The sequence below is a fragment of the Panthera tigris genome, chromosome B2 (genome assembly GCF_018350195.1).
Source record: "Panthera tigris isolate Pti1 chromosome B2, P.tigris_Pti1_mat1.1, whole genome shotgun sequence".
Classification (NCBI taxonomy): Eukaryota; Metazoa; Chordata; class Mammalia; order Carnivora; family Felidae; genus Panthera; species Panthera tigris.
The window spans coordinates 39,171,807-39,312,446 of NC_056664.1; the positions used below are offsets into that span (position 1 = coordinate 39,171,807).

General features: G+C 43.5%; 6 protein-coding genes and 1 long non-coding RNA gene across 32 annotated transcripts in view; 3 read left to right on the plus strand and 4 right to left on the minus strand.

Annotated features, from left to right (window-relative positions):
• Positions 1–1,334: 1,334 nt before the first annotated feature.
• LOC122238380 lies at positions 1,335–3,144 on the minus strand. The gene is made up of 3 exons (XR_006217288.1): positions 2,846–3,144; positions 2,107–2,271; positions 1,335–1,779 (listed from the first exon to the last, which is right to left on the minus strand). It is a non-coding gene; the product is annotated as an uncharacterized LOC122238380 (long non-coding RNA).
• Positions 3,145–7,328: 4,184 nt separating this feature from the next.
• Positions 7,329–19,129, plus strand: APOBEC2 (apolipoprotein B mRNA editing enzyme catalytic subunit 2). The gene is made up of 3 exons (XM_042986290.1): positions 7,329–7,495; positions 15,178–15,742; positions 18,420–19,129. The coding sequence occupies exons 1-2, from the start codon at positions 7,329–7,331 to the stop codon at positions 15,719–15,721; spliced, it is 711 nt and encodes a 236-aa protein (XP_042842224.1). The 3' UTR covers positions 15,722–15,742; positions 18,420–19,129.
• A 1,884-nt stretch (positions 19,130–21,013) lies between these two features.
• OARD1 (O-acyl-ADP-ribose deacylase 1) lies at positions 21,014–27,049 on the minus strand. Of its 6 annotated transcripts, none has more exons than XM_007085224.3 (6): positions 26,705–27,039; positions 25,847–25,926; positions 25,176–25,320; positions 24,186–24,244; positions 23,047–23,159; positions 21,014–21,677 (listed from the first exon to the last, which is right to left on the minus strand). In XM_007085224.3, exons 2-6 carry the CDS (start codon positions 25,883–25,885, stop codon positions 21,575–21,577), a joined length of 459 nt encoding a protein of 152 aa, XP_007085286.1. In that variant the 5' UTR covers positions 25,886–25,926; positions 26,705–27,039; the 3' UTR covers positions 21,014–21,574. The 6 variants fall into 6 exon arrangements, with proteins under 6 accessions (XP_007085286.1, XP_007085285.1, XP_042842240.1 ...); XM_007085223.3 differs by having other exon boundaries at positions 26,557–27,038; XM_042986306.1 differs by lacking the exon at positions 26,705–27,039 and adding an exon at positions 26,189–26,524.
• Positions 27,050–27,218: 169 nt separating this feature from the next.
• NFYA (nuclear transcription factor Y subunit alpha) lies at positions 27,219–60,081 on the plus strand. Of its 13 annotated transcripts, none has more exons than XM_042986293.1 (10): positions 27,219–27,329; positions 33,499–33,646; positions 35,203–35,289; positions 38,108–38,254; positions 50,940–51,071; positions 51,260–51,365; positions 52,721–52,887; positions 53,958–54,131; positions 55,117–55,218; positions 58,476–60,081. In XM_042986293.1, exons 2-10 carry the CDS (start codon positions 33,572–33,574, stop codon positions 58,527–58,529), a joined length of 1,044 nt encoding a protein of 347 aa, XP_042842227.1. In that variant the 5' UTR covers positions 27,219–27,329; positions 33,499–33,571; the 3' UTR covers positions 58,530–60,081. The 13 variants fall into 13 exon arrangements, with proteins under 13 accessions (XP_042842227.1, XP_042842226.1, XP_042842238.1 ...); XM_042986292.1 differs by having other exon boundaries at positions 33,514–33,646; XM_042986300.1 differs by lacking the exon at positions 27,219–27,329 and adding an exon at positions 27,442–27,898 and having other exon boundaries at positions 52,739–52,887.
• A 1,961-nt stretch (positions 60,082–62,042) lies between these two features.
• Positions 62,043–118,223, plus strand: LOC102963294 (adenylate cyclase type 10-like). Of its 8 annotated transcripts, none has more exons than XM_007085330.3 (32): positions 62,043–62,468; positions 63,259–63,363; positions 66,654–66,692; positions 67,464–67,607; positions 84,253–84,458; positions 84,713–84,803; positions 84,894–84,982; positions 85,586–85,777; positions 86,457–86,578; positions 90,919–90,995; positions 91,095–91,284; positions 91,783–91,838; positions 92,582–92,735; positions 92,894–93,083; positions 94,242–94,328; positions 95,526–95,797; positions 96,318–96,451; positions 97,068–97,193; positions 99,442–99,717; positions 100,537–100,866; positions 106,039–106,102; positions 107,309–107,528; positions 107,887–108,012; positions 111,300–111,472; positions 112,373–112,529; positions 114,492–114,696; positions 114,786–114,882; positions 115,640–115,758; positions 116,018–116,135; positions 116,552–116,750; positions 117,265–117,478; positions 117,991–118,223. In XM_007085330.3, exons 1-32 carry the CDS (start codon positions 62,090–62,092, stop codon positions 118,056–118,058), a joined length of 5,019 nt encoding a protein of 1,672 aa, XP_007085392.2. In that variant the 5' UTR covers positions 62,043–62,089; the 3' UTR covers positions 118,059–118,223. The 8 variants fall into 8 exon arrangements, with proteins under 8 accessions (XP_007085392.2, XP_042842243.1, XP_042842246.1 ...); XM_015538949.2 differs by lacking the exon at positions 62,043–62,468 and adding an exon at positions 62,484–62,639; XM_042986311.1 differs by lacking the exon at positions 62,043–62,468 and adding an exon at positions 62,484–62,621.
• An 8,882-nt stretch (positions 118,224–127,105) lies between these two features.
• On the minus strand, positions 127,106–132,092 carry TREML1 (triggering receptor expressed on myeloid cells like 1). Its single transcript, XM_015538945.2, has 6 exons — positions 131,982–132,092; positions 131,453–131,782; positions 129,055–129,169; positions 128,554–128,639; positions 128,020–128,072; positions 127,106–127,662 (listed from the first exon to the last, which is right to left on the minus strand). The coding sequence occupies exons 1-6, from the start codon at positions 132,022–132,024 to the stop codon at positions 127,348–127,350; spliced, it is 942 nt and encodes a 313-aa protein (XP_015394431.1). The 5' UTR covers positions 132,025–132,092; the 3' UTR covers positions 127,106–127,347.
• TREM2 (triggering receptor expressed on myeloid cells 2) overlaps positions 132,090–140,640 on the minus strand; it is an 8,614-nt gene continuing 63 nt past the window's right edge. Inside the window, exons 1-5 of one of the 2 annotated variants that reach the window (XM_042986315.1) lie at positions 140,567–140,640; positions 138,792–139,142; positions 137,308–137,398; positions 136,402–136,595; positions 132,090–132,225 (exon numbers count right to left, since the gene is read on the minus strand). The exon at positions 140,567–140,640 is cut by the window's right edge and continues 63 nt beyond it. In XM_042986315.1, the coding sequence (XP_042842249.1) occupies positions 132,125–132,225; positions 136,402–136,595; positions 137,308–137,398; positions 138,792–139,142; positions 140,567–140,606 (777 nt within the window). In that variant the 5' untranslated portion in view covers positions 140,607–140,640 and the 3' untranslated portion in view covers positions 132,090–132,124. Of the gene's footprint in view, positions 132,226–135,578; positions 136,306–136,401; positions 136,596–137,307; positions 137,399–138,791; positions 139,143–140,566 lie in introns of those variants that run through there. The other variant, XM_007085214.3, reaches the window with a different exon arrangement.

Sequence of the window (140,640 nt, forward strand, 5' to 3'; positions counted from 1 at the left end):
TGGCCGCGGAGACAGGCCAGCCTGGGTGTGGATACTGACCGTCATTTATGAACCGGTAACCTGCGCAACTTACCTCACTGTCTGTGCTTCGTTTTTCTCAGCTGTGCGATGGGGCCCTCATAGAACCCTCGGGAAGAAGAGAGGCGATAATGCGTACAAAGTCGTCTGACACAGAGGAAGTGCTTCAGAAATGTTAGCTTTTTAGGTGGGGACCCCAGGGGTCACATGTTTACCAAGCACACATGGTTCTGATTTCCACCACAGTTGGAGACCTATCTTGCTCCTAAACCCTGGCAATATTTCCCAAACTTCCCCAGAGCCAGGAGAGCGAGTGACCTCCTCCTCGGGCCTGTGGGCTAGCCTGACCAGTGTCACACGCACAAAATGACTGCCTTTTTAGGTCACACATTCAGGTGGATTTTATCTTCACCTCCGTCAAATTTCCTAAAGCTGCTTTTAGTTGAACGTATAACTTCATTTATACGTGGAACTGTTGGAGACATAGAAACATAACCTATAAATACCGATTGAGAACACCGCCTGGGTTCTCATCCCCGCTCTGTTATCGCCGTGTGACCTTAGACGAGTGAACGCCCCAGAATTATTTCTCATTGTCATCATCTCATATAGACAGTACAAATATCAGCTAGGAATTTTATTTGTGTTGCCAGCTACTTCTAGAAGTTTAACTGATCCTCCAAGAAGAGGAGAGTCCATCCAAGCCGACTGCATGACCTCCCCCTCCCCAGTGCAAGTCGACCCACAAACCCAGGCGTCCAGATACCTCCAGTTTTGGACACTCCGCTCTAGAAGAAAGCTGGATTTGGGTGGCGTCCCAAGCCCTGGAGTAACAAGACTGCCCGATAGAATGAGCCAGTCTCAGAGGCTTCCTGGCTTTGAGCAGAAACAGCCAGAAAGGGCAGGACTCCAACATCAAACTCTCATCCTCTGTCCTCGATGTCACCCTTAAAATTCCCTTCTGCACTGCTCCTTGGCTCCTGGGTGGGTGCATTTAATCCCTCACTCTCCTAATCTGTCTGGACCCCTCGACCTCACCCTACCCCACCTCCCGGTTCTGAGCACACACTGCCCTTGGCCCCTCCTAGACCACCAGAGTTACCTAGAGTTGTGCCTGAACAGGGTCAGAGTTTCCTCATGTCTCTGCTAGATGTGTCCTGGGATCCCACCATCCCAAACATGTGTGTGTGCATCTCTGTCCCTGAGTGGTGTTTTTCCATTTGCCTCTGAGTGGGCACATGGTATGTGAGTATGAGTGGTGGGGTGGGGGGGGGGGGGGGGGAGGGGAGATGAGCTCCTCTAGGGCTGTGCAGATCCCGCCCTTCCCCCCAGTATCTGGAGAGGTGGGGAGCTGCACCAGGTAAAACAGCAACCCCAGGAGGAGGTACGTCTCTTTCTACTCTATCTCCATCCCTCCTTCGCTCCCCGGAATGCCACGTTCTTCCTCCCTTTGCCAAGTCTGCAGAATGGAGACACCCAGAGGCGAGGTGAGGCAGGGAGACCAATAGGTGTATGTCTGTCCAGTGGACAAAAGTTTGGTCAGCCTGGTTTGGAAGGGGCGGAGTGCAGGAATTGTTTGCTCTGTGCGTCTCTGGCCCCTCTTACCTATGGGCAGGCAAAGGTGATGCCCTGGTGGCAGCGTAAGGCCCCCTGAGTGTTGTCAGGCTTGGGCAAGGGCTCCAAAGTCTTCCTTTGTGGTGGCCACATCCATCCTATCCCCTGCACCCCAAGCCGAGCTTCAGAGGCCTCTTTCTTGTAGTTCTGGAAAACAGGCACAAGACCCTGATTGTTTTAAGTACTTATTGTTGATCAATAAGTACAGGGCCAGGAGAAGCCCTCTTTGTCCCACCAGGCGCCTCGTTCATCCCTCCACTGTCTTTCTTTCCAAGATCCCCCAGCGCACCCAGAAATTATCTGCCCACAGGACAACCAAAAACTCCCCTGTCCCCTTAAGCTGCACCTGCTTCACCCGTTGAGCATTGGAAGCGCTGAAATTCTCCTCTCAAACACTGATTAAGTTTATTGCTTCCCCCTAGTAGGTTCTTTGGCCCTGCAAACACCCCTTCAAAGAGGAACACTATTAGTCACCTTAATATGCGTGGTTGTTATCAGATCACTTTCCTCAAAGACTCAAAGCGCCGGCCGCAGGAGCCGGGCGGTGCCAGGAGTGGCTGCTGGAATGGAGGACCACGGTGACCAGGACTAAAGTCCCCAGGAGCAGCGTGTTCTGCAAGGCGAGCCAAGCGTTGTGTCCTGCAACAGGAGGATACTGAAACCCCTGCCCTGCCCGGTGATTCTAGTGTCTTCTCTGCTCTCAGCCTTAGACCTCTGGGAGACCCTTGGGCCCCCTCCCCCCACCTGGCCGGAGCTCCAGACACCCCGTGTTTATGTCAACAGAGCGGTTGCTGGAGGGTGCAGGCTTCTGCCCGCCAGGGGGGTGTCTGGTGCCGGCAGCCCGTTGTTTGTGTACCTCGTCTCGGTAGTGACCGAGAGACGGGCACGCCCGGGCTGGGTCTCTGGGGCAACGCGCTGTTGGGGTCCCAGCTGTCCCTGCACATAAAGCACCCACTCCATCAATGCACTCCCAAGGTGTCTTCTTTCACAAAGTGAGAATTTAAACCTTCCCCTGGTGAGGCTTCTATTTTCCACTAGCCCCCTCCTGGCCTCTACTCCCTTCCCAGCGAGGGCAGCGAGGCAGCAGACTGAGACCCAAGGAAGAGCTGTGCCTGGTCCTGTCCCCTACTCCTCAGCCACCTCCAGAGACCCTGAATTTTTTTTCTGAAATGACCCTGGGAAAAGGGACAGGGAGAGACAGCCTGCGGCTCACCTTGGGCCAAATCCGGCTCCTTCCAGTCACTGCCACCCAGAGTGAAGGGGGCTGAGGCCTGCAGGGACAGATCACAAGAATTCCTTTTTTGGTTTCCATCCCCATTCACCAGCTGCTTTGTCTCTGCACCTATACCCCCTACACACACACACACACACACACACGCACACACAGACACACCCCCCACATAGACACACACGTGCACGTGTATCCCTCCTATACCAACTGCTTCCAGAGCCCAATCTCCGTGAAGAACACTTTCTTCCACTCTAGTCCGCTTCTTGCCCCGCCTTCCTCAGAGCCTGACCTCAGGGGTCCTGGTATCAGTAGGGACTGAATGTCTAAGGAGCAACAATGTGACTCTGGCAGCACGTAGCTCAGCTACCACTAGCTGCGTGACCTTGGCCAAGTCACTTAAGCTCTCTGTTCTCAATTTCCTCACCCGTAAAATGAAGATAACAGTAGCACCTACCCCAACATCCTGGTGAGGAATAAATGGGGTAATGACATGACCTACTTAGACCGGTGTCAGGCCCCCAGGAAAGGGCCATGCTAGTGTGAGCTCTCACTGTTACTGAATCCCAGGCAGCATAACACACTGGGAAAAGCCTAGAACTTGGAGGCTGGGTTCAAATTCCAGCACCCCACACACAGGCCTCTACTGTGATCTTGAACTAAATAACCTATTTCCCAGTCTCCTCCCCTGCAGGAGGGGCAAATGGATAGAAACCCACTGAATTGAAGAGTGTTAACAGGGGGGTTGGGGACCGCCTGCCCTAAAGAATATCCTGGCAGCTGCAGGACGTGGAGCCAAGCTCCTGGCACCTGATCTCCAGATTAGTGGCTGCCTTCTGGGGCCTTCAGGGGAAACTGGTCCGACTTGGAAAGGAGAGCCAGGGACCAGCCAGGAACCAGGCCCCCAGGAGGTGCCATATATAGCCAGACTAGCTCAGAAGGCTTCTAAGGATGGCGGGTGGGGCAGGGGCCAGAATGGAGCAGTGGAAAAGGAAGCTGTCAGTTATCAGTCCAGGGGAAGGCCCGGGGTGCTCTCCCAAGTGTCAAAGGAAAAACTGTATGTGGGTGTGGTGGGAGCAAGGGGTCCCCTCTTCAGAAAGGGACCAGCCTGGGTCCACCCCTGCATCAGCTCTACCATCACTCAGTCAGGGAATTTGCACCACACTGTTATTTTCACCCCACAGGTCTTTGGGAGCCAGCCCTGTCTCTTCTCATTTGCATCTGTTTGACCCTCCTGGAATAGAGAACAGTAACTTAGCTGGCATCACTGAGGCCCAGAGATGCTTAGTGGCTTGGCCAAGATCACACAGTGAATCAAAGCTGAGATGGGGGCATGGATATGAACTTTGTACCCTCTCCCAATCCTGATACACGACAGCCAAAGTAGGAGACCCTGTCCTCAAGGGGGAAGTCTTCCCCACAGGGGGAATAAGGCGCTGGAAAAAAAATCCCTCCTCCTCGCTTCCCTCCCCCCAGACCTTTGACCTCTCCTTGGTTACTCCAAGCCCCTTGCTGTAGCCGTGACCTGGAAGTGGAGAGGGACACACGAAGATGTTGATTAAGACATGTATTCATCAGAGGGGCGCCTGGGTGGCTCAGTCGGTTGAGCGTCTGACTTCGGCTCAGGTCATGATCTCACAGTTCGTGAGTTTGAGCCCCGCATTGGGCTCTGTGCTCAGGGCCTGAGGCCTGCTTCGGATTCTGTGTCTCCCTCTCTCTGCCCCTTTCGCACTCATGCTCTGTCTCTCAGAAAATGAATAAAATGTTAAAAAAAAAAAAAAAAAACATATATTCATCAGAGCTGGCTGGGTGCGGTCCTGGGGATAAGAAGTATGCTCAGAGGACCCAGACTTAAATCCCTGTGTGATCTTGTGCAAATCACTTCACCTCCCGGAGCGGCAGGTCCCTACTTGCAAAACGAGGCCAGTATTACCCGCCTGTGTGAGACTGGCGTGAGAACGGAATGAAATGATGCATGCTTGAGTGCCCCCCTTGCAACAAGTCCTGTGAGCTCCCGGTGAGGCTGTACCTCCTGCGTCTCTGTGTTCTTGGTATTTCCTACAGTGCGTGGCACGCAGGAGCCCTTGATAAGTATTGGTCAAATAAGCGAAGGAAGTGAACCCTTCGCATTTAAATGGTATGTGTGTGTGTGTGTGTGATGACCAGAATCATAATAACGTGTGTTTGCCTTGTACCTGCGATCACTGCCTTTTCTTTGTGGACTCAGGCACTACCACTACCACCCTGTTTTACACCCCCGGAAAAACGCCTGAGAAAAATAATCTCTGCACAAGTGCCTTCAGTAATCAGCCAATCAGGTCGGGTGACCATAGGGTTGATTGTGGATACCAGAGCGCTATGGGGAGTGGATGGGGCATGAGTAGTAACTATACCTGGACAGCAGGTAGAAATTATGACCATCCAAGCAAACCACAATGCTTGGGCATCATACAGGGCACTGTGCTGCTCAGGATTCTCTGGGAAGAGAACCCCCAATACTCCAAACTGACCTGACTCCTATTGTCTAGTCAGACTGTGGAAAGGTATGCTCCCTTTCCACCACCACCACCCAGTCCCACTTGGAGCATGGTTCTGACCAGTGCCCAGTGTTCTCAGTTTCCTCACTTTCAACCTCTAGTGACCGTGACCCCACCCTTCCACTGCCCTGAGAATGTCCTAGAGTATTTGCAGTACCCCAAACATGAATGCCTGTGGCCCCTGCTAAGCATCCATGATATGAATCTGCAAAAAGGTATCTGTCCATCTTCCAATGCTATTTCAGCTCAGGGATTTTTCTAGGGGCCCCAGGTCTCTCATTACTTTCAATAGGCTTAGAACTGGTCCCTCTGCTTCTGCTCTTTGGTCTATCTTCAACCAAGCAGCCTGGCTGATCCTGTAAAAATATAAGTCAGACCATGTTCTCATGTGTTCAAAGACAGGGGCTTCCCATATCACTCAGAGAAAAAGTCAAGGCCCTTAGAGTAGCCCATAAGGTCGCACCTATCTCGCCCACACTTATGTCTCTGGCCTCATCTCCCAGGACTCTCCAGTCGCCCAGGTGTCCTTGCTTGTTCCGCAAACACACAAGGAACGCTGCCTCCCCAAGGCCTTTACACCGGCTCTTCCTCCCCTTGGAACACTTTCCCCTTAGATATCCATAAGATTATTCCCCTCACAACATTCAGCTCTTAGTTGTTTCCTTTTCAAAGTGCTTGCCTGGCCACTCTATAAAAATATAACATCACCTCTTGTCACTTCCGTCCCCCTCACCTTACCTGCCTTTTCTCCCTGGCACTTCGCACCTGCAAATAGCCTATATGTATATCACTTATCTTACTGATTGTCCAGCCCCCTCAAGCTCTGTGGGGGCAAGGGTTTTCATCTGTTTTGTTCTGTGCCATAGTCCCAATACCAGAACTGGCACCTGGCATATAGTAGGTACTCAACAAATATTTGTTAAAGGAATAAAGGACTGACCGAGAGGGAACATACCATGGAGGTCAAATGTTTGGCCTCTGGGATACAAAGGCCTGGGTTGGAATTCTGACTTGCCACTTTCGGGGCTGCATGGCCTTAGGCAAGGCCCTTAACCAGCCCTTCTGGGAGTCCAAGTTTCCCTATGTGAAACACAGGATGATACAGATTGCCTCCCACGGCTGTTGACAGTCTGATTTCACACATAAACCACGAAACTCACTGCCTGTCTTCTTTCAAAACCCTTGGAGCTCGTAAACAGCAATATCGCTAACTACTGGAGGCTCCCAAACCGACACTGCATTATGGGTTCATAACAGGCAAATCGGCGTCTGTTCCCTTTAAGTAACAGCTCACAGTTTCTTTCCAAATTGGCAGCTCTTATCCCACCCCGTCTCAGGATGCTCCTTTCCTGAACCCGCCAGTGGGGGAGGGGGTGGGTCTCTACAAGCACCCCGTTCAACACAAGCCTCATCCTGCTTACACTTCTGAGAGCATCTCCCCCAAATCTCAGGATGCTCACCTGTAGGCCCCTTTTTCCACGCCACCCACCCCCGCCAGTGAAGCTGGAAAGGTTGCATGGGAAACAGAGGGAAGGATGTAAGGTGGAGGGGAAGAGGATAAATACATGTGTGAGCTAGTGGGGGAAGGGAGAGGAGGCCTCGCCATCCCCACCTGCCAGCTTCCTGTCTTTGCCTCCTGATAAATAGGGGATACTAATGGCCAGAGTTTCCATTCCCCCCATCCCGGCACCCGCTGTCACTCAATTAAAAAAAGATAGAGGGCGAGGGCCTGGGGGAGGGGCAGAGGGCTCTGGTTATAAAGCCTGTGGCCAGGAGGTGAGAACACTAAGCCTGGCCTGCCCAGTGCTCTTCCCGTCGTCCCCAGGCAGATTTAGCTGCTGACAGCTGCTTGGGCCTCTGCCGCCAGGCCCTGGCCCGGGAAACTCACCACCTCTCCCCTTTCTCAGTGACTGCGGAGCCACAGCCCCTCCATGGCCCAGAAAGAAGAGGCCGCTGCGGCTGCTGCGGCCGCTGCGGCTGCTGCGCCCGCCGCACCCGCTGCACCCGCCTCCCAGAACGGTGAGGATCTGGAAGATCTGGACAACCCTGAGAAGCTGAAGGAGCTGATTGAACTGCCTCCCTTTGAGATCGTCACAGGGTGAGACCTGGGTGTGGGCCGGGTCCCTCTCCCTAGAAGAGTGTGGGCTGGGGCAGGCTGGGGGAATTTAGGATGGGAATAGTAGGGGTCAGGGTCACAGACCTGCAGCCACGAGCCTACCATGCATGGTAGGGGCTGCGGGGGACACAGCTGCAAATTTCGCTTGGCCTCTCGGGGTGACACTTTGGACCCTCTAACCAGGGGGAGGGAGGGCAGCTCCTTAGAGGCAAGGGCCCAGAGAATGAAACCACCGCTTGGGCCTCCTGGTACCAGGATGCCTCCTGCCTCTCCAGATACAGGCTGTCGAGTCCTAGGGAGTGTGGTAAGGACAGGGGATGACACAGGCATATTTAAAGATGGCCCCAAAGTACCTCCTCCCTCGACTTCTCTCTGTTGCTGAGAGGGCCTCTCCTCTATCTGTATAGCTCTCACTCTTTCTTTAGAGCTTCTCTCTGGAGTGAAAGATCCTGAGACAGGGAAAACAGACCCACCCTTTCCCAAGCCTGAGTGAGAAGCATTTTTCTTTCCCCCTTATAGAATTGAATCTGCCCACGGGTTCTTCACATCCACCCCCAGGGAAACAATAGTTACAGCACAGGTAACAGTCCAGGGCCAGAAGCTTCTGGGCAGAAGAGGCATTCCACCCTCAGCCACAGCCCAGAGGAACAAGGACCCTGAGCAAACGGTCTCCAGGCCCCAAAGAGAGGCCTACATACAGGGTCCCTCTGTTTTGCCCAGATTATGACATCTCCAGGAATAGCACCAAGTGGTCCTTCCTCCTCTTTCCTCTCTGTTCCTTTTGCAGAAGACCCTGCAAAGATCATAGGCAAAGAAAAAGGGGATACATAGAGCCATATTCCCTCCCTCAGCTCCCGGGCTTCCTTCATGGGAGTCCCAACAATGACCACAAACAGAGGAGGGTCCACACTAGGAGAAATTTCAGGAAAAATGGAGGCATGATGTCCTCAGGGGGCAGAGGAGCCTGGGTGGCCATTTGGACTTGCTGTTTGAAGCTTGGCAAGTGATTTTCCAGTCCTGGCCTTAGTTTTTTCATTTGTGACATGAGGAAGTTACACTAAGTTGATCCCTAAGGTCCCTTCCAGCTCAGATATTTTCTGATCTCTACGAGAACCTGAGGGGAAAATGCATCCTAGTTCCTAAAGGAAGAATTCAGGCGAGAGCCTGGAACTTGCATTCACCCGTGCCCAACCGACCAATGTCACCCTCCCCCTAGGATTAAAGGAACAGAGGAGCACAGACTAATATAGACCTAGGGAGGGCCTAGGGCTACCAGGCCAGGAGGCCGCAATCCAGTGGCTCCCTATGGAAGAGATCCATTTTCTAACCTCTAAGGCTGCTGGTCTGTGCTGCCCTTGGTCACACACCAGCACATGCACACCCACTCTATGCAGTGTTATGATCTCCCCAGCGCAGGGGCAGGATAGGTCCAGAACAGAATTAGACCATGTGTGTTCAGTTGAACATGCTTTGCGGCCCCAGGGTGGTTGGTCCTAAGGGTTAAATCCTCTGGTGCAGTTTACGTTCATCCAGTTTACATTCATCCAGTTTACATATACTCGCACTGGCATGAGCCCATTCAACCCTCAGCACAGGGCTGGGAGAGGGGGTTATATTATTGCCACTCTACAGATAGGGAAACTGAGTCAGGGAGCCTCAGTAATTTGTTCAAGACCACAGAACCAGTACGTAGCAGTCTTCTTCTGACCCCAGCCAAGTGTTCTTTCCAAGGCCTCTTATTCATTCTGAGTCCCAGATTTCCCAAACAGGGCTCCACCTGCCTCCATCTGTGAGGTCTACTCAGAGCCTTCTCTGACCCAAGGCGCAGAAAAAGAGGTGCAGCAAGGTAGTCTTCTGGGTGCTCTGAAAGCAGTTCAGGACGGAGGTGGAGCCCTGAGAGTTTCCTGGCCATAAGTAACAACTGTGGAGATCTGTCTCCTGGGCCCCTCTGGGTAAACAGATGGCTTAAAATAGCCCAGAGGTGCGGGTGTGTCTGTGCACGGACAGGATGAGGGAACAACTTTCCCCTCTTTTCCTCTCCAGATACCCTGGCATCAAGGAGGTCAGCAAAGCAGCTCCTCTCCTAGCCTAGACTGCCAGAGGGGATGGGTCTGTCTACACAGCTCCTTAGATTTGGGCCACAAACTAGCAGAAGAGGGAGCAGACAGAGGTGAGGTGAGGTGAGGAAGGCGTACCAGGTAGGAATAAGGAGATATGCCCCATTTGTCACGATTCTGGCTTGAATACGGCACTCAAGATAGAAAGCAGACCTAAGAACATTAACAAAATAACATGGTAGGAAGTGCTAGAAAAAGGTCAAAAACTGTCGTGGTGTGCCAAAGCCAACTCACGATGAGAACGGCCTGTATGCATCTCTTTCCAATTTTGCATTCAGTGACTTCATGTTGGTTTCTTGAAATCTCTATAGTGGGAGTATTTGCAGAAATCAACAAATGTTAGAAATCACGACTGACTTCCTTCTTTTCTTTCTCTCTTCCTTCCTTTCTTTTTTTCTCTCTTCCTTTTCTTCTTCTTTCTCTTTCTTTCTTTCTTTCTTTCTTTCTTTCTTTGTCTTTCCTTTCCTTTCCTTTTCTTTTCCTTTCCCTCTTCCCCCCTTTCTCTCTTTCTTTCTCTCATAGAACTGGGTGTTGAACCAGCACACCAAGGAAAGAAAGAACCCTCTAAACACAAAAGGAAGAGTAGAAAGGGCTCAGATTTGGTTATGCTTAAGATTGAGCTCTGAGGGGTAAGATTTGAGGCCCAGGGAAGGCACCATCCATCAGTACCAGGTTTAATTTCTTGCGTGTTGACCATTGTCCAAACTCTAAGAGGGTGGATCACTCGACCTATCTTTCAGATGGGAAAACCAAGCCTCAAAGGGATGAGTAATTTGCCCAAAGTTAATGGATGGAGTAGGGTGTAACCCCAGGGGTGTCTGACTCCAAATCACCACACTGCATCTTAAAAAGCCATAAATGGGAGGCTTTTTATATTCAACAAATATTTACTGAATAGGAATCATTTATTTACTGCCCATTTCCCCCACTAGTATTTAACTTCCATGAGGCCAGGGACTTTGCCTTTTAACTGCTTTATCCCCAGCACAAAAAACAGTGCCTACCTCCTCATAGACACTCAATAGGTATTTGTTGAGTAAGTAAATAACTGAACTGATGAACAAGCACCTATTGTATGTTCGGCTCCCTGCGAGGCATCGGGATAAGGCACTAATTGTAGGGAGGGCTTCTGAGAGGAGAGAAGTTCAGGATACATGAAGACCCAGCAGCGCTCGGTGTAGAGGAGAATTCCACGGGTTCGTGCCTCTCTCTGAACTCGGCATGCTTGAGGGAAGCTCTGGGGCATCAGAGCTAGTTGTCCCCTCATCTCTCCATCCCCGTGATGAGCAACTGTGGCTCTACCTAGCAGGCCCCCTGGCTGTGTGTTTGTCTTTGTTGGTCTCTAGTTGTGTTGTATATGATTTTGCATAAAGCTGAACCTGCTATCAAAGGGATTTGCATGGAACAGACATAAATGGCACAGACAGTGACTCCTTTCAACCACTTCTTTAGCTACCAGAGGTTGGCTCTGGCCACATGGGGAACACAGAGAGGACATGCAGGGTTCAGAGGAGAAGGGAGGGCAAGGAGTGAGGGCCTTCGACTCCGCTGTGAATGCCACAAGCCTCTCACGCCTCGCCCTGGTTTCCAGAGCATGTTGGGAAGGCTTGTCCCAGAAAGAATAGAAGACAGCCACTGATTCTGGCCTCCCTGGCTTCCACCGAGGCTGGGGGAAGGTCAAAGCTCCAGCATGAAGACAGTGCCTCCCAGGAAAAAGGCAGTGAGCTGCTCAGGGCTCACCAAGGGCAGAATCCCATCCAGAATTGCAAATCAGGAGCCAGCAGCCCAGCAAACCCCATCTGGGCTCTAGGAAGTCAGGCTGTTAGAACTCTCTGCTTCTAGTCTCCTTCTGACCGTGCCCACTCCTCAGCATCCACTTTGAAAGTGGTCTGGAAAAGGGAGAAGGAAACTGAAACCAGCAACTCTTGCCTCTTTTGAGCAGGGCACAAAAGGTCTGGCGAGGAAAGCTGAGACAAGTCAACACTCAATGACCTGTGAGTAGATTTTCCACTCCATGGATTATTTTGGAGCAAATGTTTAATCTCAGACCAGTCTCTGCTGCCTTCCGGGTTGCTTTCTTTCACCGTATAGATTTCTGCTTAGGGAACGCAAATATTTTTAAACGTGAACGTGAGAAAAATACGGTATAAATATATTGCATGTGTTCACATCCTTGCTCCCTCCATCAAGTCGACCATGCTCCAAATGTTCTCTCCCAGATATTAGGATTCTTGGTTTCCTGCCTAGAGAACTGCAATGCCCAGTAGCCTGGGTCTCTGCAAATGAAGTGTGATTGACTTGTGTGCAGGAAGTATGAGGACGTGGTGCTTAAAGAAGGGGGAATGGGGGGAAGGAATAACACTGTTGGTTTCTGTGCCTGAAGCAGTGACTGAGCCCAGGTGAAGAAATCTGCTATCCACATGTTTCTCCTGACCACCATGCCAATAAACCCGTGCGCGCGCGCACGCACACACACACACACACACACACACACACACACACCACTTCAGCAGTTAAACACCCGCTGGGGGGCGACAGCAAGGGCTATAAGTAAATATGGTACTCAGGCATCATGCTACTAGGAAAAAAAAGATGTTTATGATTATCTAAGAAATTAGTGTCACTATTTCCTTCCTTCCACTAGCAGGCATAACAGTGTTGACTTATTTTGTGATTCTATAAAATCACCCAAGATGACCATATTGTCTAGCTCCCTGGAGAGATTTCAGCCCTCTCCCACCTCTGTTCCCCTTCAGGGCCTGCTGTTTCAGCCTGTGGGAGGCCCAAAGGACCTCATTTGCCCCTTATGCTCCTTCTGGAAAACCAAGAAGCCCATTGAGAAGCCAAGCAAGCCCAGTTTTTGAACAAGCTGAAAGGAAAGACTGGGAACCAAGACCTTCCCTGACTTTCCTTTTTTTTTTTTTTTTTAATGTTTATTTATTTTTGAGAGAGAGAGAGTGCAAGCAGGGGAGGAGCAGAGAGAGAGAGAGGGAGACACAGAATCCAAAGCAGGTACCAGGCTCTGAGCTGTCAGCACAGAGCCCAACACAAGGCTTCAACCCATGAACTGTGAGATCATGACCCGAGCTGAAGCTGGACGCTTAACCTATGAGCCACCCAGGAGCTCCCCCCGCACACTCCCACTTTTATTTCAATATTGACTTTCCTTTGCCCCTTGAAAGCATTTCCCTTCCTTAGGCACCTAGTCCAGAAGGCCCTGCTGAAGCACAGAGTAGGCTATTGGGCTGCTGGCCAGAGGGGTGGGAAACTGATATTTATAGAGAGGTGAACTTTCTTCCTCTCCCTTGGGTTTCAGGTTTCTCTGGGTCTTCTCCTCCTGTGAAGGGAAGAGGAGGAGGGGAAAGCATCAGAGCTTAAGAGAGGCTGGGAGAAATAGCAGCCTCACACTAGCCAGCCGACTCGTAACTATATGCTGGGCCAAGTTCACACTCTCACTGCGCTGCATTTGGCCAAGTTGGAGCAACACTTTTGGGGGCTCCAGAAGGAAACCCAAGGGGCCACACAGGCAGCTATTGGTGAAGCCCCCAACCAGCCACACAGTTGTGAATACTTCCAAGGGTTTTGAGAATCCACCATACGGTTGGCTCTGGATAGATTTGGGGGCAGGAGAGTGTCTGGCAAATGGCCTTGAAGAGCGTCTGGCAAATGGCCTTGAAGAGCAAGTGTTTGGACAAGGAAGGTAGGCTCTGTGCTTCTCAGGAGAAAAAAAAAAAAATCCACTCTGGAAAGTGAAGGTACCATTTAGCAGCCAGTAAAATCTAGGCGTGGTCTTGAAGGGTGACTTTCATTGGGGAGAGCTCATTATAAATGAATTCCCAACAGGGATTGAAATAGGAGAGGAGAACCATTAGGCCATCCATTCTCCCCAAATGTTAAGTAAATAATAAACACATTTGACTGGGGACAGAGGGGTTTAGAGAGCTAAGTATAGTACCCAAAAGAATCCTGGGGCCAGGTCCTCAAACACATCCATCTCCACAGTGGAAACTGAACTTGACAGTAAGAGATATGGGAACTTGGGTGGAGCAAATTTTGCGATGGGGGTGGGGAATACAGCAGGGAAACAGCTCATGTTTTTTCAGCTCTTTGGCACCTGGCTGCTTAGCCCTAAGAAGACAAGGCCCTGGGACATCCGGGATTTCCCTGTAGCCCTGGGAGTTAGAAAGGGAAGACATGTAGGGCAGTAACAGCAGAGTTCATGGTTGCCACAGGGTATCTTTTGGGGCAACTGCAGAGATTACTTAAGAAAAAAAAAAAGAAAACATTCAGCCTCTCCAAGCCAGTACTCAATCCCCTCCTCTCGTCACTTTTATTACGTCCTTCTTTACTCAAGAGGCTGTAACAATTTTCTGCTGCCGCCTAAATCAGGGCTAAACATTCAAGAACCTTGGTGCCTTGTCCTCCATGGCTCCCTGTGCATTTAAAATTAAAATGCTCTCAGCTGTCTTAGCCAGAGTGGAGCTGCTAGCTTATAAGCATCTGGAGGGTAGAGGCCAAGTCTTTATTTATTTATTTATTTATTTTTTGACATTTATTCCTTTTTTGAGAAACAGTGTGAGTGGGGGAAGGACAGAGAGAGGGAGACACAGAATCCGAAGCAGGCTCCAGGCTCTGAGCTGTCAGCACAGAGCCTGACACAGGGCCTGAACTCACCAACCATGGTATCATGACCTGAGCTGAAGTCGGACGCCTCACCGACTGAGCCACCCAGGCACCCCCCAAGTCTTTTTTGACTTTGACATGACTCAATACTACATGTAACCTAAACTCTATCAAGGTACTCTTGGATAGCTTGACCTCAAAGATAAAAGCTTCTTGGACACTTATTGTGTGACAACCCTCCTTCACCTGAGGGAAAAAACAGACTTGAGAAAGTCACCTGGAGAGGCGGGCACTGTGCATTGTGGGCCAGCCCAGGGCCAAGATGAAACAGCCATGAGTGACAAGGAGGAGAAACGGAAGCAGGAAATGTTCCGCAAAATCTTCCTCTTGCTCTATCATGAGAAATTTTACATGCTTGCTACTTTGTAAGATTGCTATTTGAACACTGCTTTTCCAACGTTGCCACCTATTAGAATCATCTGGAGGGTGTGTTTGTTTGTTTTTTTAATGCTGGTGCCTGGGTTCCCTGCAGACCTTCTGATTTCATTGCCTTGGCATGGGGCCCAGGCACTGACATTTGTAGAGTCCTCTGGGTGATTCGGCTATGTAGCCCCCCGCGAGAGAGTGACTGCTTTAGAAATGCAGGCACGTGCTGTGTGTTGGAGGGATGGTGGGGCGTTTGGAGACCCTCACTATTGGGGTGACCTGAATGCACACCTCCAAATTCTCTCCCCTGCTCCAGATAACACCTTTCTGAATTCTTTCACGCCGTGTGGTCGCTGATGCTAGCCAGGGCAAGGCCGGCTTTGCCCGGGAGAGCCGACGTGTCTCTGAGGCACCGAGGCTGGAGAGCCACCTGCTCTTAGACATAAGCGCTCATCCTTCTTTCTTCTCCCCTGTCCCCTCTGCCCTCTCGCCCCACAGGGAGCGGCTGCCCGTCAACTTCTTTAAGTTTCAGTTCCGAAACGTGGAGTACAGCTCCGGGCGGAACAAGACCTTCCTCTGCTACGTGGTGGAAGCGCAGGGCAAGGGGGGTCAGGTGCAGGCCTCCCGCGGGTACCTGGAGGACGAGCACGCCGCCGCCCACGCCGAGGAAGCCTTCTTCAACACCATCCTGCCGGCCTGCGACCCGGCCGTGCGCTACAACGTCACCTGGTACGTGTCGTCCAGCCCCTGCGCCGCCTGCGCCGACCGCATCGTGCGGACCCTCGGCAAGACCAAGAACCTGCGCCTGCTCATCCTGGTTGGGCGCCTCTTCATGTGGGAGGAGCCCGACGTCCAGGCCGCGCTGCGGAGGCTGAAGGAGGCCGGCTGCCGGCTGCGCATCATGAAGCCCCAGGACTTCGAGTACGTCTGGCAGAATTTTGTGGAGCAGGAAGAGGGCGAGTCCAAGGCCTTTGAGCCCTGGGAGGACATTCAGGAAAACTTCCTGTACTACGAAGAGAAGCTGGCGGACATCCTGAAGTAGGCCCACCGGGCCCAGCCTCGCGTGAGTCACGGCGCCCCTGTGGTCTTGTTAGCCTTGAACTTGGGTCGAAGGCTGGCGGGCAGGTGGCAGAGTGCGGGAGGTTTGGCCTGGCCAGGAACGAATTTCCCTTCTCTGCTCTGGGGTGGTTGTAAACACATTTTACATCTATTGATTTTTGAGAGACAGAGTTAGTGCCCGAGTGGTGGAGGGGCAGAGAGAGGAGGAGACCCAGAATCCGAAGCAGGCTCCAGGCTCTGAGCTGTCAGCACAGAGCCCGATGCGGGGCTCGAACCCACAAATCGTGAGATCATGGCCTGAGCTGAAGTCGGACACTCAACCGACCGAGCCACCCAGGCGCCCCGTAAACACATTTTAGAAGATCCCAAGTTTTCCTTTTCTCTTAACTGCAAATTCGTCTCCCTAAACCCTTTTCGTTCCTACCCTGTTGTATCAAACGAACTTTCCCCAGAACTTTGGAATACTCAAAGGTTGACAGGAATCTTCAAGCTTTGGTGAGACCGAGTGACCTGCCATGGTCAGACTGTCCCTCAAGAAGCATGCCCCCACTGGCGTTGAGTCCAGACTTACTGACTCTGGACATCTTCTGGAGGCCCTGTTCCCACCCCCAATTGCAATCTTACCATTCCATTGTCCTGTAATGTAGGCTTTTCATTCCTTCAAATGTAATTTTTTCATTTGGGGTACTTTTGAAAGTCCCCAAACGGATTTGTATTCAACTTATTATTAATTTTGCCAGAGAGGCTTTCATGTTTTCAAATAAATGGTTCGGCCTTGAAGGATACCAATAATTTCGGTGTGAATATACAACACAAGAACATTTTTCTTACTTTGAGAAGACCTCAGCGGAACTCATAGAAAAATGCTGTATTCAGGAATGGGGATACCACAGCAACAAGTTCCTCTATGCAGGAATATAGAAAGGGTTAAAAAGATGTTTGTAAATGAGACAGCAGCTCAGAAGTAGCCTCCTACAGACATCAAGATGTGATAGAACTGGAAGTAAAGATTAGCTATTTAGGCAAATAATTAGGACACAATTAAGGCCAACTTGGCCTCTTGCTGAGGGTAAATTAGACTCTCACAGAAACAGGCCGATTACCCTCAGGAAAGAGGGTAAAAGATCCTTTGCTAACTTTTTTTGAGTTCGGTCTGATCTAGTTTGCTCCCGCAGAAATGCTATAACCAAGTCCCTTCGCAAGGCCTGAGTTACTGATCAAGATCCTCCAGAAACGAAGAAAGGGTCTTTACCACCCTCTTCTCCAACTTAAATTCTGGAACAATTCACATATTAACAAAATGTGAATGCAGCATGCTTCTATGAAGCTTCTATGAAGCTATGAAGCTTCTATGAAGCTATTCAATTTACTCTTGGTGTCTCTCACCCTTAATATTCTTAAGAGAACATGTGGCTTCATAGACACGTTTTTGGAAATATCAATGTTCTGGAGCTCGATGTTGCCAGACGTCTGCTACTAGACATACACACAGGGTGCCTGATAATTCTCCAGCTGAGCATTTGCCAATCCGAGAGGACATGATTTTTGGCCATTTTTTACAAAAAGCAGGGCCCATTGAATTCAGTGAGAATATGGTCACATAATGCCACATGGTATTCTGTTCACATAAAATATGACACCGCTCTAGTGGTGGCGAGTGATAAAAATAGATTTCTAAGGGTGACTTCTGAAAATACCAAACTTTTAAATACCTTGAGGATTATATTAGTGTAGGTGCTATCACTGTAATTATAAACCCTACTCAGACTCCAGAATGATGAGTGGTAGCTTAACTTTAACTATAATATACTTTCTTCTTAAATGCCTTTCTGAGTCACAGGCCACTTCTTCCAGCTGCCTAACCAGCAAGTCTTCAGAGACGCGCGTGTGTGTGTGTGTGTGTGTGTGTGTGTGTGCACGCGCGCGCACCTGTGCGCGCACGTTGTATTTTCCATTAAGTTAAATAATTAGATAGCTAAATCTGCTATAAAAAGTAAGCATTTCAAGGAGGATTAAAAGGAGCTTTTAATTTTGGATAATTGAGGGTTGTATCTTACGCTAATCTAAACGGAAGTAAAATAGATAAATCAGTTTGAGGGGAAAGTCCATTTCCAAGTCAAATTATTTTAAAATAAAATATTATTGGACATGTTCCACATTATAAGCCTCTTTCCATTAGTGTACATGACCGTATTATCTGGACCCATTAACATGCTTCTCTGTACTGTATTTGAGTTATTCATGTTCATGAAGGGAAAGGTTAAAATGTACCCAGTTAAACAAAAAAAAAAAAAAAAAAAAAGGCATGAAATCCAGTTGTAATCTAAAAGCCCTAAAGAACAACTCCGCTTAATTAGAATACTAAGAAATGGGCATTTGTTAAAGAAAATTTGCCCTACGTTTCTTATTCCATCTTTTTAAAAAAAATGACAGAATAGAACTTAACCATGTATCTAACAAGAGAATAGAATTAAAGTAGAGATCTTCTGGGGTTTTCCCTGTGTGAACCACACCAAAACATGAATAGAGCAAACCTAACACTGGGAACAGTGGAAATCACAGGCAACTGGGGGAGAAATTCAGATTGCTGGGGAGGGCACACAGAGACCTCAGCTCAAAAGAAACTCTTCATTGGGGCCAGCAAAGCTCTCAGTAACATGCTTTCTTGTTTTCTCACTAAGGTCTGCCTGCTGCCACCAGGAGACAGCAGTGACATGTATGGCCATCTGGGACATGTCTGACTTCCTAATACCACTTGAGCTGGACAACATTGGACACCAACCAATCCTTCTGCACAGGCCCTCCAAGGACTCTAAATATACTGCTCATGTTGTAAATCATTTAAGCCATGGCTCTCTCTAAGGCTGCTCTAAGGCTGCTCTTGGGAAAAGTGAGTTGCAAGGAAAATGACAACTGTATATGGGCCGCAGGCATCTGTGGGGCTGAGGGGCCTAATTATTCCCCCAAATGGGTTGCTTTGAGGCAAAGAGGCTCAGACCCAAGGTTTGTGCAGATCTTTGAAATATGTCCGGATGTGTATTTGTTTTTTTTTTTTTTTTAAAGAAAGATAGCAACATTAATAAAAGAAGTGGTGTGGTTTTTCTGTGACCAGGTTTTTTAGGGAACTTGGACATTTAGAAGTTACTATGTACAGTGAACAAGTCCTAGGAATAGGGACGTTCCCAGGCTATGAGCCAAGCCAGGATATTAGAAAGTGGAAGGGAGGCTTAATCCAGGGCTTGTCCAGGCAACACAGGATACTAACTCTCCTAGGCGGACTTCCCACCCCAGTCTTGACCTTTATCCAGTATTTTCTTTTGTGATTACTTGTAATTGAGTGCCTTTTCCCTTCTCTGAAGACAAGGAATATGGCAGAGGGTGAAACAAAGGCAGGGGAAATCTGTTTACAAGATATCCATGTTCCGACTGCCAACTAATAAGCAATTAGCGTCTTAAGGAGAGGATAAGTAGGATTTCAATGTTCAGACACACATACTGTAGGACTAGTTGGTATGTGGTACTCGATGGTGATGGCAGGATGGTGTCAAGTCTCGTTTCTTAAAAGGCTTGAGTCTTATGGAGAAGCAAAATTTCACATGTGAATTTCTGGGTGTTTGCCAAACTCTAACTAGGTTTCCAGGAATAATGTGCTCATTCTATCAGACCATGCCTCTTCTTCCCAAGCTTCAAGTGTGATAAATCATCAGAATTTGACCCCAAGACTATATGCAAATGACAAAGCACTTTATCGTATCCCTGCTGAGTCCCAGAATTCCACTTACAGCCAGTCCTCCACAAGACTAGTCTTTGTTCAAAGAATCATCAAGGCTCATACTCCATGAAAAAAATTAACCCTAATTCCTTTAAATGTAGAAGCCTACAAAATCAATGTTTTGAGCCAAAAGCAAAGATTTATTTGCATAAACAAAATACTTTCATTCTAAGTTTGCTCTTAGCATCCCACTCTCATTCTCTGTGTTGTGTATTTAGACATTTCTTTTTCCCCCTTCGGTTTTACCATATGTGGACAGAAGTGAAGCTTCAAGAAAGCCTAACAATGAACTTGGCCCTGCACTACCCCTACCCAACAACATGAACTTGTCTGTTCCAGAGATACAAAAGTGAAGTACTTTTTGAAACTGCTGCCTCCTATCAGGCTGCAGTGTGATAAGAACACGAGTCTAAAGTACAAAGATTATATTTAACTGGTGTTTCCATAGTGTTTCAGCAACCCCCTTCTGAAAACCAGTTCTTTTATCTTGAGTAAGCAGCAAGTCCCAGGACAGACCCAGAATTCACTCTAGGGAGAAAATCAATAGTTGGTCTCGCTATTTTAACTTTTTAAAAAAAGCTGGTTTATTTTGAGAGAGCGAGAGAGCCAGCATGCAAGCGGGGGAGGGGAGAGAGAGAGGGAACGAGAGAATCCCAAGCGGACTCCGTGGTGATGTGGGGCTCAGACCCAAGAACCATGAGATCACGACCTGAGCCAAAACCAAGAGTCGGGACATTCTACTGACTGAGTCACCCTGGGACCCCTAACTTTAATTTTTTTTATTTCAAGTAGGCTGTACGCCCAATGTGGGGCTTGAATGCAAGGCCCTGCCATTAAGAGCTGCATGCTCTACTGACTGAACCAGCCAGGTGCCCTTTTTTTAATACCATAGTAACGGTAAAACAGAAAATTCCACGAGTTTTCCCAACATCTTTGATACTGAATCCAGGGACATACTCTTTCACCATGAGCACAGGAGTGGATAAAGTGGTGCTCTCTTAGCTTAGAAAGAAAAGGGGACTAATATTTACTATTCTCCATCCCAGCTGGCTGCACACCATAACCTTCTGCTGCTTAAAAGCACAAAGAAATATAGCCAGCCCTCCACCCCACCCCAAACTACCAAACTAGAATTTCTGAAGGAAGTGGGCCTTTTAGATTCATAAGGATTTTGTTGAGAGCCGCTGATTTGTTGAGTCATTACTCTGCCCTGAGCAATTCAGCAGGCATTTACTATATGTTACCTCATTTGTTTCATGGCTGAATTCATACACGTTCAGTCACAGAAGCTTTGTGGTGGAAGAAGAAAGAGTTCACCAGGAAGGGATTCTAAACCCTCCTTTCCAGAAATACTGACCCACAGTTCTTGTCCATTCTGATTTCTTCTCACCTTGCTGCTCTTCCCCCTGGACCCTTTGTCTGATTTCTCCCAATTAATTTTCAGGCGAATCTTCCATTACCCAGGTCCAGAACAACAGATGTGTGTACAGAACCTCACTAGACCCCAAAAGAAAAGATATTTATTCTTCCATTTCTGTCACCACAAATATCTTGTTAACAACATAACACTCATCTTTGTAATTTAAACAAAACAAAACCCATCACTCTCTCCTAGGATGAACATGACATTAGATTAACACTAAGCAAACTCACAAATGACAAAAGATGGAAAATTAACTGAAATGTTCATCCTTCCTGAAATTTCTCTTAAACAGCAGAGAAGTATAATCAATGCTGCCACCCAGTGGCAAGCCAAACAAGTCAGGAAGCATCCCGGAGAAAACAGGGGTCAGAGGCCCAACATCCGGTTTCCTTGCCTCCTATCAGGCCATCTACTCCTTACCTTCTTGCAAAAAACATCACAGCAACATTTCCCAAGCAATCCCTCCTCCACAGTTCCAGTCCAATCATGAGAATACAGCAACCCAAGTCTGGCCTGTGACACAGACTACTTCACATGAAACTTCCACTGACCGAGGACTTAAATAGGCCAGTTCACCCAGTGCTATGGTCCAGTAGGGGTTAAAACAGGAGAATGTGGACACATCCAAAGCGCCCGTCTGTTCAGAGTGTGTACACAGTAATTCTGATGTCTGTTGCTTCAAACACCTCCTCAATCATTGCAGATACGTTTTCCCATTGTAGACGATCAAGACCACATCCAATCCTGAAAAAGACAAAACATCTCCGCTGGTTGTGGTGAAGCTATCTGAGAAGTCACTTCTTTCCCCTTCCCTTAGGCTGTACCCACTGAAAGCAAAAAGACAAATGATCTGGCCTCACACCTAGGCAGCTATGGCGGGAGTCCGCAAGTTAATTCCTGTTGTGAGTCACCTAAGGCTGTTCCTAGACAGCCCCAACATCCAATAGCTGTCACTTCTCTTTTGCCTAATAAGGTACCACTTCTCAATTGTTTGAGGCTACATTTAGAAAATGTATAACTGCGGTGATATGGGAACCTCACTATCGTTCTAGATCTATTGATAAAAACTAGCTGGTATTTTTAAAATACGCTTATGATAAAGGAATGGAAGGTGAAGGAAGGTAAAAAGAAGGACAAAGGACAGGATCTCTGCAAAAAGGAAATCAAAACAAAATGTCGGGAAGTCCTGAGCTGATTGCATTTCAGTCTTTGCGACACCCTGGTGAAACATCAATCAGCCCATAAAACTCTACTACTACCTGGCACCTTTCTTCTAAGATGTTACCTTATTGATCCTCAATATCCCTACAGGAAAAAAAAAGAAGACTTAACATTGCTAATTTCACATAATTAAATCCCTGAAAAAACTGTGATAAAAACACCCAACAATTTCTGATACATAAGACATGAATACATTAAAGCCCAAGGTAAGATGAGGGACCTTGTAGCCACATTTATAGTTAACGTGGAGCTTGGAACAAACCTGCATGCATGGTCAGCACGGACTAAAAACTAGACTGACAGGAAGAGAAATGACCCCAAGCCTATTTCCTAAAATGAAAGTAAAGAGCATGTTGAACCCCCAATGTCATTCCCTTAAGTTCCCAATAGCTAGGGTCTAAGACATTACATAAGTGACGTATCCTCTGGCTACTACCCACATGGACTACAAAACAAGCATGCAGATTAGAAGGCAGTGATAATTTACAACTTTTTCTGTACCAGATTAACGGGCTTGGGATACCTGAAGTGGCCCAGAAGAAAATCACAATTGCTCAGATTTGGCTCTTAAGCTTTTACTCCTTCAAGAACAGAGTCTCAGCCTTAGATAGAAGATGTCCAGATTCAACAGAGAGGACTCAACAACATGTCCTCCCGACTAAGCAGGCTGTGTGTTTTAATTATTCTGATTCATTCAACACAGGCTAAGAAATGGGTAAAACGTGGCCTGAGGTCTGACAACTGGTTCACTGGTGATGTTAAAAAGCTTTTAAATTTGTCCACTTTTAAGCCTGTATTTTGAGTTAGGCTTTCAAGTCATTTGTCTCCCGGTAAGACAGCAAATGTCACCACTCGATTACAAGTATTCATTCGGGGCCCTGGATTTCCTTGCCTGGGCATAGAGAGGTCGGTGACTCCATTCTTCAGACAGTGGGACTTCATGGCCTCTAAACTCTTCTGTAAGTTTTCATAAGTTGGCTTATGTGAAGCCCTTTTCTTTGTAATCTGAGTACAAAGAATGAATTTAAAACTTCCATTAGTCCAAAATGATAGCCAAAGAAAAGCTATCACATTCTCACAACATCCTGATCATTAAAAAACTATATACTTTCAGAATTCATTAGAGCAGGACAAATCTCATATTGTCCCTTCCAGTTATGGGAGGCCCTCAGGAAAATCCACTAAACAGGGCCTGAGAAACCCAGAGAGCACCATGTAATAACTTTTCCTTTTCCCAAGAAGCCCAGGAGATTAGCAGGCCGTGCCTATTGTCTATTGTTTTTAAACAAGGTAGGTCAAAGTCTCTGTGCCACTTCTAAGAGATAAGCAATGTATCTGTAACAAGAAAGAACCCATACCACCTAAAAACTTCCTGTTAAGTCTATTTATTTAGAAACCACAGTTGTTTGCTTTTCATTTCTCTATAAAGAACAAAAAGAAACTGGTAGTGTTCCAAACAAGACTGGAAGTCACATCGACCTTAAGGACAGCATCCCAAGGGCTTAAGGCATGTCCCCGTTCAGTGTGCTATCCAGATCAGACTTGTAGTGGGTTGGCTGCTCTAAGTCGCTCAGCACCATCACCAAGCAGCCACACTCCTTCCAGGGCCTAAAGGACATATGGACAGTGGAAGAATCCCACATTGAGGCAGAAGACAGGAAAAGAGCTAAGTAATACTAGGCACTGCATTTGAGAGGGAAGAACAAAAGGAAAACTCCTTTGGGATATCCATCTTTTGAGATATGTTTCTATCTCACCATAATTAGGAAAGAATTAAGGCACGGGGACATCCCTAATTTTTCCAAGTCTTAGAACACAGGCTTTTGGTAGTTGTCACAGTGGAGCTGGGAGGCAGCCTCGTGCTCCTTTCTAACGCAGTGCTCCCAATAGCCACCACCACTGGATCTGAGCTGGCATGGATCAGAAGTTGTGGCCATCTTTGTCTGTCTAGAACGGAACATCACGAGCAACACAAATGCAGCAGCCCACATCCAGTCCTTAGAACACCGTAAGAACTGACCCTCATCTTACCAAGTAATATATATATCGCCCATCTCTCTTCAGAACAGCCACTTCTCCAGATTTCTTTTCTACAAAAAAGTTATTTAATAGTAGAAAGGTATTTAAAAAAACAACACCGATTTGCATTCTTCAATTTAAAATAAAATCTTTACAGATTTGAGTTGACTTTAGTACTAAACAATAATTTCAACTCTGAAGAAACCTAGGGTCTCTGTTAACACTTTGTTTCTTATCAGCCTTCCTTAACTTCCAGCTTTCTTATCCATTTTCTCAGTCTTGTTTTCCTCTTATCCCGTCCTGCCCATATTTTCAAATACACCCTTACTTATTCACTTAAAAAACTTTTAATAACTTTTTCTTTTACATATAAAGAGTTACTGTGTTAAGCATTATAGAGCACAGAGATGTGTAAAAGTTCCTAATTGGTGAAGAGCTTTCAATGAAGGGAAGGTGTCCCGTTTACAAAGAACTACAATAAAAAGCAGTATAAACTTTTAATGGAATCACCAGTGGAGTCTCTGACCCGTAAGCCTGGACCGTGATCTGAGCAACTATTGCCAAAGCTCTGCATGTGATTCTAACTCCTGTCTCTGGTTTAAAATCACTGGTAAAGTGATGGGAACGATCCGTAAGAAAGAGGTTTTAAACTCCTCTTTGAGGAGTAAGTAAAATATGGGTAGACAGAATCTTGAATGCCTAGTTAACACCTATGGACTTTGTTAAGCACTTCCGTTATTAAAAGTTTCAGAAAACTGAAGTAATATCAACAAAGTTTTATGACAGAGGAAGAGATTAGAAACGTTTATGAGAATTCAAGTTTGGTGTGATGAAGACCCAAACTGTAGGCCATTTTTGTAGAGGAAAACCTTAATCTGAAGAGTTCAAGTTCTCAGTGGTTGGGAACCACTGCATGTATATCCTGTCTAATAATTAAAATGTAACAGGTGATCAAGACGGTCTAGCCAAGGCGGACGAGTAAAGCTGTTTTTCAAAACTCACGTTGATTTAACAGCTCCTGCACCCCTCCAAATTTCTTCTTGAAGAGGACAGCTATCCCAGCACCCATTCGACAATCCTCACTGATACAGTGGGCTAAAGAGTCTGTTTTGGGGCATGCAAAAAGGTCTCCTTTCACATAAGTGATCTAAAATGTGAAGAAGGGGAAAGAAAGGTTTTATTTGATACAGAAAAACACTAAGATATTTCTTTCATTTTCCTTTATTGTGTTTCCCACCACTGCCCCTCCTTGATTTAAAACCAAATCTGCTGCGGCACCTGGGTGGCTCAGTCAGTTGAGAGACCGACTCCTGATTTCGGCTCAGGTCATGACCTCATGATTTGACACTGAGCCCCACTCTGCAAAAACAGCGTGGAGCCTGCTTGGGATGCGCACCCGTGCGCACGCGCTCTCTCTCAAAACAAATAAATAAACATTAAAAAATAAATAAAACCAAAGCTGCAGAATTTAAGGAGTTAACTACAACAAATTAAAGCATGTGTAAGAGAAAAGTGATCATGATCTCTGCCTCGTACTGTATCAGCCTTTCTGAAGCAAATCAGCTGGGGAGGGAGGAAGACAATTCAACTATGGCTTTAATTAAAGTGTTTATGCTTTTGACCTTAATTATTCTGAATTTCAGTTCACCAATAAGTTAATAGTTGTTACGCACTCTGCTTCCTTCTGGATCTTCATTAGGGCTGCCGGCCATGATACTGAGTCGCTATTTCCAGAACTTAGGTGTTTCTTCAGCTACGAGAAGGGAAAAGGAAAAACGCTTAGGCAGCCTGAACATATTATATTCAAATTCCCTGACCACCCACTTGGTAGTCTTCTTCCCCCACCATTTATCGCTGAATGGGAGTTCGTTCAGGCTCTAGAAAGTAATACAAAATTCTTCTGGGGCAAGAATGAGGAAGGATGGCTAGGTCTGGAGGCGGCCGGGCCCCGCTCGCATTTCGCGCTTTCCTTGGGGGCGCCCCGCTCCGCCAGGGGAAGGAAAGGCGGTCCCTACGACTCGTCTCCTCCTTTTTCCGCGCCCGGGCAAGGCGGATTCAGGACTGTCTCTTCTCTGCAAAACCAAAAGTACTTCCCCAGTGGGTCTGGCACACGAGACAAAAGGAGGGACTTGGCCACAGTCCCGCTGAGCAACCGACGAGTGTCTGGACCAGGGGAGTTGTACCGCCGAACCGCAGGCGTGGAGAGGGAAGGAGGCCTCTCAAGGAAGGCTCGCCCCCATCTGCTCGTGGGGGGGGACGGGGAAGGAGTCTAGAGAGGCCTCCTGTTCTGTCTCCCACCCTAGGGCAGGTCAGCGAGGGAACAGGGCCTGTCCTAGGGTCCCGTGGGAAGGAGAGAGAAGGCTCCCTCAAAGCCCCAACATACCGGGGTTACCCTTCCACCTGGAAAGGAGTCGGCCGTTGCGAAGTCCCGCCCCGCGGGGAAGGGCTCCGGATCCAGCCCTGGTAGGTGGGAAGCAGCGGACGAACCCAGACACAGAACCAATCCAGCCACAGCCCTTAATTGCACGCACCTAAAATGGCCGCCCACCACCCGGGAGCGGGGCGGAAACAAGCCTCTCTAGCAAGCCAGCCGAACTCGCACTCTTTGGTAATGGCCGCCGAACTTCCGGCGGTAAAATCCGTGGAAAGTCCCGCCGCCGCCCGGGCATGCGTAACGAGATAGCCCGCCGCGAGTGGGGAAGAACGGCGCTTGCGCCTTAGCCCCAGGGGTGTGTCTCCAGCCACCGCAGAGAAGGGGGTGGGCAGTTGGCAAAGAAGATAGTTAGCGCCTGCGTAGTACTATGTTTAGGGCGGTGTTTGAGTTCAAGGATCTGGCGCGTCCAGAAGGCGCCTGCGTATTCCTTCTGCTGGAGATGGTGTCGAATCAGGAAAGTGGGCGTGGCTCCAGGGAACGCCTGCGCGATGCTCCCTCAACTGGGGGTGGGGCGAACCAGATGCTGGGGTTAGGGGGCGTGGTCTCAGGGGCGCCTGCGCGGAGGCGGTTGGAGGGAGGCCCGATTCCCCTTTGTTCGGGTTCGCCATTTTGCGAGGCAGCGGCAGTGGCGGCGGCAGCGGCGGCTGGAGCCTCTGATTGGGTTTCGGGGTCCGGTACTGGAGCCAATCAGCGCGGGCAGCGAACCGGGGGAGCGAGGCACGGTGAGTGTGAGGAGCCAATATCCAGCGGCCCAGAGCCGGCCCCAGCGCCCCGATTGGCGGGTCTCGCTGACCACTCAGGAGAGGCCCAGGCGCCCGTCGAGCCCCGGGAGTCTAGCTGAGCCTAGCCGAGCGGGGCGGCCGGCGGCCCCGGCCGAGGGCCTGTGAGCGCCCCGGGCCACTCCCGGCCGAGGCCTGCAGGGGGCCGCCCCGCGCGGGGATGGCGCTCTCGGGAGCGAGCACCTCTGGGTCCAGACCCTTGCTGGGTGGCTGTGCCAGTTGGGGATGCGTCCGCATTCTCCCGGCCCTTAGGCCCAATTTGTTAGGCCACAGGCTCGGGGTTGGTGGGCCTGCCTGCCACGAACGCCCATACACGCAGGTGCACACACGCTCGGGGCCTTGGCGATCTCCTTCAGGTCGTTCGGGCTTCATACTGAAGCCCTCCCTTGCACCCTCCACGCTGCGGCCCTCGGGACAGGAAATCTCCCGCTAGGGCCCGCGATCCCCAGCCTTCCGAGAGCTGGGTCTGCCTGTCTGCAGCCCACCTGGGTCGCGAGTGAGGCCTGGGGAAGGTACGCGCCGCGGCCACGGGGCCCGGAGAGCGGCGGGGAGAGGGAGCCGGCCCGCCCCCGCCTCGGCGCCCTGCAGGCCCGCCCCCGCCGTCTCCCGGGTCGGGGGAGGGGGTCGGTTAGTGCGCCCACCCTCCTGCCCCGACGAGCCCCTCCTCTGTGCACGCTCGCCTGGGTCTCCGGCCCGCCGCCGTTACCACCCCCTTTTGGCTCGTCATTTCCTCTCCTCCCCGCCCCGCTCGCCGGGGCAGAACCGCACACCTCCGTCTTGGAGTCCGACCAAGCGGTCTCCCTTTCTTGTCCTGGCTGTACAGCTGGCCAGCCCCTTCGGTGCCTGGAGCGTCACTCTTAGAAGATTGCCAGCCCTGCTCATTCCTTTTCCCGGAGCAACTCTTGTTTCTCACATCAGTAGTCTTCTCCATTGCTCATCCTGTGAACTCTCTTTTCTTTGGGAATGTAGAATTCTTTTGTTGTTGTTGTTTTCCTTTCACCTTTTTGTGACCCTTTGAATGTGTCAGGCTTGACCCATTAGCTCAGTCCATGGGCATCTTTTGATTTATTTACTTTTGTATACTTTCTAACTTCACGTTAACGTTTTGTAAGCGGATATTTGTAGAAACTTCACAGTGTTGTGGGATTTTCGTTAGGGTGAGAAGAAGAATGCTGACAGCCATGTCTCTAGCAGTTAATTTGTACCAAGCAGCGATCTGTGTGCTGGGGAGGAATTAGGTAGAGGTAAATAGTAAATAACCTTACTTCCCTGCTGGAGATTGACAAGCGAACGACTAATTAATCCTAACGGTACAATGAGGCCAAGTTCAATTCTGTAAAGTACTGATGTGTGAGCTACCCACAGCCTCAGTGGAAGACTCAGTGTTACCACACTTTTCATCGGCCTTGGAGGACAATGGGATTTCTGCAGACAGGAAGGAATGGAAGAGCACTACTCACAGAAAAGAACATGTGCGGAGGCACCAAACTGTGCTATTGGAAGTGGGGGACCCGGCGGGATGGGCTAGGACACTGGGCAGTTCTGATGAGAATTTAGGCTGGAAAGCCCAGTTGGTAAAAGTGCCTGTATATCTTGATAAGAATTTTCAGAAGCAGTTAATTTTTTGGAGGTTCAGATGGAAGAAATCTGAAAGTATGTGTTTTTTTTTTCCCCCAGGGTTGGAAAAACAAGTTTCTGACCTGTGAGCTTCTGCTCCATAACAGCAGCTGAGTTTTGGGGCAGAAAGGGAGATTTTTCTCCTAGGACTTTAGAAATTTTTACTCAAGCACCTACTACAGTCCCTATAGAGGAGGTCTGAAGTATATGGTGCCCATTTTTATAATCATATTTAAGGCCATACAACTGGTAGGTTTCAGAAAACTGATCCAGCGCTCTCTCCACTATGAAAACTTCAGAGACAGGTTTTTTTGTTTTCATTTTTTAAAATCATCTTTAAAGATGATGATAAGTAGTAAATAAGCTTATTTACTATTTACCTCTACCATGAAAGATGTTTAAGTCATCTTAACTTCATTTAATCCTTGGACATTGCCCACATTAATAGGTGGGCACCACGTCTAAGGCATTTTTTAAAACATTTATGTTTGCTTTTTGAATATTGTTTTAACCTTGGCATGTAAAAACAGATACGTCTAGTCACTTCAAAACCACCAAGCACTTTCACTAGACTTCTTTCCAAAAGGCAGTTTATAAATTAGAGTCTGGTCTCTGTTGTGTTACACATCTCTAGAGCCTCCACTGTCTGCAGAAGAACTTCTTTGCCTGGAATTTTAAGACTATATTCTAGCATCTAGCTTTCTTCTCTTGAGATGGGGCTTTTAGTCCGCTGTTCATATCCTGCAGTTACTCTGTCCTTGCTTTTATGCTGTCTCTTCATTTAGAGTACTCCACCCCTTCCCACATCATCACATTTATAAATCCTTCTCACACTTTGGACCAGATCAGATGCCACATTTTCCTAGGGACTTCCTTGACTTAACTGTCCCCAAGTGGAAGAAATGTCTGTTCTCCATATTACCTGTTTCTCTCTTAGGGTTCCAGTAAAGATTTTTACTTTACCAAACTTAAAGATTCTTTGAAGTTAGGATCTTCGTCGGGGTTTTCTTTTTATTTCTGAAACCTTGAGGGTGGTGTCTCGCAGGTGGTGCATCATTAGTAGAGACAAGGAGCGAGTTAGGAACTCCAATCCAGAAATCTCTTGGACAGTAGGGGAGGGACAGTTATTTTTTTCTCCGGCCTTTTCACAAACAGATCAGGACTCATTTGCTGAGTTGTGAAGTCAATTTGCTGAGTAGTGCTGCTAATTTTTTATAATGCAATAGGAAATATTAATGTGCACCTTAGGTTACACAAATCTAAGTATTCACAGGACTTGTTTCAGTTACTTTTTTTCCTCTGTTATGTATGCGGTGATTCGTGATAGAAAATGTGTTTCTTCCTGTGAATTGTGGTCAAAAAAGTTTGGAAGCACTGTTACAGCCTTTACCTGGTAGTGATTATTAAGTATGGTAATTTTGAGGGGCTTTTCACATGCTTATGGTTGAGTTTTGGGAAATTTTCATTTTAAAACGTGTATAGAGCCACATAGAATGGATTCCTAGTAGTTAGCTACATTTAGAGTTCTGCACCTTGAATTGGGAAACAAGGGGATTTTCGTGCTCGCCAAAATAGAGACACACTCGCTCTTTTGAGGGAGAAACTGTTAGGATCAAGCGCTGGACCGAGGAAATCTGGCTGACTTAATTTTGTTCAAAGCTTGGGCAGAAAAGCACTCCAGGAAAGACAGTGTCACATTATATTGCAGTTTTGCTAACTGAAGCTTGTGGTGATAGGAGCACGTGGCTTCAGGGAAGCCGGTTGGGTACGTTCTCCCCATTAGCAGTCTCAGTATCATGTGGCAATCTGAATCTCTCATTAATGTGAGACAGAATTAGACTGAGAACTGCTTCCTTTTTCACCCGTCAAGGCATAATGGATTGAAAAGTCTTTAAATTAGAGTGTTTGTATTGCCAGGATAAACTAGGTAAGAAGAAAATCTGTACGACGTTCTATTTATTCCTCATGTACTTGATAAATTTCTGGAAATTAGTGATCAAGGAAAAAAATCTACGGGAATGGGATTTGGGTGGGGGAGGTATTGAAATAGGACATTCCTTCATGATCCTAAATTTTTAAATCAACTATTAAGGTATAGTTTAGACACAAAGCGTAATCTTTTTAAGTGTACATTTTGATGAACTTCGACAAGTTTATACACCTATGCAACCGCCACAACAATAAAAATATATAAAACATTTTCATCACCCCAAAAAGTTCAGATGCTATATCCCAATCAACTTCCCACCCTCACCCCTTCCCCCCTTTCCAATCCCAGGAAACCACTGACTTGTTTTCTGTCTCTAGGCGATTGTGGTCTTTTTAGGGTTTCATATAAGTGGAATCCTTTGCTCTTTTGTATCATGACCTAAGGGTCATTAGTTTACAAACAAATCTATTGTACTGCAGTTAAAGACAAGACAGTTCAGGGAAGACCATTAACTTCCCTGGCAGGGCCACTTAGTCTTGCTGAAAACCCGATTTTCTGTACTGTTCCCAGAATCTCTCAGGAGCTGACTTCGTCAACTAGCTCAGGAGTGAACCGGTATAAAAATCAGAAAGTCAGTTTGTTCGTATGCAGTGAGAAATAACCATCAAGTTTACTTGTGTTGCTGATCACATTTGCTCTCTGTTGCTGTATCTATGTAAATCCAAATTAGATAGTTGCTTGGTGAGCATTCTATCAGAGCAAGGGGAGTGAGTTGGCTCCCATATGGCTACAGAACATCATGCTGTGGCAGCATAGTCATCCTGTCCTTATTTATGGCTCTCTTACTCTGCCTACCCTTTTGGTTATGAGTAATAGGCTATGCACACATTTTAGTACAAACGTTTTCCAAACATATAGTGAAGTTGAAAGAATTTTACAATGAACACCAGCATACCCATTCCCTAGAGTCAGCTGTTCACGTCGTACCATACTTGACTTACCGGGTATTTCTATCCATTCATCTATCAATCCATCCTATTTTTTGATGCATTTCAAAGTGAACGTTAGACCTCAGTATACTTCTTCCTAAATACTTGCACATGCACTTGAATATATTTTATTTCTTTCACACCATATTGAGACATTTTGCAAGTAATTAATCTCATCTAGCATGTGTGGATTTATGGATAGTAGTGCATCACTTTGCTTATGTAACCTGCAGTTCATTTTGGCTGACATAAGTTTATCATTCAAATTTTGGAACATATGAAGGCCTAGAGAAAAATTGGGGCAAAGATTTATCTACATTTTGCTTATATATATATGCCTGTACCTTCCCCATACTTCCAAGGTGAATTAGTCTTTGGCAGTTGGTATAATTTTAAATTTCGAATCAAGTCTATCCAAGGTTCTCAAATATTTCCATTTATCTAATCATGTCCTTATTTCAGAAGAGTCTGTAACTGATAAGGGTTGTGAAAAGGATAAATTTGAGCAAGGCCTGGATATTCAATAATATTAAAGACTTAGTAATTTTGTAATGTTTGAAATCATACTGTAGAGACAATATTGTGATAACCTGGTAAAGACAAAAGAAGAGCCTTTACTCTTTAGAGATAGATGCTGAAGTGTTCACAGAATTTTGGAATAATACAGTGTCTGGGATTTATTTCAAAGTAACTCAGGGGTGAGTGGAAAGTGGACGAGTTGTGTGAGACAGGATTGAGCATGGGTAAGAGTTGGAGATGGCTGTGTGGGGTTCATTAATGATCTCGCTACTCTTGTATAGGTTTGGAAACTGCCATAAAGAGAATTAAAATTATATAATAAAGGGTAGGCTATTACTAGGCATTCAAATGCAAGAGTGAAGGAAACTTAAGTTCTTTTTAGAGGAACTCATAGCCTCAATATGTTGTATAAAACTTTCCTTCTATTTAATCTGTAAACATCATTTTTGCCATTACTATAACTTCTTATTCCTTCCTCTGAATTAAAATGCAAAACGCTAAGCCTTTGTTCGAGCTATCTACTTAATGAAGATTTTGATAAGCAAAATGGTTGATTTCAGGTCTGGGTAATTGACTTACTAAGCAATAAACCCTGAAGTTTTAAATTGCAGACCATATGTAGAGAACTGGAGTAACCCCTTTGGTATAGTATTGGCAGGCAGCAAATGTATGTTATAAATTGAAGAAACTGTTTCTCCTCTGAAGTCATGTGCAGACCTGGGAACTAGTGTTAAATGGGTCTTGCAACAAAGTGACACTGTAGTTTAAGGAGTATTTTTCTAAGATGGAAGTGTTGCACTACTGGTAGTATTGAAAGGTAAGGCTGCCAGTAAGAAATGACTAAAAGCACTTTTAAGGCATGTGAAATGGCATTATGATGTTGTTGGCGTGAGTGTGCCCTGTAATCATAGATACAAATGATATCAAAATGAACATTTCCTATTCTCTTCCCCAGTTTTCTTACAAATGAAGCACAGCAGTAAGTTATCGATGTTAATCGTCTGGCGAGGCTTTTGTTAACAATCTCACTTAGTTTCTTTCCCAACCTTTCTAATAGGAGTGCGTTTTGCAGTCTTCTAGGACCTCCAGAGTGAAACTCACTGTGGCCAGGATTCTAACTTGGAGGGATCATGGAGCAGTATACAGCAAACAGCAATAGTTCGACAGAGCAGATTGTTGTGCAGGCTGGACAGATTCAGCAGCAGGTATGGACGTAAAACTGCTTTAAACAGCACAGCGATGGGGCCAATACTGGCACTGCTTAAGTGGGGATTTAGAGGTACCAGATCTTAGGAATAATAGGTCTGGTGACTTGTGCTGAAGTGCTTTTTGAAGATTGGATTTGTTGCGCTTTCTCTCATCATGTGTTCAGAGCTCTGTAGTCTGTAGTCAGTCTGTAACCACATAGAACTTGCTCTTTACAGGAACCTGGTTTAATATGAAATTGCCCATTTTATTTTACTAAAAGTCAAAATAGTCTGTTCTCAGATGGAAATTTGGAACTTTGCGTTTTTTCTGGATTCAGTTTTGTTGTTTCTTTTCTTGATGAAGCTAGCCTGTGATCTTTTAAGGCTTTGGCCACAGTAGATAAACCAAGATAGCCCACTTCCAAGAAATCCACTGGTTTTCGATTCGATCCGCCACGATGCTTATTTTGAAAAGCTCTAGATCAACATGAGGTTAATATTTAGACAACCACTCTTATGGGTAAGCTCATATTAGAAAGGAATTCCCTGCCGGTTTATTCCTGATTAAGATAGATTCATTTCTTGAATTTATACAGAGATGACATTTTCTGACGCTCTATTCCTGGCTTCCTTTTAGTAAAAAGTTTACTTGGTTTTCTCCCTCGAAGAAAAGAAATTTTTCATTCATTGACTGGACCTGAGGCCAAGATTGGGAATGTTTTGTTTCCAAAAGGGAACTTGGAGAATAGAGAAAAGTAGATGGTAGGACATCTACCATCTAATGATCAAAGGAAAGAACTGACTCTTGATTAAAAGAGTAATTATTTAAATTCCTTCACTGGCTTTCCTTCCACACAGCTGCTGTGGCTCTGGCAGCTTCCTTCAACCGCCTTCTTAGGAAAGGGGATTCCACAAAGGGCCCTCTATTCACACCAGTGCCCTGATGGACAAATTCTTATTCTGTTAGAACTTAACCATTAGAGGTTATAAATATTAGGTTAAATCACTGAAAACAGTGTTTCCCAGGTAATCCAGCTGAGTAGAAGTAATCTTAGTTTGGGGACATGAGAGCATTGACCAGCATGAAGATGATTTTGGTTCACAGTGATTGCTTCATTCTTTCTATCTGGTGATTGTATTTAAGTCCCAGAAATTCTTCATTGTAGCTTCAAAGCTGTAGAAACCTGATAACTTTGTGGTTGTGAACTCATTTGAGGAAATAAAAGGAGCATTAAAATCACGATAAGCAGAAGGATCAAATGCTTATTTCTGGGGGGAAGGGTTGCATTAAATATTTTTGTGTTAATGATGACAACTATTTTGATGATTGAGTCATGGAAGTGTGTTTTGAGTTTCACTCGGGGGACAAGGGCTAATATCTTTAATCCTGCTTGCTACCCACAACAAAAGAGCTTCAGTATAGGGAGTCTGTGCAGTTTGAAAGTCCTCCGCTGGGTGGGACTGTTCAAAGAAGACTCCCTCCCTCTCCCGTAAGAGGTAAGGTGTGTTCTCATGTCTTGACCTATACATTTCCTTCCTGATACATTTCAAGCTCTTCCTGTTCCTGTTCTCAGCAGCAGGGTGGTGTCACTGCTGTCCAGTTGCAGACTGAGGCCCAGGTGGCATCCGCCTCAGGCCAGCAAGTCCAGACCCTCCAGGTAGTGGTGCCCTCTCTGATTCTCTGTAAGCACTGCATGAACTTCTCCTGTCCTCACGTCTGGTGCTATTTGTGGTAGGGTCTCAAGCAGGAATGGCAAAGTCAATTGCATGTCTTTGATGCTGTTAACTTGTCTTTGAGGCTTATAAGATTCCAGTTTCCTCATGTTTCATGCCTAGTCATGTAGTGACCTCAGTGTCCATTTCCTGAAAATTGAATTTGGCTGCTGTGTGTCTTTGGGGATACCTGGCAAGGAAATGGTGTAAGTGACACGAAGAAATTCTTACAAGTGGCATTAGAATCTGTTTGGAGCTCAAGCTCTGTAATCAGATTGCATAGTAAACTTTTGTGAATTTGTGTGATAGTGGAACAGAAAATACCTAGAGTTAGAGGGCGTTTTATTTTCATTAAAAGGGCAACTCAGCTCAAAATAATCATTGTACTTGGCAAGGTTTATCTAATCAGTGAATCTTGTTAATCTCTTAACTGTTGCCTTTTCACTACCTTTCCTGGGGAAACCATGACCTATTTTATTATTAGATTTGCAAAGACTATCCTATACCTCTTGGTTGGACAGAGGTGGCATATGCTTTCTAGAAGTCTCAAGTCTTATAGCCACTATAAGAACTCTTATTTAACCAGTGCAGTTCCCCTAACGTTATATATATATGGCCAAGTTAAATGTCCGAAATTGGAGGTATGTTTTGGCCAGTTCCTATGTAAAAACGAGAGTAGAAGCATAAGTCTTCTCTGTGTCTGCCCGTTACTTTGATTAAAATGACTGTATTTTTGAGAAATTGGCAAAATTTGAGTGCCCTGCCTTTTTTCCTCCAGTGAATGGAAATGATTCAAAGTAGGACCTAGAATGCAGAACTGGCATCTCATTAGTGCTGCTCAACGTCCTGCAGTTACATGCCCCTTGCTGCGATCCTTTTACGTTAACCTTTCAGCCCCAGCCCCACACCTGCCACCATGTCTGATGATGCCCTGCAGTCCATTCGGAACATAAATTAGGCCACAAAAGGCTAAGCTTGTAGGTGCTCCCAAACTGTGTTCGAACCTCTGACTTCAACAGCTTGTTGTTCATGCTTCTCATGCTTGCTTCATCTTTTTGATATATAAAACAGTATTGTCATTAACCACTTGTGGAATGGGAATGTAACATGCTCTTAACTGTATGGCTTCTTGTCTGATGCATGTGTCGTTGTAATCACTCATATGTCGTAAACAGAGTGGGCTCCTTGGAGTCTTCCAACAGTTTATCAGTTACACGTTTAGCATGTCAGTAAGGGGAGAAGTTTAAGATGATGGGTAGTCAGAAAATTATGAACAGTTGTGCCTTAAAACGTGGGTTTCTCACTTAGTAGATTTTCTTAGAAATGGCAACACCTTATGGAGATGATGAAGACCTTTCCTCTAGGGGTCTCATTATTTTGAAGAACTTTAAATACTTCTCTCAGTTATTCATGTAATAAATATTCAGAACAGTCCTTTCTGATGGAGTATATGCAAGCATGACTGTGGCAAAGGGAATTTAATTTGATAAGGAAAGGAGAAAACATGAGAGAATCGGATTGTAAAGTCCTTTAAAAAGTAAAGTGGAATTTCTCTGAACAGTTTATAAAACTTAGGATTTCAGCGTTCCTGAAGCTTCTGACGCATTTGGTGTTGGCAGTGGTGGTGGTGAGGAGGGGGCCTTAATATCTAATTGGTTCGTCTAGGGAAGATTAATCGTTTCACCAATTACTGTTATTTAAACATACTTGCAATGGCATTAAGAATGAATCTTTTAGTCATGTGAAAAGTCTTGTGTTCTGCTACGAATAATTCCTCAAAACAAAGATAGCATCTGTAAATGAAAGTTTTGGACTTCTAGCTGTTATTTTGAACATTCCATTTTACTTCTAACATGGCTTGTTTTTTGGTTTCCAGAATGCATTCAGTTAGGTATTTTTATATTGGGACTCAGGATGTTACAGAGCATGTATAATGCCTTGACTTCTAGAGTAGTCCATTTACTCGAAGAGCTTGAAACTTGGGAGATCTTTGGTACACTTGAGTGTGTAATTCCCATATTTATCACTGCTTCTGTTAAAACTGAAACAGCTATGCAGATATCACAGAGTCCAGTATGAGGAATTCTCCCACAGAGATTGAAAACTGACCAGAAGCTATTTCTGGGCCTTTTCCTAGTGGGCTCTTGAAACAACCATAGGACTAGAAGTCCCAGAGTGAGATGAAGAGGGTAGAAGTTGTATATTTCATTTATGCCTGAGAGACTGTGGAGAAAAAGGGTCTTCTCCATAAGCTTCCAGAGCTGCTTGCTACCCAGCCTCCTGCAGTCTCTGCTGGGTAGTTTGATTTCTTCCTTCCAGGTCATTTAGAATTTACACTCAGCCACCGTCACCACCATCAACTCCCCCCGCCCCCCCCCCCCCCCCGTCATTGCTTCCTCTCCAGCCTTCCCTAGAAACTATTCCTGAATATTGGTCTCAAAAGATACATAGTCTGAATATTTTGATAAGTAGTTTGTGTGGATTTAGCCTATACTTGCTGATAAATGCCTTATATCTGTGGAGACTTCCTGACGACCCTGAATATACTTCATTATATCTGACCTTAAAGTCTTCAACTTGGTGTTTAGTCAGAGTATTTTTGAAGAAGATAACTTAAGGACAAGGACTTGAGACTTACTTCCTTGGTGTCTCTCCTACCTTTTCCCCCTCCACCAAGGCCACAGAATAATTCCAGTGATTATCTTTTGGTGAAAACCATTTTGTGTCTCATGTTACTTCATTGTTTCTTATTTTATTTCATTCTAGGTCCAGGGGCAGCCATTAATGGTACAGGTCAGTGGAGGCCAGTTAATCACATCAACTGGCCAACCCATCATGGTCCAAGCTGTCCCTGGTGGACAAGGTCAAACCATCATGCAAGTACCTGTGTCTGGGACACAGGGTTTGCAGCAGGTGAGTGATGCAAAAAATGTTTGAACAGAGTATCAGAATAGAGGTCTTAAAGAAGAGGTTGTTAGAAACTGTTAGACAATTGATGTTACGTTTAAGTGTTTGCCAGCCTACATTCACAGTCACTTTTCTACTTTTGTGGTATCCGTGATATAAAGCAGAGCTGTATAGAAATTGGGCATTTCTGGGAAGGACTAACATATGAGACATGATCTTGAGCCCGTTAAGAATACAAAAAGATGAGAGTCTAGTTTAATAGAAGTAATTCATTGGTTTGATCTTTGTCAGAGCTTCTGGGAACTGAGGGAGGGAATTCACAGTGTGCTTTGGAAATTGTAGTTTTTGGTCAGGGATGTCATCCTTTCATTTCGTTCCAAGTAATTTATAGTTTGAATTACCTAGTAGGTGATGAAAAAGAAAGTATTTCAGTCCAATCCCATTGCACACCCATAAAGCTATAGTTAGAGCAAAATTTATAACCCTTAAATACTTTTATTTTAAAAAAACTAAAAGCTGGGATTTCTTTCATAAAGTTAGGAAAAGAATAAAATGAGCAAGACAGTAGATTAAAATTAAAGAAGAAAAATACCAAAAATGTCGGAAGGGTAAATAGAAGCGGATTCTTTAAACAGATCAGTAAAGTAGTTAGGTAAAGCCACAGGAGAGACTGATTCCAAAACCGAAAACAGGTAAAAAACAAGACATGCACCTCTGTGGCATCAAGTTTTTAAAAACTAGAGTAATTTTTATCAAGTAGGTAAAAATTAAAAAGAGTTTATATCCATGCTAGAATGTATGCAGGGAAAAGGAAACACTCATCATTATAGATAATTTAAAATTCTGAAGGCATCTCGCTGTTAAGTACATAAGCATAAAATGTTGCTCTTTCTGCCCCACTTCTGAGAATCTTTTGTGTAAGAAGAAGAGCATCTGTGTATGGGGAAATGTACAAAGACATTTATTGCAACACTGTACTAGCAAAAAAAAAAAAAAAATTTGTGACCTGAATGTTCATTTCATCAATAAGGATAAAGAAATGGCTGAATACATCATACTCCATATATGGAATATTTTGTCCTTATTGAAAAGGATGAATTGTTGGCTGGGGAGGTAGTCAATATTGAAGTATTTTTAGTAAAAAATAATTTGCAGAGAAATACATACTAAGTGATTTCTGTAATGAATAGCCAAACACCCGTGGGTGTATAGGTTTGTATATCTGTTTCATTTTAACAGTTAAAATGATCGCATTAATAATTTAGTTTTTCTTACCGCCTTTAATCCCTTTATGATGATTGGTCAATTTGATGAATCAGAATTTATAATTTGCAAAGTGTATTCAGAGAATTTTTTTTTTTTTTGCTTTATTTTTGGTTTTTTGCTTTTATGAGTAAGGTTACTGTAAATGTGTTTGAATGCGATTGCTTCATTTTTCAGTTGAATTCTTAAGGTAATTTCTTTGGAGTGGGAGGATTGCTTGAGCAAAGGGTAAGATCATTTTTAAGGCTATTGGCATATTTTTGCCAAGATAGAGTTGTAGTTAGGATTAAAAATAGTTTCCACATTGCTACATGCATGAATGTATGAGGCTTTAAATGTGTTTTGTGAGTGTGCTTGCCGCAGCTTCATACTGCTGTTTCATTTCTGTCCTTCCTCTTATGGCCTCCTCTTAGCCCTCTTTGTCACACCTTCCTCTCCACTGTCAAATAGAAACAGTGTGATAGAACACCAGGAATAGTGTACTGTGAGTGCAGTGACCTGACTTTCATTCCCAAGTCTGCCATTAAACAGGATTTCTGATCTTGGCCAAGTCATTTGATTGTCCTTACTCTCATCCAAAAATGGGAGTTTATATCAGGTGATTCTTAGGGTTCATTCCAGCTCTAAATTCTGTGATTTTATGAGGGGGTTTTTTGGCCTTTAAGAGACTTTGAGAAGTTATTTATTTCATTGCCTTCCCTCCCAAGTAGGACTATAGTCACACCATCCTGGAGAAATTCTTTTCTGTTAACCTGTATAAAGCTCTAGGTACAATTCTATAGAAGAGTATTTTTTAGCCTTTGTTTGTTTTGTTGTGTGTTTTTTTTTTAACCTTTTTTTTTTTTTAATTATATGCTGTATTTTAGAATTCCAGTGAAACCTATATCCCCTTAGAAAAGGTGCAGATGTCCAGATACATGCTAACTTTGAGTGTAATTTTGGGTTAAGATCCTTGGCTTGATAAAGACAGTAGAACCAAAGTAGAAAGAGGAAAAAAAAAAAAGGCAAGAATATTGGAAGTTGATATCTAACAAAAATAGTATAAAATATCAGTGAAGAAGTAGTTTAAGAATGACATAGAAAAAGAGAATCGATGTCTACTTCATACTATATACTTGGTAGATTCACAGGTCTAAATGTAAAAAAGCATACTTGGAAACTATTAGACTTTATTTCCTGGAGAATTTTCTTTATATTGGGGGGGTAGAGAAGAATTTTTTTAAAGACATAAAAACCAAATTGATTTGCCTACTTTAAAAACGTATATACATCAAAATGTAAATAAAAGGGTGCAGGTGTGCAGAAGATATTAACACATAAAGCTGGGTTTGTACCCAAAATACATAAAGAACGTTTATGTATTGATACGAAAATAACAGTCCAGTAGGAAAATGGGCATAGAATATGAATAGATGGAAAAAGAAACCTAATGACTAAAATAAGTATTCCTTGCTATTTGAAACTCAGGAAATAGATTCAGATAACTAAATTGTTTACTTATTTATTTGCTACTACTTCCTAAGTGCCAACTATGAGCTGAGTATTTGGGAAAAGTAGTTAAGAAGACCTAGGTAGCAGATTCTGGGAAGATGGCAGAGCAGGACATACCAGGAATCTGTGTCCCCACCTACACAACAATTGCATTGGCAGAATTTGATATAAACTATTTTGGAACTCTGGAGTTTATTGAAAACTTTTTACTTCCAGGGGAAGGCATAGACTTCTATTGAAGTTAATTTCAGTAAGTTTCTGCTTTTAGCCCAGTACCAGCTACCCAGTACCCTAGCAGGCAGCTGCACATGTGTCTTAGAGGAGCTTATGAGCAGTTTATAGGAGCCAAGGTGAGCAAAGTGGACCTTGTCCTCTAAAATCAGAGATCACTGATAGCTGTTTCTGATCACAGAGGTGCAAAGACCAGCAAGATACATGGAGCAGAAACTGACAGATTTGAGGGGAGAAATAGACAACTCTACAATAATAGTTGGAGACGTCAGTACCCTCCTCCTCTTAACAATAGGCAGAACAACCAGGTAGAAGATAAGTAAAGGAATAAACTACATAAAACAATAGGCCGACTAGATAAGACAAGCATATACAGAATAATCAACAATAGCATAAACATTTTCCTCAAGTGCATCTGGGACACTTTCCAGGAAAGACCATATGTCAGGTCACAAATTAAGTCTTAGATAGATTGCATATAAAGTATCTTCTCTGACCACAGTGGGATGAAGTTAGAAATTAACAACAGAAATAAAAGTGGAAAAGTCACAAATTGTGGAAATCAAACAGTATACTCTTAAATAAACAATGGATCAAAGGAGAAATTACATGAGAAATTAGAAAGTACAGGTGAATGAAAACAAAGGCACAACATACTAAAATTCACAGGACATGGCAAAAACAGTGTTCAGGGGGAAATTTATGGCTATAAATGCCTACATTAAAAAATAAGAAAGATTGGGGCGCCTGGGTGGCTCAGTCGGTTAAGCGTCCGACTTCGGCTCAGGTCACGATCTCGCGGTCCGTGAGTTCGAGCCCCGCGTCGGGCTCTGGGCGGATGGCTCAGAGTCTGGAGCCTGCTTCCGATTCTGTGTCTCCCTCTCTCTCTGCCCCTCCCCCATTCATGCTATGTCTCTGTCTCAAAAATAAATAAAACATTAAAAAAAAATTTTTTTTTTAAATTAAAAAAAAAAATAAGAAAGATTGACAATCCACAACCTAACCTTATAACTTAAGGAATGAGAAAAAGAATGAATTAAACCTAAGGCTGGCCAAAAAGAAAGAACAGAGATAAATGAAATAGAAAAACAATAGAGAAAACAAATGAGACCAAAAGTTGGTTCTTTGAAAATAATCAACAAACTTGGCAAAATCTTTAGCTAGATAGACTAAAGAAAAAGTCTCAGTAACTAAAATCAGAAATGAAAGTGGTGGAGGCAGGGGTGCCTGGGTGGCTCCGTCGGTTAAGTGTCTGGCTCTTGATCTCAGCTCAAGTCATGATCTCACAGGATGTGAGTTCGAGCCCCATGGTGGGCTCTGTGCTGTCAGCACAGAGCCTGCTTGGGATTCTGTCTCTCCTTCTCTATGCCCCTCCCCAGCTTGTGTTTTCTCTTTCTTTCAAAATAAATGAACTTAAAAAAATTAATAAAAAAAAAGAAATGAAAGTGAGGATGTTACTACCAATTCTACAGAAATGAAAAGATCATAGGAATATTATGAGTGAGGGAGGAGTTAAGATGGCAGAGTAGTAGGGGCACCCTGTGCTTGCATCCTCCCTCAAAAACAGCCAGATAAATATCAAACCATTCTGAACACTTAAGAAATCTTGAGGCCTGAGAGAACTGCACATGCAAAGGGAGAAAAATGGCCACATAGTGGAAGGTAGAAACTGCAGAGAGTTGATTTGGGGGAAAAAAGAACTGTGGGTGCTGCAGAGGGGAGGGAGCACTGATCATGGAGAGAGAGAGCAAGAGAGCAGCGTGCAGGGGAATGCACAAGAAAAGCTCTTCCCCAAAACCATTGACTGGGAAAGGAAGAAGGGCTGGTTATTGCAAGTTTTTGCAAGCAGTGGAGCTAAGAGTCTAAAGTTTTGAAAGTCCACACCATTGTTAGAATCCTGCCTGGCTGGCTTAGTGGTTCTCCCGTGGGGGAAGAGGGCAGAGGCCTGTGAGCAGACAGCATGCTCTGAAGATCTCCTGGGTTGCACAGGGAGCAACAGTTCCGCTTTTTGAGTGCATTTAGGAGAGGTGGCACTGCTTCTTGGGACAGAAGAGAAGGTGGGTGCCACTGAGCGGCCGCATTAATTAGCATAGCAGCAGAGGCACCTGCTGAAGGCAGCTAACCTGGAAGCCAGCTTTTAGCTGCGCTTTACCATAAACTCCTAGCATCATGTAATCCTGTGTAGAACAAACCAGCACCAGCCACCACACGGTGAGACCCTCCCCCAGAGGATCAGCATGGGTCTGCACTGTGCCCCTAAAATTTGGAGTTTTGAAATCCAGCTACACACCTGAGGTAAAAATTGAGAACACCCAAAAATATATATGTGTGTGTGTGTGTGTGTGTGTGTGTGTGTATGTATATATATGTATATATATATATAATCAATTAACAAACGTAAACTCATTGATAATAACAGTAGAGGACTTTAACACCCCCCTCCCTTTACAGCAATGGACAGATCATTTTTTTTTTTTAATTTTTTTTAACGTTTATTTATTTTTGAGACAGAGAGAGACAGAGCATGAGCGGGGAAGGGGCAGAGAGAGAGGGAGACGCAGAATCCGAAACAGGCTCCAGGCTCTGAGCCATCAGCACAGAGCCCGACGCGGGGCTCGAACTCATGAACCGCGAGATCATGACCTGAGCCGAAGTCGGACGCTTAACCGACTGAGCCACCCAGGCGCCCCATACAGCAATGGACCATTTAAGCAGAAAATCAACAAGGAAACAATGGCTTTGAATGACATACTGGACCAGATGGACTTAACAGATACCTACAGAACATTTCATCCTAAAGCAGCAGAATACACGTTTTTCCCAGTGCACTCAGAACGTTCTCCAGAATAGATCACATACTGGGTCACAAATCAGACCTCAAGAAGTACAAAAAGATTAAGATCATACCATGCATATTTTCAGACCACAATGCTACGGAGCTTGAAAGTCAACCACAAAAAATTTTGGAAAGACCATAAATATTTACAGGTTAAAGAACATCTTACTAAAGAATAAATGAGTTAACCAGGAAGTTAAAGAAGAAATTAAAAAAAAAAAAAAAAGACATGGAAGCAAATGGAAATGAAAACACGACAGTCCAAAACCTTTGGGATGCAGCAAAGGCAGTTATAACAGGGAAGTATGTAGCAATACAGGCCTACCTCAAGAAGCAAGAAAAGTCTCATGTATATCAGCCTAACCTTACACCTAAGGAACAGCAAATAAAGCCTAAAGCCAGCAGAAGAAGGGAAATAAAAATTAGAGCAGAAGTGAATGCTATAGAAACAAACAAGCCCAGTAGAACAGATCAGTGAAACTAAGAGCTGGTTCTTTGAGAACAATTAATGAAATTGATAAACCCCTGCCAGACTTCTCAAAAAAGAAAAGACAAAGTACCCAAATAAATTAAATCATGAAGGAAAGAGGAGAGATCATAGCCAACACAACAGAAATATAAACAGTTATAAGAATATTATGAAAAATTATGCCAACAAACTGGGTGAACTGGAAGAAATGGATAAAGTCCTGGAAACATAAAACTAGCAAAACTGAAACAAGAAGAAATAGAAAACTTGGACACACCCATAACCAGCGAAGAAATTGAATCAATAATCAAAAATCTCCTAACAAACCAAAGTCCAGGGCCAGGTAGCTTCCTAGAGGAATTCTACCAGACATTTAAAGAAGAGTCAATAGGGGCGCCTGGGTGGCTCGGTCGGTTAAGCGTCCGACTTCGGCTCAGGTCATGATCTCACGGTCCGTGGGTTCGAGCCCCGCGTCGGGCTCTGTGCTGACAGCTCAGAGCCTGGAGCCTGTTTCAGATTCTGTGTCTCCCTCTCTCTGTGACCCTCCCCCGTTCATGCTCTCTCTCTGTCTCAAAAATAAATAAACGTTAAAAAAAAAAAATTAAAAAAAATAAATAAATAAAATAAAGAAGAGTCAATACCTATTCTTCTGAAACTGTTCCAGAAAATAGAAATGGAAGGAAAACTTCCAAACTCTTACAAGGCCAGTATTACCTTGATTCCAAAACCAGACAAAGACCCCATTAAAAAGGAGAATTGCAGGTCAATATCATTAATGAACATGGACACTAAAATTCTCAACCAAGATACTAGCAAATTGAATCCAACAGTACATTAAAATAATTATTGACCACGATCAAGTGAGATTTATTCACGGGCTGCAGGGTGGTTCAATATTCGCAAATCAATCAACGTGATACACCATATTAATAAAAGAAGGGATAAGAACCATATGATTCTTTCAATAGATGCAAAAAAAGCATTTAACAGTATACAGCATCCTTTCTCAATTAAAAACCGTCAACAAAGTAGGAATAGAGGGAAGGTAGCTCAACATCATAAAGGCCACATACAAAAGACCCACAGCTAATATCTTCTATATGGAAAAACTAGGAACTTTTCTTCCATGGTCAAGAACAAGACAGGGATGTCCACTCTCACCATGGTTATTTAATAGTAGTGGAAGTCCTAGCCTCAGCCATCAGACAACAAAAAGAAATAAAAGGCATCCAGATCATCAAGGAAGAAGTCCATCTTCCACTATTCACAGATGACATGGTACTCTATGTAGAAAATTCAAAAGACTCCATCCAAAAAATGCTAGAACTCAGCAATTACAAACTCAGCAAGATACAAAATCAATGTAGAGAAATCAAGAAATTGACTCCATTTACAATTGCACCGAAAACCATAAGACACCGAGGAATAAACCTAACCAAAGTGGTAAAAGACCTGTACTCTGAAAACTATAGAACACTTATGAAAGAAATTGAAGAGGACACAAAGAAATGGAAAAACATTTCATGCTCATGGATTGGAAGAACAGATCTTGTAGAAATTTGTATACTACCCAAAGCAATCTACACATGTAATACAATCCCTATCAAAATACCACCACCATTTTTCACAGAGCTAGAACAAACAATCCTAAAATTTGTGTGGAACCACACACACAAACAAGAAAACCAGGTAGCCAAAGCAATTTTGAAAAATAAAAGCAAAGCTGAAAGCATCACAATTTCGGACTTTTAAGCTATATCACAAGGCTGTAGCCATCAAGACAGTGCGGAACTGGCACAAAAACAGATCAATGGAACAGAAAAGAAAACCCAGAAATGGACCCACAACAATATGGTCACCTGCCATCTTTGACAAAGCAGGGAAGACTATCCAGTGGAAAAGGGACAGTCTTTTCAACAAATGGTATTGGAAAAACTGGACAGCAACATGCAGAAGAATGAAACTGGACCACTTTCTCACATGATACACAAAAACAAATTAAAAATGGATGAAAGATCTAATTGTAAGAAAACCATCAAAATCCTACAGGAGAACACAGGCAGCAATCTCTGACCTCAGCCATAAGAACTTTTTTTTTTTTTTTAACGTTTATTTATTATTGAGAGACAGACACACAGTGTGAGGAGGGGGAGACACAGAATCTGAAGTAGGCTCCAGGCTCTGAGCTGTCAGCATAGAGCCCTACGCGGGGCTCAGACTCACAAACTGTAAGATCATGACCTGAGCGGAAGTCAGTCGTTTAACCAACTGAGCCACACAGTTGCCCCAGCCATAGAGCTTTTTAAGACATCTCTGAAGGAAAGGGAAACAAAAGCAAAAATGATCAGAACTTCATGAAGATAAAAAGCTTCTGCACAGCTAAGGAAACCAACAAAACTGAACGGCAGCTGACAGAATGGGAGAAGATATTTGCAAATGATGTATGAGATAAAGGGTTAGTATCCAAAATCTACAAAGAACTTGACACCCCAAAAATAGATAATCAAGTTAAGAAATGGGCAGAAGACATGAATAGATATTTTTCCAAAGAATACATCCAGATGGCAAAGACACATAAAAAGATGCTCAACATCACTCATCATCAGGGAAATGCAAATCAAAACTACAATGAGATAACCTGTCAGAGTGGCTAAAATCAAAAACAACAGGTGTTGGCAAGGATGTGGAGAAAAAAGAACCCTCTTGCACTGTTGATGGGAATGAATGCAGACTGGTGCCGCCACTCTGGAAAACAGTATCGAGGTTCCTCAGAAAGTTAAAAATAGAACTACCCTGCATCCCAGCAATTACACTATTAGGTATACACCCAAAGAATACAAAAATACAGATTTGAAGGGGCACATGCACCCCAATGTTTATAGCAGCAGCATTATCAACTATAGCCAAACTTTGGAAAGAGCCCAAATGTCCATCAACTGATGAATGGATAAAGATGTGGTATATATACACAATGGAATGCTGTTACTCAGCCATCAAAAAGAATGAAATCTTGGGGTGCCTGGGTGGCTCAGTTGGTTGAGCCTGACTCTTGGTTTTGGCTCATGTCATGATCCCAAAATTAATGGGATTGAGCCCTGCTGTTAGCTCAGAGCCTGCTTGGGATTCATTCATTCTTTCTCTTTCTCTTTCTCTTTCTCTTTCTCTTTCTCTTTCTCTTTCTCTTTCTCTTTCTCTCTCTCTCTCTCTCTCTCTCTCTCTCTCTTTCTCTGCCCCTCCCTCACTTGTGCTCTCTCAAAATAAATAAACTTTAAAAAAAGAACGAAATCTTGCATTTGCAAAAATGTAGATGGAGCTAGAGTGCAAATACTATGTGATTTCATTCATGTGGAATTTAAGGAAACATGAACGTAGGGAAAAGAAAAAGAAGCAAACCGTAAGAGACTCTTAATTACAGAGAACTGAGAGTCGATAGAAGGAGATGGGTAGGGGGATGGGCTAAATGGGTGATGGGGATTAAGGAGGGCACTTGGGATGAGCACTGAGTGTTACATGTAAATGACAAATCACTAAATTCTACACCTGAAACTAATTTTACCATTATGTTAACTAACTAGAATTGAAATAAAATCTTGAAAAAAAGTATTATGAGCAACCAAATGCAACAAATTGAATAACTGAAAGAATAGACAAATTCCTAGAATCAAAACCTACTCTACCAAGACTCAATTACAAAGAAATAGGAAACCTGAAAAGATCTAAATGGACCCACAGTTAGTAAAAGGTGAAAGATTTTTGCGATCTGAAGAGAAACCAGAATATAGAGCTATAATTACTAAGGAGCTTGAATCAGTACTCAAAAATCTCTCAATAAATAAAAGCACTAATGGCTTCCCTGGTGTATTTTACCAAAAATTTGAAAAACAAATACAGTTTCTCAGACTTTTTCCTGAAGTTAGAAAAGAGCACTTGTAATTCATTCTATGAGGCCAGCATTTATTCTGATTCTAAAACCAAACAAAGACATTACCAAAAAATATTCATTGTGAACATTGATCAAACATCTTCTCAAAATACTAACAGGCCAAATCCAGAGCATATTAAAAGTTACACACCATGACCAAGTGGGATTTATTCCTAGAGATAAGAGTGCTTCAACATAGAAAATTGATCAGTGTGATATATACTAGTAACAGAATGAAGGGGAAAAATCCCTACTCTGTTGAAATAACACCCAGATCAAAAATGTCTGGTGATGGAATGAATGAATTAATGAGAAGGGAGATGAAGGAGTTGTTAGGAGAAACTTTTGCTCTATACCCTTGGCTGTTGCTTAGGTGTGAATTTGTATATAAAATGCTGGAAATTTTGAGTTGTGGGGCCTTCCTAAATGCATTCTCTTGTTCTTAAAGAAATGTGTACATTTGCTGTTACATGAAAACAGGATTCTGTGCACCCAACAGTCAAAATGTTACTAGTTTTTTTAATTATAAAAAACTTAAATATTTTTCAGATTTCTTGTCACATTTATGATGACACTTCTAATAAATTAACCATAGCCATTAAAAAGAGAAATGAAAGAAAACAGATTTGAAAAGCACAGGTTCCCTCTCTGTCCAAAATCGTTAGCTGAGGTTTAGCTGTCCAAACCCAGGAATCAAATTAGAAATGCAAATTAAATCAAAACTAGCAAACACTAGACAGTACTGGGTGTTAGGGTGTTGGAAAATAGATGTAGGAGGAATATAATCGGACACGTGTATTAATTATCTTTGGCTGCAGATAAATTATCCTAAATGTTAGTGATTTAAAACAAATTATCATCTCACAGTTTCTGTGGGTCACAAATTCTGGCACAGCTTGTCTGGGTCCTCAGACTCAGTGTCTCTCTTGATGCACTGTGGGCTGCAGTCCGAGGGAGATTCAACCGGGGATGAATCCACTTTAAAACTCCACTTCTGTGGCTCTTTGTGGGTATCAGGTCCTTCCCAACTTTGGCCACTGACACCGGTTCCTGCCATGTGAGCCTCTCCGTAGGGTAGCATGTGACACAACAGCTATCATCCCTCTGAGTGAGGGAGAGCGAGAAACAGCAAGATGGAAGTCACCGTCTTTGTAACCTAATCTCGAAAGTGATGTCCCACGACTTTTGCCATGTTCTGTTTGTTAGAAGTGAGTCAGTAGGTGCAGCACACTCATGGGGAAGATCACATAAAGAAGTGATTACCAGAAGGCAGCTGGAAACCATTTTAGAGGCTGCCTACCACACACCTGTCTCCTTCAACACAGGAATCCTACTTTTAATACTTCAGAAACTCAATATTTGCACAAGGATATGCATTCATTGATTTTTTTTTCGTAAAATAAAATTTATAAATTAAGATTGTTGGAGAAAATCCCAAATTAAGGGGAACGTATGAATAGATTACAGCATAATCATTTATTGTGATATTTGACAATTAAAATGAGTGAACTAGTTCTGGGGCGCCTGACTGGCGCAGTCAGAAGAGCATGTGACCCTTGATCTCAGTCGTGAGTTCGAGCCCCATGGTGGGTGTAGAGATTACTTAAAAATACATACATACTTTAAACAATGAGTGAACTAGTTGTTAACTGGCTAAATTTTGAAAATGATGACTGATCAAAGCAAATTGTAGAGAGATACAGTATGTTACTATTTATGTGAAACTTAACAAACGCAGAAGAGTACCATGTGTTTTTATGGATATACGTGTGTGAAATGTTCTGTAAGGATGACCACATTTTAATGCGGTGAATAACTTTTAGATGGGAAGGGAATGTTAAATGAAGCAACTTGTTAAATCTGAGTGATGTCTGCATGGGTCTATCTAAGATGATAGTCTTGATTCCTCTGTGTGTTTAAAGCTTTTGTATATACATATTCATAGACCCCCACTTGAAAAATTGGCAATAACTTGATTGTTTTTTAACATTCTATTATAGAAGGCATTAAACAGACAAAACCAAAGAGAACCATGTGCTAAATCCCTATTTTGCATCTTCAACAGTCATCAACACATAATCAGTCTTCTGGTTGCATCTGTATCCCTTACTCTCTCAAGGATTCTTTTGAACATATATATATTATTTCATCTTTAAAAAATACTTCAGAATGTATTTTTAAATGAACATGCTTTAACAGTACATATAACCATGCCGGCATGGTTCTATATCCTCTTTTTTACAACTGGCTCTGATTCCTTAAAAATAATCCTGTATCTAGACAGCAGCCAAAATTCCTCCATTGTTTCATCAATGGCAAACAACTTATGTCTAATTTATAACAGAGAGCAGAACAAGATTCTTTTACCTTCTTCCAAGCCTTTCTTGCTTTCTGGAGGAATTTGGATAACTAATACTCCAGGACAAAAAGAGACCAATGCCAGCAGGGTACTAACCTTTCTTTGTGTTCTCTTGCACAGATACAGTTGGTGCCACCTGGACAGATCCAGATCCAGGGTGGGCAGGCTGTGCAGGTGCAGGGCCAGCAGGGCCAGACCCAGCAGATCATCATCCAGCAGCCCCAGACGGCAGTCACTGCTGGCCAGACCCAGGTAATTCCATTCTCTCTGTCAACAGAAGAGCACAGCTGATTTGAAAGGGTCAGACAGCTGAGGCAAATATTTCATAAGTAGTAAGTAAAAATGGGGAAGAAAACCATCACAAATGTTGTATTTTCTTTTTTTTTTTTTTAAAAAAAGAAGGGGTCCTTTGTTAAATTGTCCTGATTTATTTCCTTCAGACCCAGCAGCAGATTGCGGTCCAGGGCCAGCAAGTGGCTCAGACTGCTGAAGGGCAGACCATCGTCTATCAGCCAGTTAATGCAGATGGCACCATTCTGCAGCAAGGTAAGTGTGCATCTGCATTTCCAGAGGACTTGGGAGAGCATGTCTTTTTCATCCTTGGGGCAAATGACTACTTCAGATATTTTGTGGTGACCTCCACCCAACATATTTGTGAACAACAACAAAAATCTTTTCTAAGTCTCCATCGGTTGTTGTTTTCTTGTCATTAATATGTGACCGGTGATAGTAACATTTGTAGGAGTTCCTACTGTGGTTGTTTAAAGACTGGTCCTGGGGATGATATAAGCTTTTGATCCTTTCTGGGAAAAAATGTTTCTAAATGGAAGATTGGAAATAGGGAGTTTCATAGTTGGTAGTGGAAGAAGTAGATCAGAAGTCAAGTTGGCATTTAGTGTTTTTGCTGCTTATGGTCTTTTTCTTTTCTCTCCGGTCAACTTGATTATTAGTTTCTGTCCAAAAGACTTACATGCCCACTATGCTTACTTTACTAAGAAACAAATTTTCTTCCCGAAGAGCTTCTAAATCTATCATGGGAGACATACATGTGACCAAATAAACGCAGCGCGGAGCTTTTATAGAGGTAGGTTCTAGGACTAGATAATGCATAAATACAGAGCCATGAAATCTGTGTGGCTTGGGAGGAGAATGGACTTCAGACAAGAGGAGATGGCTCAAACTGAACTTGAGAGCTTTGGGAAGCATCTGTCAGATCATTAAATCTGGAAGGGACATCCCAGAGTCTAGGACTAAACGTTTGACTTGTAATTAAAATGTAGCAGTATACAAGATCCAGTGAGGGCAGGAAGTGTGCTCTCCTGTGACTCAGGAGAAGACCTGAGATTGAAGAACTGGACTGAGCCCAGGCAGGAGCTCGAATAGAAAATGCTGAGCCAAATCCTTAAGTGGTGCTGGTGATAGTTGGGGAGCCTGGAGTGCTTGGTTTAATTTTAAGTTTTAGTTCTGCGACAGGTTGAGCTATTGTCAGTTGAGGATAAACAAATTACAACTTTAAAGAATCTCTGTCCTGAGGCAGATCATTCATATATACAAAAATAGTGAGTGTAGCACAAGGCAGACCGACTCCCAGAAGGGGAGGCCTCCAGACTTTCTCACCAGCTGTTGAAAACTATTACTGGAATACCCAGGGAGGTATCCATTTCAAGGATAAGTTTTATCAGAACTGGAATCCAGACACTTAATAGAATATGAAGAATCATGATTACTTGGGTTACATGCAGCAAACCAGGCAGAGTAGGAGAGTGCTGCTTCTCCCCTTGTGCTGTGTAGTATATTTTTCCAGGGTAAGGAAGTGTGTGCCAGGTAGAAGAGGGACTAACTGTGTTCCCTTCTTTCTGTGTACCTGTTTTTTGTTTGTTTTGTGTTTTATTTTCTTAAAGTCACAGTCCCTGTTTCAGGCATGATCACCATCCCAGCAGCCAGTTTGGCAGGAGCACAGATTGTTCAGACAGGAGCCAACACCAACACCACCAGCAGTGGACAGGGGACTGTCACTGTGACACTACCGGTGGCAGGCAATGTGGTCAATTCAGGAGGGATGGTCATGGTAAGGAAACTGATTCTTCACCTCACTGTTCTTTTGTCATTTATCTTTCCATATGTCTCTTTTGTCATTGAAGGTTTTTTTGACCTTGCACTTTGATGTCTCTCATAAAGCTTGTTGATGCTGCTGACTGCTTAGGATTGAATTGATCCTTAAGGCACTTAAAGAGATCTACTTTTACAAGAAACATTACAATGAACTATAATTCATCCTGAGCACCTTCTAGGTGTTGGAGATACAGCAGAGGATAAACAGAAATACCTGCTTTTGTGTAATCTTCAGAATTCAAATAATGAAGGCATAGACTACTGACCTTTGGAAAGTGGAAAATACATTGCCCCCAGTGAGGGAAACAAGAAGTAAACTCAAAATTAGATTGTAATTCTTAAAGAAACCAAGAAATGTGTGCTACAAATACATGAGGAAGATAGGGAAGGGGAAAGATGAGTAGTACATGGTCCCTAAAATGGGTAAATTAAGAACAAGTAGTAGAATCCTGCAGAGAGGTGGAGGAAGCTACCAGAAGAATCAACACACCCATCCAAAGTTGTTAAAGGCTGAGAAGGGATTGGGGCATGGGAACCTGTTCCTGGTTTCCTCAGACATTTATACAGTGTTTTTAGTTTTAATTTGCTTAGAAAAATTAGAATTTAATTATATACTAAGCTAAGTTGTTAATTAAATTGTTTCTGTAACTGTAGGCATTTGGTAGCACTTGGTCAACCTCTGCCTGCCTACCTACCTACCTACCTTTGTACTGTTTCATTCTCTGTGATTACTGTTCCTGACCATTAGATGGCAGCAGACATTTCTAGAAAATGGAGTCATAGGTGGACAAGAATTTGGACGTGCTGGTGTCCTTGTCAGTGTGGCTTCTGGGCTCCCTATGATGGAATCATCTGGAATGTTTGTTTAAAATGAAGACCTTTTAGTGTAAATGTTTTCCAGGAATCTGCATTTAAGTGCTGTATGAAAGCTACTTTTTATAGCATTTAGAAAAAAAAGTTTAACAGAGACCAAGAAAATGTTTCCTGTGTCACTATTTAATAAGCTGTGGTTTTCTCTTCACACAGATGGTGCCTGGTGCTGGCTCTGTGCCTGCTATCCAAAGAATCCCTCTCCCTGGGGCAGAGATGCTGGAAGAAGAGCCTCTCTATGTGAATGCCAAACAGTACCACCGTATACTGAAGAGGAGGCAAGCCCGGGCTAAACTAGAGGCCGAAGGGAAAATTCCAAAGGAAAGAAGGGTGTGTATACCATTGGGAAGGAGAAGGAAGAGAAAGGGCAGGGTTCTACTTTTGAAATTCCCTTTCATATGGTTTGTTTCCTTGAGTACTTTCCAAACAATTGAAAGTAAAGAGCTGTGATCTTTTGTAAAAAGTTAGCATTTGATATTGCTCTCTGTGGCTGCAACTAGAATAACAAAACAGTAACAGTGGGTTAAATAAGAGTTAATTATTTTCTTACATAAATTCAGTCCAGAGAGAAATTATCCTGAGCCTATAGCAAATTTCCAGAGTCCGTCCTCATGATGCTCTCTCTTCCTGTCCCACTGTTCTGATAAACTTAGTGTGCTAGTCCTAGTCTAAGATGACTGCTTGGGCTCCCGCCTAGGAACAAGGGGAACAAGAAAGGTACTCTCTTTTTTTTTTTTTTTAAGTTTATTTATGTTGAGAAAAAGAAGGAGAGGGGGGATCTTAAGCAGGTTCCACACCTAGCATGGAACCTGATGCAGGGCTCGATCCCATGACCATGAGATCATGACTTGGGCTGAAACCAAGAGTCAGACGCTCAACTGACTGAGCCACCCCGGAGTCCTGTGGAAAGGCACTCTTTTTAAAGGAAATTTTGAAGAAGTTCCTTACGTCTCATTAACCAAAACTTAATTAACGTGGCCACACTTAACTGCGAATAAGGTCAGGAAATGCAGTCTTTCTACTGAACAGCCATTTGGTCTATTACTGAAGTGTATATGGGGAGGTGTAGGTAGTGATCGTTGCTTTACCTTTGGGGAATCGTTTTTATTTGTCATTCATTAGCATTCACATTTTTATGATAGTTAATATATAGTTAGCCGCTGCCTAGTGTTTCCTCCAAAGCTTCCTCCATAATTCAAGGTCATGATTACCCCTGGTGGCTCTGATGGCAGCCCTCCTGAACTTCAGAGCATAGAATTTGGGCATTAGGTAACCATGCTCTTTCCAACTAGTACCTTTATTTCTTTCGTTTTAGAAATACCTGCATGAGTCTCGGCACCGTCACGCCATGGCTCGGAAGCGGGGTGAAGGTGGACGGTTTTTCTCTCCAAAGGAAAAGGATAGTCCCCATATGCAGGTAAGTAGAGTATACATTTCATTCTTCTCTTTTTACCTTGTATTTTCTCAGGACCATTCAGTGTCCTCTTGTAACTTTCACACCAGGGACTAATTACCTGTTCTATGTTGAATGCAACATTGTATCTCTTAGATTCTCTTTTGCCCTAAAGCACTGAAGGTATTTAATCCAGTGGCCTTTTTTCCTCACGATCTTTGCAGATTATTACTATTAATTCCTTCTTGAAATTCTCATCTTTGTTGATTTTAAAAGAATAAGTTTGGGGCGCCTGGGTGGCGCAGTCGGTTAAGCGTCCGACTTCAGCCAGGTCACGATCTCGCGGTCCGTGAGTTCGAGCCCCGCGTCAGGCTCTGGGCTGATGGCTCAGAGCCTGGAGCCTGTTTCCGATTCTGTGTCTCCCTCTCTCTCTGACCCTCCCCCGTTCATGCTCTGTCTCTCTCTGTCCCAAAAATAAAAAAAAAAAAAAAAAAAAAGAAAAAAAAGAAAAAAAAATAAATAAAAGAATAAGTTTTATTGTCTCTTAGTGTAGTAGCACAGCCACCAGTAGCCAACACTTAACTGCTATGTGCCTGCCATTACATTAAGCACTTCTATAAGCATTTTTTATTTCATTGAATCTTTGGAGCAACCTCAAGCCCCATGAGGTGAGAATTCTTATTTCCATTTTACAGTTAAATCTGAGGCTTAGAGAGGTTAAGTCGTTTGCCCAAGGTAAAATGCTTAATAAAATGATGCACCTGAAATTCAAAGGCAGTATAACTCCAGAATTTAATTTGCAACTGTTGTATTGCATCTGATTCCACTGATTGTATCTTACCGGCATTTCTGAATCAGTATATGTGAAATAGAACTCTTGATTTTTATTTTTTTATCCCTAAAGCAGTTACTCAATCCCTGTGACATGTCCATGCACCCAGTTGCTAAAGCTTGAATTGTCCAATTCTTCAAAAAGTCTTCTTGGTTTTACCTCTAAAATATTACCTGAATCAGTTACCTTTTTTTTTCCCCTTCCAACTGCTGTCAGTTTTGAGAAATCCTTTCTTCTTTTGCTTCAGTTAATGTAACAGCAGCCTGCTGGTCTCCTCCCTTCTTCCATCCTTGTGCCCCTCTGGTCCATTCTTTACATCTTTGTGTGGTCTTCTTAAAATGGGTGTCATCTCCCATCACTGCCCTGCTTAAACCCGTTCCACCCTCTGCCATTTCCCGTTTGCACTTAGACTAAAATCCAAAGTGCTTATTACCACGGCCAAAAAGGCGCTTGTGTGATCCAGCTCCTCCCTACCTCCAGCTTCATTCTTTCTACTCTTCATCTTTATGCTCTCGCTATACTGTTCATTGGTCTGTCTTCTGCTGTTGGACCTTTGTCTTGGAAATAGCTAATCTGTAAAGCTTTTCATTCCCATCTTTTTTGTTGTTGTTTTTTAATGTTTATTTTTTTTTCAGAGAGGGAAGTAGAGAGCAAGCAGGGGTGGGGCAGAGAGAAAATGAGACAGAATCCCAAGCAGGGTCCATGCCATCAACACAGAGCCCAATGCAGGGCTCAGCCTCACAAACCGTGAGATCGTGACCTGGGCCAAAACCCAAGAGTCAGCCACCTAACCAAGTGAGCCACCCAGGCACCCCTTCACTGCCGTCTTCTTGTGTGACCATCTCTTTCTTACCTTTTAGGTCTTGATTTAAATCTGAGACTGGAGCCAGAGTAGGTTTCTTCTACCCCATTATTTTTTCACATCTTCCTTTTCTTTTGAGCATCATAATAACCGACTTGTTTTATTTTTGTAATTGTCTCCTTCACTAGACTGTAAGCCACGTAGAGACTCAAGGTGAGGCTTGTCCTCCATTGTATTGATTGGACTTAGTATAATGCCCAGTCCAGAACAAACACTTGGTAAATGTTTGTTGAATAAATGGATTTCCTCCCCCCACCCCCCACCCCGCCCCGCCCCATTTCCAGATACTTTATTCTGTGTGACCATTACAGCCTACCTGCAGTATTGCCAAATCAGTCTTCCTAAATTAGTGCTTTGTTAATTAATCATGTTCGTCCCCTGCTCAAGGATGCATGCTGGCTTTCATTTTTTACTGCATCAGATCCCAAACTGTTTCTGTATATCTTCCAAGCAACCCCTTTCAGTGTCAGACTAGGAGTCCTCAGTATATCCACACATGAGCACAGACTCTTCCTTCAGTGCTGTTAATTCCTACCTGTAGTCTGAGAGCTCTTCCTTCTTCCTCTTTGGTTCATGCGGTGTACAGATGTAGAGTGCTATCTATGGGCATTATGCCAGGGACTCTCCCAATTCTGTGTACTAGCGATGGGACCTTGGTCAAGTTCCTTACTTAGCCACTTTTGGCCTGAGTTCCTTCACCTGTAAAGTAGGATGCTGTTGATACTTAACAGGGCTGTGGTGGAGAGTCCAGGCAGTAAGCTATATTGGGTGCCTACTTAGCACGTTATGTAGTGCATGGTGAGGGCTCCGTAAATGCTGGTTATTGTTCTTACTCATTGTTCAAGACCCCGCTTGCAGTCCTACTACCTCCAGAAATCTTTCAGGTTTTTCTTTGATTGTGGCAGTTGAAGCTTCAGAGCCTTGGTGTGCAAGAACTGAAAGTGGTTATTGTGGAGTGTTGCAGAAAGCTTCCAAGGACTGACCCTTGTCTTAACACTGGAGGTTTTAAGTGGGAGATGGCAGGCAGAATTTAGTGGAAAAAGGGTTAAATGGGAGCCAATAGATTGGGGTATCAGTTGTAGTTGGGCAGCTGACTTTCTCACTCTAGTCCAGGCAAATCACTATCCATCCAGCTTCAGGTTTAGCTACAAAATGAGTGTGCTAAAATAAATAAATTCCAGTGTCCTTTCCAGCCCTGCTAAGTGCTCAGTCTCTAAATACAGTGATCAGAAAATCAAGGCATAAAAATACAGCATGACATGGTTTCCTCTTGACCACATAAGGACCCTTAAACCTGAAGGGTAAGTACAACATACATTCTCTTAAGAAAGAGATACACTGTCAACTCTGGAGTGCTTGGAAATAGATTGCCAGGCCACACTTAACAGTCCTTTCACACAAATGTTTATTGTCTCTTCTTTCCTAACGGTGCTGCATTTTAATCCATATATGTAGACTTAGATGCATTAGAGGCCTCTGGTTTACTTAGCAAAGTTGTATATATTCCCATGATGGTCGGGAGTGAGAGCCATGAGTTCCCTGCTGCTTTCACAAAGGACTTTAATCACTATTATGTTTTGTCTCTAGGATCCAAACCAAGCAGATGAAGAAGCAATGACACAGATCATCCGAGTGTCCTAACCCCAGGCCACGTGAGGGAGCAGATCAAGGTTATGTTCCTCGCCACTGTTTCCCACTGTTCCAGGAAATTGATCACCTCTTCCGATGGGACACTGACGATTACGTTCTGCCCTTTTCTACAGGACAGAAACCACTTAATTTTTAATAAGTGGCTCAGTATTATAATTGCAGCGATGTCTGGCAAATTGAAGTTGCAGGCCTTTGTCTCGCCCTTTCAGTCAGGGCCTATTTCAGACTGTTGATGACATTGACATTTCATGGATTAGGATGATGCAAGGGACCCATGCACATAAGTGCACACACACAGCACTTATGTTGGCTAGTGAAGCCAGCCAGCCATCTTAGCAGAGAACAACCTTCTCCACCAGGACTGCAATCAGGGAAGCCAAAGCCTGCTCCTTCCATGGAATCTAAGCAGCATCCATCCCTCTGACGGGGGATCGCAGGCTGACTAACTGAACGGACACTCTGTATTCAGAGGTGGCCTCCAGGCAAGGAAGTTCCATCTCGTGATATGGAAACAATAAATTCTCTGAGATACATTCATCTAATCTGTGGTAATAATAGGAATCTCTTTCTACCCAGATGGTAGGTTGGTATTTTTGGACTCCAGCCAAGAAAAAGCTAACTCTGGGGATAGAATGACAAGACTCAAGCACTAAATCTATAAATTGCTGAATCTCTCTTTTTTTTAAAGCCTTGACTTTAAAGTTGTGGTCTGTTGACAGATCATCTGGACTGTATTTCTTGCTTCCGCTGCTTTTAAGACAACGTAGAGGGCATTGGACCTTGAAACTGCCTTTCCTAAGTAGAGAACAAAACCATAAAACAACTTCTGTGCTGAGTGCTGAGGACATTTGTAGTAACTCCTAAACAGAGAGCCAAACTAGAGATTTTCAATCATAGGCTTTGTGACGGCATTTGGGGAATAGAAGGGTTCATATGTGTTTCAGTCTAGCGAAGAAGAGAGGGTAGTATATATACCCATGTGTTGTCACATAGCATGATTCTCCAGTGGATGGATGCATGGGATGGATTATGAAAAGAATAACTTACAGTTCAACTATAACGCATGGAAAGGGAGAAGTCCAAGAACTGGTCTTTGACAATTTCTGTCTGGAAAGCACTGTTCAGTCACATTCTCCTGGACATACTCCAGGTTACCTGCTCGAGTTTAAGGTGAATGTTGGCTTCACTCCTGCAGCACTTTGTTTTGTGCTGGCCCCAGAGAGCAAACATTCTCTTTATTCCCCTGGCAGCTGATTCTTTGGTGCCAGTTTCCATGTTTCCCTTTTTCTACATAGGCTTGTCCAGCAGAAAGGTTTTTACATTGCATCCACCTTCTGGGGATAAGCTACAGACTGGTGGTAGTGATGGCCCGCAGGGTCAGGAATAGGGCCACAGTTCCCAGAATGGACTGTGCCTCAGAAATCGATTTTCTTTACTAGATGCTGAACCTTGGGGAACTCTGATAGGATTTCAGAAAAAAAGTCGCTGCTTTCTCTATAACAAGGAAGACCGAATTCTTTTGAAGAACATTTGGGTTTGGTTTAAATAACCAAGAACAAAGATTGACACTTTCTTTGATTTCACCCTAATTGTATTAAGAAGGAAAAGAAGTTAAACCTCTGAAGAAAATATCACAAAGGGAAATAATTGTAATGGTAGAAATAGAGGTACAGAGCTATGCAAAGAAAGAAAGAATCTCTCTAGTCCCTGGAATCTAAGTCATCTGCCCTGGCTTCCAGAGATAAGGAGAGGCCCACCCTTTGGTAGGCTCACTAGAAACTTCTGGCTCTTGACTTAGGTTTCAGACATTGACTTCATTCAGTAAGCCCCAAGTTTTTCAGATGCTAGTTTACTAAAAGCAATGAGGAATTTCAATCCCTTGTTTTGTTCAGGAGTCTTTAAGATGCAGAGTTCAGAAAGAAAGTCATCAGACCTAAGCCAACAGCAGTTCTAAAATGCTATTTATTTGTGTCTGTAAGTTTGTACATAGTAATATCAACCTCATATTGTTGCAGTTTTTTTTTTTTTTTCCATGAGTTTGAGTTTTGCTTTCTTTGAAACAAAATGCTTCAGTTGTCATTTTGTCACTGCTCAGATAGCTCATGGCCCTTTTATTGTGGCCATTTTAGCACACCATAATAACCCGCAAAGTGGTGGGTTGAGGTTTGGATTTTTTTCTTTGTTACTAAAAGTTCATTTACTTGTCTTTGTAACTGTAGTGATGACTTCATAGATGCAGAAAGAGTGAATGGATGAGTGAATAATTGGTTTAATGCATAGTTATTTCACTTCTTGAGTGCTTTTTTTTTTTGGCAAGATAATTGTAAATGTATATATTTTAATTGCACTGGTACATTGAACATGTCAGTGTCTATACCACTGGACCAACAGAACTTTTTCTGGCTGTTGGGTGCCTGATAATAATGTCTTGATTTTCCTTTGGGACTCAACTATAAAGGTTTTTCTCCCAGCAGTAGGGGGGAGTACAGATGATCAATCATTGATGTCATTGCAATTGTTATTTTTTAAAATAAATTTGTAAAAATACTAAAAACTGATTTGAATTTTGACATTCCTTGGGTTCTGGTCTGTGTTTGTAATGTTGAAATTGTGCTTTTTGTAGACAGACACACGAGCTCTGTGAACAGTGTTAAACTTCTGGTGTGCAGGCCTCTTAGTTGTGTGTCTCCCCTTAATCCCTTTTTCTTCCCTTTTGGCCCTCCACCCTGCTAAGGAGGTATTTTCCTGTCACCTGTGTGCAGATCTATACTTGGCTTTACTACTGAAAGTGTTAACCAGAATTTGATGAAGTAATTACAGGCACAAAATGAACCCTTTTAAGTTATCACCGAAACAGTGATAGGTGTTGATTAGGTATTGTAGAACTAAAGATAATGAAGATGCATTTTTAGATTTTGCTTTTATTTCTGCAGAAAAACAAGGATGCTTTCCTGTTAAAAATTCACAACACACTCACCCTATTAGTAATGTGAGTTCTCCCAAGAATCTGAGCAACTGAAGGGCAACCTCGGATACGCTATTAACATGCAGGGAGCAAGGAGCTAGAGACACCCAATAGACCCGTCCTGGCAGATAAAAGAAATAGGAGACACTACCTAACCAGGGTGAAAGGACTGACTTAAATAACCTTAGCCTAAGGGTATTAAAACACACACACACACACACACACACACACACACACACACACACACACACACCACACTGAGTTTGCGTTAGATGCCAATCGAACATTGTCCTTATATATTCAGAGGTGATAGGAAAAGACCCCCCCCCCCCCCACTGACACTATCTGCGATGTTTTATTGTAGAAGCATCTTCGCGTTTCAAGATTTTTTTTGTTTGTTTGCTTTTTATTTTTGAGAGAGCGTGTGAGTGGGGCTGGGGGACAGAGCGGGAGGCACAGAATCTGTAGACAGGCTCCAGGCTCTGAGCTAGCTGTCCACATAGAGCCCAACGCGGGGCTCAAGCCCACGAACCGGGAGATCATGCCCTGGACCAAAGTCAGAGGCTCCATATTTCAAGACTTATAAATGTCACCCCGACTCCTTTTAAAGCACTTGCACTCCTCAGGCCTGTTGCCTGGGAGGCAGGAGCTAGAGCGCAGGCGCGAGAAGCAGGTGGGGCGGGGCCCCGAGGAAGCCTGCACTTATTGGTTGGTGGGAGGAACTCGCCAGGGCTGTCGTTGCGGATTGGCTGCTACGTGGACCCCCTCTCCCGGTTCCGGTAAGTTGGCGGGCAACCGCGCCGCCGCCATGGCGACTGGCGAGCGGGCGGCGGTTCCCTCTTTGTGGCCCGTAGAGGCCCGGTTGGCGGCGCTGCTTCCCGACCTGCTGGTGTTCAGGAAGCCCCGAGGACCGGAACCCGAGCTCGCCACGGCCCAGGGCGTCCTCCTTGGCGTCCACGTGACGGGTGAGGGGTGGAGCGTCGCTCTCCCGCCCTGCCAGAGGGGCGGTTACAGGCTTGGCCTCAGGAGAGCATAGGCGCACCCTGACTGCTGTCGCTGCTGCTTCCTCGGGAAACCTGGACGGTCTTTTTAAGAGCGGGGAGACGTCTTTCGGGATGGTCTGGTGGAACCCTTAAGTTAATGAAAGACCCAGAAAAGGGGAAGGACTTTTACAGGGCAATATGGGAGGCTTTGAATCCACGACTTCTCCCAGTAGGCATACTGCTTCAGCCAGTTCTTTTATTCGCTCAGTAAATTCCTCCTTTGAGTCCGTCCTTAAGTGTGTGCCCGCCACCGCTCTAGGAATTAGAGATCCAGCAGCTACTTTGAGAGTTGCTCATTTAAATATTTATGGAGTTTGTGTCTTGGATCTGAAGATGAGTGATTAAGGTGCCTGACCTCAAGGAGCTCAGCATCTGGGCTCTCCATAAAGCTTTTATCCATCCCCCCATGTCATTCCCATTTTTCCCTTGGCCAGGGAGCGTAAGAGGGTATGGCAGAAGTGGTAGCTGGCTAGAGATGAAAGGGGTGCTTGTGGGCGAATCTTCATCTGCAACTCCTGGAAACGCAGAGGGGGTGGCTCTCCAGATTCTCAGAGGCAATAGCAGCCAGCGTGGCCCTGACTGCGTTGAGTAACACTTGTTCCAAGGATAATGAAATTACTCACCTGCAGGAGATCTGCTTCCTTTGGGCCTGCGGCGTAGAGGGAATAGAGCCCGAAAGTTCGGCTAACGTAATTTTTGTTTTGTCGGCTAGGGTTTACAGCATTAATGGACAGGTTCAGCCTGACCTGCAAGTCGGAACATGACATGGACAAACTGGCCCACATCTTCAGTTATTACATTAGTGACATCGTGGAGCGTGAGTGACTATTGGAGGGAAGCGAGGAGTTGTGGTCCTGGGCTCCCGAGGGTTTGTAACAAAAGGGGGGCTGGGCTACTTTAAAAAATACTACAGGGTCATTCCTTCAGTGTTAACCATCTTTTTTATTTCTTCTTCTTGCCACTAACAAGCTAGATTTTTGCCTGTATCTGCCATTCTACCTAGTCTCACATCCTGTTGACTTGATGTTCAGAAAGGGAGGAAAATACTAATTTGAGTTTTTACTTTGCTGCTTATATTTTGTTTCTAAATAAAGTATTCCTTTGGTTGTCTCTTCTAACAATAATGCAATGTGCCCCTATGTTTATATCAGATGTAATTTACAAAACACCTTCCCATTTTATTGCATTCTGATCCTGTGAAGTAGGAATGAGTGTCTTCTTCATTTTCTGCCATTAAGTTTGTGGAAAATTGCCTGATCTGGGAGGAAAAAAAAAAAAAACAGCTCCTTACGTGTGCAGTAAACATTGAGTACATATTCTGTAATATGCACTGTGAAACGTGCAGGGTTTGCAAAAACCTGCCCTTGAGGAGATTTCAGTCTTAATCTGAAATCTGCCCAACAGATCATGCCCTGGGCCAAAGATCTTGGCCAAACTTCTGCCCAACAGAAATTACTCTAGTCCTTTAGTACTTACGTAACGTTCCCTTCCTTTACTGTCAGTACCAATACAGTCATGTCCATAATTCTGAGATGCACCAGAATACTTACTTTGTAGCATCTTCTTTAGGAACTTGTCAATTTCACTCACCCCTTACCCCTGAGGAACGTTTATGAAAGATCTTTAAATTTTTCTCATCAAGTTTAGATGAAAGAGATAGAAATTATATATTATGTATGTATTATAACACCAGGAATTGCTGGGTACTAGAAATACAGGGGAAAATAAGATATGGTACCTGCCCTCTTGGATTGTCCATGTCAGCGGAAGAGACAAATAATAAGTAAACAAGATAGTTATAGGTTATGTATTATGCAAAGGAAATAAGAGTGTAATGGTAAAAAAAGAATTGTACAGTGAGAGATTTTCTGTTAGGTAGGGTGGCTCCTCTGAGAAGGTGTTTAAGCTGAGACATAAAGGATGAGAGGGACACCTTGTGAAGAACAAGGGGTAAACCACTTCAGGCAGAAGAAGGCCAAGTGCAAAGCTTCTGAGATGGGAGGAAGCTTGGCGTGTTCTAGGAACGAAAGGCCAGTGTGGCTAGAGCATGGCTCACAGGGAGGAGAGTGATTTGAGGTAAGATTGGAGATCATTGAGCTCTGTAGGCTACAAGGAGTTTGGATTATATTATTTTTGTACAAAGGGAAACTGCTGGTTCTGGCAGGGTTGTGTTGTGATCCGATATACGTTTTTTTAAAGCTTATTTTAACTACCTCATGGAGACTGGATTATAGGGAGCTGATGGGGGGGTAGGTGGTAAGAACAGAAGCAGGAAGAGGCAGTTGTAGCAACTGTGGAGAGATGATGGCAATTTGGTCTAGGATGGTGGTTCTCAACCTTGGCAGCATATTAGATAACCACTTGGGGAGCTTTTAAAAGTCCTGATGTCTAGGCTTCACCCCAGTCCAATTAAATCAGAATACCTGGGGGGTAGGTAGGCCCAGGAATAAGGATTTTTTTTTTTTTTTCAGTTTTACAGGCTATTCCAGTGTTGAAGCCAAGGTTGAAACCATCTGTCTAGAGATAAGTCAGCAGAGCTGTAAAGAGATGAATTGATTTGAAATGTGTTTTGCAGGTTCTACAGACAGGATTTGCTGATATATTGATGATCAGCAGGAAGTGGAGAGGAAAATGACTACGGTTTTTGGCTTTCATAATGAATTGATGGTGGTGTCACTTAACCAAGATGGGCAAGACTGGGCTTTGAGAAAGAAAATCAAGGGTTATGTTTTGAATATATTGAATCTGAGATGTCAGTAAGTCATTCAAATGGAGAAATGAAGGTCGGTAGCTATGATTGAGACTGGAGCTCAGAGAATAGATCTCTGTTAGAGACAAAAAGTGAGTCGATGGCATAAAGATGTTACTTAAAGTTAAAAACTGTTTGAATCCACATGAGGAGAATGTAAGTAAAGAGAAAGAGCCTAAGACTGAGGCTTGAGGGACTTGACCAGGATAGATTATGATTGGAGAGAAAGAACCTACCAAAGAAACTGTAAAGCACCCAGTTAGGATACTGTGGTGTCCCTGAAGCCAAAGAAGTAGTGTCTCTAGGAGAAGAGGGCTATGGCTGGCTGGGCTGGAAATGAAAGGTATAAAGTATAGTGTGATGTGAGAAAAATACTGAATTTTGCAAGATGAATGCTGTTGATGATCTTGAGAATTTTAGTGACGTGATGGAGTTGGAAGTCAGATTAGAGAATGCTGAGAATGGTAGAGAAAACATTTCAGAGTGAAAAGGATGTGACGAACAAATGGTATATGGCCAACTCTGAGAATTTTTGTTGTTGGGAGTATAGCAGGAAAATGGAGCTAATAAGAAAGTAAAATCAAGGATAGGTGGGTTAATTTTATTGTTTTTTGGTTTTGTTTTTTAAGATACTAATGGGAATGATCCAGTAGAGGAGATAAGGAGTGAAGTTCTTGAAAGGATGGGAGGGGCTAGGATCCAGAACACAAATGGGGGGGGGGGCTTTAAAGAGAACAGTAGTAGTTTTTTCATTTTCAAGAAGATGGATATAGAGGGGCTCCTGGGTGGCTCAGTTGGTTGGGCGTCCGACTTCGGCTCAGGTCCTGATCTCATGGTTTGTGAGTTGGAGCCTCGTGTCGGGTTCTGTGCTGACAGCTCAGAGCCTGGAGCCTGCTTCGGATTCTGTGTCTCCCCCTCTCTCTGCCCCTCCCCTGCTCACACTCTGTGTCTCTCAATAATAAAAAAATGTTAAAAAAAAAAGAATATGGAGATAGAAACAGATTTGGGGAGAAACGAAGGGAAAGAGTCTGAACCTTGGAGTGAATAAATAGACCAGAGAAGATATGAGGAAAAACTCAGAATAGGTCAATTTTTCGATCATGTATGATTCTGCCATGCTCTAGTATATCTGATTTTTTTTTTAAGTTTATTTATTTATTTTGAGACAGAGACAGTGTGAGTGGGGGAGGAACATAAGGAGAGAGAGAATCCCAAACAGGCTCTGTACTGCCAGCTGTGGAGCCTGACTTGGGCCTCAAACTCACAAACCAGGAGATCATGACCTGAGCCAAAACCAAGACCAAGTGCCCCTAGTATATCTGATTTTGATGCATTTCCCTCTCTCTCCTTGATTTCAGATGTGCTGTGTTTTGGAGGAGATATCCTAAATATCACAGGTATTTTTCAGTTTTTCTGAATAGTTAAAGGACTGTAAGTGAGGAAGACTGCATTTAGGTGGAATTTGGCATATTTGTTTATTAATCAGCATTGTTTGATTATTTAATATGTACTAGGCCCTGGGGAAACAAAGATGAAGAAGACACACTCTGTACCTCAAAAGTTTTCTCAATCTAGTGGAAAAGCCTTGCCTGTATTAAGTTCATATGTGCCTAACAATTTGCTTAGATTGAGCGACAGAAAAATAAGTGCCTATAAAGCATTCATGAGAAAATTAATGAGAAACTTTGTCCTCAAGAGCAGAGGCTATATGTAAGATAGGGAGGAGTCAAAATCTCCTATCTGGAGAACTCTTAGGATCATTAACATTAACAGCTATATGCCAAAGAGTTGGCCTCTTTTTTTAAGTTAAACTTAATTAAACCACCCTTGAAATTAGATTTGAACATGAACCTATATTTTATGAACCTCTTAGTACCCTTCCCTTTCTATTAGTATACTGGTGGAGGGAAGATTCTTCCCTCTAATATTTCTAATATTTAAGAAAAGTATTCTTAAACATTAGGAACATTTCAGCTTCTGCCTCATCATGGTTTTGTATGATGAGTCGTTTTGAGGTTCTAAGGCAGTATTTTAACCAAGCATAATGTACAGGTCCAAGAAACCTCACCTAACACCTTGTATGATACCTTCTGCATAACTGGGGGCTCTGCCCAGATCAGGTGAACCCAGACATTCAATCCCTGTTAGCCTGTCTTCTGTCTCTGTAGGGAATGTGCTCCTAGCACTCTGGACGGTGAAACAGAATCAACTGAGTGACATCATTACCCTGGTGGCAAAATGCAGTCTGGAGATACAGGAGAAATTTGGGATCTACCATACCAAAGAAGGCCAGGACCTGCAGCTAAAGATAGGTAGTAGCTACTAAAAGAGTGCTCATTAAGACAAACAAAAAACTATAAAAAATTCTAATTATAAATGACAACCTGGCAAAAAAAATATTTGCACCTTGTATCATGTACACAAAGGGTGAATATTAGAAATAGAATACCTCGAAATCAACAGAAGACTAACATTTTAAGGGAAAAATGGCAAAGCACATGAATTGATACTACATAGACAAATACATCTTTTAAAATGTGAAAAGATGTTCAATTTCAATAAAAATGCCAATTGAAAGTACATTGAGACTATTTCTCACCTATAGATACACAAAAACTCAGATGCTGATCACAGTGTTGATAAGGCAATAAGAATAAACATTTCAGGGGCGCCTGGGTGGCGCAGTCGGTTAAGCGTCCGACTTCAGCCAGGTCACGATCTCGCGGTCCGTGAGTTCGAGCCCCGCGTCAGGCTCTGGGCTGATGGCTTCGAGCCTGGAGCCTGTTTCCGATTCTGTGTCTCCCTCTCTCTCTGCCCCTCCCCCGTTCATGCTCTGTCTCTCTCTGTCCCAAAAATAAATAAAAAACGTTGAAAAAAAAATTAAAAAAAAAAAAAGAATAAACATTTCATACATTGCTGGTGAGAGTCAACAGCAGCACAACTTCTAAAGAATAATTCAGTAATCTCTGTCAAGATTACAAATGCATTATTCTTCAACCCAGCAGTCCCACTTCTGAATATTTATCCTATAGATATACCTGAGTATGTATGAAATGTTATATGTACGATATTATTCATTGCAATATGTTTTGTAATAAAAGATTGAAAATGATCTGCAGGAGACTGGTTAAATAAACAACAATTTGTCTACTCAGCTTTTCTGAAACCTTAAAAAAAGATATTCTGATATAACAATATCTTAAAAATATAGTTGAGAAAAAGCAAGATGCAAAGCACTGTGTTTGGTATGCTACCTTTTTTATAAAGGCGAAAAGTAGGAATTTTTCTTGTTTGTTCATATTTGTATAAGGAAACACTGGCAAGATATATAAGAAATGAATAAAAGTTAACTATTGGAGGAAAATAGTGTAGATAGGCACATAGATGAAATCAAGAATTTAATTTTAATTCCAGCATAATTAACATACAGTGTTATATTTGTTTCAGGTGTACAATATAGTGATTCAGTAATTCCATACATCACCCAGTGCTCATCACAAGTGCACTCCTTAATCCTCATCACCTATTTAACCCATCCCCCTACCCCACCCTCCCTCTGATAACCATCAGACTGTTCTCTATAGTCTGTTCCTTGGTTTGTCTCTCTCTCTCTTTTTTCTTTTGCCTATTTGTTTTGTTTTAAATTCCACATAGGAGTGAAATTATATGATATTTGTCTTTCTCTGACTTACTTTGCTTAGCATTATACTCTTAGCTCTATCCATGTCATCGCAAATGGCAAGATTTCATTCTTTTAATGGCTGCATAATATTCCATTGTGTATATATACACCATATCTTCTTTATCCATTCATCTATTGATGGATACTTGGGCTACTTCCATAATCTGGCTATTGTAGATAATGCTGCTATAAACATAGGCATGCAAGTATCCCTTTGAATTAGTGTTTTTGTATTATTTGGATACATACCCAGTAGTGTGATTACTGGATAGTAGGGTAGTTTTATTTTTAACTTTTTGAGGAACCTCTGTACTGTTTTCCACAGTGGCTGCACCAGTTTGCATTCATTCCCACCAACAGTGCAAGAGAGTTGGTTCCTTTTTATCCCTGTCCTTTCCAACACTTGTTTCTTGTGTTTTTAATTTCAGCTGTTCTGACAGGGACGAAGTGATATCTTATTGTAATTTTGATTGGTATTTCCCTGATGGTGAGTGGTATTGAGCATCTTTTCATGTGTCTGTTGGCCATCTGTATATGTCCGCTTTGGAGAAATGTCTGTTCATGTCTTTTGCACATTTTTTAGTTGGATTATTTGGGTCTTTTTGTTGTTGAGTTGTGTAAATTATTTATATATTTTAGGTACTAACCCTTTTAGCAGATATGTCATTTGCAAATATCTTCTCCCATTTAGTAGATTGCCTTTAGTTTTGTGGATTGTTTCCTTCACTGTGCAGATTTTTATTTTGATGTAGTCCCAATAGTTTATTTTTGCTTTTGTTTTCCTTGCCTCAAGAGACATATCTAGAAAAATGTTACTATGGCCAATGTCTGAAACATTACTGGCTGTGCTTTCTTCTAGGATTTTTATGGTTTCAGGTCTCACATTTAAGTCTTTAATCCATTTTTAGTTTATTTTTGTGTATGGTGTAAGAAAGTGGTCCAATTTCATTCTTTTATGTAACTGACCAGTTTTCCAGCACCATTGTTGAAGAGACTGTCTTTCCCACTGGATATTTTTCCATGCTTTGTCAGAGATTAATTGACTGTGTAAGTGTGGGTTTATTTCTGGGTTTTCTGTTCTGTTCCATTGATCTGTCTGTTTGTGTGTCAGTACCGTACTGTTAATTACTACAGCTTTGTGATATAACTTGAAACCTGGAATCATGATCCCTCTAGCTTTGCTTTGCTTTTTCAAAATTGCTTTGGTTATTTGGGGTCTTTTGTGGTTCTATACAAATTTTAGAATTGTTTGTTCTAGCTCTGTGAAAAATGATGTTGGTATTTTGATAGGGATTGCATTAAATCTGTAGATTGCTTTGGGTAGTGTAAACATTTTAACAATGTTTGTTCTTCCATTCCATGAGCATGGAAGGTCTTTCCATTTCTTTGTGTAACCTTCAATTTCTTTCATCAGTGTTTTATAGTTTTCAGAGTATAGGTCTTTCACCTTTTTGGTTAGGTTTATTCCTAGGTATCTTACTACTTTTGGTACAGTTGTAAATGGGATTGTTTTCTTAATTTCTCCTTCAACTGCTTCATTATTAGTGTATAGAAATGCAACAGATTTCTGCACGTAGATTTTGTGTCCTGCAATTTTACTGAATTCATTTATCAGTTCTCATAGTTTTTTGGTGGAGTGTTTATAGTATTATGTCATTGCAAATAGTGAGAATTTTACTTCTTCCATACTAATTTGGATGCCTTTTATTCCTTTTGTTGTCTGATAGGACTTCCAGTCCTATGTTGAATAAAAGTGGTGAGAGTGGACATCTTTGACTTGTTCCTGACCTTAGGGGAAAAGCTCTCAGCTTTTCCCCATGAAGGATGGTGTTAGCTGTGAGGTTTTTTTATATGGCCTTTATTATGTTAAGGTATGTTCCCTTTAAACCTACATTGTTGAGGGCTTTTGTTATGAATGGATGTTGTACTTTGTCAAATGCTTTTTCTTCATCTGTTGAAATGATCATATGGTTTTTATCCTTTCTCTTACCAATGTGATGTATCACATTGATCGATTTTCAAATATTAAACCACGCTTGCATCCTGAGAATAAATCCCACTTGATTGTGGTGAGTGATTTTTCAGATGTATTGTTGACTTTGGTTTGCTGGTACTGTATTTTGTTGAGGATTTTTGCATCTATGTTCATCGGAGACATTGGCCTGTAGTTCTCTTTTTTGTGTGCTGTCTTTATCTGGTTTTGGTATCACAGTGATACTGGCCTCATAGAATGAATTTGGAAGTTTTCCATGTCCTATTTTTTGGAATAGTTTAAGAAGAATAGGTATTAACTCTTCTTTAAATGTTTGGTAGAATTCCTCTGTGAAGACATCTGGCCCTGGACTTTTGTTTGTTGGGAGTTTTTTGCTTATTGATTCAATTTCTTTGCTGGTTATGGGTCTGTTCAAATTTTCTATTCCTTCCTGCTTCAATTTTGGTAGGTTATATATTTCTAGGAATTTATTCATTTCTTCTAGGTTTTCCAAATTTTTTGCATATAGTTTTCATAATACTCTCTTATAGTTGTAATTCTGTAGTGTTAGTTATTTTTCCTCTTTCATTTGTGAGTTTATTTGAGTGCTCTTTTTTTTTTATGACTTTGGCTAGAGATTTATTAATTTTGTTGATCTTTTCAAAGAACCATCTAGTTTCATTGATCTATTGTTTTTTAGTTTGTGTATCATTTATTTCATCTCTAATCTTCATGATTTCCTTCCTTCTGCTGGTTTTGGTTTTTGTTTGTTGTTCTAGCTCCTTAACATGTAAAGTTATGTTGTTTATTTGAGATTTTCCTTGCTTCTTGAGCCAGGCCTGTATTGCCATAAACTTTCCTCTTAGAACTGCTTTTACTGCATCCCAAAGGTTTGGGACTGTTGTGTTTTCATTTTCATTTGTTTCCATGTACTTTTTGATTTCTTCTTTGATTTTTTGGTTGACCCATTCAGTGCTCAGTAGCATGTGATTTAACCTACGTGTATTTGTGGTCTTTACAGATTTTTTTCTTGTGGTTGACTTGTAGTTTCACAGCATTGTGGTCAGAAAAGGTGCTTGGTATGACTTCAGTGTTCTTGAAGTTGTTGAGGCCTGTTTTGTGGCCTAATATGTGATCCATTCTGGAGAATGTTCATGTGCACTTGAAAAGAATGTGTATTTTGCTGTTTTAGGATGGAATGTTTTGAATATATCTGTTAAGTCTATTTAGTCTAGTGTGTCATTCAAAGCCATTGTTTCCTTGTTGATGATCTGTTTAAACGATCTGTCCATTGATATAAGTGCAGTGTTAAAGTCTCCTACTATTGTATTATTATTGATTAGTTCTTTTCTTTTTGTTACTAATTATTTTATGTATTTGGGTGCTTTCATGTTATGTGCATAAATATTTACAATTGTTGTATCTTCTGATTGGATTGTCCCTTTATTATTATATAGTGTCCTTCTTTGTCTCATGTTACAGTCTTTGTTTTATGTCTATTTTGTGTGATACAAGTATTGCTACTCCAGCTTTCTTTTGTCATGCATTTACATGATATATATTTCTCCATCCCCTCACTTTCAATCTGCAGGTATCTTTTGGTCTGAAATGAGTGTCTTGGTTTTTTATCCACTCTGTCATCCTATGTCTTCTGATTGTAAATGATTGTATTTAAAGTAATTATTGTTAGATATGTAGTTATTGCCATTTTGTTACTTGTTGTCATTTTTGTAGTTTTTCTCTGGTCCTTTCCTGTCTGTCTCTCTTTCATACTTTGCTGGTTTTCTTTAGTGATATACTTGGATTCCTGTCTCTTTATTCTTTGCATATCTATTTGTGGTTTTTGATTTATGGCTACCATCAGGTTTGTATATAACCTCTTCATACAGCAGTCTATATTAAGTTGATGGTCACTTAAGTTCGAACCTATTCTTTACTCCTCTCCCCTCCATGTTTTAGGTATATGGTATCATATTTTACATCCTTTTATTTTGTGAACGTTTTGTTTTGTTTTTACAGAAATACTTATGTTTGGGGCGCCTGGGTGGCTCAGTCGGTTAAGCGGCCAACTTCGGCTCAGGTCATGATCTTGCAGTCCGTGAGTTCGAGCCCCGCGTCAGGCTCTGTGCTGACAGCTTGGAGCCTGGAACCTGCTTCGGATTCTGTGTCTCCCTCTCTCTCTGACCCTCCCCCGTTCATGCTCTGTCTCTCTCTGTCTCAAAAATAAACATTTAAAAAAAAAAAAAAAGAAATACTTATGTTTACCACTTTTGTGTTTCGTCTTTTTCATACTCTCACTTATGGTCTTTCCACTCAAAGAGTCCCCTTTAATATTTCTTGTAGGGCTGATTTAGTGGTCAGAACTCCTTTAGTTCTTGTTTGTCTGATAAACGGTTTATCTCTCCTATTCTCAATGCTAGCCTTGCTGGATAGAGTATTCTTAGCTTTAGATTTTTCCCTTTCAGCACTTTGAATATATCATGCCGTTCCCTTTTGACTTGCAAAGTTTCTGCTGAAAAAAACCACTGATAGTCTTATGGGGGAAATTTCCCTTGTATGTAAGTGTCTTCTTTCCTCTTGCTGCTTAATTTTTTTTCTTTATCATTACTTTTTGGCATTTTGATTACTGTCTAACTTTGGTTGATTTTGTTGGGGGATCTCTGTGCCTCCTGGCATTGTGATTCCTATCTAACTGTCTAAATAACTTTGGCTGATTTTGTTGGGGGATCTGTACCTCCTGGATCTAGGTATCTGTTTCCTTACCCAGATTAGGGAAGTTTTCAGCTACTGTTTCTTCAAATAAATTTTCTGCTCCCTTTTCTGTCTCTTTTCCTGGAATCCCTATTACACTTGATGTTATTACACCTGATGGCATCACTGAGTTCCCTTATGTCTATTCTCAGTTTGCATAATTCTTTGTTCTCTCATTTTTTCAGCTTGATTACTTTCTATTCCTCTGTCTTCTAGTTAACTGATTTGCTCCCCTGCTTCTTCCAGCCTGCTCTTCTATCAAGTTTATTTTTAATTTCATCTGTTGTGTTTTTCATCTCTGATTGGTTCTTTTTTGTTTGTTACTTCTTCCTTAGGGTCTCACTGATGTTCTCCACTCTTTTCTTGAGTCCAGTCAGTGTCTTTATGACCATTACTTTAAATTCTCTGTCAGCCATGTTACTTATATCCATTTCACTTAGGTCTCTTGCTGTGATTTTGTCCTGTTCTTTCATTTGTGACATATTCCTCTGTCCCCTCATTTTGCCTATCTGTGTCTGTTTCTGTGGGTTAGGAAAGTCAGCTACATCTCTTGCTCTTGAAAGTAGCGGGCAGGATGTGCACCTTTAACTAGGTGGCACTGGTTCTCCTCTACAGGGCGCACACAGCTTCTGCGGAGGCCAGTTGGTCTGGGTCCTCTGGACAGCACACAAAGGCAGGGTATGCAGTTTTAACAGGGTGTGTGCGTCCTCCATGGGAGGTCAGGAGATGCATTGTTGGCGAGGATTGCCTGGGTTTTCTGGGCAAGCGGATCCACAGCACCAGGACTGAGGCAGGTCTGTCTGGCTAGAGGGGGTGGGGTGCAGTGTAAGCATGTTAGGTAGTAAGTGCTGTCACTACACTGGTTCTCACAGCTGGCTGTGTATTTATGATGAAGGGTTCAGAAGGGAAATGGCTCCTGCCAGCTCCTTTGTTTCTGGAGAAGTCCCTCAGCAAACTCTGAGATTAATAACTAACTCTCCCTCCCATAAGCCCCAGGTGCCTTTCAAACTGCTGCTTCCAAGCTGTATCTGCACACGTTATTTGCTGTGCTGTCTCTTTCAGGGCAGGGGCTCAGTTTCCTATCACTAGCTGAGCTCTCTCAGAGCCACGCCCACTTATTTTTAAAGTCCCACCCGTTATAAGCACTCATGAAATTCAGCCCCTCTGATTTTCAAAGCCGAATGCTGTAGGGATTTTTCTTCCCCCTGTAGGCTCCTCCCCAGTGTGCTTCTTGCCCCTCTTCTTGCCCACAGCTCCCTCCCTCCAATGGTCACACCCATGGGTTTAGGTTCCCATCAGGTCTCCACCCTGACTACCCTTTTCAATGTGGCATCTTCTGTACATTTAGTTGTGGGGTTTGTTTTGGCCACTCTTTGGGTCCTTTCCTGGGTTGTTTGCCCTGATGCGAGTATTATCTAGTTGTATGTTTGGGATAAGTTGAGTTTAGGATCCTCCTACTCCACCATCTTCCCCAGAAGTCAGAATCAAGAATTTTTAAGGTATATTGTTTCCATAGTCTGATTTTTGAACTATGTTATTGTATTACATAATCAAAACTATAATACGATAAAGATTAAAAAGCTGCACACAGAGACAAAAATTTCATCAATGACAGAGCCAGGACTGGAGGGGGAGCTCTATACACAATGCTCCTTCACAGAAGTCCAGAAACATTAAGGGGTTTCTGAATGAAGGGCAAAAGTTGCTTTGACCTATTCATTTACAATTTGAGGAGGAGTCTGAAGAATTCTATTCTGAATTATATGGCATCTTTCCTGTTGTAGCATTTTTTTGTTGTTTTTTTGTTTTGTTGATGGATAACTCATAATTGAAACTGTACATAAATAACATTTGTACACTTTTGAAGCCAGCACTGCAATCAAGATAATGTACATATCCATCACTCACTAAAATTTCTTTTCCCCTTTTTTTTTAATATATGAAATTTATTGTCAAATTGGTTTCCATACAACACCCAGTGCTCATTCCAAAAGATGTCCTCTTCAACGCCCATCACCTACCCTTCCCTCCCTCCTCCCACCCCCCCCCCCCCCCCCATCAACCCTCAGTTTGTTCTCAGTTTTTAAGAGTCTCTTATGCTTTGGCTCTCTCCCACTCTAACCTCACTTTTTTTTTTTCCTTCCCCTCCCCCATGGGTCTCTGTTAAGTTTCTCAGGATCCACATAAGAGTGAAAACCTATGGTATCTGTCTTTCTCTGTATGGCTTATTTCACTTAGCATCACACTCTCCAGTTCCATCCACGTTGCTACAAAGGGCCATATTTCGTTCTTTCTCATTGCCATGTAGTACTCCATTGTGTATATAAACCACAATTTCTTTATCCATTCATCAGTTGATGGACATTTAGGCTCTTTCCATAATTTGGCTATTGTTGAGAGTGCTGCTATAAACATTGGGGTACAAGTGCCCCTATGCATCAGTACTGTATCCCTTGGGTAAATTCCTAGCAGTGCTATTGCTGGGTCATAGGGTAGGTCTATTTTTAATTTTCTGAGGAACCTCCACACTGTTTTCCAGAGTGGCTGCACCAGTTTGCATTCCTACCAACAGTGCAAGAGGGTTCCCGTTTCTCCACATCCTCTCTAGCATCTATAGTCTCCTGATTTGTTCATTTTGGCCACTCTGACTGGCGTGAGATGATGTCTGAGTGGGTTTTGATTTGTATTTTCCTGATAAGGAGCGACGTTGAGCATCTTTTCATGTGCCTGTTGGCCATCCGGATGTCTTCTTTAGAGAAGTGTCTATTCATGTTTTCTGCCCATTTCTTCACTGGGTTATTTGTTTTTCGGGTGTGGAGTTTGGTGAGCTCTTTATAGATTTTGGATACTAGCCCTTTGTCCGATATGTCATTTGCAAATATCTTTTCCCATTCCATTTGTTGCCTTTTAGTTTTGTTGGTTGTTTCCTTTGCTGTGCAGAAGTCTTCATAAGGTCCCAGTAATTCATTTTTGCTTTTAATTCCCTTGCCTTTGGGGATGTGTCGAGTAAGAGATTGCTACGGCTGAGGTCAGAGAGGTCTTTTCCTGCTTTCTCCTCTAGGGTTTTGATGGTTTCCTGTCTCACATTCAGGTCCTTTATCCATTTTGAGTTTATTTTTGTGAATGGTGTGAGAAAGTGGTCTAGTTTCAACCTTCTGCATGTTGTTGTCCAGTTCTCCCAGCAACATTTGTTAAAGAGACTGTCTTTTTTCCATTGGATGTTCTTTCCTGCTTTGTCAAAGATTAGTTGGCCATATGTTTGTGGGTCTAGTTCTGGGGCTTCTATTCTATTCCATTGGTCTATGTGTCTGTTTTTGTGCCAATACCATGCTGTCTTGATGATGACAGCTTTGTAGTAGAGGCTAAAGTCTGGGATTGTGATGCCTCCTGCTTTGGTCTTCTTCTTCAAAATTACTTTGGCTATTCGGGGCCTTTTGTGGTTCCATATGAATTTTAGAATTGCTTGTTCTAGTTTCGAGAAGAATGCTGGTGCAATTTTGATTGGGATTGCATTGAATGTGTAGATAGCTTTGGGTAGTATTGACATTTTGACAATATTTATTCTTCCAATCCATGAGCAGGGAATGTCTTTCCATTTCTTTATATCTTCTTCAATTACCTTCATAAGCTTTCTATAGTTTTCAGCATACAGATCTTTTACATCTTTGGTTAGATTTATTCCTAGGTATTTTATGCTTCTTGGTGCAATTGTGAATGGGATCAGTTTCTTTGTCTTTTTGTTGCTTCATTGTTAGTGTATAAGAATGCAACTGATTTCTGTACATTGATTTTGTATCCTGCAATTTTGCTGAATTCATGTATCAGTTCTAGCAGACTTTTGGTGGAGTCTATCAGATTTTCCATGTATAATATCATGTCATCTGCAAAAAGCGAAAGCTTGACTTCATCTTTGCCAATTTGGATGCCTTTGATTTCCTTTTGTTGTCTGATTGCTGATGCTAGAACTTCCAACACTATGTTAAACAACAACGGTGAGAATGGGCATCCCTGTCGTGTTCCTGATCTCAGGGAAAAAGCTCTCAGTTTTTCCCCATTGAGGAGGATATTAGCTGTGGGCTTTTCATAAATGGCTTTTATGATCTTTAAGTATGTTCCTTCTATCCCGACTTTCTCAAGCGTTTTTATTAAGAAAGGGTGCTGGATTTTGTCAAAGGCCTTTTCTGCATCGATTGACAGGATCATATGGTTCTTTTCTTTTCTTTTATTAATGTGGTGTATCACGTTGATTGATTTGTGAATGTTGAACCAGCCCTGCATCCCAGGAATGAATCCCACTTGATCATGGTGAGTAATTCTTTTTATATGCTGTTGAATTCGATTTGCTAGTATCTTATTGAGAATTTTTGCATCCATATTCATCAGGGATATTGGCCTGTAGTTCTCTTTTTTTACTGGGTATCTGTCTGGTTTAGGAATCAAAGTAATACTGGCTTCATAGAATGAGTCTGGAAGTTTTCCTTCCCTTTCTATTTCTTGGAATAGCTTGAGAAGGATAGGTATTATCTCTGCTTTAAACGTCTGGTAGAACTCCCCTGGGAAGCCATCTGGTCCTGGACTCTTATTTGTTGGGAGATTTTTGATAACCGATTCAATTTCTTCGCTGGTTATGGGTCTGTTCAAGCTTTCTATTTCCTCCTGATTGAGTTTTGGAAGAGTGTGGTGTTTAGGAATTTATCCATTTCTTCCAGGTTGTCCAATTTGTTGGCATATAATTTTTCATAGTATTCCCTGATAATTGTTTGTATCTCTGAGGGATTGGTTGTAATAATTCCATTTTCATTCATGATTTTATCTATTTGGGTCATCTCCCTTTTCTTTTTGAGAAGCCTGGCTAGAGGTTTGTCAATTTTGTTTATTTTTTCAAAAAACCAACTCTTGGTTTCATTGATCTGCTCTACAGTTTTTTTAGATTCTATATTGTTTATTTCTGCTCTGATCTTTATTATTTCTCTTCTTCTGCTGGGTTTAGGCTGCCTTTGCTGTTCTGCTTCTATTTCCTTTAGGTGTGCTGTTAGATTTTGTATTTGGGATTTTTCTTGTTTCTTGAGATAGGCCTGGATTGCAATGTATTTTCCTCTCAGGACTGCCTTCGCTGCGTCCCAAAGCGTTTGGATTGTTGTATTTTCATTTTCATTTTCATTTGTTTCCATATATTTTTTAATTTCTTCTCTAATTGCCTGGTTGACCCACTCATTCTTTAGTAGGGTGTTCTTTAACCTCCAAGCTTTGGGAGGTTTTCCAGACTTTTCCCTGTGGTTGATTTCAAGCTTCATAGCCTTGTGGTCTGAAAGTATGCATGGTATAATTTCAATTCTTGTATACTTATGAAGGGCTGTTTTGTGACCCAGTATATGACCTATCTTGGAGAATGTTCCATGTGCACTCGAGAAGAAAGTATATTCTGTTGCTTTGGGATGCAGAGTTCTAAATATATCTGTCAAGTCCTTCCGATCCAATGTATCATTCAGGGCCCTTGTTTCTTTATTGACCGTGTGTCTAGATGATCTATCCATTTCTGTAAGTGGAGTGCTAAAGTCCCCTGCAATTACCACATTCTTATCAATAAGGTTGCTTATGTTTGTGAGTAATTGTTTTATATATTTGGGGGCTCCGGTATTCAGCGCATAGACATTTGTAATTGTTAGCTCTTCCTGATGGATAGACCCTGTAATTATTATATAATGTCCTTCTTCATCTCTTGTTACAGCCTTTTTTTTTTATTTTTTATTTTTTATTTTTTTTTTTTTTTTTGAGACAGAGAGAGACAGAGCATGAACAGGGGAGGGGCAGAGAGAGAGGGAGACACAGAATCTGAAACAGGCTCCAGGCTCTGAGCTGTCAGCACAGAGCCCGACGCGAGGCTCGAACTCACGGACGGTGAGATCATGACCTGAGCCGAAGTCGGACGCTTAACCGACCAAGCCACCCGGGCGCCTTTAATTTAAAGTCTAGTTTGTCTGATATAAGTATGGCTACTCCAGCTTTCTTTTGGCTTCCAGTAGCATGATAAATAGTTCTCCATCCCCTCACTCTCAATCTAAAGGTGTCCTCAGATCTAAAATGAGTCTCTTGTAGACAGCAAATAGATGGGTCTTGTTTTTTTATCCATTCTGATACCCTATGTCTTTTGGTTGGCGCATTTAATCCATTTACATTCAGTGTTATTATAGAAAGATACGGGTTTAGAGTCATTGTGAGGTCTGTATGTTTTATGCTTGTAGCGATGTCTCTGGTACTTTGTCTCACAGGATCCCCCTTAGGATCTCTTGTAGGGCTGGTTTAGTGGTGACAAATTCTTTCAGTTTTTGTTTGTTTGGGAAGACCTTTATCTCTCCTTCTATTCTAAATGACAGACTTGCTGGATAAAGGATTCTCGGCTGCATATTTTTTCTGTTCAATACATTGAAGATCTCGTGCCAATCCTTTCTGGCCTGCCAAGTTTCAAAAGAGAGATCATTCACGGGTCTTATAGGTCTCCCTTTATAAGTTAGGGCACGTTTATCCCTTGCTGCTTTCAGAATTTTCTCTTTATCCTTGTATTTTGCCAGTTTCACTATGATATGTCCTGCAGAAGATCGATTCAAGTTACGTCTGAAGGGAGTTCTCTGTGCCTCTTGGATTTCAATGCCTTTTTCCTTCCCCAGTTCAGGGAAGTTCTCAGCTATTATTTCTTCAAGTACACCTTCAGCACCTTTCCCTCTCTCTTCCTCTGGGATACCAATTATGCGTATATTATTTCTTTTTAGTGTATCACTTAGTTCTCTAATTTTCCCCTCATACTCCTGGATTTTTTTATCTTTTTTTCTCAGCTTCCTCTTTTTCCATAACTTTATCTTCTAGTTCACCTATTCTCTCCTCTGCCTCTTCAGTCCGAGCCATCGTCGTTTCCATTTTATTTTGCATTTTGTTTAAAGCGCTTTTCAGCTCCTCGTGACTGTTCCTGAGTCCCTTGATCTCTGTAGCAAGAGATTCTCTGCTGTCCTCTATACTGTTTTGAAGCCCAGCGATTAATTTTATGACTATTATTCTAAATTCACTTTCTGTTATATTATTTAAATCCTTTTTGATCAGCTCATTGGCTGTTGTTATTTCCTGTAGTTTCTTTTGAGGGGAATTCTTCCGTTTGGTCATTTTGGATAGTCCCTGGAGTGGTGCGGACCTGCAGGGCACTTCCCCTGTGCTGTGGTGTATAACTGGAGTTGGTGGGCAGGGCCGCAGTCAGTCCTGATGTCTGCCCCCAGCCCACCGCTGGGGCCACAGTCAGACTGGTGTGTGCCTTCTCTTCCCCTCTCCTAGGGGCGGGATTCACTGTGGGGTGGCGTGGCCCGTCTGGGCTACTTGCACACTGCTGGGCTTGTGGTGCTGGGGATCTGGCGTATTAGCTGGGGTGGGTAGGCAAGGTGCACGGGGGCAGGAGGGGCAGGCTTAGCTCGTTTCTCCTTAGGTGATCCACTTCAGGAGGGGCCCTGTGGCAGCGGGAGGGAGTCAGACCGGCTGCCGGAGGGTTGGCTCCGCAGCACAGCGTTGGGTGTTTGCTCGGAGCAAGCAAGTTCCCTGGCAGAGACTGGTTCCCTTTGGGATTTTGGCTGGGGGATGGGCGAGGGAGATGGCGCTGGCAAGTGCCTTTGTTCCCCGCCAAACTGAGCTCTGTCCTCCTGGGGCTCAGCAACTCTCCCTCCCTTTGTCCTCCAGCCTTCCCGCTTTCCGAGCAGAGCTGTTCACTTATGACCTCCCAGATGCTAAGTCGCGCTTGCTGTCGGAACACACTCCGTCCGGCCCCTCCGCTTTTGCCAGCCAGACTCGGGGACTCTGCTTGGCCGGGGGGCCGCCCCGGCTCCCTCCCGCCAGTCCGTGCAGCGCGCACCGTCTCACCGCCCTTCCTACCCTCTTCCGTGGGCCTCTCGTCTGCGCTTGGCTCCGGAGACTCCGTTCTGCTAGTCTTCTGGTGGTTTTCTGGGTTAGTCAGGCAGGTGTAGGTGGAATCTAAGTGATCAGCAGGATGCACGGTGAGCCCAGTGTCCTCCTAAGCCGCCATCTTCCTGAAATCTCTCCATTCACTTTTTGATGGACAATTGGGTTTTCAGTTTTTGGCAATTACAAATAAAGCTACTATGAACATTTGTGTACAAGTCTTTGAGTAGACATATGCATTTATTTCTCTTGGGTAAATATACTATGTAGAAGTGAAAGGGCTAGGTCATATGGTAGATATAGGTCTAAGTTTTTAAGAAATTGCTAATCTTTTTTCCAAAGTGATTGCACCGTTTTACTTTATCACCAGCAATGTATGAGAGTCCCAATTTGTCCATGTCTTTGTTAACACTTATTGTCTGTTTGAAGAACACTTTTAACATTTCTCATAGTATGGGTTTGCAAGAGATGGGTCAGCTCTTGTATGTCTAAAAAAAAAAATCTTTATTTCACCTCGGTTTTTGAAAGTGGGTATGGAATTCTAGGTTGCTGGGTATTTTTTTCTATTATGTTAAAATTGTTGTTCTACTATCTTCTAGCTTGCAGCATTTCCAATAAGAAATATGCTTTCATCTTTATCTTTGTTTCTTTGTATATAATGTCTTTTTCTCCCCTCTGGTTTCTCTTACGATTTTTTTTTCTTTACAGTTGGTTTTAAGTAATATGGTTATGATGTCCCTTGGTATAGTTTTCTTCATTTTTCTTGTGCTTGTGGCTCATTGAGATTTTTGGATGTATACAGTTTTGGTTTTTATCAAATTTAGAAAATATTCTACAATTATTTCTCCAAATAATTTGTTCTCTCTTCTTCCTCCTCTGTCCAGTTACACACATATTTGATTGCTTGAAATTGTCCTATAACTCACTGATTTTGTATTCATTGTTTCTCTCGTTTTTCTCCCTGTGTTTCATTTTGGATAGTTTCTATTGCTGTATTTTCAAGTGTATAGACTTTTTTTTTTTTTTTTGCAGTGTCTCTAGTAGACTTGTTTAGTCTTTTTTCTAGATTCCTGAATATATGGAATATAGTTATAACTTTTACTTTTCTTATTTACTAATTCTTTCATCTGTGTTATTCTGGGTTGGGCTTGATTGATTGATTTTTCTCCTCATTGTGGATCATATTTTCCTTTTCTTTGCATGCCTGGTTATTTTGGGTGGGTGCCAGACATTGCGAATTTAACCTTGTTGGGTGCTGGGTTTTTTTTTTTTTATATTTCTATAAATATTCTTGAGCATTATTCTGGGATGTGGTTAGCTTGATTTTTTTTTTCTTTTGTTTTTAAACTTTGTTGAATGGGACCAGAGCAGTGTTTAGTCTAGGGCTGGTTTTGCCCCATTGCTGAGGCAAACCCCTCTGAGTACTACACCTAATCTCCTGTGAATTACTAAGTTTGACAATATGGCCAGTGAGACTAGGCAAGCCCTGTGCGATACTGGGGATTGTTCCTTCTAATCTTTTCAGGTGGTTCTTTCCCTGGTTTCAGGTAGTTTCCTCACATTGATGCACTCATTAGTACTCAGCTCAAGACTTGTGGGGGACCTGGTAAAGGTCTCTGGAATTCTCTCTCTGTACACTTCTCTCCAGTACTCACAATGCCCTGTGAACTCTAGCCACCTTGGCCCTCAGACTCTTAGCTCTGTTTCCCTAACTTGAGTCTTCTGGGTTATACCTGGGATTCCCCACCCTGAGATGTCCTGGAAACTCTTCCATGCAGTAAGCTGCAGTAAGGTAAACAAGCTCACCTTGTTTATTCCCCATCTCTCAGGCATCATTGTCCTTCATTATCTTGAAAAGTGTTGCTTTGTGTGTTTTTTCTAGTTTCTTAGTTGTTCCAGACATTATGCTAAATTCATGACCTGTTAAGCCATGTTGGCCAAAAGTATATGTCTCTGCTATTATTTTAAAACTATTTTCCCTTTGATTTTAGCCTAGACTGGGTAATATTTCACTGTATGTTAACTATAGAATTTAAATAAAATTTTGAAAAGAAGGAAAGTAAAAAGATTGGATAACTTAGCTAAGAGCAGACTTAACTTGGATATAGTCCTTTTTTCCCTGGCAAGCAAACCAGTTTTTCAGCTATATTAGCAAGTAAGAAATGCCTTAGGGTAAGAAAAACAGAAGGTAGAATAAAAGTGTATGGCAAAGCCCAAGTCTGGTAAAATACTGATTGTCTTCTAACTTAGTCCTGATTACACATTGAGGAGGGATGGTATGGTCACCATGGCAGCAGTTTCTGAGCATAACCATATGGTCTCTGCCATCAGGACCTAACTGATTATTACAAAAGCAATTTAAAGAGAAGACTCTGAGAGACCTAGGATCTCTTGCTTCTTCCCCCATCCAACCCGGACTTGTTTGAATATCTCTAAGTGTGCTTAAGACAGAAGGAAATCTGGGGCAAGGTAATATTTTTGAAGGTAAGCTCTCCCAATATTTCTGCAATAACAAGATTGGCTTGATGCATAGAGCAATGTGAGGATTCCAGACCCATCCTTTTCATGATTTTCCAATTAAGTTTGGCTGTTCACCACTTGTCTCTTTTTTTCTGGATAGGTCTGTCTGCAGGTCAGATCTCCCAGGTTATTGTTGGAGATGAGCAACGACAGTACCTCTTGGTGGTTGGGCAGGATGTAGATGATGTCCAGTTAGCTCAGCGTTTGGCTCAGGCAAATGAGATTGTCCTGTCCTGGAACTGCTGGAAGCTCTGTGAGCAGTACATGTTTGAAGTGGAAATCATGAGGGAGGATGAAGCTGTGAAGGTAGGAGGCTGGTCCCATCCATTGCACATCCTGAAAAGGCCCTTCTACTGCACAGGGAAGTGCTCTGGTGGTGGTCAAATATGGCTTGACCAAACCAATGACCATTGGAACTGTTTTGGAGGGAGGTGGGGGATATGCTCCCAGGAAGATAGAGCAGAACAATAAGGTTGGAAAGATAAATGATAAAAAAGGGAAATGGCATCAGTGATCCATTTGGTGGTTGGGCACATAATTGAGCAGTTTCCTTTCTGTAGTTAAGAGATATGCGGATCATTGACCCATTTGATTTTGATGAGCATTTTGACAAGTGCCTCGATTACCTGCCACATTACCAGACAAGTGCTGGTAAGTTACTTGGTCCTTTTTACCCAAGCCCAAAATGTTTAAAGTTAAATTTTCCGTGTGGTTGGAGACATTTTGTTTTCCTTTTCTCAGATACTTTAAGGACTGCCCTGGATTTGGATCCAGACTCTGCACTTGAACAAACCCTGCGGAAGCACATAATGAAAAACCTTTTGAAAAAGGTTATTTTCTAGTTCTTAAGTCATCGTGTAGACTGTGTGTGTGTGTTTATGTCAACAAGTGTATATTTATATGTGATGACCTTCTCATGTTGATCCAGTTCATCTCCTGCTCTCCATGGTAATGCCAGCAGATTTCCCTGTCTGTACCAGTTACTATGAAAACATGTCCTACCACTTCAGATTTCTCAGTTCTGGAAAGTGGAAGCCATATTTGTTTTTCAGTTTGTCCCTCTAGAAGCTAGTACATTATTAACAGGGTAGAGAGTATATGCTTGGTAAATATGCATTGATTGACTGTGTATATAGAATTTATGTGAATCCCGTAGTAAGTGATACAATGACTAATGGAATGGACATATCAAACTAACTCATGTAAAGAAAACATAAAATCCTGGCAGATTTCATCAGTAAATTAGGTTTAAAGTCAGTTTTAATTCCAAGTGCACTGGTTGGTACATCTTCTATACCTCTCAAACCTGAATTTTAAGTTTTTTGTCTGTAAGTTTTTTTTCTCATACTCACCGTGGAATATAGGATTTAAATGCCTAAACATGGTACTGAGAGTTGAAGATACAGGCCCGATAACTCACTTTGTCTTTGCAGATTGATGAAGGGCAGCCTACGGAGTATGTATCCGAATTCCGTACCGTGACTATGGTTTTGGTCAGCCTAGAGTTCCACAAGTCAGCATGGGTGTTGCATTTGTGTCATCTTATCCAGGAGGCTGCCCTGTACATCTCCACAGTCATAGAGAAAGGGGGTGGCCAGCTGAGCCGGATCTTTATGTTTGAGAAAGTAAGTACAAGGAAACTTGACCCATCAGCATTAGAAGTGAGGGAGGAATAATAGTCTTGTATCTCGCATAACACACATGTAAGTCAGATTCCCTGCTTTTTCTTTTGTGACAAGCTATATGACATTGAAAGTTCAACTAATAATAGTTTAGGAATGGGAAGTTCTAGTTAATTTCATTTTCAGGGTACCTGAGAATTACTTTCCATATCCTTTTTCATTCAACTCTAGTTGAAAAATCTTTGTCAGAGCAAAAGAATATTTTTCTGCCTCTATTAGTAAAGTAAATGTAATCAGATATTTCTGATAATTAAGGAGCTTGAAAAGAGCAGTATCATAATGTAGGACATTATAGGTGAATAAAACATGGGCAGGTAGACTTAGCTCAAGGCATACAGTAGAAATGGAATTTTTGAAAAGTTCTGGGCATCAGTTTTTCTTGTGTTTTAAGTTTCAGTCCTTTGAATAGTTAGTTAAATCAAGATTTTATTTCTTCTTTTTTTAATCTCCATGTTGATGTGGCCCTGAGTGTCCATTTCATGAATCCTGTAGAATTCACCATTCCTAGCAGATACCAGTGGGGAAAGGCTCTGGCTTCATTCCGGGGAGTTGGTGCAGTTGTGGCAAGCCGTAGTCTTTCCCCAGGTAAACTTTTCTTTTCCTTCTTCGTCGTCTGTCCCAGGGCTGCATGTTCCTCTGTGTTTTTGGCCTTCCTGGGGATAAGAAGCCAGATGAGTGCGCACATGCCCTGGAGAGCTCCTTCAGCATCTTCAGCTTCTGCTGGGAGAAGCTTGCTGAGACCAAGTGAGGAGGAAGGTGGCGCAGGGCCCCAGGGGGCTCTTCAGCCAGGGTAGAAGGGAGTACCAAGTAGCAGGAGTTGAGAGTGTCCAGAATCTGCCTAAAAGGGAGGAAGCATGCTAAGGGAAGTCAGAAAATAAGATCTCTTAAGAAATCATTAGGTACAGAATTATGTACTAGATACTCAAGGAAAATGAAGATAAGTTGCCATCTAATGGGGTGGGTGGAAAAGGGGGAGGAACTGAATATACCTAGCAAGGTTCAAGAACACTGCAAAGGAAGAAGCAAATGTACAAATTAGTGTAATACAAATAATATATCTGTATGTGGTGGGAATGTAGAACAAAGGCTGCCTACCTACAGGGAGGAGGGATGTGGGAAGAGAAGTTGTGGGGCAATTACCAAGATAGGAAGGGACCACTACTGGTTAATGCTCTCCTTCTTGGCTTTCAATCTTATTAGTCCCACTGAATTTTCTGGAATTCTCACTGAGCTGATCTCCCACCTCCATATCCACCCCCCTCCCACCTTCTACAAAAGCCTTGTCCCAGTGAAGGTAAAGAAAATTCCATTTTTCCACTAGTCACACTATAACAATGTGGATTAGAATTTTTCAGATGACTTTTTTTTTCAATAGAAAGCTCTGAGGAAGGTATATACATAGATTTGAAAAGTTATTTTTAATATTAACATCGAGTCAAAAATGCATAAAAATTGTATAGTGCTCCAACATTTGTAGGATACTTTAGTATATGCTACCAGTGTGAATGTTTTTTATCCCTCTTTCACACATGAGGAAACTAAGGCCACAGAAGAGGAGTTTCTAGCATATAGCAGAGCATGTAATGAAACCCAGACCTTCTGTCCTCAAATCTTGTGTCATTTTCATTACCTCACAGCTGCCTCTTATAAAAGGCAAATACTCTCCAAAAGGCATAGTATATATTACTAATGTGATACCATTGTAGAGGCATTATAATATCTATGATATTCTTATAGAATATTAGTACTGAGCAGTAACTTAGAAATTATCTGACCCAACTTTTTATTTTACAAATAAGAAAGATACATAGGTTGCTTCACAGATAGTCAAACTCTTAGCCCAAGGTAGATATGTGTTGGCACTTCTTTTAAACTTGATGGGATCTGCAGATACTCCTACGGCCCTCTTCCCACTTATCTCTATAGTATGGGTGTGCTGGGCCATCGCTTCTAGTGCTGGTCCTTGTGTGCTCTTGAATTTTACATTGGCTTGTGGCCTTTAAGAGTCCTGCCCTTGGCCCTTACTCCTGAATGAGATAGTCATTTCTTAGGCCTAGTTTATGCTTTCAGTCTTATTTATTTTAGAATATAGTAGATTTTAAGAGCTAGATAGAATCTGAGAGTTCATTTCATGTGATGATGATCTCTTCTTAACTAAGAATCCAGAAACTAAGATCCAGAGGTTATGTTGGTAAGCCACATAGCTTGACAATACCAGAGCCTGAAAGCTGGTTCCTAGGTCAGTGTTTTTTTCCTTGAAGATAATTACTAATTTAGTAACATTAGTTCCTTAGTAAATCATGAAAAGAAGATTTTCATGGCCAAATATGTTTGGGAAGATACGCAAAGTATATTTCCTTCTTAAAGGTTCACAATATAAATTAACGTCAAAGGTTCTGGGTAGACTTAAAGAAATTTGTTATATTTTGTTTTAATCAACATTTCCCAAATTTACCTGATGGCCACTTTTCTCCAGAAAGACCTATAAACATCCAGAAGAATGAATGTTCTGAGGAGCGTATTTTGGGAAATGCTGCACTAACAAGATGCTAAAGCTTGCCGCCTTCTCCTGAAATTCAAGTGTAGAGATGTAGCCTCAGGGTTGCCTGTGTGATGTCGTCAGTAGCGAATACTATTGCTCATGCCTCTCTGCATCACATCAGCCTCACCCAGACCCAGAACCACATTCCATGTCTCCTTTTTCAATGACCCTGTTCACCTCGGGTCATCTTCTAAATTCCCCTTTCTAACCGAGGAAACACCTTCAGTTTTCAGTTCGTTTACAGAAGAAAGAGGATTCTCTGAGTCCTATGATTGATCAGGCTTTTCTGTTTTCTGGCTTGTGACTATTTCTCCAGGGTATTTTTGAGATTCAGGGAGTGAGTCTCAGAATCTCATCATTATAGTTTTTCAGCACCTCTTTATTCATCTCTATATATGTTGAATAAAGAGTGTATTTTTCAAAAAAAAATAAAAAAAATAAAAAAAAAAGAGTGTATTTTTCATCAGTGAAGAATCTCTTTTTAAAAAGGAAGAAGGAATATGGACTGCCAGGAAGAACAAGGGGGGATTCTAAAGTGCAGTAGAAAGATACAAGAAATGACCAAGTGAGAAAAGTATTACTTGCTTTGTTCCCACAGCCTTGTTAATTAGCTGAGTTTACCTCATTCATAAACTCATTCATTCAACAAGCATTCATTGAACACTACTCTTGAGCCAGGCACTGTGCTAGTTGTGATGGAAGTAGAGAAAAATAAGACACTACCCCCTTCACTAAGTAAACAACTAACTTTAATAACCTGAAATGTAAGTGCAGGAATAAAATGCTATAGGAGCTGCAGCAAAGTGCTCTGGGAAGAAAGAGTTAGTTTTCCCTAGAGGTCTCAGAGAAATCTTGACTATACAGGCAACTTTTGAGAAGGGAAGGAGTTCAACAGTTGGAGAAAGCAAGAAAGGGCATTGCAGACCAAGGAAGCATGGTGAAACATCAGATGTTTAGTCTTATTCTTGCTGTGGCAGCAGAGTCAGCTGCCTGGTTCTTGTCTTGGGTGTCTCTTATCCACCCTGAGCAATGGGCCCAGGTAAGAGTCTTCAATCCTGCCTTCAATCCTGCCTTAGAGCAAGGCAGGAGAGTTTTGATGGAATAGGAGACAATAATGTTAGCATTGTTGCCACTTTTCACGCCTCTGCGAAAATGGCTTATATGTGGATTGAACTTGAAACTAATTTATGCCTCATTGTACCCTCCTTTGTCCATCTGCCTATCTTATCTGTCACATGAAATTTTCACATCAAGAAAATCTGATTATTCCCTTGCTGCTGTATGAATTTGCCACCTTTGAGCCTTTGCTTCACCTGAAACAGTGTATGTCCCCCTTTTAAATAATTCATATGTCTAGTGCTTCCCCATCCCTGGCATAGGGAGGACCACTTTCCCTTCACTTTTCCCTACTCCCAACACACTGTCTGTGCTGTAGCCATCTTGAACTGCTTCGTTTTGCACAAACACAGCAAGCTTTTCAGAGTCTCTGCCTTTCCCCATTGGATGCAATGCTGTTGCCCCACTTTGGCAGTACTTCAGTTTAAACGTCCAGTCATGTCCTCTCCTTTCTGAGTGCTTTTTCTAACTTTCTAGTGTGAGTTAATGCATCCATTCTGTTTGCTGTTAATTTGCTGTACTGAGCTCTAATATGTAGTATTTGTCTTGCTAACTTATAAATTTGTCTCTTTACCTCCCTCAATTTCTACCACCCTCCCTCTGCCCAACACTAAACTTTTCCAGAGCAAGGTATTTTAAACACCTAGGCCAGTTCTTGGTACTATACATACTTGTCAGTGCTTGTTAAATGAACGAACCTATGCATGCATGCATGAATGAATGAATAAGAAAATATTACTCATTTTTAAAATACATTCCAAAGACTAGTTTGCTTCTGGAAGGCTTCCATCAACAGCCTGACCTTCTGATTATTCCTTTACTCTGACATTCTAGCATTATTTGATCCATTAACCCTGTACTGATACCTTTTGATCTACTTTTAATTTTGGAGTTTTATTTGAGGCACCATTGTATAGAGGAAATAACATTGGTCTAGGAGTCAGGAGGCCTGAGTTCTCATTCTGACTCTAGTATTGACTCCTGCTATGTAACTCTAAGAAAGTTAATTAGCTCCTTCAGTTGTGGGTTTTGCTTTTGTTTTTGTTTGTCAAATGGGGTTAAAGTATTTGCCCTGCATACCTCACGTATTTGTTGTTAATTACCCCTCAAAGGATCAGATGAGGTAATCAATTTGAAAGTACTTCAAAAAACATATAAAACATATATAAACGATCTAACAGATCTAAGGTACTTTTATTTAGTTTTTCTACTGATAATAGCTCCCCGACTAAAACTCCTTGAGTACGGGGACTATTTTGTTTCTTTGTACTTTGTATGCATCATATGATGTAGACGGACAGCAGTCTCTGACCTTTTCTATTCTGAGCTCTAAAACTAGACATCTTGATCTGAGGAGTGACAGATCGAGTGCCTGACTTGGAGGCTTCTAACTGTACTTACCCACTGTCGCTTTTCCGATCCCCAGGCTTGTTTCCATCAGTATCACCAATGGACCAGTATTCTGCGGTGTGATTGGGGCAGTAGCAAGACACGAATATACAGGTAGAATAGGACATTGGCCTGTTACCTCTGTGACTTAGGGGATGATTGTAGAGGAGGTGGCCCAAAAATTCTCTATCCTTTACTGTCTCCCTGACACAGTTATTGGCCCAAAGGTGAGCCTTGTGGCCAGAATGATAACTGCTTATCCAGGTTTGGTGTCCTGTGATGAGGTAACATATCTAAGATCCATGCTACCTGCTTACAACTTCAAGAAGCTCCCAGAGAAAATGATGAAAAACATCTCCAACCCGGGGAAGATGTATGAATACCTTGGCCATAGAAGATGTATGTGAGTGTCATTATGTGATAGTTTGTTCTCCTCTCTTACACAGTCAGGGTATAGGAATAACCAGTGTTTGTATGAAACTAGAAAGGAAGATGCTTCTAGTCCTGGCTTGCTGGAATAAGAGACATAAGAGGAGGGTTTGGTGTCTGAGATCTTTAGCTTTTTTGTTTAGCTCTTAGCTAGTTCCTCAGTGAACTTTTATAGTGCTATCCAACAGGAAGAGAATTCAGTAGGTCACTAATCTGGATGTTCTTCTTTTCCTTTGGGTACTTCACAATTTATTTACTTCTCTGAGCCTGGAACAATCAATAACTCCCCCCTACCTCCTCCCAAAGATGCTTAATTTTTTAAAACTCTTTTATATAGAATTCTGGGCCTTTTTAGTTATCTGAAGGTACTTGCTGATGAGCACAAATTGTTCTGTATCTACTTAGAGATATATATTCTGTCTATCCCAATCTATTTTTAATAGACACATTTCCCTTTGTCCTTTTTCCCCAGAATGTTTGGGAAGAGACATTTGGCCAGAGAGAGAAATAAAAATCACCCTTTGTTAGGTGAGTTTTCTTTCCTACCTTAATTCGTATTTTTTTCAGCTATTGACGGTTAAATGTGATTTAAAAAAAAATGCAAGACCAAAATGCTTCTAAGCCTGTATTTAAAAAAATAGAGAGCAGCCTTCTTAGTGAATTTATGTTCATTTTGAAGCAGTCTTGCCATTTCTTTTCCTTGCTGAATGTTTACACTTCAGATGGAGTCTTCTCACTGTGCCTGAGAAGTACCAACATTTAGTAAGAATCTTTGTAAGTCAGAGTTCGGCTGTTGAGGTCTGCTCAGCTTGTTGTGGATCATCTTTAGAGGGAAATTCCTCATCATGAGACAGGAAAGAGAACAGCAAGACTGTTAAGTCCCACACTGTGTATTCCCTGTCTTTATATTTGTCTTAATTTGTATCTCTTAGGTTATTATCTTTACATAGCAGTGACCAACTTTGAGGACTAAATTGTTACAATGTAAATTTTTACAAAAAGCTAAGAAGATACAGTAGCTCCCATGTCTATGTGATGTCTAATTATTCTTAATGTTGTTACTTAAATTCCGGATTGAACCCCCAAGCCCAGCACACTTCTGTATAGTCCAGAGTTGATTTTATGGAAAGAGATGTGAAGCCTCATCAAAGAATGGGATTCTACCCAGGGTTCTAGGGGAGAAGCCATTCTGGGAATTACCTTTGCAAAATAAATAATAGAGTGTCTACCAAAAAGCACAGGAGTATTAGGTACTCCCTGTCTCTCTACAGATCGGGAAAAAGAACTGGAAGCCTTTCGAATGGCACAGCAGGGGTGTTTGCACCAGAAGGAGGGGCACGCAGTTTTGTATGAAGGTGGAAAAGGCTATGGCAAAAGTCAGCTGTTGGCTGAAATAAACTTCCTGGCCCAGAAAGAAGGACACAGGTAAAGACTCCTGCTTTCTGGTTGAATGCTTCTCTTGAGGCTCCTTTCTCTTGTTGGTAAGACTCTTTTGTCATTAGACTCAGCATCCTTGGGCTGGTGGAGTGAGTAACCTCTCTGTGGGTCAAGGGACTCCCAGTGACCATAGTGACCTTCACCAGGGTGTTGCCATTGAAGCTGAAGGAAACAGATTTCAAGCAGTGCTTCTATGCCATCCAGACCCTCATGGCCATCTTCTTTGAGATTGACACATGTCCAGCCTATTACCGCCAGGAGTGCCTACACAAACAGCTCTGTGGGATGGTGGAGGAACCTCTTCACTGTCTTTTTAATGACCTCTTCTTTGTGAAGGTAATGAAAGCCGTGGCTTTCTGAATTGGATTACTGATGTTATTTTTGATGAATAGTTGGACTCAGAATTGTTTTCTAATCTAATGCCCTTAGGCCATAAGAACATTTAGTTAGCAGTGGCAGGATTGAGATTTGAAATCCCTTCGACACCAAAACCCAGACTTTCTCTTTTTTGAAAATAGATTCTAGGACTGACTCCAATACTAATCATATGTCATGGCACAGATCTCTTAGTCTGAGCCTAAATTTTTTTGCCCGTGAAATGATAATTATAGTACTTTATGTGATTTGCACATACATTTTAAAGGAAGTAGTATAAGAGATCACAGTATAAATGTGAGAATGCTAAATCTGTCTAGGTGATACTGGCCAGTTGAGCATCCCCAGCAATTGTATCCATGTGTTCTCAAGCCAGTTGCAATATTTTGTCCTTTAACCTTGACCATGGAGTATGTCACTTGAACCAGCATCTGAATCTCAGAAGCTTCCAGTGGTCTAGGATTTATGTGGTACCCAAGAGTAAGCAGGCTAAGAATTCCCTGGTCTATAATTCTTATTCATCCTCCATCACTTCTCCTCATCTGCCAAACCTACAGGGCATTCTATCTAAAGGAAAATAGAGAAAATGAAAATTTCTCCAATTCCGTAGCATAGCCCTGTCTTAGGCCTTGCCCGAGGCCCTCACTCACCCTTGCCAAAGTGGTGGAGGAATAACCTAACTTTGACTCTCAGGTCCATGGTAACTCATGTGCCTAGGCCTAGCACAATGTTAGGAGATACTCGTTGCAGTTCTTTCTGACAAGTCTCATGTGCTCATTCATTCTGGTATGCTTGGAATAACTGGGGTACTGGAGCTGTCCAAAGTGACATCACTAAGTCCAACCTGTCCCTTTACTTCTTAGTCATGACCCTTTAAGGGCTTGCCAGAGTCTGGGTATGGAGAGGAGCTATCTCTCCAAAACTGCCAGTGGATTTTCCATCTTACTCTTTGAACTAAATATTGATGTTGGATTGGGATTTGTGTCCCTATGCCCAGTCCAATAGAAGAAACGCATTCTCACTCAAGATAGAATCATTTTCTGTTCCCTTTGGAGAACCTGTATATTTTTATTAGATTGTCACTGCAAAAGCTAATATATGAATAATTTTCTTGGTTAGTTTCCCTTATCCTTCAAAGTTTCACACATGGATGACCTGACCAGACAAAAGAAGGTTAAGGCATGTTTTTTTCAAGTGCTCCAGGAGGTGGGTACTTTTGCTACATACCCTTAACTCTTACTATGTGGAGATGGTTTGTACTTACTTTAATCTGTCCATAGCACACCTTGACTTAGGCCTGCCTATTTGTTGATATCTTCATTGTTTGTATCTATCTTTAACCTTGAATCAATCCTGTTGTGCAGCATACAAGAAAAATGCTTTGCTCTTCCCTGATCCTTGTTTCTTAATGAAATTTTAGTTAATTTTAAAACAGTAGTTTCTAAACACAAGTGGATAGCTGTTTTACCTCCTATTAATTACAGATACACTCAAGAAGCCTTAACCCAGGTTACAGAGTCAAAAATATCTATGAGCAGAAACTGATACCATCATTCTGGAAATCAGCCTAGAAGTAACTAGTCAAACTTTAATAACATGCATCCTCTAGACCTAGCGCTTCCCCTCCTAGATCTGTGTCCCAGGGAGTCTGCTCACTGCAGTGATTGTGGAGGCGAGGGAGGTATTGGCATGAACTCATGGATGAACACTGGGGAGTGTAATACAGAAGTTTAGAAGTAAGGGAATAGATGAAAACGTTGCAACACAGAGTGGTCTTAAAAATAATCCTGAATAAAAGGAGAGAAATAATGAGATCTGTAATACAGTAGCATTTACATAAAAACAGTTTGCTTGACAAAACAATGACGCACATTTTATAAGAACACAATACAAACAAAAGTATTACAGTAAACACCGTACCTGCTGCAGCAGGGGAGTGGGGAATGTGGATAAAAATGAGTATGTTTTTTTAAAGTGGGGCCTGGTGGTTGGTAGTTTTAACAAGCAGTCAGGTAATTCTGATGTGCAGCCTGGTTTGGAAATTGTGGATATAAAGTCTTATGAATTCATTCCCACACAGTTTGAAGCCTTTGCCAAAATTAAATATTTGAAAGCTTCAAATTTGATTTGGAGAATATTTTGATGCTTATTTTGTTTTTCAGTAAGAGTATTTTCTTGTCCAAAGAAACTCAGTACATTGCTTTAGAAATTAGATACAATGGTTATATTTTATATTTGTGAAGTAAAATATTACCTGGACTTAGGACACATTTTATTCTGAAAACCCCAGCCTGTATTAACATTTTATTTAAACTGCTGTTGGGAAATTCATGGTGAAATTTGAAAATCAGGTGACTTCATTCTAATCAGAGGTTGTCATTGTTTCTTTGCTATTATTTTCAGGCAGTAAGGGAAACACCGCTGATTTTCCTCATTGACGAAGCCCAATATATGGATGCAGCTTCCTGGGAGTTTTTGGAAACATTGCTCTCCTCTGTGCCCATCATCATGGTGATGACATTGACCCCTACCATCACCCTGTGTGACTGTGCCCAGCACTTCCTGCAGAGCTCTCAAGCTGTCCTTGTGCCCATTTTGAAGTTGGCAGCGACCTCACTGTTGAGAATGGCATGTTGGGAACTGGGGGTGGTGAGCATCCCCCAAGAGCTGCAGATGTGAGTGGCTAGGACTAGCTGGGCATTTCATTAAGGGCAGAGTCAGTGCCATAATGTAAGTGAGAAGGCTCACGTCTCACTTACCAGAGTTGGGGGAGAGAATGGCATTAATAACCGTAATGAGGCCAGATTTAAAGATAGACTATCTCCTAGTAAAGCAATAAAGGGCTACCTCCCTGAGCTATCCATCCAGGTTTTCACAAGACAGCTAGGACTTGGATGGCTTTCTTAACGTGTCATTTATATGTGGTCAGGCCACTTTCTGGGGCTCTTTGGTAAGGGGATGTTAGTTCTTTTTAACAGCGATAGAAACAAAATAGAAAAGTTACTGCTAAAATACATTTCAAAACAATCAATTTTTCTTTTTACATTTCTGTGCTGCTGCTTACCTCTGTTAGTGTATATCATCAAGAACTGACTTAAAAAAAGAAGAAATATTCCTCAGTATGAAATACCCTTGTGCTTGGCTCTCTTCAAGTGGGCATCTTTAGTCAGCAATCCCCTACTTACCTCTCCACAGCTACCTTCTTCACAGGTGCTTTGGAAACCCCCTCTACTGTGAGGTCTTATGCCAGGACCTTCTCTCTAAAGACATATTGGTCTTTCATGATCTCCAAAAGGAGGAGGAGAATAACAAGTGGGAGACCCTCTCAGGTGAGCTTAGTTTCCAGGGTTCTACCCTGGTCCAACTGCTGGAGTTTATTCTTTGACATGGCATCACCAGACCTTTATGAGACATGTGCCTATTCTATTCCCTGCTAACATTATAAGCAAGATTAAGCCTTCTTGGCCTGCCTCAGAGAGCTTAATGGAGTCAATCAATCTACTATATTATAGTTCCTTTTTGAGCAGCCCAGGAGGTGGGATAGGAGAAGAGGATTTATAAGCAGGAGAGTTCAATAGAGAATTGCACATTACTGATGAGAAGGATGGATGGGGGATGGGAGAAAGGAGGAGGGTGAGAAAGGAGGAAGGGGTGAAGCATGTACAGATCTGGAAAGGCATCCTAGGGCTGTGATGTAATAGAAGAGAGAGCTACTAGAAAGTAAACAGGAAGAGTGAGAATGCTGGATACCATACTGTACGGAAAGTGCTGTCAGTTTGTAAGAGAAAATCAGAAAACAGGATGGGAGGGGTAAGCCACTTTAAACATAATGCTCTTTTATCTTCATCCTGTTAGTTTCTTGACTAAATTCTTGTATTTTTGTGCTTTTAAAACTACAGTCACTGAGCATGGTGTTGTCTCAGTTATAGTCTTCTTTTCCTGCAGCCAATGCCGTGAAATCCACAATGTACAACATTCCTCCTGCTGGCTCTGAAGACCAGGAACTTTATATCTGCACAGTCAAGGATGATGTGAACTTGGATACCGTGCTTCTCCCACCATTATTAAAAGGCAGGTCACTTGAAAACCTCAAGTGAGTCAATGACAGATGTCATTGCACTTAGTAATTTGGTGGTTGATTGAATATAGGTCTCTCATTGTCATGTGAGCTTCCTTTTCTTCAGAAAAAAGAAACCTGCCTTCTAGAAATAAGTTTAGGCACTGCCCAAAGAGCCCCTGAGAGACTTGTAATGCTACTTGAACCGTATTTTACTTGAGTGAGCCTGTTGTTCCCTGGGGCTAATGACCGAGGACAGTCTCCTCGTTATTTAATAAAAATTATGTCCTGTGTTTCCCTTCCTGTGCTGGAAGAGGCAGTAAGCAAGGGAGATAATGTGGCCAAGATTTAAGAAAATCTATGGTGCTACTGAAGAGACAGTGTTATACACATAGCAGGAGTTTAATCAAAAGTGGAAAGTAAGTTTATAATGACTGCTGAGATAAAGAATGAAGAAACCATCAGATCTGAGTAGGCATAGTCAGACAAGGGACGTTCTTCTTAGAAATGAGGAAGTTGGGTTTATTTCACGCTCTGTTCAAGTGTCTGGTGGCCAGGGTACCATATTAAGCACTCTTTGGGAATATTATGGTGAATAAGGCTGCCTTCAAGTCCAGTATGATCTTATTGAGAATATAAGGCATGCATACGAAACAGCAATACAGAACACCTTGCTAGTTAGTTAGGAGCCAAGGTTCTGGTATCAGAAAAACCTGCGTACTACTGACTCCTCCACTTACTGGCTATGAATGCTCAGATAAACTTGTCTAAGCCTCAGTCTTCTCATCACTCCAGTGAGGATAATGATAGCCCCTACCTTAAGGGGATTAGTCATCATACATAATAGCTATTCAGTGAATGTTATAAGCTAGCACTCTGGTGTCTGTAGGTCCATCTCGATAGTTTACATTCCTACAACTACAACAGGCCTTACTTGGCATTGACTTTACTAACTTAGAAGCATACAGGTCAGAAAACAGCATCAGGTGGTTTTCTTTAGTAGAAGTCCTCACAGCAGTTTCTACTGCTATTCTCTGGAGCCTCAAGGAATAGCTTAGGTGTAATGGAATGAGGCCACGATGGATGGGTGCTTAGAAGCCCCATGTCCCAACTAGGAACTAGTATCTCTTATAACAGCCCCACAGGCATAGACTCCAGGATCTGCAAGGGACATGACCTATGACAAGAATTAATACACACAAGCCTAGAACTGTGGCTTACCACCAGTTATTTATAGCTTATTCACAGTTGTCCTAGTCCAAATTCAGTTTCCAATCAGAGATCATTGTTAGCATAAGCAGTGTTACCTGATAACTTAGCTGGCATTCTCATTTAATCAGGATCCTGGGAAACAGCCGAAAAGTTAACCCAAGGTCAGTATTGTCCACGGGATTTGTTAAAAAGATTTGTTAACTTGTAAGCCAAAACAAATAGCTCATTCAGCAAAGCCTTGGCATAAATGAAATGCCAAGGCTAGATTGTAAAAGGCCACATAAGTTATAAAAGTATTAAAAAGGGGCCCTGACATAATTGTATCTGTACTTTATATACATGATTCTACTGCTAGTTAATATATTATTGGGATAAGAGTGAGAGGAAATTGGAGATGTTCCAAACAGGGTATCCTAGTGATCCAGGTGGAAATGACTACTTACACTACAGTTGCTTAGGAGGAAACATAGAAGAACATTTAGAAGGAAAATAAGTGGGTGACAAATTGGTTGTTAGGGAAAAGAAAAGGTTTCGAATTACTCCAAGATTTGGGGTTTGGTGACTTACTGGTTCAATACCTACTGCTCTTATGTATGGGTCAGAATATGGAGAGATTTGCTATTATGCTTGGAGTTAGTTAAGATCTTTACTCTTATGTGAGTTCTGGGATCAGAAAGCCTGGCCCCCACTTTTAGTGGGCAGTAATAAAAAAGGGTCTGGGTGGGTACTTACTAGTCATGAAAATGGGAAGAATTGTTAACATAGCTGAATGATTCAGAGCACAGCTTTGGGTCTACCAACAAAAGGTTTTGGTGACCACGGAGAGTACAGTTTCAGTGGTGTGGCGAAAACCTGATTGTTGTTGTTGGCTGAACAATGAATGGGTAATGAGGGCAAATAAGGACTTGGAGAGAAGACTCTTTTAAGAGGTTAGACTGAGTGTGGAAGGGGGAGGACAAAAAGCAAGCCCTTTTTTTTAAGTGAACAGATTATCAACACAACGTATCCTATGTTTGTAGAAAGCTCATTCATTGCCCTTTTTCCCCCCAGAAATAGCAGTAAACCAGCTGGATCAATTAAGCCCAGAGGAGCAGTTGCTGGTTAAGTGTGCTGCAGTCATTGGTCACTGCTTTCAAATAGATCTATTGCAGCACCTCCTGCCTGGCTGGGATAAAAATAAGCTGCTTCAGGTGCTGAAGGTTCTTGTGGATATTCATGTGTTCCTCTGGTTCAACAAGAGTCAAGAGCTTCCTGCCGAGTCAATATTAGTGCCTTCCTCTATCAAGATTATTGAACAAACCAAAGAGGAGAAGAAGAAAAAGTCCGGTGAGGAAGAGCTGCTCCCTTTTTCTCACCTGAGCACAGAGCCTTGAGAGGGAATATCTGTGTTCAGCAACAACACCAGTATCCTATATCACGGGCCTCAGTGTCTTAAAACTATGGCTAAGAAATGGGGGAAGGTGGTCATTTTAATCACAAAGGAGCCATGATTATAGTGAGTGAATAACCTGTATTTTTCCAAATTGTCTTAATTCCAAGAATTCTAGCTCCTTGTTAAGCCCGTCTTAAGTATCTGTGTTTTAGTTCAGAAAATCTTATTATAACCCTTTATTGCCTTCTAGATATAAATAAGAAAAAGGATCAACTATTCCTAATTTTAGAAATTTACAAAAAAAAGATAAACTGTTCTGAATTTTAGAAATAAACACATCTGGGACCAAAACAGTCATGAACAAAGCCAGATATACATTAAATGGCTTGCAATCTTGAATTCTCCACATGAAAGAATAAAATTGTGGCATAGACTATCCAAAGCACATATACTCCACACACAATTTCCCTTTGCGTTTGAAATAGTTTGGGCCTTATATTTGAATAGAGCATTTCTGATGACTTGATGCTTATAGTAATTTGTAGTAAAACTCAGTTTAGGAAGAACAATTAAGAAATCTATTCTGTGTACTTCCATACCACTGACCTTTCTTCTCTGTGGTACTGGGTACTAGATATGCCACTGTCAGATTGGTGTAATATACTTTGTACAGAGGAATTACATATAAAATTTTCTTATAAACTAGCAGCATGTGCTTTCTACTGATAGCATAACAGGCCTTTAAGGGAGACTTGGATTTTCCTGTATTTCAGATGCTGACTCTCCTCTCAGTCCACAAGAGGAACTATCCCTACCTCAGACAGAGGTGCTAGAATTTGGAGTGCCGCTCTTACGGGAAGCCGCGTGGGAGCTGTGGCCCCGGGCACAGCAGATAGCCCTGCACCTCGAATGTGCCTGCTTTCTCCGAGACTTGGCCTGCCGCTGCGGGAGCTGTCATGGCGGGGACTTTGTCCCCTTCCACCGTTTCGCCATCTGTTCTACTAAGAGCTGCAGTGGGACCTCCCGGTTCTGTAGTTACAAAGATACTGGCTCAGTACTAACACAGGTGATCACAGACAGACTGCAGCTGCCTTCTCCCCAAGGTAAACCCAGGAGACAGAAAGAGGACATGTGGGCAGCACTTCTCTTTATTCATGTACTTGGAGCTCTTTATCCAAAAGGTGGAATCAGATTAGGGAGAAAAATAGGCAGAAAGATCCATTTATCCCTGAAGCACCAGAAATAAAAATGTAAGCCCAGAGTTAAAAAGAACTTTAGAGATCACGCTTGTTTTGGGTGGCAGTCTTGGGCAAGTTACTTAACCTCAATTAATTGGGGAAAATTACCAATTTCATAGAGTTGCTATGAGAATGAAATAAGTTAAAATATATATAATGTGCTTTGAATAGTGCCAGGCACATGGTTAGTGCTCAATACATTTTAGTTACTGTTTTTTTTTATTATTATAATTATTCAACGATGTACACATATATGGGGCCCTTGTATGTATCAGATGCTTCATCTAAAATTAAGAATACAAAATGAATAAGCCTGGGTCCCTGAAGTTACCAGTTTTGGGGTTGATATATAAATAGAGAATTCCAATATGGCATGGTAAAGGCAATGAAAATAGCATACCTAGGCATTGAGGTACATAGAGAAGGGGCCCTTCTCCCAGTCTGAAAAGTGAGTAGGAGAGAACTCTCCCGTGAGGGAAATAATGCCAGAAGTGAGAATTCAGGGATAAATAGGAGTTAGTTGAAGAAGTTTGGATTAGTGAATGGGTGTTTCCCAAAGCCCTTCTCCCACATCCTAAATTAGTGTTCATCCTTTTTGTTTTAACATTTTCAGTTATTGGACAGCCTATTTCATTGCCAACAGCTGTTAGAAAGCTTCTTACATCAAGGTGAAATCTACCTTCTTGAAACTTCACCAATTTTTCAGAGTTGTGCCTTCCTTTTTCTTGAAGTTTTTATGTAAATTCCAGTTAATGTACAGTGTGATATTAGCCTCAAATGTACAATATAGTGATTGAACACTTCCATCTGACACCTGGTGCTCATCACAAGTGCCCATCACCTATTTCCCCCATTCCTCCACCCACCTTGCCTCTAGTAACCATCAGTTTGTTTTCTATAGTTAAGAGTCTGTTTCTTGGTTTACCTCTCTCTCTCTCTCTCTCTCTCTCTCTCTCTTTTCCCCTTTGCTCATTTGTTTGTTTCTTAAATTCCACATATGAGAGAAATCATAAACTATGTATCTTTCTCTGACTGACTTATCCCCTTAGCATAATACTCTCTAACTCCATCCATGTCATGGCAAATGACAAGGTTTCACATTTTTTATGGCTGACTAATATTCCATTGTATACATATACCATGTATACATGGGCTGTTTCCATAATTTGGCTGTTATAGACAATGCTGCTATAAACATCAGGATGTATGTATTCCTTTGAATTATTATTTTTGTACTCTTTTGGTAAATACCTAGCAGTGTGATTGCTGGATCGTGGGGTAGTTTTATTTTTAACTTTTTGAGGAACCTCCATACTGTTCTCCACAGTGGCTGCACCATTTTATATTCTCACCAACAGTGTAAGAGGGTTCCCCCTTCTCCACATCCTCACCAACACCTGTTGTTTCTCGTGTTGTTGATTTTAGCCGTTCTGACAGGTGTGAGGTGATATCTCATTGTAGTTTTGCTTTGCGTTTTCCTGATTGTAAGTGAAGATAATGCAAAGAAATGGAAAGACCTTCCATGCTCATGGCTTGGAAGAACAAATATTGTTAAAATGTCTATACTGCCAAAAGCAATCTACACATTTAATGCAATCCCTATTAAAATACCAGCAGCATTTTTCACAGAGCTAGAACAAACCATCCTAAAATTTGTATGGAACCACAAAAGATACCGAATAGCCAAAGCAACTTTGAAAAAGAAAAACAAAGCTGGAAGCATTGCAATTCCGGACCTCAAGTTATATTACAAAGCTGTAGTCCTCAAAACTGTTACTGGCGCAAAAATAGACACATATATCAATAGAACAGAATAGAAAACTCAGAAATGAACCCACACTTACATGGTCAATTAATCTTCGGCAAAGCAGCAAAGAATATCCATTGGGAAAAAGACCGTCTCTTCAACAAATGGTTTTGGAAAAACTGGACAGCAAACATGCAAAAGAATGAAACTGGACTACTTTCTTACCCCATACACAAAAATAAATTCAAAATGGGCTAAAGACTCTCTGACCTCAGCTGCAGCAATTTCTTACTCAACACATCTCCAAAGGCAAGGGAATTAAAGGCAAAAATGAATTATTGGGGCCTCATCAAGATAAAAAGCTTCTGCACTGCAAAGGAAACAATCAACAAAACTAAAAGGCAACCGACGGAGTGGGAAAAGATATTTGCAAATGACATATCGGATAAAGGGCTAGTATCCAAAATCTATAAAGAACTCACCAAATTCCACACCTGAAAAACAAATAATCCAGTGAAGAAATGGGCAGAAGCCATGAATAGACACTTTTCTAAAGAAGACATCCAGATGGCCAACAGGCACATGAAAAGATGCTCAACGTCACTCCTCATCAGGGAAATACAAATCAAAACCACACTGAGATACCATCTCATGCTGATCAGAGTGGCTAAAATGAACAAATCAGTAGACTAAGATGCTGGAGAGGATGTGGAGAAATGGGAACCCTCTTGCACTGTTGGTGGGAATGCAAACTGGTGCAGCTGCTCTGGAAAACAGTGTGGATGTTCCTCAAAAACTTAAAAATAGATCTACCCTATGATCCAACAATAGCACTGCTAGGAATTTACCCAAGATACAGGATACAGGAGTGCTGATGCGTAGGGACACTTGTACCCCAATGTTTACAGCAGCACTTTCAACAATAGCCAAATTATGGAAAGAGCTTAAATGTCTATCAACTGATGAATGGATAAAGAGGTTGTGGTTTTTACATACAATGGAATAATACTTGGCAATGAGAAAGAATGAAATCTAGCCACTTGTAGCAACGTGAATGGAACTGGAGAGTATTATGCTAAGTGACATAAGTCAGGCAGAGAGACAGATACCATATGTTTTCACTCATATGCAGATGCTGAGAAACTTAACAGAAGACCATGGGGGAGGGGAAGGGGGAAAAAAAGTTACAGAGAGGGAAGGAGGCAAACCATAAAAGACTCTTAAATACAGAGAACAGAGGGTTGATGAGGGCGTGGGGGAGAGGGGAAAGTGGGTGATGGGCATTGAGGATGAGAACTGGGTGTTGTATGGAAACCAATTTGACAATAAATTATATAAATAAATAAAAAATAAACAAAATGGGTTAAAGACTTAAATGTGAAGACCTGATACCATAAAAATCCTAGAAGAGAACACAGGCAGTAACCTCTTTGACATCAGCCATAGCATCTTCTTTCTAGATATGTCTCCTGAGGCAAGGGAAACAAAAGCAAAAATAAACTATTCGGACTACATCAAAATAAAAAACTCCCACACAGTGAAGGAAACAATCAACAAAACTAAAAGGCAATTTACGGAATGGGAAAAGTTATTTGCAAATGGCATTATCTGATAAAGGGTTAGTATCCAAAATATATAAGGAACTTAGAAAACTCAACACCCAAAATGCAAAAAATCCAATTAAAAAATGGGCAGAAGGCATAAGTAGACATTCCTCCAAAGAAATACAGCTGGCCAACAGACACATGAAAGGATGCTCAACATCGCTGATCATCAAGGAAATGCAAATCGAGTCATGCCTTCTTCCATAATTGAAGACAGCCGTCAAGCCCCAACCAGATCTTATCTTTTTCTACTTTGATAGAAGCTGGTGTTGACAGGGGAGAGGGGTAGGGAAGAGATGGTGAATTGTTGGTAGTAAAGGACTAAAATCAGGAGTTAATCTGTTATCCTAATGTCTGTCCTAGCTATACATTCTGATGACTCTGTGAAGGTAAACTGGTGACTTGGAAAAATTGGTCATTGGCTGATGAGCTCTTTGGGCATTTGCACTTTTGTGCTTTCCAAGGACAAAAGAGGAAAGTAACAGTGAATGTCCTGGTCTAGGATTGTGAAGAAATTACTCTATTATTCATATTTCCTATATGACTCTTTCCTTTTGAGAGGTCAGTGTCAGCTTTAGGTTACACAGCCTGGTCCGTCTGTATGAGAGAGGCTCAGGACCTTCCCAGCACAACCAAACCCTGAGGATGCTTCCTACACTCAGGGCCTCTGTGCATGGCTGTGAAGACCAGGTACTGCACAAATCTAGAGGGTGCTAATCATGCTAGGATGTGATGGTGCCCCTGGAAACTGTGTATTGTGGTAATGCTGCCAAACCCCAGGTTCCTTGGTTTCCTTAGCCTTACTTTACCCTACCTTTTTGACATCATTCAGTAATCAGACAACTGGTCCTTTTACTTTACACAAGTCCTCCCTATAACAATTCTCTGAGGTGCCCTTTCAAACCCACCAGCAGTGCTTCTGAGCCCTAATGGTAATATCTCCACATCAATCCCAGTTTTTGCTTTTTGATCTGTGAGAAAGCAGCTGCAGAGGAAGAGTCAAAATCTGAGGGATAAAGGCTGTTTAAGGCCAGATAGGTAAAGCTGAAAACCCCTACTGGCCACTGAGACTCCAGTGGACTACGGCATCTTGTGCCCTCATGATTTTCCTCACTAGGCCTCGCTCTGTGGCCCACTGCCATCTGGTCATAAACTTGATACACATGTATTCAGGGATTTCTTCTGTTAGAAGTAGCCATCGGGGAGCCTGAGTGGTTCAGTAGGTTAAATGTCTGACTTTGGCTCAGATCTCACAGTTTGTGAGTTCAAGCCCGGCGTCGGGCTCTCCTGTCAGCACGGACCCTGCTTCAGATCCTCTCTACCCCCCTCTCTCTGCCCGTCCCCTGCTCACTTACTCTCTCTCAAAAATAAATAAATATTAAAAAAAAAATAGCAGTAGCCGTCAAACCAGATGGACATATTCTTTATTCATCTCTCTAGCAAATAGAATTAGGGACTGGTTTGGGAGGTTTGAGAGGAGTTACTACTGTAAGGATTAAGGAATTTGTAATCTACCCTCCTATTTTGTGTGCAGGCTGATACTAAACCTTAACTTACCATTTGAACAATGGGGGAGGCAATTAGCTCATGAACTAAGCTGCAGAGGAGAGGTAGTCAGGAATTCAAAATGTCTCAGTTAATACAAAGATGGATAATTAAAGATGATAATCTTTTTTTTCCCTGCAGATAGTTTTCAGTTCCAGACAAAAGAATGCAGAAGTCAGGAGGCCTTCACAAGTGAACACTGCAGGTAAAGGGAGATGCTGACAGTGGGTGTGGGGGGCCGGGAAGTGAGACACAGGTGACTATTAACCTGGGGCACTCACCTCAACTGCAGACCAGGAAGGCTTCTGACCACCCAGGAGTAGTGAGCCTTGTACTCAGCCCAGAGTTCAAGTTAACAGAATTGGAAAGGCAATTTTTGATTCTTTGTGGGGAAATTATTTCTTAATGTTTAGAAAAAGCTTCATTTAATAGCTTTCAAATGCATTGTACACATAGCAGATTGTTTTCTCCACTAAAAATTTGCCTTCTCAATTATGTTTGGCTCTGGATGATATTAAAATGAATTTACATTTCCTAATCACGTGCCTCCTGGCATTCTAATGCCTAGCCCATCAATTTTAAATATCCCTACCTTGAATTCACCAGCCGTGCTGGAGTTTTCTGTCCTTTTATCCAACCTGATTTCTTACGGTTTTCAAACAAAAATCTGTATTCCACATGAATCCTTCCCACACTCAACCTGTATATCTTTACTCACACAATCCCCCCTTTCTGAAATACTAAGTGGCTTCCACATCCTCCTACTTATCAGAGTGTTCACCATTCTTCAAAGCCCTCCTCAGTTCCCATATGTCCATCTCAGAGAGATCTAAACTCTTTTGAACTCATGCCTGTGAAAAGTTCACTGCACTAGGAGTCAGAGAAGTGAGCTCTAGTCTTGGTTCCATTCAGTAGCTGTGAGGTCGTTCAGAAGGCACTCAGGCTCTCCAAGCCTCAGTTTCCTCATCGGTAAAAGGAAGGTGGTTTTTGCCTGTCTGAAAGGGTCATCGTAGGATAAGATGGTGTTGTGTAAAATAATGTTCAAATGTGCTATGACAAAGTTCAGATATGCTAATAGACAAATGTATTATTGCTTGTTGCCTTGTGTCATTTTCGTGTGTTTATTTCATACGTTGTTAGTTTACTCTTCAATGCGATTGTTTCCCCACTTAGTTTGTGAGGTACTTAAATTGACTTTAGGTTTTTTTAAAAAATCCCTAATAGGGCTTTGACATAATAGATCAAGTCCCTGATTTTCAAAAACTCGTGGAGTGATGGAGGGGAAGGCTAAACATAGAATTAATGAGTTATAAAGGAAAGCTTTCTGGAAAAAGTGGTTCGGAGACCTGGGGATGCCCCGAGAAGAGTGGCTGCTTTGCGGCCACTCTCAGTTTATCTTCTCTCCACAAAGAACAGAGGAAGAGTTCCTGGATCAGGTGAACAGGAAACTGGCTCAGACCAGCCCCGAGAAAGACATGTTGACCACAAAGCCCTGTCACTGTGAGGAAATCCTGAAGTTAGTGCTCTCACCCCTCACCCGGCATTGCCTGGTCATCGGAGAAGCCACATGTGCGTTTTATTACCTGCTGGAGGCCGCTGCTGCCTCCTTGGACCTGTCAGATAATTACATGGTGAGCAAGCTCTGCTCCCTGCCCCTCAGCCGATCCCTTGCACCTGGGGAGTTTGGGTGGGCTTTCTTACTGTCAGAGTGAACTTGGGTGAAAAACAGAGGAAAGTGGAGAGAGAAAGGAGCTGGAAGGGAGTTAGGAGAAAACAGGAAGTGGGAAGGTGCCAGTCCAAGAGTGCCAACTGCTGCCGGCCCTGCCCCTGACTTGCACGTGCCGTCCACTCCCCATAACTCTGAACCCAACCCTGATTCCAATTCACATCTTGACCTCAGCACAACCTTACTCCAGCCTTCATCCTAATCGCACCACTAGCGCCACCCAAATCCTAATTCTGTTTCTCCATCCCTTGTCTTGTTTGGAGGCCTTCTTTTATTTGAGGAAGGCAAGCAGTCTTCTGGGCCAGCCTTCAGCCTTCTCGTTTTTGAAAAAGCACAAGGTGAAGATCTGTCAGTTTGAGGAGGCCACTTTCTGCTGTCTTCGGTCAGAGGTGAGGGCAGGGGGTGACCCTGAAGTTTGAGTTATTTCTCCTTGAGGGTTCCGCTATTATTTCTTTTTAAAGATCTCTCTGGGGTTTTTTGTATGCAATAACAAGTGTGATAATGTGATAATAGATTTAACAAATTTGAAACCTAGCAATACACAATTTGTAGAAAGTGAAAAGACCTCCATGTTATCCCCAGCATGGTTAATAATGTGGTGCAAATTCCACCAAATATATACACATGGTCATATCATTATTATTTTCTGTTATTTTTTATTTTTTATTATTTTTTTAATGTTTTATTTATTTTTGAGAGAGAGAGACAGCATGAGTGGGGGAGAGACAGGGAGAGGGAGACACAGCATCCAAAATAGGTTCCGGGCTCTGAGCTGTCAGCACAGAGCCTGACACAGGGCTCGAACTCACAAACTGGAAGATCGTGACCTGAGCCGATGTTGGACGCTTAACTGATTGAGCCACCCAGGCGCCCCTCTTATTTTTTAAACAGAATCATATCCTACATTCTCTTTCGTCTGCAGTTGATTTATATTCCCAACAGTACAGACTGAATGAACATTTTTGCATGTTGGTACACATCCAGTTACAGTTGCCAAGTAATCCATTGTATGCATGTATCAAACTTTATTTAATCAGTCCCTTCTTCATATGCATTTAGGTTGTCTCTAATTTGAGGTTACTTACTATAAACATTGCTACAGTGAATATTCTTGTAAATAGCTCTTTTTTTCCCTTGTAAGAATGTTCCTAGAAGAGAAATTTCCAGAGGTAGGAGTGCTAAGGTGGAAGATAAATGATTTTACATTTAATAAATATATTGCCAAATTGTCCATCAAAATGACACATTTTCCTCAACTTATGATGGGGTTACATCTCAATAAACCCATGATAAGTTGAAAATATCATTTAGCCAAACCCAATCCATCACAAATTGAAAATGCATTTAATTAATACACCTAACCTACCAAACATTGTAGTTTAGCCTGGCTTACCTTAAACATTACTGGGTGAGAATAGTTACATTAGCCTACAGTCGGGCAAAATCATCTAACACAAAGCCTGTTTTATAATAAAGTGTTGAATATCTCATGTAACTTATTGGGTAGTGTACTGAAAGTGAAAAACAGAAGTGTAAATGCATTGATTGTTCACCCTTATGATCCTGGGGCTGACTGGGAGTGCTCCCACTGCTGCCACCCAGCATACAAGAGTGTCATACCATCATATGTTGCTACCCATAAAAAGATCAAAATTCAAAGTATAGTTTCTTTGAATTCATGTCACTTTCACACCATTGTAAAGTCAAAAAATCAAGTCAAACCATTGTAAGATGGGAACTGTCTGATTATCAAATCCAATTTTCCCCATTTCTTCACATCCTTACTAACACCAGATGTTATCAGTCTGTTTTAAACTTGCTAATCCGGGGACCTGGGTGGCTCAGTCAGTTGAGCGTCCGACTTTGGCTCAGGTCATGATCTCATGGTTTGTGAGTTCGAGCCCCGCGTTGGGCTCTGTGCTGACGACTCAGAGCCTGGAGCCCGCTTCAGATTCTGTGTCTCCCCCTCTCTCTGCCCCTCCCCTGCTCATGCTCAGTTTCTATCTCTCAACAATGAATAAACGTTAAAAAAAATTTTTTAACTTGCTAATCCGTAGATGAAAGTTAGATTGTACTTTAATATGTATTTCTTAATAAGGTACATTATTTTTTATCGGTTTATCAGTCACTTATTTTTCTGTGAATTGCTTATTCATGCCCTTTGCTCAATGGAGTATATGTAAACTAATTTTAGGACAGTTTGGGGGGGTGGACAAAATTTGGGTTAAAGTGGTCAAAAGGTACAAACTTCAAGTTGTAAGACAAATAAGCCCTAGGGATGTAACATACAGCATAGTGACTATAGTTAACAATACTTTATTATGTTTTTGAAAATTGCTAATAGATATTAAAAGTCCTCATCCAGAAAAAAAGTTTATGTTGAATACCTAAAACTAATACATTATATGTTCTATCTCAATAAAAAATCATCATGTTGTACACCTTAAACTTACACAATATTATGGTCAACTACATCTCAATAAATCTAGGGGGGAAAAAAGAACATATATTTGAAAGTACCCCCTCAACCCCATCACTCAGCTACTGTGTCCCCTCCCCAGATTATGTATCTTTATGTACTCTACCTTGGCACACATAAATGTAAATGGTCTCTTTCCTTTGTTACATACAAATGGGAACTCTCTATGTCCCATTCTACATCTTACTTAAAGAAATATATATACTTCATAGATCATTCTGTATCATATCAGATTTCCCCAGGGAATGAGATTTGTATAACAAATAGAAACTCTGGGGAAAGCATGCCATAAGACATTCTATTTACGAAAGACATATAGTAGTAAATTTATTTATTGTGTAAGAATAACTCAGGACAGCTCAGCAACTTTTCTCAGCCTCACTACTATTAAATAACAGAGCAAAAGGTGTTGGCATAATTATCAGTTTATACATAATAGCTTCATAAAACCATGGGGGGTGTTTTCTTAGAGAGCTGAGCTTTAAAATTAAAAAAGAAAACTAAATAAAAACTAATTTCAGTATAAACCTTACCTGACATGTGTAATGCCTGTGAATGCCAAAAAGAATTATTAGAGATTTCCACATTATTTGTGTTTCAATCCAGATGTCTTTGAAGCAATGTTAAATAATTATTTCTTTCCCTTTACAAGAAGAAGTTATTGTGCAGTCTTCCCAAGATTGTTCTGGAATCACCATAGGCTCTCTCACCTTCTTGGAGCGTTTAGTCTTAAAATGTGAAGGCTATGATAACCTCAAGGTTCTTCAGTTCCTACACCCGCCCCCAATACACAGTGGTGGGTGCACTATTTAGTAAGACAGAGAAAGAATTTGGTGATATTTCAGATCCATTCAATAGCATCTGAAGCATCTGAGTCTCTACTCAAATGACAGTCCTGTCTCAGTCTGGCAGTATCACTTTCTAAATCACAGCCTTCCTCTATTCACTGACAAACATGTGGGACATGAGAAAGGAGTGTGTTTTCTCCACAATCCTGTTTTCTCCTTTCCGCGTGCACAGTCCTCCTGGTGCTCCTTAGTGCAGCCAGACCCTGCTGTGGCTCACTCACTCCAGCACCTCAGCAGCCCAAGTACCCAAATGGCCCCAAATGAAGGAGCCAGTGTGTTAAGTCCAGAGCCTCATCCATAGTACTCTTCCCATGTTTACATTACCATTTCTCATTTTCCCTGTCTCCAGGTATGTTTCAACATGGGACAGATCACCCTAGCCAAAAAATTGGCCAGGCAAGGCCTTCAACTGCTGAAAAGGAGTTTCCCTTGGACCTGGTTTGGTGTTCTTTTACAAACATTCCTGGAAAAATACTGGCGTTCCTGTTGCCTCAGCCGATCTCCAGACAACCCTAGTGAGAAGTGAGGAGTCTGGCCAAGTTATCGTGGTCCCTTTATGATCACAGAGAACTAAACTAGGACCCAACTTGGAGTGTTGCCCATATTGACCTAAGACTCTGCTTTTCAAGCATATAACAGTCCTAGTTTCTCTACCTTACTCTCTGAGCCAATGAAATGTAGCAGAATGAGGACTTTTTTTTTTTGAGAAAGAGAGAGTATGAGTGGGGGAGGGACAGAGAAAGAGGGAGAGAGAATCCCAAGCAGGCTCTGCACTGTCAGCGCAGAGCCCAGTGTAAGGCTCGAACTCACAGAACTGTGAGATCGTGACCTGAGCCAAAATCAAGAGTCAGACGCTTAACCAGCTGAGCCATCCAGGTGTCCCAGGACTTCTTTTCTTTTTGAAGCATGGTGTTACACTGTATTTTTCAAACAAAGATACATGTTACCCTGTCTGTTTCAAATCAAGATACACGTATGTATGTTTGTATACAAACACACACATAGGCATATATACATATATGTAGCAATTTAATATTATTTCTGTTCTATATAAAAATATTAAATTGCTACCCAGTTATTGAGCTGTAATAATAGGAAATATATTCAAAATAGCAATTCAAAGAATGAACTTTTTAAAAATACTTCTCTGAATTTTTCCAGTCAGCTTGGACCACCTAAGCTGGCTCAGTCAGTACAGCACATGATTATTAATCACACCCTATGCTGGGTGTGGAGCCTACTTAAAAAAAAGATGATTTCAAAAGGCTTATGGGGTTAGAAGTAATGGGATCCTGGGAGCATTTCTGAGTTTGAAAGTCTGTAGAAGGTCCCCTGATGAGTAGATTTGGATTTTTGTGGGGAGGGACAGTTGGGCACCGGTGCAGGCTGAGGGCACGCTAATCACTCTGCGCTTCCTCACAGTAAGAAGAAGCTGGCAGTCCTGCAGCAGCGGGTGCGCTGTCTCTCCCTGCTCTGGCAGCTCTACAACCTGGAGACCACGACCAGCAGCCGCAGGTTCGCCGGCCTTGCCACTCTTATGCAGAAGAACTCTGCTGAGGAGTTGGCAAGCGGAGCCCCGGTGAGCACATCCTTGCTTTACCGCTGGACCTCACTCAGAAACCTAAAATGCTAGGGAGAGAGATTCCTGGGTTTAACACGGTTCCACAATAACCCAGAATTAATGGGACATACCGATCATATGCTTGAGCAGCATCTCTCATATTGCAGTTTTTAGGTGGGTTTCCAGGTTTGGCTATCTGTGAGTTCCCTGAACTGAATGTCGGCTTTTGTGCGTATGTTCAGAAGTGGTGGGAGGTAGGGAAGGAGTCACAGCTTTCATCAGGTTCTCAAAGAAGTCCATGAGCTAAAAAAGGATTAGAATTGCTGACTTAGGAAAAAAGAAGGAAGGGAAACATCTTCCTAATTTTAGTGTCCATCTGTCTGTCTCTCTTTTTTATCCATATGTTCCATAAATATTTGATGAACACCCATTATGTGCCAGGCACCAATCTTGATTCTAGGAAAACAGACAACAGATCAGTGAAATACATAGAATGCTAGGTGGTAATAAACTTGATGGAGAAAAATTAAGGGGAGACAGGGGGCCATGGGGTTCTGGGAGCTGGGGGTGGGGTGCAGTTTTAAACAAGGTGCTAGGGAAAGCCTCACTGGGCAGGTGACATTTGGGCAAATCTCTGAAGAGATGAGAAAGTAAGCCACTTGGCTATGAGGGAGAAGAGTGGACAGGCAGAAGGCACAGTGAATGCACAAGGCATGCTCTCTGCGTTTGAGGAACGGTGAGGAGGCAGGTGCGACTAGAGGGGAGGAGACTGAACCAGGAGATGAGTCAGAGAGCCAGGGAGGGGGTTGATGGCCGATGGTGCCGGCCTCTGGGGCAACAGTTGGGGTTTGGACTTTAAAGAAGACAGGAAGCCAGGGGCAGGTTCTGAGAAGAGGAGTGACAGAGTCTACTTCTATTTTAATAAGATCGTTCTGTCTGCTGTGTTGAGAATCAACTGAAGGAGGCAAGAGAGGAAGCAGGAAGGCAAGTTAGGAGGCTATGGTAAATGATACAGGCAAGAGATAGTTGGCTTGGATTGTGGTGGCAGAGGAAGTGGGGAGGGGTGGTCTTCTGTCCAGAGAGAACCAACAGGATTCACTCTTGGATCAGTTCTGGGATGGGAGAGAGAAAAGAGTCCAGGATAATCCCAAGATTGGTTGGACTTCTAGTGGGATAGAAGTGCTCTTAATTGGGATGGGGCACTGTGCAGAAGGAGCAGATGGGGCGGTGGGGGGGGGGGGAAGACTGGAACCAGGTTTTAGACATGTTTAATTTGAGATACCTATTAGACATGTAGATGGAGATGTTAAGTAGGCAATTAAATATATGAATGTGGGGTATATTTGAGAGGTCTGGGCTGGGAAATAGAAATTCATGGGTCATCAGTGTGTAAATGGTACTAAAAGCCATGAAACTAGGTAATTTTTCTCCATTGCATCTATTATCACCTAACATTCTGTATATTTCACTGATCTATTGTCTGTTTTCCTGGAATCAAGATTAGTGCCTGGCACATAATGGTTGTTCCAATGTTAGGAGTTCAGGGTCATAAGCAGAAATTGGCAAAAGAAACTGAGCAGTTTCAAAGAGAATCTCATGTCCTCAAAAACCTAGCGAAGACGGTGTTTTAAGAAGAGAGTCATCAATGACGTCAAATGTGCACATACTTATACTAGACATCTAGGCAGGCAGCAGTTCTGAAGAGTGCTAAGGAGCAAGCATCAGAAGCCTTCATTAGAGAAAACACAGAAGTACAGCTTGGCCAGTGTTTTAAAGGGGAAGTCTGGGCTCAGAAAACAAAAAGAGGGGCAGTAGAGAAAGTGGTTTGTTTGAAGATCAGGTGGTGGGAATGATCGGCAGGTCCCAAGCAAGTGGGCAGCAAGGCACCACAGAGGGCTCTTCTGCAGGAAAGGGACAAGGTGGAGGTGTGGCATGAATGCACAGTCAGAATATTTTGGCCCATGTTTGTTTCACCCGCAGGTTGTCTCTACCTATGTGGCCCTGTCCCAATTCTCCCAGAATATGGGTGACAGGGACAGGTGGCTGCACTGTGAGCAGGTGGCCATTCAGAAGAGCAGCCTATGTTGGTTCTCCAGGGAGGGACTGTTGGCCACGGCCCAGCTCATGCAGGCCTTGGCCTATACCAAGCTCTGCCTCGGCCATCTCGACTTCTCCATCAAGCTGGGTAATGGGGCTTGGGGCTGGCGGTCCTAGGGCTTTTAGAGAGGCCAGGTTCACAGCTAGACCTCACACGATGCTCTTTAACCTCCTTAGGTTTTCAAGCTCGTGAGATATGCAGACACCTCAAGAAACCAGCTCTGGAGACTCTGGTTCTCTCAGTTCTCTTCAGATCTGCATTTCTGAAGAAAAAGTATTAAGATCATTTTCTGCCATTTGTATTTGTTGCCTAAGAGGGGAGGGTATCTGAAATGGAGAGGGAGATGCTGTTCCATTCTTACAGCCAGGCTGTCTCTTCTCTAGTCATTCCAGGAAGCATTGTCTTAAGTGTGGGGTTCAGGAATGGAAAGGCAGAATCTGAGCTGCAACATATTCTTCTCTTCTCCTCTCCTCTCCTCCCTCCTCTCCTCTCCTCTCCTCTCCTCTCCTCTCCTCCCTCCTCCCCTCTCCTCTCCTCTCCTCTCCTCTCCTCTCCTCTCTCCTCTCCTCTTCTCCCCTCCCCTCCCCTCCCCTCCCCTCTCCTCCCCTCTCCCCTTCCCCCTCCTTCCTCACCCTTCTTCTCCTTCCTTTTCCCCCTTCCCCTCCTTTTTCCCACTTTCTCTTCTCCTCCTCCTCCTCCCCCTCATCCTCCCCTTCTCCCCTTCCCCCCTCCCCCTTCCCCCCTCCTCCTCCCCCCCCCCCTACTCCTCCTCCTCCTCCTCCATTTCTCTACAGAGAGGTAGGTAATTGCAGTAGTTCAGGAAAAAACTTGGAAACTGTCTCAGGCATTTTCCCCCACTTCCTTTGCTTAGAGGCAGGTCTGATCTCAGGCACAGACACTTTATATATAAATAGAGCCCAGGTGGGGAAATATAGAGATGTTAGGCTTCTTTGAAGATGTAAGATCCCCTTCTCTCCTGTACCATCCTCCCTACTCTCTAGCTGGTCCCAATAGCTCTGTCTCTTGGCAGATTTGACCTGTGTGTCCATGTGCTGGAGAGCCAGTGGGTGCTCATTTCCCAGGGTCATGATGTCCTTGGCCTGGCCTGCTTCTATTCTGCTTGCTTAGATCTGCTGCTCTATGGAAAAGGTAAATCTTGTGTAGGGCTCTGCTATACTCCTGAAGGATTCAGACCTTGGATATGGCTCTGTGTTTGGAACACAGGTAGTCATGAGCCTGTCCCTTGGGCATGGCCCCTGCTCCAACCCCTGGTTCCTTAACGTCTAGGAATCACATTGTGATTCAGGATGTCTGCATTTCAGGTGTTATCCGCTCCCCTGTACATACACCTATACCAGTTCCTACGGTAGATAACTGATCCTCACCTGGTTACCTTCTCTGTCCACAGGATTGCTATGTCGGCCCTTCAGCGAGTGTCTGTGTTTCGTTCAACGCTATGAGCACAGCTGCATTCTGAACTCTCAGAGTAATGTCATGCTGGGGGTCCACTCGTCTCTGGCCATGTGGTAATGTGGGTACCAGAGTCTTACTCGGTGGGACAAGCTAGAAAATTAAGGACATCATGGGGGTCATTTAAGCTACTGCCTTTTACCCCTCCAGGCAGGGCTATTCTGCATCTCTAAACTACTCCTAAAGACCTTTCCCTCTCATCCCTCCCATCTTATAGAGGGGTTCTTCTCGTCCCTTAGCAGGTTTGGGCCTATAGGTTGAGAGCTAAGTTGAAGGTTACATTTAAGTGCTGGGTAACCCACAGTCTCCTTTTAAGTCTCCTTCATGTGAGTCAGCAGCCTTGGCCACTTGCCAGCATCACAGCGCTGAGCACGCAGGGGGTCTTACGGCCTGAAAGAAGTGATGGTTCTGTGAAAGAGCCAAGGTTGGTAAGCAGGGGATCGAGCTGCGAGCTGTGCCTCTTTCCCTCCAGGTTTGCCCAGAACTCTCAGTGGAATCTGTTTGAGCAGCACTTCTCCAAAGCTCACCAGTTGGTGAAAAGAACCAATGCCTCACTGTTTGGTTCACATGGCTTTGTCCGATTCCTAGAGTGCCATGTGCTGATGTTACAAAAAATGCCAGAAGATGTCTTCATGCATACTCTCCCAGAGACTCGCAGCCAAGCCCTCAAGGTACCTGTTTCTCTACTGTCCTTCCCCTGACACCTAAGTTCTAGTTTGATCCTGTGATGCTCTTTCTGATGCCTACATCTCCCACTTCCTCTTCTCCTTGCTGCTTCTGTCTCTTTTTCCTCCTCAAACCCTTTTCTTCCTCCACCTAGGAAGTCTTTCCACATGCCTCATGTACCCTCCCAGATATTCTTGCATATAGGTCAGGACCGGACTCCCTGACTTTCTGCCTTTGCACAGCTACTACCCAGTACCGTTAAGATGTTAACGTTTAGCCCTTCTCCGTGGACCCACTCTGGCTCAGTTTGACATGTCTCTCTTCCGCCCTGCCTTCTGTGTCTAAGCCATTCCAGTTCCCCTGTATCTCAAAACCAACTTTCTGGGCGTGCTGTGCCCTGAGTAACTCCTCCCTGTCCCCCGAGCCCTGAGTGAGTGTGCACTGTCAGAATTCCTGGTGGAGCAGACTGGAGGAAGACACTGCTCATCCTTGAACTCACGGACTTCCCTCTCCTTTCAGTACTTCAAGGAGTTCTTCTCTAGATGTGTGACCTGCCCCGTCTATCACCAGTGGGTCTCTGAGCTTAAAGCCTCTGTAATGAGATCTGGAAAAGGAGAATCCATGTCCTTGACTGACATCATCAGACCTTTTGACACCTGCTTGACCAGGATTTGGATAGAGGGAGAATTCCTGGAGGAAAACAACTCCTTTGGAGGAAATTTAGGAATACAGAGTAAGCATTCCTTCCTGGAACCCTTGTCTGAGAGACGTTACAGTGTCAGATTCTTACAGGCAGTCAAAGTCTGCTCCAAAGTAAGAAGGGAAATGTAACTGTAAGGAGTTAGTCCTTGCTCCACGGGTAATTATCCTCTCATTAGTGCTGGACCCAGCCCAGACAGAGGGGGTTCCGTATATTGTTAAATAATATGAGAGCCTCTCTCAGCCCTTTGTTTCCACATCTGTACCCTCAAGCATTGGAAGTTCCTCCTTGATCTCAGCTTAAACCACTGGGTTGTTTCTGTGGAGGAGCTGGATGGTCACTAAGGGAGAAGGAAGCCTTAGAATTCACAATGTAATATCTATGAAGGTAAATGGTAAGATGTGGGCAAGGAAAAGAGAGGAAGGAATATAGTTCCTTGCCTCAGGGCCCAGCAAATCTCCTCCTTTTCTAGGGCAATGAGTTAGATTTGTAAGCACTGAGGACTTTCTTTGGGTTTGTGATATTCTTTATGTTCTTGCTTTCAGGATTTGACAGAGTGGCTGATGTCAGGGAGAATAAAGATGAAGAAGAAATTCAAGAATGTATATGTTAAAAAAAATCATTTGAAGGGACCATTGTTCTCTTGTATATAACACAAAGAAATGATCCAAGTTCTCCTTTTTAAGATACTGGACAGTATATGTATTAAATACACTAGCCGTTTACACTCACCACTGTCTATATCTTTGTCAAAATAAAAGCCTATGTTTCTGAAGCATGAAATGTAGATCTTTCTTAACTCTTAGCAGTTACTGGCACAACTGAGGCAGAAATTAGAACCAGCAGTCGACTGGACATCTGGGAGGCTCTGGGATGAACTGATTGCTTCTCATGTAAGGCGAGATCCATTAGCAGATGGAAAACTCAGCCCTGATACAGAGGTTGTGGATACTTAAGGCCGGCAATACTAGTGCTTTGATGTTACCCCCTTGGCGCAGACGTGGTAATGAGTTTCTAAAAAGTCAAGGAATCTTTGGAGAGGCCCATATGGCTGTGTACCAACAGAGAAACCCATTTCTCTTTTGCACTGTGTGACTTGGGGATTCTCGTGTGAAACTGAAATTGCCAAAATGTATATGACCCTAGCCCTCCTCTGTTTTATTCTCCCTTTCTAGAGCTGCTGCCTTTGACTTTTGACCTTTATCTGTTTGATGGCCTTTCTTACACAGAGCATTGCCTTCTCACTGATTTTTACACTTTATAACTCAATCATCTAGTGTTCAGACAGCCTGTTAATTAACGTTATGATAGCTACCATTTATTGTTCACTTACTCTGTGACAAGCATTATACTAAATGCTTGAAATACATTCTTTAAATCTTTTTAGCACCTCTGTGAAGCGAGTATTTTTACTATCCCCATATTACTGATGAAACCGAAGCTTAAGAAGGCCATACTACAGGAAACAGCCACAAAATGGTGGAGCTGGGATTCTAACTCCAATGTGATTCCAGAGTTTCACACTAGGCTATAGAGGCTTCCATGGGACCTAGCCTATGGTAGGCTATCCTGTACCCAATCTTCAATATTCTGTTCAGATGACCATGATCAGAACTGTAAGGACAGGTCAGTGTCTGGGGAAAGGAGCCCTGAACTTGCCATTTAAATCCTGCTGTCTTGTCTGTACCTTCCCTGGCCCCTCTCCCCTACTCCCCCTTTTCTCCTTATTCTTGTTGCTCTTCCTCCTCTCCCTCTACTCCCACCCTACTCCTCCTTCCTTTCCTCTCTCTGACCCCTCCTTCCTTTCTCCTTGTCACCCACTTTCCCCCTGTTCTCCTCTCTTCCACTCCTTTAAATTTCTGAGAGGCAGCATAGAGCGGCAGTAAAGAGGCCCTAGAGCCACACAGCCTGTGTTCAGATTCTAGCTCGGATACTTATTAGCTGTGTTACTTTGGGCATAAAATGTATCTTCTTTACGCTTCCTTTTCCCTTTCTGTAAATGAGGATAAAAATAGAACAAAAGAGCATCATTATGAAGACAAAATAAATACAAAGTGCTTAGAACGGTACCTGGCCACAAAGTAAGCGCTCAGTGTCAGCAATTATTATCAGTTTAATTTTTATATGTAAATATAGATTATACATTTACGTGGCCCAGAATTCAAAAGGAACAAAAGTGTCTAACAGTGAAAGTCTTTCCCATTCTTGTCCTCCAGGATCTGTGTCACCACTTCCTTGTGTATCCTTAAAAAATTATTCTGTGCACATGCAAGCAATAGCATATATTTTTTGCTGCACCCTTCTTTCCCACAAATGGTACAAACTAGGCATACTGTGATGCTCCTTCCTTTTTGCCTTGTCTTTTTTTCTCTTGCCATTTGTTGCCCTTTTGGCAATTCTTAAAATGGAGATAGAATTCACCATTTTGAAAGATATACCATCCGGTGGCTCTTAGAATATCACAAAGCTCTGCTACCATCACCACTATGTAATTCCAGAACATTTTCATCACCCCAAAAAGGAACTCTGTGCCATTAGCATTCACTACCCAGTCCCTCTTCCCCCAACCCCTAGTAACCATCTTTCTGTCTCAGTGGATTTGCCTTTTCTGGACATTGTGTATAAATGGAATCATAGTATATGGCCTTTTGTGTCAGACTTCTTCCACTTAGCATTGTCTTTCCAAGGCTCATCCATGTTTAGCATTCGTTTTCATGCTTGGATAGCATTCCATTGTATGGATATGCCACACTTTGTTTACCCATTCACCAGCTAATGGATACCTGGGTTGTTTCCACTTTTTGGCCATTGTGAATCACACCACTATAAGCATTTATGTGCAAGTTTTTGTATGAACATACATTTTCATTTCTCTTTGGGTATATGCCTAGGAATGGAATTGTTGGGTTATGCAGAAACTCTGTGTTTAACTTTTTAAGGAACTGTCAAACTGTTTTCCAAAACGCTGTACCATTTTACATTCCCACCAGCAATGTGTGAAGGTTCCAGTTTTCCACATTCTTGCTTCACCAACACTTGTTCTTGCTTCTCTTAATAAAGGCATATTCTAGTGGGTATGAAGCGGTATCTTGTTGTGGTGTTGATTCGCATTTCCTTTAGGACCACTCATGTCCTTTTTAAAAGTTTATTTATTTTGAGAGAGAGAGGATGAGAGGGGGAGCAGAAGAGAGAAAGGGAGAAACGGAATTCCAAGCAGGCCCCGCACTGTCAGTGTGGACCCCTCCACGGGGCTTGAACTCACAAACCCGTGAGATCATGACCTGAACCAAAATCAAGTGTCAGACGTTCAACTGACTGAGCCATCCAGGCCTTCCTTGTTGTGGATCATTTTTACAAGCTTACCGGCCACTTGTTGATCTTCTTGGAGAAATGTCTTTTAGAATCTTCTGCCCATTTTTTATTGGGTTATAATGCCTTTTTATTGTTGAGCTCAGAGTTTTAAATATATATTCTCATACTAGACCCTTATCAGATTTGATTTACACATATTTTCTCTCATTCTGTGAATTGTCTCTTCACTTTCATGACACTATCATTTTGCAGTGCAAAAGTGTTAAGTTTTGATGAAGTCCAATTTATGTGGGTTATTTTTTTGGTTTTGGTTGCTCATGCTTTAAGTGTTCTCTCTTAGAAATCACAAAGGTTTACTCCTCTGTTTTTTTCCTAAGAGTTTTATATAGTTTTAGCTCTTTTAGGTTTTTGATTCATTTTGATTTCTTTTTTTTTTTTTTTTTTTTTTTGCATATAGTGTGAAGAAATTTTTCAAATCATCCTTTGCCTGTGGATATCTACTCATCTCAACACTTGTTGTTAACAAGACTACTCTTTTCCCCATTTAAATGATACTCTTGGTGATGTATGATTTTGTTAAATGTATGGGTCTACTTCTGAACTCTCAGTTCTGTCCCATTGCTCTCTGTGTCTATCCTTAATGCCAGTACACACAACCTTGATTGTTGTAGCTTTGTAGTAAGTTTTAAAATCAGGAAATGTGAGTCCTCCAACTTTATTATTTTTTAAGACTGTTTTAGCTGTCCAGGGTCCCTTCCATTTCCATATGACTTAGGATCAGCTTGTCAATTTCTACAAAAAGGACAACTGTAATTTTGATAGGGATCGAGTTGAATCTGTAAATAAATTGGAGGAGAATTGCTAATTTAACAATATTAAATTTTCTGATCCATCAAGATGTCATATCTTTTCCACATATTTAGGTTTTCTTAAATTTCTTTCAATAATGTCTTATAGTTTACAATGTATAGGTCTTAAACTCTTTTGTTAAATTTATGCTTAAATATTTTACTCTTGGTTCTATTCTAATGGAATTGATTTCTTAATTTCATTTTTGAATTTTTCATTGCTAGTGCATAGAAATAAAACTGAGTTTTGTTTATTGATTTTGTATCCTGAAACTGCTGAACTCATCTATTAGATCTATTGTTTTTTTGTGTGGATTCCTTAGGATTTCGTATATATAAGATCATATCATCTGCAAATAGAAATCATTTTACTTCTTCCTTTCCAATATTTCTCCCTTTCCTTTTTATTTCTTTCTCTTGCCTAATTATACTCCTTAGAACCAAAGTATAGTATTGAGTGAAAGGGGCAAGAGTGGACATCTTTGTCTTCTTCTCAATCCTAGGGGCAAACCTTTCAGTTTTTTACCTTTAAGTATGATGTTAGCTGTGAGTTTTTTGGGTTTTGTTTGTTTGTTTGTTTGTTTGTTTGTTTGTAGATGCCCTTTACCAGATTGAAGAAATTCTCTGCTCTTCCTAGTTTGTTGAATATTTGTATCATGATAGGGTGTTGGATTTTGTCAAATGCTTTTTCTGTCATCTGTTGAAAGGATCCTGTGGTTTTGGTCCTTTTTTTCTATTAATATGGTATATCATTGATTTTCATGTATGGAACCAATCTTGCATTCCTGATGTAAATCCCATCTTGTCACAGTGTTACAATCCTTTCTTTGTTGCTGGGCCTGTTTACTAGTATTTTGTTGAGGATTTTTGCATCTACATTCATAGGAGATGTTGGCCAGTAGTTCTCTTATGATCTCTTTGTTTGGCTTTTGCATCAAGGTAAAATTGGTGATTTTACTCATAAAATGAGTTAAGAAGTGTTCCTTCTATTTTTTGGAAGGGTTTGTGAAGGATTGGTTTTAAAACGCATTCAATGTTTGGTAGAGTTCACCAGTGAAACCATCTGGGCCTGGGCTTCTCTTCATGGGAAGCTTTTTGACTATGATTTAAACCTCTTTATTTGTTATAGATATATTGAGACTTAATCTTGAGTCATTTTCAGTGGTTTGTGTCTTTCTAAGAATTTGTCCATTTTGTCTAGGTTATCTATTTTGATAATATACAATTGTCCACAATTTTCCTTTTATAATCCTTCTAAGCTCATAAAGTCAGTAGTTCTCCCTCCAGTTTCATTCCTTATTTAGTAATTTGAGGCTTCTCTTTGTTTTTGGTTTTGTTTTTTGTTTTTTTGGCTAAGTAAGTAACTTTAGCTAAGATTTGTCAATTTTGATCTTTTTAGAGAAACAACACCTGATTTTGTTGATTTTTTTCTTTTTCTGTTCTCCATTTCATTCATTTCTGCCCTGATCTTTATTATTTCCTTCCTTCTGCTCATTTTGGGCTTAATTTTCTCTTCTGTTTCTAGTTTCTTCAGGTAGAAAGTTAGGTTGTTGATTCGAGATCTTTCTTCTTTTTTAAAATAGGGGTTAACCTACAGCCATAAATTTTCCTCTAAGAACTGGTTTTGCTGACTCCCCTAAGTTTTGCTACATCATGTTTTGTATTCATTCATCTTAAAGAATTTATCATTTCTCTTGTGATTTCTTCTTTGACCCATTTGCCATTTAGAAGTGTGTTAATTTACACATATTTGTGAGTTTCCAAAATTTACTTCTGTAATTTATTTCTAATTTCATTCCATTGTAGTCTGAAAGCATACTTTGTATGATTTCAATCATTTTAAATGTATTGAGAATTTGTTTATTGTCAGATATATGGTCTATACTGGAGAATGTTGTATGTATACTTGGAAGAATATGTATTGTATTTTCCAGGAGTTAGGTGGAGTGTTCTACAGATGTCTGTTAAGTCTAGTTTTTTATAGTATTGTTCATGTCTATTTCCTTGCCAATCTTCACCTACCTACCTTGTTCTATCGGTGGTTGAAAGTGTGATACTGAAATCTACAACTATTACTATTTAATCTACAACTTATTACTTTTAGTTCTGTCAGTTTTGCTTTATGTCTTTTTTTTTTTTTTAACGTTTATTTATTTTTGAGACAGAGAGAGACAGAGCATGAACGAGGGAGGGTCAGAGAGAAGGAGACACAGAATCGGAAACAGGCTCCAGGCTCTGAGCTGCAGCACAGAGCCCGATGCGGGGCTCGAAACCACGGACCGCGAGATCGTGACCTGAGCCGAAGTCGGACACTTAACCGACTGAGCCACCCAGGCACCCCTCTTTATGTCTTTTGAAATGCTATTATTAGGTACATATGTATTTATAATTGTTATATCTTCTTGATGGGTTGACTTTTTTATCATTATAAAATGTTCTTTTATCTTCATTAATATAGTCACTCCACCTCTCTTTAGCTAGTTTGCATGGTACATGTTTTTCCATCCTTTTACTTTGAACCTACTTATGTTTTTGAATCCAAAGTTTGTCTCTTAGGAAGCATATAATTGGATCATGTGTTTTTAAATACATTCTGTCAATCTCTGGCTTTTAATTGGAGTGTTTAATCTATTTACATTCCATGTAACTACTGATAAGATAGGATTTATGTCTTCCATCTTGTTATTTTTTTTCTACCTGTCTTATATCTTGTTGCCCCTCTCTTCCTCTGCTGTCTTCTGTTATATGAAATACATAATTTTAATTTCATTTTAATTCCCTTGTCATTCTTTTACTATGTTTTTGAGTTTTTTTTTTCCTTGCTCTAGGGATTACAATTAGCATTTTAATTTAAAACAATCTAGTTTACGTGTATACCAGCTTAATTTCAACAATATACAAGACTTTGCTCCTATATAGCCCCATTCCCTCCCCACTCTTACAAATTATAAGTGTTATAAAAGTTACATCTTAATAAATGGTGTGCCTATCAACACAGATGTGTAAGTATTGCATTATGAAGTTGTGTTTTGAATCAGATACAATGTGGAAAAAGCCAATTTTCATAAGGATAGACTCCTTGGGTTGGTGCAGGCATTGGTTTCCAGAGCTCTAACAAGGTTGATTCTGACTATTTTTGCCAGTTTTCTTGTTGCTTTTATGGAAGAGAGAATTTTCTGAGTTCTTAAACCATTTTCTTTTAAATCATTCTCAATGATTTTTTTTTACTTTTAAATTGCATTTCCCTTCGATGAAGTTAAACATCTTTATTGTTTATATTTCCTTTTTTTAGTGAGCTATATGTATATATCCTGTGACCATAACCTATTATTTTAATTGATTTATAAGTGTTCGAGAAATGAGATTTCTGCCTTTGTATGAGTTGCAGAATTTTTCTTCATTTTGTGTTTTGTATTTGTGTATTGTGCTTGTGTCATGAAGAAAAAGATATCAGTCTTTTCTTAATTTATTTTAATGTGTCAGTTTTAAAGTATCTATGAATTTTTTTATGGCTTCTGAGTTTTGTGTAATAAAGAGCGTTTTCTTCTCTAAGATTATTTTAACTATTCCCCAGTGGTCTTTCAAGTATTTTTTTTAATTAACTTCATCAAAACATAATTTATATAAAAGAAACTGCACCTATTTTAATGGTAGCTTTTGACAAATATATACACCCATGTTACCACTACCACAGTCGTAACAGAGAACATTTCAATCACCCGAAAAAATTATTTCAGGCTTTCTCTATATTCATTCCTCCCACCCTAACCACCACCAGCAGCACAAAATATTCTCATTATTTTTTTTCTTTGTCTTTATATCTGTGATTATTTCCCCCTTGTCATTTCATATTTCATCCTTTTTGAGTAAGTTAGCTAACAGTGTCTTTTATATTTCATTTCAAAGAATAAGCTCTTTTATTTGTGTATTAGTTATATAACTTTTCTCCTTTAAAATGAACTAGCAATTTGAGTAAGATGCTTAGTTCTTATTGTTGAGGCTATGACTTTTCCTCTGAGAACTCCTTTAGCTGCACTCCAAAGGTTTCTGATATGAAGCAATGGGCTGGTCATGTCACCTGCATTTTCTTTGTTTTCATGTGTTTCTTATGATAAAATATAAAAGATCCGTATTTTCATCTCAGAAGTTACTTTTATAAAGGAGATTTGGGTTGGTATTCATAGACTTCTACCATAAGCAATGATGGAATTCATATATTTCCCCTTCTCCTCTGTTTTCTCTACCAGCCAATGGATCTTAGTATTTTCCTTTGTGTTGTTAAATATACATTTACTTCTGTCAGGCTCCAAAAAGTTCACACTATGTTCAGACCAGGGTTTTTCCCACAGGCCTTCTTTTTAGACTTTATCCTGACCTTCCTCTGTATTCTCTCCCCACCCTGACCACCCCTCCTCCACAGCAGGCAACCCCTCCCCCCTCCACCACCAGCATCTTATCCAGGGAAAGTGAGGGCTTAGTTGATTGGTGGGCAGCTGCTGCCTCCACATGGGATGGAAGTAAATTTAGGTTCTGTCACAGGTTGAGACTATCAGGGGAAGCTCCAAATATCCTGCCAGAGCTCCCTGAAAATAGCATCACTAGACTTCCTCAGCTGGAGCCAGGCCCTGCCTGTCCCCTCTCCTCAGGTACCTATACCGAATTCCGGGCCCCTCCGATGGTGACAACCTCTTTATGCCTAACTCTCCATGATTATAAGAAGATTTGGTTCCCAAGCACCTCATCCTCCCCACCTGTCTCTCATCTCAATATGGGCAAATGTTTCCAAAATTGAACAGTTTCAGAAGAAATCCTGGCAGAGACCTTAAAGGCCCTTCCACCCCCAGCCTGGACTAGTTTTCATGTACACTTAACAACGGCCTCACCTTTACCACTCATTCCCCTTCTTCCCATGCCATACTTTTTCTCCACCAGGCTCTTCCCAGGCCCCAAATTTCAGGCCAAAGGGAACAGTGCTACCAGATGTCCACCCAGCTGAGAGAGAGCCAGCTCTGATAAAACATGTCTGCAAAGGTCTCTTATCTCCTGGTGCTTGGAAATCCTTTGTGCTGTCAAGGAACAGACTTGGGATTTATTTCAGTTTCTGATCTTACTCCTCAGCTCCATCTTTCCCACCCCATCTGTCCTGAGTCTTAATTTATCATTATCCCCTTCCTCCCATCTTATGTCATCACGTCATAAGGTACCACTTGTTTACAAGGTGCAGAGCAGAAGGCAGAAGAGATTTCTAGACTCAAGCTAATGGATCTGTACTTTCAGGTATCTTGAGAAAGGCAGGAAATACATTCGAAGATGCCTTCTTGGTGCCCCTTGAATCAGACTGCATCCCGGAATTCTGACCAGGAATGAAACCATGCCCTCACTGGCAGGACAGGCAGGAAATCATAGCACAAACTCTGGACTAGAATCTTTAGAGTTCCCAGGCCATGTGAATAGTCAAACTCAGGCCCTTTCTTTCCCTGTCAACTATCAAGAGCTCATATATTATCATTCAGAGTTTATTTACCTCAGTGGTTTAAGGGCAGAGGAACCAGCATGGGGGGTTCATTCCTAGCATATCTCAATCACATATAAGTATCACTTTCCACATCAGAAAAGTCAAGATGTTAGATTAGATCCTAAAGTCCCTAGCTGTTCTGATATACTAAGGATCTAGGGTATGGGCTGGCTGGCTGGATGCATAGAACTCTGGGGATGGTCTCTGGTAATAGTATGATGAACAGCTTAGCTGGGTGCCGTTTGGCTAGTCAGTGGATCTTGGGTTGGCTCACAGGTGGCCCCTCCACCCTTGTCCCTTCCAGGAAAGATAACTGTGGCATATGTCACAGGCTTAGAGTACATCAGGACTTTAGGAGGCAGAGGAGGCGATGAGGATTGGGCTGGGGATGGAGAGTCCTCTGATGGGGGATCAAAAGGTAGGCTGCTATAGGTGGTATTGTCAAAGGAAGGTGGCGAGTCGAGCCTAGCATACGGTATGTCCGATGGAAAATCAACTCCAAGGCCAGAGTCACTGATGTGGTGGACCACTGAGGAGGAGGCCTGTAACAAAAGCAGACAAATGAGGCAGAGAGTATGCCTTCTTCTGCCCCAGTTCCCTCTGCGGGGAAGTCCAGGACCACACTGGATCTGTCTCTCAAATCCTGAGGATGTCAGTGGGCAAGAAGGCTTCACTTTGAAGATTTTCAAGCCCCAAGTTTCTCCCCAAATCTGGGAGGGTGAAATACCAAGGTAGGAAGGCAGAAGACCACTGGCACCAAGTTCACAGCATTAAGGAAGAGGGTTTGGACTCTGACTGGGTCCCAGTCTTTCACCACCCCCTCATCCTGGGACCTCTCAGCGAGCCGCGCAGACGGAAGGTCTGCGGAATTTGGCTGGGGGCCCACAGATGCCTCTTACCTTGCCTGAAACTCTGCTGCTCTGAGATTGGCCACAGACACCAAGCCTGGTCCCTGGGAGGACAGAGGACGGCAGCACAGTCTCCTTCCTGTATTGGCTCAGTGCCCATTCCTCACTCCCTTCAGAAGCCTCTTTCCTAGTCCAGACTCTCCAGTCTACTCCCACGGGACACCAGCTACACCCCGGCCTGCCAGGAGACCCCACCCACCCACTTACTGCTTCCAGCTTCCTCCAACCCACCTCAACATTCAGCCAGTCTCCTGAGACCCTTCCCCCACCATCTCCAGTCACCTGTCTCTATTCCACTGGTCCACCCTGTCCAATTCCTGTCTGTCCCCAGGCTGGCTCTCACTGAGTCTCCTTCCTCCCATCCACCCCTCAACTGGGGACTTCTAGGGCCTGGGGGCCCCCCTAAAGCCCAGACAAGCCCATCTATAGGGGAAGCAGAACTAGACTCCCGACATTGTCTACAAGACTGGCTGGTTCAGGACCAGCAGGGGCTGTGCTGGGGTGTGCAGGTAGACTGCTACCTACCTTTCCTTTTGGCCATCACAGCGAATAGCACGGCTGCTGCCACCAGCAAGCCCAGCAGGAGCGCAGCGCCCCAGATCAAGGGGATGCTGAAGGATACAAAGGGATAGGGGAGCTTAAGCCTGAACTTGGCAGGAAGCTGCTCACCAGGAGCCCCGGAGCGGTAGCAGAAAGGTGCAATTCTCGGTGAGCCATGGTTGGGAGAAGAGGATTTGGGGGTGGAATTAGGAGGGCAGGCATAGGCAGGGCAGAAGAGAAACACATTTTCAGGTTATCCTGGCTGGAGACCCGCGGGCATAAAGGGGCCATTGCTGAACTGGGGGTGGGGGGGAGGTGGGACAGGAGGGTCTGCCTGACCTCCTGCCTGATCAGAAGTTCTCCAGAGGTGAAAGGAACTGTGAGGTTTCCCTTTGAGTTAGCCTGGGGCTCTGAATAAGCCTTTCCCACCCTTTCCCACCACCAGCCTTTTCCCGGACCCTGAATACAGCTCTTCTCAGTCAGTACCTCTTCTCATCCTGGCTGGGTTCCAAAGGGCTGGCACTGCCCACGATGTCTGAGAAGGGGCCGTCAGCCAGACTCCCAACCTTATAGTTCTCTTCCTCCTCTTTCGGGGTAGGAGCTGAGTCAGAAGGAAACAGTCATGAGCACATACCCAGTGTGGATAGGGTCACGGGCCTGTTGAGGTCCAAGGGACTGGGGGAGGGGGGCCGAGGAAGGAGAGGTTCCAAGCAAGAAACACAAATGGGGGCTTGGCATATTCCTTAGGGGCCCTCATTCTGGAGATCAGAGGTGGATTCTTTCTGTCTTTACCCAGTTGTGATGGGGCCCTCTTGCCCCTCCACCACCAACTGTTGCCCCTGCTTTCCTTCTTCACCTGCTGGCCTCTCCCTGGCCTCTCGGGCTGCTCAGCCTATGCGGAACCACACACTGGGTAATCTGCGCCCACCTCCCCACCCCACCGCAGCATAGGCTCTCCACTCTATCCCGCAGTGACAACCCTGCTCCTGTCGCTCATCCACAGGTCTCTAAAGGGGCATAGCCCGCTAGACTTCTCTACCTACCTGCAACCATGTGACCCCCTGCAAGCCGGGCGGGGGGGGGGGGGGCAACCCAAGCTCTGCCCTCAGGATCTAAAGAACTCTAGGGTCACCCCTAATGTGAAACAATGCCAAGGGACACTTGCTCAGACCCTTGCTCAGACCCCCAGACTCAGTTTTGTGACAAGGCTTCTACTGTCCCTACACCACTGTGCTCAACCTCTCTGGCTGTCAGACTCAGGCCTGGTTTCTCTGGGCCGGATGATCTGTCTTGGGAACCTGGCCAGTCCTTCTAGACTCTCAGCAGGTGTGGTCTTCCTTCTTCTCAGAGGCTCACCATCCCCACCCCCACCCCCACCCCCACCAAGCCAAACCAGGATCTGGAGATGCTGTGTCTCCCATCTTCCTGCATGCGTCCTGCCCACCTAGTGCCGTTTAAGCCACCCACACCCTCCCTGAAAGCCATGCTCCACCAGCCAGCCCTGAGCATCCACACGCTACAGCTGTCGGGTCCCCAGCACCTGCCCCTCTCCCCAGTGCATCTTGTCCTACAGGCTTGAGTTACCAGACCTTACGGTGCCAAGGAAGGAGGAGGACAGGAGAAGACTAGGACCAACAGTCCTTTACAATGTACACTTTACAATGTAAAGTAATAATCATGGACCGGAGATGAGAGGGATTCTAAGGACACCTTAGTCCGTCCTCATAAGTAACAAGTGGGGAAAAAAACCATGAGCAGGGAAAGTGCCTTTCTTCATTTCCTTATTTGGGGCTTGGGCACAAATTACTTGAGAAAGGAAGCCGTGAAGGCAAAAAAGACATCATCATTCCTAAGAGAAAGGTAGAGCAGGCTCCATTTCAGCAGGAAGCTGGCCGTTTTCCCTCCAAAACATTGTTTTTGTTTTACGACATCCAATTTCTCTGGAAAATTCTTTCTCCTACTTTAAAATTTTCTTTTAATAAATGCTCAGACGTTAGAAAGTTGTCGGCTGGGAGAGAAAACCACAGCCTATATAAAAGTACTTTCTCTCCCGAGGATAGGGGTTGACAACCCTGGAGGGACCAGGAGTGACACTTTTCTCATGGGTAAAACTAAAGGAGTTGAAGTAATCCAGGTACCGAATGTGCCTGCATGTAGGTGAGGCGCATCCTAGATGCTCTGTGAAGACATAAAATTCAATAAAATCCGAATTCAGTCATTTTAAGCCATCAAACCCATTAGAGCAGGAGTAATAAACTGGGAGGTTTAAAGAACAAATTCCAGTTGATAAATGCCCAAATTAAAACTTTGCTTAAGGGGTGCCTGGGTGGCTCAGTCAGTTAAGCGCCCGCCTTAGGCTCATAGCATGATCTCACAGTTTGTGGGTTTGAGCCTCGCGTCCGGCTCTGCGCTGATAGCTCGGATCCCGGAGCCTGCTTCCGATTCCGTGTCTCCCTCTCTCTCTGCCTCTCGACCCTGTTCACGTTCTGTCACTCTCTCTCTCTCTCTCAAAAATAAATAAACATTTTAAAAATTAAAAAAAAAAACTTTGTTTAAAACCTTTCTAAGAGAAAAAAAAAAAAAAGCATCAAGTATGTTGAAAATGCGGGATGAGGCGGGCCAAGGCCATGGGTGAGGACATGCCTTTCAGCCGGGAAACCCCCGCTAGAGCAGGAGGGGGAAGGGACCCACCGTCTGGCTCGTTTATCTCTGACTGCTCACCCAGTTCTGCTTCCGCTCCCCGGGGTGCTGTCAAAACTCTCTCCTTCCAATTCCCAGCCCCGCCCCCTTCCCCCCTCCCCCGCCCCCAAGGGTCCCCATTCCCCAAGGACGGAGAGCAGCAGGTGGGGCGGGGAGGGGCAATGGCCAGCCTAGAATGACTCACCTGGAGGGAGCACAACCAGGGCCACCCTGTGCAACGTCTGGGTCCCCGCCGCCCCCTCCACCACGCAGCCGTACTCGCCGGTGTCCTCCTCCCGCAGGGTAATCATCTCCACCTGGAGCAGGCCGCCCCCCAGGTCCGTGAGAAACATGCGCCTGCCCGCCGGGGCTCCGCGATCCACAGCCGAGGACACCAGGGGCTGGCACCCATCGGGCAGGAACCGGCACCACACCTTCCGAGCCTTGACGTCCTGGAGCCGGTAGTGGCACTGCACCAGAATGGAGCCCCCCACGGGGGCCTGCAGCACTTCCGGGAAGCTGGTGGAGGCCTGGCCTGGGGAAGGAAGAGATGTGGTTATGCGGGGCAGGAGCCCGGGGAACTTTCCAGCCCACCCACTTGCCACAGGGGCACAGGGGCCTAGAGGTCCCCCTTCAGGGCCCTACATATATGCTGCTGGTGCCACCATGATGTCAATTATTCCTGGGCACCAAGCGGAGCCCATGGGGCCCAGAGCCCACCCGCGTCACCTTACCTGCCAGTCCCACCAGCAACAGCATGAGCAGGTTGGGGCCCATGGTGGGTCAGGGAGATGTCAGCTCTGCGGCTGGCCTGGCCACTGACGCAGCATTCCCCAGGGAGCAGGAAACATCTGCCTTGGACAGTCACGTGGGGCTCTCAGCCGCCATGGGGTGGGAGGCGGACACTGGGGGCCCCTCCACCGGTGGGGATAAGGCGCCTTTCCAAAGCCTGGCTGCTTCCGGGCTTGGGAAGAGACCCTGAGAGGAGGCAGGGGTGGGTGAGGCAGGGTGAGAAGAAGCCCAAGGACAGGCGGAACCTGGGATCCTGGGGCCCAGCTAAGGGATGAGGTGACAGGAGGATGGTGGAAACTGGGAAGCAGGGGAGGCAGATGATCCTCAGGGTCTTCCAGAAATAGAATCTGAGGATGCAGAGCTGTGAAGGAGGAAGGTGAAGGGCCATTTGGGTTCTAAATTCTGTAAGGAATGCACCGGCCAAGCCCTCAGGGGACTGTCCAGTCCTGCCACACGACCTCACACCCAGAGACCCCACCCTGGTGGCGCCCTGGATGGGACCGGCCTTCATTTACTGTGCTGGGTGCCCTCCAGCCCCTGCCGGTGTGGACCCACGCTCTCCAGCTCTGGCAACTGCATCAGCCCTTTGATAATTATGCTCCATTTTCTTCTTTCCCCCTGTTTTCTGGAACCCCTTAATGAGTTGGATATTGAACCTCATGTATTCATCCCCTTTGCACAACTTTTCTCTCTCCTTTCCCATCATTTCGTCCATTGCGTTCTGATTTCCAGAAGGTACACTCATCTTTTTCTCTCATCCCTCTTACACTTTTATGCCTTGGCATTTTCACTTTACAAGATTTCTTATTCTCCAAACTTTTTTTACAGCATATTATTTTTGTTTCACGAATGCACTATCCTCTCTGTGGGGAGATCATTCTCCATGGATATTTTCACGTTTCTGTGTGGTCTGGGCACTGATCAAGCTTTGTTCGACGGTCATCAAATAGCAAGCATGCTTTGGAAGCTAGAGAGAGGGTACCAGCTCCTGAGGGATTTGCTTATACCCCCACCCCCTTCCCTAGAGAAGATCTCTTTACCTTCCAGAGTAAAGGTACCTAACATCTATCTATCTATCTGTCTATCTATCTATCTATCTTTCTTTCTTTCTTTCTATCTATCTATCTATCTATCTATCTATCTATCTATCTACCTACCAGTCTATCTGTCTATCTATGTATCTATCTATCAGTCTATCTATCTATCTATCTATCTATCTATCTATCTATCTACCAGTCTATCTACCTGTCTGTCTATCTATCTATCTATCTATCTATCTATCTGTCTATCTATCTAGCTATCAGTCTGTCTATCAGTCTCTCTATGTATCTATCTACTATCTGTCTCTCCAGAGAGGAAGATGGGCCGATGTGCCAGATGCCATGTGTAAACTCCAAGCCTCATAATTTGGGGTTCCTTTGCCGTGACAGGAACCCACTGCCTGCACAGGAAACATCTGGCCCCCATTCATGTCCCCCTGTGCAGAACTGGGGTGTGGGGACCCTGCACAGAACGTGGACGATACACCTCCTGATCTGGGACTCCAGGGGGAGCACTGGTGCTCAGAGAGACAAAGGCAGGTAAGGTGAGGATGTCTGGAAGGGGCAGCCAGCGCCTGACCTAGACATCACACCTAGAAAGGGGCTAAAGAAACTACCCTCCCTCCTTCCTCTCCCCTCCCTTCTCTGCTCCTTCCCTCTCTCTGCTCTCTCCTTCCTTCAGGAACAAGGAAGTTGCCGATGGGAACTGGGAACAGGAGCCTGAGAAAGCCAGACAGTGCGTTAAGCTGGAAGTGGTGAGAGGGTGACCAGTTGTCCCGTCTGCCCAGACTTAGGAATTTTCCTGGGAGATATGGGTCTTTGGTGATACACTAGCAAAGTCTTGGGCAAACCAGACGGGTGGGTCAGCCTCGTGGGTGATGTGGAAATGCTTATATCTGTCCTGCCAGTACGTATCAGGCTTTCTTTGATTTCCTTGCGGGTAAGTCATTACACTAACAGTCCACAGAAGTATTGTGAAGCGAGACCTGTCCTCAGTATTTGACTGAGTGCCTAAAATGGTCCACCGCTGGGTACAAAGGACAGAGGTGACCAGGCAGGATGCTGGCCTCAGGGAGGTGGGCATTAGAGAAGAGGGAGGAAGCCAGTGTTTATTCGGGACCTATTCTGCACTAGACATCGGCCCTGGGACTTTCACTAATGGTATTTCTTTCAACCTCACAAAACTTCAGCAAAGCAGTGTTGCTCGTTTGTTTGTTTTTTGTTTGTTTGATTGATTGATTTCAGAGGAGGGGGAAGGGGTAAAGAGAGAGGGAGACGGAGAATCTTAAGCAGGCTCCATGCCCAGCACAGAGCCCAATGCGGGCCTCAATGTCATGACTGTGAGATCATGACCTGAGCTGAAATCAAGAGCCAGGCACTTCACTGACCGAGCCACCCAGGTGCCCCTGTTCTGTGTTTTTATTAGGTGAGGACCCTGAGGCTCAGAGGGGTTTCTTAGTAGGAGGCAAAGTACCTGATCCCCCCTTCAGTCCAGTGTGCACCCCAGAGAGTCCAAGGCAGGGGATCCCAGTGGTGATCCAAGTCCCCAGGGGGACGTCTCCAATGTGGGGGAGGAAGAAAGAGAAAAGGCCAAGCTCCCAAGAACAGGGGAACTGCAGACACGTTCTCGTGCCAGGGTTGGGGGAGCCGCGCATCTTGGCTGCTAGACAGTGCCTCGGGTCTGCGGGAAGGAGACTGGTGCCTGGGACACGATGAGAAAGCTTCACATGCGGCTGAGTCTAAGGGCCTGGGACACACAGCCCGGCCCAGCATCTGCGGGGAGTGAGCCAAGCAGGGCTGGGCAAGACTGGCTCCGGGGAGTGATGTGTGCACATGAGGCTGGGCACGAGGGCTGCATCGGGGGTCCTTCCCAACGATCCGAAAGCCCACGGTGGGGGGCAAAGCTGCCACTTGTGACCATGGCCACAGAGGGTCCCAGGCTTCCACCTCCCAGAGGCCCAGGAGAGAAAGCCTGAGGATGGGCTCCTCCCCCCACAGCCCTCCCTGGGCAAGTCTGCGTCCCCACTCCCCTCACTTGGGCCACAGTGGTGTGTGTGTGCCTGGGGAGAGATGAGTCCCTCTGGCCTGGTCCTCTCCCCCTGATGTGGTTCTCCTGCACAGGTTCCTTCTGTTGCCCTCTAAATTACATCATCCCTGTCCCTTGTGCACCCCCAGTGCTCCTAGCCCGGCTTCACTGGTCGTTTCCTCCTGGGCACTTTTGCCCTTCAGCATACCATCTGGCTGACTGACTTGTGTCTGTCTCCCTCCCCTCCCCCGGGTCCGGGGACCTTGTGTGAGCAGGAATCTTTGCCTGTTTGGTTCTCGCTTGTCTCCAGCGCTCAGAATGGTACCTGGCGCAGAACATATCCATTTTCTCATGAAATAAATGAGTAGGATGGAGCTAGAGGGAAGGGCAACGTGAACACGAAGTGAAATTTGCACTTCCAGGCTCTACTGGGGACTTGGGGTGACATCTTTCCCTCGAGAGCCTCAGTTTCCCTTCTGTGCAGTGAGGGGCTCAGAGCAGTAGTTCCCGGCTCTGGTATGCTGCACTCCATGAGGCCAGCCGTGGGTGTTCCCCTGGAGGGGAAGTAACACGCTGAAAGCAGAGGTCTGGGGAAGCGAGTCGATGAGTCAGCTGGGCGTTATATGGACTGATGGGTGGGGGAGGTGGGCCGCAATAATCCTCGGGAACTGACAGGTGGGAGGCAAATGGAGGAGAGGGGCAGCAGCCTGGATGCTAGAGAAATCCCAGACGAGGAGGCAGGATCCAGCAATTAGATCTAGGGAAGGGAGCGAGGAAAAGCAAAAGATGGGCAGTTTGGAGGTGGGGAGAACAGAGAGACGAGGTAGCCTAAGACCCAAGGCCCCAAGGAGGCACACCTCTTGACTTTTCCTCGTCCAGATTCATTCTCCTAGCCTGGTAGCCAAAGAGAAGTCTTGGATTTATTTGTGAGAGTGTTTAATAACCAATGCCTACAAGTTGGTGAATGTCCTTCCCACTTCCCAGGTGTGCCCGCACACACACACACACACACACACACACACACACACCTTTGTTTCCAGGGGCCAGGGGAAGCAGGGTATGGGCAGGGTGACCTTTCGCCAAAGCAGAACCATGAGTCTTGGTGGCTGAGGGGCAGGTGTGCAGGCCGGGGTGGTCCCAGCAGACCTCTCCCGGGGCCTCTCTTCCCATGCCAGGTCTTCTCTCACGTGTCTCTCTGCCCTGCAACCGACCGCGTGCTCACACAGCCCCTCTGAGCCCCACCTCGCCACCCCTGCCCAGTCCACCCCCATCCACCACTGCGCTCTGGAAGCTCACCTGTTAGGGTCTGGAGCTGGTAACCTGGGTCACGGCTGCAGTCCAGCCCACCGGCCCGGGGCGTCCCCAGTTTCTGCCCATGCCAGGCCACAGCCCAGAGAGCACTGGCTGCTAAAAGCTTGCCCAGAAACATGCAGGCCAGGAGGAAAAGGATGGGAGTGGGTGGAAAGGGGATATCCTCTTCTGAGAGACCCCTTGAAGACACAAGGAGGACATGAGGGAGACCTTGGGGTGGCCTACACACTGGAGTCTGCCCACCGAGAAGGACCGGGGAGATACCAGGTGCTTTCAGGGGCCTTAGAATAGCTCCCCACCCAGCACCATCCCTGGGATGAGGCTTGAGGGAGCCTGTAGTCAGGAGACCTGAGTTCTAGGTACGGATCTACCTGCTGAGTGCGTTTAAACACATCACCTTCCCTTGCTGGGCAGTTTCCTGCTGTGCATAATAGTATAGTCTGGGGTGTGTGTGTGTGTGTGTGTGTGTGTGTGCGCGTGCACATGTGCACTCCATGGTTATACTAACAGTATTTTAACACCAGTACACGGGAATGAACCAACCAGAGCTGATCCTACCAAAGGAGCAGGTATGGGAGTGGGGTCCCAGTTTTGTCCTAAAACCCTTATTATTGCTGAATTGTGGGGATGTCCAAGGGTGGCCAGGGAAGGGATGGGAGGCTGACCATTCAGGAGTCTTGGAGCAGCAGCTATGTATAAAAAAAGAATTTCAGCATGTTAACAACGGGCAGGGCCACACCAACACGTAATGGCTGGTCGGAGGGGTGTTCAGACAGATCATCTCCAGGCCCATTTTCATGCTCTAATTGCCTTGGGATTTGTAGCTCTAGGGCCCCAGCCCCCATCCCATGCCTGGGCTCTGCAGGGTGGAAGTCTGCCCCACCTCTGTACCTGGACATGCTGCGTTCCACCTGGGCATCCTCGAAGCTCTTGGACTCTTCAGGGATCCAGAGACCTCCAGGGTCCAGGTGATCAAGGGGGTCTGTGGGAGACAGAGCCTATGAGCTTCTAGCCCCTCCTCCTTGAGGCAGCCAGTCACAGTGGGGAGCACCCATCTGGATGCCACGAGGCCCCCTAGGCTCTGGCCTGGAGCAGATCAGGTCATTAACCTCTCTGAGCCTCGGTCTCCTCACCTGTTAAGTGGGGTGATAGTGTTGCAGGATTCAGTGAGATCATCCTGTATGGCTAAGTGCTGAAACTACAACTCCCACCCCCCCAGCACACAGGGTCTTTGGGAAGGTCAAATGGATGAATGGATGTATTTGAAAGTTCTGTGTGAACTGTCAAGCTGTCTACACCAGCCATGGAGTATTATTATAATAATGTTATTTTCCTGCCACCCTCTTGGGAGTTGGCTGAGGCTTAGGCCCTAATAGGGCTGAAAATCTGTGTCTCCTTGGCCCCTACTGCCACCTCTGCATGTAAAAAAGTGGTGGCCATGGGGTTTGGGTCTAGGGCAAACCGTCTCCCCTCCCCTCCCCACCTTAGACCTTCGATGAATGGCTCATTTCCATCATAAGGGGCCATGTGGTAGGGGAGGATTTGAGAAGAGAAAGAGTCAGAAAGGGGACACGAACCCCCAGATTTGTTCTCCTTTGGGATACATAGTGTTCTGGAGACCCAGGCAGAAGGCTTTCCTGGAGGGCATCGTGTGCAAAGCCTGGGGCGGGGGGGGACCTCCACTGCCACCCTGTGTCACCTGGCATGAGGATCCCAGGTCTGCAGGGTGGAAGTCAGCAGCAGGAGGCTGGGGTGTGGGCTGTCACTTACCCCCAAGCATTTTTAACTCTGTCGCCTCACTGATACTCCCTGGGAGCCCTGTGGGGGCAGCGGGACAAACATCATCATCTCCATTTAAAGATAAGGAAATGGAGGCCTGGAGAGACGAAGCACATCACCCGGGGTCACAGGCAGTGTCCCTTCGTAGGGCTTGTTTTCTGTACCAGGTCAGTGCTTGATTTATGTTTTCAGGTCCTTTGGATAATTGGGTGAGGGAGTAAACGAACCTCCCACCACTCACTCCTTAAGGACCACTGTACAGTGCTCACATCCCAACTGGATGCCGAATGGATAAAGCTATGGGGAGAGGCAGGAGTGCAAGCAGCTCACTGGGTGCCTTGTGCAAATTAGAGCCCAGAATCCTTCCTGTAAGCGATGCAGGGAGTGCAGCCTGGAGCGGGGCGCCAGGGCTAGAGTGCGGTCCCCTTGCGCAGTGAGTAACCTGCACGACCATCCACAGGGGCCCTCAAGTGGGAGGGCAAGATCTGCACCGTGGGTTTCCCCAGGGTGGTCGAGAGGGCGGTCCTGTGCCCAGACCTTGGAGACACAGTCCCAGCCCAGGGGTGGCCTAGAGGTGCAGTCAGCCACCCACTCACCGGCCAGCACCTCCACCAGGACCTTCCTGAGGGTGTCGGCCTCATCACCATAGAGACTCTGGCACTGGTAGAGGCCGGCGTCGTGGGCTTGAAGATTCCGCAGCGTAATGGTGAGTGTGCCCCCCAGGGCATCATCCACAATGGCCGTGCTCCCATTCCACCTCTTCAGGAAAGACAGCAGCCACGAGCGGTGGGTGCTGACGACCCGCTGGCACGTGCCCTCTTCATCCAGCTGGCGGCACCAGGCTTTGCGTCTGCCCCAGTGCTTCAGGGAGTTGTAGGGGCAGGAGACCTGCAGGGACCGGCCTGCCATGCCCTGGAATACGGTGGTGTTGTGGGCTCGGGACAGCTCTGGGGAGGAGACATTCACTCACTCTTCGCTCATTCACCAAACGTTTATTGAACACCTACTGTGCGCAGTGAACAAGGAGACAGAAGTCTTGCCCTTAAGGAGCTCAGCTTCCTGTATAAGTTGGGAGAAGGCGCACAGTCCACCATGAAACCCAGGTCCCCAGTCCGGCTTTAACACCGTTGGACTTGCTGGGCATTTTTAAAGAACTGTCCCTCTCTGGACCTATTTCCAGAGACGTTGGCCTTGAAGTTCCCTCCGTTTCTCTTCCGCCCATTTTCCCTATCACATGGGACCAAGACCTCTCCTCCAGGCTCTCCGTCTCAAGGGAGCGGGGCCAGTGGCCCCCTCGGGTCTGGGCTGGATACCCACCTCCCTGCCCTGGCCATTTGTGCTCACTCTGCAGTGGCCCACGCGGGCCCTGGCTCTGCCATCTCCTCCTTCTGACCTTCAGTTCCCAGCTTCCCTATTTCTGTGGCTTTGTTCCCCTTTCAGGAGAGACTCATCTCAGAGCTATTTTGGGGGGAGACATGAGGCTGCTATTTTGGAGACCCGTCTTGGGGTGGGGGAGATAGGCTTAAAGCGTGGTCTATTGCCAGGGCAGGGGCTGCAGGGGGTATCGTCCGGAGCCCTCTGCCTCGACTTCCCCTCTCTTGGTCCTCCCTTACCCCATCCGCAACCATATGGCAAAAGAGACTTGGAAGACAAGATTAGGGGGCAGGTGGCCTGCCTTTTGAAGCAGAGAGACCTGAGGGAAGAGGGAGGGGGCATCCCTCTGCCTCCAGGCAGCCCCCCATCGTCCCCCACACCACTCCCCACTAAAAAGCCTCAGGAGCAGGGCTCGACTGGGACAGCCCCTCTGCTCACCATGTTTGCCTGTTGCCCTAGGGGAGCAAGAGGCACCTTACCCCAATGAAAAGAGGTAGTTGTGTGCAAGAACCTGGGGTGTCAGCCCCCCATCTCCCTTCCAGGCCTGAGGACAAGAGGACCTTCACGTCAGCACAAGATGTACATCCTCAGCTACGGGTTGTTTTCCTCCTCTCTTTCTTCCCTCCCACCCTGCCATTCCTCCGGGGCCAGTGGTGCCTCATCTTCAGGGCTCTTACCGGTGCCCCCCCAAACTTCCCCCAACTGCTACCTAGTGCCTGAGGTACCACCATCAGAATTCCTTCCTTTTCTTTGTGGCCAGAATCCAGCAGCCCCTCAGACTCCCACGTGCATAAAGAGTCAGACAGTGGGTTCTCCTCCCGGGGAGGGAGGGAGAGTATGAAGAATGCGGGGAGAGTGGGGAAAAGCGGGGTGCAGACCATGCCGAGGATGTCAGCCGCCTTTATAGTTGGGCCCAGGGCTGCCCGCCCACCCACCCACTGGATACTCAAGAAGGGGAAGGAGAGAAGGCCTGGCCAGCGGCAAGACGGGCTCCTACCTGTGACGGCCACCAGGATGAGCAGGTGGAGAGGCTCCATGTCAGGCTTCCCTGGTGGAAGGCAGACACAGGGG

Coding starts and splice junctions, on each gene's coding strand:
- APOBEC2 (XM_042986290.1), top strand. CDS start 7,329: ATGGCCCAGAAAGAAGAGGCCGCTGCGGCTGCTGCGGCCGCTGCGGCT. Junction 7,496..15,177: donor CCCTTTGAGATCGTCACAGG/GTGAGACCTGGG, acceptor CTCGCCCCACAG/GGAGCGGCTGCCCGTCAACT.
- OARD1 (XM_007085224.3), bottom strand. CDS start 25,885: ATGGCCGGCAGCCCTAATGAAGATCCAGAAGGAAGCAGA. Junction 24,245..25,175: donor GCAGGAGCTGTTAAATCAAC/GTGAGTTTTGAA, acceptor ACTTTTTTGTAG/AAAAGAAATCTGGAGAAGTG. Junction 21,678..23,046: donor ACCGACCTCTCTATGCCCAG/GCAAGGAAATCC, acceptor TGTCTTTTTCAG/GATTGGATGTGGTCTTGATC.
- NFYA (XM_042986293.1), top strand. CDS start 33,572: ATGGAGCAGTATACAGCAAACAGCAATAGTTCGACAGAGCAGATTGTT. Junction 51,366..52,720: donor TGGCACCATTCTGCAGCAAG/GTAAGTGTGCAT, acceptor ATTTTCTTAAAG/TCACAGTCCCTGTTTCAGGC. Junction 55,219..58,475: donor AGGATAGTCCCCATATGCAG/GTAAGTAGAGTA, acceptor TTTTGTCTCTAG/GATCCAAACCAAGCAGATGA.
- LOC102963294 (XM_007085330.3), top strand. CDS start 62,090: ATGTCACCCCGACTCCTTTTAAAGCACTTGCACTCCTCAGGCCTGTTG. Junction 91,839..92,581: donor TAAAAATCACCCTTTGTTAG/GTGAGTTTTCTT, acceptor GTCTCTCTACAG/ATCGGGAAAAAGAACTGGAA. Junction 99,718..100,536: donor GGAGAAGAAGAAAAAGTCCG/GTGAGGAAGAGC, acceptor CCTGTATTTCAG/ATGCTGACTCTCCTCTCAGT.
- TREML1 (XM_015538945.2), bottom strand. CDS start 132,024: ATGGGCCCCAACCTGCTCATGCTGTTGCTGGTGGGACTGGCAG. Junction 131,783..131,981: donor GTTGCTGGTGGGACTGGCAG/GTAAGGTGACGC, acceptor TTCCTTCCCCAG/GCCAGGCCTCCACCAGCTTC. Junction 128,073..128,553: donor TGTGATGGCCAAAAGGAAAG/GTAGGTAGCAGT, acceptor CTGTCCTCCCAG/GGACCAGGCTTGGTGTCTGT.